This window comes from Quercus suber, unplaced genomic scaffold, assembly GCF_002906115.3.
Source record: "Quercus suber isolate HL8 unplaced genomic scaffold, Cork oak 2.0 scaffold_86, whole genome shotgun sequence".
In the NCBI taxonomy this organism is placed as follows: Eukaryota; Viridiplantae; Streptophyta; class Magnoliopsida; order Fagales; family Fagaceae; genus Quercus; species Quercus suber.
The window spans coordinates 978,057-1,120,495 of record NW_027069551.1 but is presented as its reverse complement, the minus strand read 5'-3'; the positions used below and the strand labels follow the sequence as shown (position 1 = coordinate 1,120,495).

General features: G+C 32.8%; 14 protein-coding genes and 1 long non-coding RNA gene across 21 annotated transcripts in view; 11 read left to right on the top strand and 4 right to left on the bottom strand.

The window, feature by feature from the left end:
- The window catches only part of LOC112019793 (disease resistance protein RPV1), an 8,271-nt gene extending 6,279 nt beyond the window's left edge, over positions 1-1,992 (top strand). For both annotated transcript variants that reach the window (XM_024052329.2, XM_065774108.1), the window contains one exon: positions 1,331-1,992. The gene's annotated coding sequence lies outside the window, so the exon portion shown is untranslated. The remainder of the gene's footprint in view (positions 1-1,330) is intronic.
- A 4,162-nt stretch (positions 1,993-6,154) lies between these two features.
- LOC112019791 (disease resistance protein Roq1) lies at positions 6,155-15,330 on the top strand. 4 transcript variants are annotated; one of them, XM_065774117.1, is made up of 7 exons: positions 6,155-6,391; positions 7,521-8,021; positions 11,713-12,808; positions 12,925-13,218; positions 13,327-14,196; positions 14,285-15,015; positions 15,229-15,330. In XM_065774117.1, exons 2-6 carry the CDS (start codon positions 7,531-7,533, stop codon positions 14,951-14,953), a joined length of 3,420 nt encoding a protein of 1,139 aa, XP_065630189.1. In that variant the 5' UTR covers positions 6,155-6,391; positions 7,521-7,530; the 3' UTR covers positions 14,954-15,015; positions 15,229-15,330. The 4 variants fall into 4 exon arrangements, with proteins under 4 accessions (XP_065630189.1, XP_065630188.1, XP_065630190.1 ...); XM_065774116.1 differs by having other exon boundaries at positions 6,156-6,391; positions 7,503-8,021; XM_065774118.1 differs by having other exon boundaries at positions 6,157-6,391; positions 7,657-8,021.
- Positions 15,331-16,170: 840 nt separating this feature from the next.
- On the top strand, positions 16,171-17,827 carry LOC112031960 (uncharacterized). The gene is made up of 3 exons (XM_065774129.1): positions 16,171-16,938; positions 17,090-17,138; positions 17,245-17,827. Exons 1-2 carry the CDS (start codon positions 16,322-16,324, stop codon positions 17,121-17,123), a joined length of 651 nt encoding a protein of 216 aa, XP_065630201.1. The 5' UTR covers positions 16,171-16,321; the 3' UTR covers positions 17,124-17,138; positions 17,245-17,827.
- Positions 17,828-17,927: 100 nt separating this feature from the next.
- Positions 17,928-21,247, top strand: LOC136067808 (uncharacterized). Its single transcript, XR_010629224.1, has 3 exons — positions 17,928-18,266; positions 18,439-18,504; positions 20,484-21,247. It is a non-coding gene; the product is annotated as an uncharacterized LOC136067808 (long non-coding RNA).
- Positions 21,248-22,802: 1,555 nt separating this feature from the next.
- On the top strand, positions 22,803-27,471 carry LOC112031967 (disease resistance protein Roq1). The gene is made up of 4 exons (XM_065774107.1): positions 22,803-22,937; positions 23,630-24,142; positions 25,753-26,851; positions 26,966-27,471. The coding sequence occupies exons 2-4, from the start codon at positions 23,658-23,660 to the stop codon at positions 27,302-27,304; spliced, it is 1,923 nt and encodes a 640-aa protein (XP_065630179.1). The 5' UTR covers positions 22,803-22,937; positions 23,630-23,657; the 3' UTR covers positions 27,305-27,471.
- A 24-nt stretch (positions 27,472-27,495) lies between these two features.
- LOC112019818 (NAD(P)H-quinone oxidoreductase subunit T, chloroplastic) lies at positions 27,496-28,992 on the top strand. The gene is made up of 2 exons (XM_024052362.2): positions 27,496-27,962; positions 28,443-28,992. The coding sequence occupies exons 1-2, from the start codon at positions 27,496-27,498 to the stop codon at positions 28,861-28,863; spliced, it is 888 nt and encodes a 295-aa protein (XP_023908130.2). The 3' UTR covers positions 28,864-28,992.
- A 4,108-nt stretch (positions 28,993-33,100) lies between these two features.
- On the top strand, positions 33,101-37,910 carry LOC112019820 (uncharacterized). The gene is made up of 5 exons (XM_024052364.2): positions 33,101-33,353; positions 33,435-33,935; positions 35,538-36,782; positions 36,871-36,941; positions 37,390-37,910. The coding sequence occupies exons 1-5, from the start codon at positions 33,246-33,248 to the stop codon at positions 37,742-37,744; spliced, it is 2,280 nt and encodes a 759-aa protein (XP_023908132.2). The 5' UTR covers positions 33,101-33,245; the 3' UTR covers positions 37,745-37,910.
- A 420-nt stretch (positions 37,911-38,330) lies between these two features.
- On the bottom strand, positions 38,331-43,186 carry LOC112019821 (uncharacterized protein At4g06598). Of its 2 annotated transcripts, none has more exons than XM_065774106.1 (5): positions 42,842-43,186; positions 41,563-42,272; positions 40,385-40,475; positions 40,167-40,293; positions 38,331-38,822 (listed from the first exon to the last, which is right to left on the bottom strand). In XM_065774106.1, exons 2-5 carry the CDS (start codon positions 42,252-42,254, stop codon positions 38,677-38,679), a joined length of 1,056 nt encoding a protein of 351 aa, XP_065630178.1. In that variant the 5' UTR covers positions 42,255-42,272; positions 42,842-43,186; the 3' UTR covers positions 38,331-38,676. The 2 variants fall into 2 exon arrangements, with proteins under 2 accessions (XP_065630178.1, XP_023908133.2); XM_024052365.2 differs by having other exon boundaries at positions 40,385-40,460; positions 42,842-43,182.
- A 3,054-nt stretch (positions 43,187-46,240) lies between these two features.
- Positions 46,241-54,363, top strand: LOC112019800 (uncharacterized). Its single transcript, XM_024052339.2, has 15 exons — positions 46,241-46,406; positions 46,589-46,668; positions 46,881-46,975; positions 47,408-47,568; positions 48,076-48,227; positions 49,351-49,469; positions 50,431-50,594; positions 50,763-50,837; positions 51,052-51,123; positions 52,481-52,618; positions 52,990-53,145; positions 53,339-53,391; positions 53,468-53,643; positions 53,874-53,964; positions 54,056-54,363. The coding sequence occupies exons 1-14, from the start codon at positions 46,352-46,354 to the stop codon at positions 53,932-53,934; spliced, it is 1,557 nt and encodes a 518-aa protein (XP_023908107.2). The 5' UTR covers positions 46,241-46,351; the 3' UTR covers positions 53,935-53,964; positions 54,056-54,363.
- Positions 54,364-72,330: 17,967 nt separating this feature from the next.
- LOC112019802 (leucine-rich repeat receptor-like protein kinase TDR) lies at positions 72,331-78,180 on the top strand. Its single transcript, XM_065774136.1, has 4 exons — positions 72,331-74,281; positions 74,590-74,612; positions 74,944-75,688; positions 77,532-78,180. The coding sequence occupies exons 1-4, from the start codon at positions 72,550-72,552 to the stop codon at positions 77,957-77,959; spliced, it is 2,928 nt and encodes a 975-aa protein (XP_065630208.1). The 5' UTR covers positions 72,331-72,549; the 3' UTR covers positions 77,960-78,180.
- Positions 78,181-80,982: 2,802 nt separating this feature from the next.
- Positions 80,983-88,801, bottom strand: LOC136067813 (QWRF motif-containing protein 7). 2 transcript variants are annotated; one of them, XM_065774127.1, is made up of 5 exons: positions 87,841-88,801; positions 86,564-86,800; positions 84,163-84,252; positions 83,807-83,917; positions 80,983-81,306 (listed from the first exon to the last, which is right to left on the bottom strand). In XM_065774127.1, the coding sequence occupies exons 1-5, from the start codon at positions 88,519-88,521 to the stop codon at positions 81,235-81,237; spliced, it is 1,191 nt and encodes a 396-aa protein (XP_065630199.1). In that variant the 5' UTR covers positions 88,522-88,801; the 3' UTR covers positions 80,983-81,234. The 2 variants fall into 2 exon arrangements, with proteins under 2 accessions (XP_065630199.1, XP_065630200.1); XM_065774128.1 differs by having other exon boundaries at positions 83,807-83,914.
- Positions 88,802-94,809: 6,008 nt separating this feature from the next.
- LOC112019824 (zinc finger protein ZAT9) lies at positions 94,810-95,775 on the bottom strand. Its single transcript, XM_024052367.2, has one exon. It carries the CDS (start codon positions 95,745-95,747, stop codon positions 94,878-94,880), a length of 870 nt encoding a protein of 289 aa, XP_023908135.1. The 5' UTR covers positions 95,748-95,775; the 3' UTR covers positions 94,810-94,877.
- A 6,488-nt stretch (positions 95,776-102,263) lies between these two features.
- LOC112019806 (structural maintenance of chromosomes protein 6B) lies at positions 102,264-126,998 on the top strand. The gene is made up of 28 exons (XM_065774105.1): positions 102,264-102,584; positions 103,609-103,714; positions 104,254-104,387; positions 105,421-105,476; positions 109,344-109,430; positions 109,496-109,816; positions 110,498-110,617; positions 111,195-111,329; positions 111,723-111,799; positions 111,904-111,979; positions 113,814-113,888; positions 114,062-114,166; positions 114,992-115,161; positions 115,261-115,363; positions 115,557-115,669; positions 118,486-118,690; positions 119,837-119,968; positions 120,085-120,199; positions 120,289-120,374; positions 120,482-120,577; positions 121,119-121,255; positions 121,363-121,465; positions 121,678-121,757; positions 121,893-121,971; positions 122,143-122,200; positions 122,498-122,595; positions 123,129-123,223; positions 126,692-126,998. The coding sequence occupies exons 1-28, from the start codon at positions 102,425-102,427 to the stop codon at positions 126,747-126,749; spliced, it is 3,180 nt and encodes a 1,059-aa protein (XP_065630177.1). The 5' UTR covers positions 102,264-102,424; the 3' UTR covers positions 126,750-126,998.
- A 2,428-nt stretch (positions 126,999-129,426) lies between these two features.
- On the bottom strand, positions 129,427-136,576 carry LOC112019823 (G-type lectin S-receptor-like serine/threonine-protein kinase CES101). The gene is made up of 8 exons (XM_024052366.2): positions 135,554-136,576; positions 133,964-134,077; positions 133,656-133,855; positions 133,343-133,553; positions 132,988-133,225; positions 132,733-132,883; positions 132,330-132,643; positions 129,427-129,806 (listed from the first exon to the last, which is right to left on the bottom strand). The coding sequence occupies exons 1-7, from the start codon at positions 136,494-136,496 to the stop codon at positions 132,332-132,334; spliced, it is 2,169 nt and encodes a 722-aa protein (XP_023908134.2). The 5' UTR covers positions 136,497-136,576; the 3' UTR covers positions 129,427-129,806; positions 132,330-132,331.
- Positions 136,577-141,871: 5,295 nt separating this feature from the next.
- The window catches only part of LOC112019784 (F-box protein At5g51370), a 2,419-nt gene continuing 1,851 nt past the window's right edge, over positions 141,872-142,439 (top strand). The window contains exon 1 of the mRNA XM_024052307.2: positions 141,872-142,439. This exon is cut by the window's right edge and continues 813 nt beyond it. Within this exon, the coding sequence (XP_023908075.2) occupies positions 141,988-142,439 (452 nt within the window). The 5' untranslated portion in view covers positions 141,872-141,987.

Below are 142,439 nucleotides of genomic sequence, written 5' to 3'. Positions count from 1 at the left end.
GTCATCATTACATAGACTCTATAGCATCCTATTGGGCATATATATCTTTAGTTTTTGTTTTTGTTTTTGTTTTTTTTTTTTGTTTTTTTTTTTAATTAATGTTTTATGGAATTTTTTAAGCTTAGAAATTACGATGGGCATATATATCTTTAGTTTTTGTTTTTGTTTTTGTTTTTTTTTTTTTTGTTTTTTTTTTTAATGTTTTATGGAATTTTTTAAGCTTAGAAATTACGTTAAGTTTATGTTACATAGACTCTGTAGATTCCTGTTGGGCCAGTGGTAACCTTGTTTTTTTTTTTTTTTGAGAGAGAAAGTAGGCCATGATACAAAGGAATCTACGGAGTCAAAAAATTGCAATAACTAGGTTCTTAAACCTGTGAGTGTCAGAAGCTTACTATGCCATTTTCATTTTACCATCTTGTACAAATTTTTCCTTAAAAGAATAAATCCCAATTTTTAGTTATATATATATATACACACTTTTGATAATAAGGTACAAGTTGCTCATGAAGATATTTGACTATAAATTATTTTTACTGAATTTTGGCTTATTCACTTTAGTTTCTCTGTTGAGTTCACTTATATATGCATGCATGCATGCATGCATACATACATACATATATATATATGCTTAACTTGGGTGTGAATCAATTTGGAAAAAGACCTATTTTCTTCTGCTTTTGGTTTTGCTTTGAAATTTGTTGGGTTTCTTCTACTTTTAGTTTATTTGGGCTTTTCTCCATGATTTTTCATCTTCTTATCCCTTCTTGTTTTGTTGGATTTCAATTATTGTTATTTTTTATTTTCTAATTGCTTAAGTACTTGGCTTAATTTGGGTTAGTTATGGATCTTGGACTAATGGGGTTAGATAATTGCAAAGACATTGGCTGTATTGCTATTGCTTTAAATAAAAAAAATAAAAATAAAAAATTCCTGATTTTAACTTTGTTTGTGCTACTATTTGAATCCGTACGAGTAACTGCTCTGCAGCATTTTATGTCTATTTACAATAAGAAATCATTAAACTGATAAATACATAAATAAATAAATTAGAAGCTCTATTCAATTTTGATGGCATGCTAGAGGCTTTCACATTATTTGTTTTGTTTGTTAAAGTAGGTTCTAATTGCCACGAAATCTGCTTCAATTAGATGGTAGTTGCAGCTTTTAGTGGTCAGCTTTTTTTTTTTTTTTTTTTTTTTTTTCTTTCTTTGTCATACGTCCCAAGATTGCTTGTTTAACATCCAGAGTAATCTTAGTTTGGTTAAGATTGAAAGTGAATATAGGCTAATTTGGATTACTGAGAGAACAATAAAATATTCTTGTGCAGGTGCATGGAACTGTATGAGGAAGAAATGCCCAAAGGTCAAATGGTGATGATCATCATCTGGTTTCCCAAAGTAATTCCAAAACGTGTGTTTCAGGCTGGGAAAGACTAACGGTGTTCAACATAATGTCCACAAAAGACTAAATGTGTAGTGATATGCTAATCTTGATGATGCATCTGTTGTTTGTAAGAGAAGAGTTAAAGGTATGGACCCCTTATTTTGTAGTTGTTCTTTCTCGATGAGGATATTGTGAACCATAATGAGATTATGCTCTAGGATGAGAAATCCATTGTGTCTATATTGGCATTGTGGTTTACAGTGTATCATAATTGGCTTCAGAGGAATGCTAATATTCATCAAGGAAGACTACTTTCTAAAGAGGCTATGGTCTAAATGATTGGGTGGGAAGTGCAGAAGAGAGTTGAATATAGCAGTTACTGCAATTCTGTAAATGGTCCTTGTCTCTGTAAACTAACAATGTCGGAGTTTTTACTTTGTAATGTTTTATTATTGTTAGAGATTTTACTTTGTAATGTTTATGGTATAGGCTGTTTCTGTATTGGTGTTGTATTCTTAAGTGGTGTTTTGGACTACGTGTACGTCTGTCTGTTGAAATGAATTGCTCATTCATCCCAAAAAAAAGAAAGCATTCTTTTTCAAATTAGGAAGGTTGAGTTTATTCACAAATTGTTTGATTAACTTAATGCTTTTCTTATATAGTAAACACAACAACCAAATATTTTTAGTCTTCTAGAAATTTATGCTAATAATTATTGACTAAGTTATGGTTGAAATCATTTTATTTGAGTTAATTAGATAAAATGATATTCATTAATGAACTCATAAAAATTAGATTTATATTAAACTTTTCTAATAAAATTTTGTATATAATTATTACAATTAAAATGGACTATTTATAATAACAAATTTATACAATCCAATTTGAAGTCTACATAAGAATGCTATATATATATGAGTCCGGTTAATGTGTGCCCTAAGGGCACACATTAAGAATATATATATATATATATAGAGAGAGAGAGAGAGAGAGTCCTTAAATTAAATCTCATACTTAATTTTATTTATTAAAAAAAAATTTATTTGTCAGTTTGTTCATGAATACATTATTATAAGCTCATTCTAAATAAACAAACAAACCAAATAAATAAATTATGGATCAAGTTTGAACTATTCATAAACTGTTGAGTTCATTTACGTTTGGGGTCGTCAGATTTCCAAATTTAGCTAGGTTAAACTATTTCTGTTTACATTATCTTCCTTCAAGTTTTGGGCTTCCATAATTGGTGCAAAGATTGGAACGTGCCTAGTAACATTGTTGGAAAGTGCTAGTAAGAGTCCAGTTGATGGGCATTAGCATATCTTTTAGACCTGTCGTTACTTTTCCCTATATTTCTTCTAAGGAAAAGCTTAAAGGCAATTAATGCTGCTAAAAATTTAGTGAATGGACTATTGGGGAGCCTGTTTTCTTGCATGGGACTGAAATCTGAATGTGCCCGCGCAAAATAAAATAAGAGAGAGACCATAAGAAAAACCACTCAATTTATTTATTTTATGCACAACTTTTTAATCATTGTCTTTAAAAAATAAAATCATACAACTGCTTAAATTAGCAGCAGGAACCAAATTGTGGATCCCACCTTCAGTCCGCGCGAGAATATAAGGGTAGGATGAGTGTGTGTATATATATATTTCTTTTTTCATTCTTTCTTTTGTTAAAAAGCGACTATGCCGCTACGGTGCTTTTGTACTTACACTATGTGTGTTTGCACTATGCAAGTAACGTAGTAGCAACAGTGTTTTGGTTTTTTTTCTTTTTTTTCGGTTTGTTTTGTGCTTTTTGGTTTTTTGTCTCTTCTTTCTGCTAACATTTATATTATTATACTGACACAACGAATTTTATAATATTTTCACAATTATTGATGTTTCAATTTTTTACAAATCGAAATAAAATAATAAAATATGAGACTGTAGCCAACCACAACTAAAAATAAATGTTTTAAAAAAAATGTTACAACACTTATTGTTATCACAATATTTTCACAATTGTTGAAATCTCAGTTTCTTATAGATCAAATAAAAAAATGCTAAGTTCACAACAATTTAACATTAATTTCTATCGTGCCTAAAAAAGTTTTTTTTTTTTTTTTTCACTAATCAGTTTGTGTTTTTTTTCTTTAAATATTTATGTAAGCTGTCATATATATTGTTATACCGATACAACAAATTTCACAATATTTTTACAAATATTGAAGTATCAATTTCTTACAAGTCGAAATAAAATAATAAAATATGAAACTGTGATTAATCACAACTAAAAATAAATGTTTTGAGAATAATAATAACAATGTTATTAGCTTAAAACCAATAATAACTTGTCATTTAGAATTTATTCTAAAAATGTTATGAATATAGCATTTCTCTCAAATAAAATAAAAAAAAATATCTATTCGAATCCTAAAAATGAAAATATTGTGAAAATATTGTGATATTTTATTGTATTCTTAGATTTCTTTTTTAATATAATCAAATTGGGTAAGCTAAAATTCACGATTTCACACACAAAATCTATATTAATTTTCTCACTATTGGGGGCAGCACGTGCTTTGCACGTGCAGCCAACGCTAGTATTTATTGAAAAGAGGGTATAATATTTTTAGTTGTGATGAGTATGGTATAATATTTTATTATTTTGTTCTATTTTATTTTAATTTATGATAGAACAACTCTTTAATATAGATCGTTTTATACTAAATTCTAAAGATATTGTGAGTTCTAGTTAACTTAACTGGTAAAGTTTCTGATGATTAAATAAGAGATTTGAAATTCAATTTCAGTCTACACCATACACCAATTGGTGTTTTGACTTGATAATAAAGAACTATTATCAGGAGCGGACACTAAAAGTTGAAACTCTCTTAAAAAAATAAAAAAGTCTACAGATATTTCATACTTTAAAAAAGCAAGGGCCATTACTTAGAGTGAGTTTGGTTAAATTTTTGATACAGTACTTTTAGAAAAAGTAGTGGTTTCAAAAAGTATGATATAAAACTAGACTTTTTTAAAAAGTAGAATGTTTCGTAAAAATTGCTAAAAAAATACTTTTTGAAAAAATTGAGTGTTTAACTAGTACTTTTAAAAGTAGTTGTAGGGATAAGGGCCTAAAATTGTATGTTGGGCATTGGGTCTTGGCTGAAGACATTGGTTGGTTCGAGAGTGAATAAACGGTTGTGGAGGTATTCAACTCAAAATCTCATGAGTAGGTTGCAAACGGAAAGGTTGGTAGAGGTAGTCCGAGGAGGAGTATCTTCTCGGATGAACAAATCATAGATCAAATGTATATCTTATCGTTTAAAGTGACATTCCGAAAAGTTCTACTGATAGGGATGTGCATTATAAGAGTATAAGGGGGGATGGATGCTCAGAAACATCTAAGAGAAAGTTGCTATCACCACATTAAATGCTCTATAGCTAACTTTCTGGCTGCATTAATGAGAAAGTGATATCTTAACAGTGTTTTTCAGTCTTATAGCTATCCCCAAAGACTTCAAGAAAGTGTTGATGGGACAGAGTATCAACACCAACCATTTGGCTAGCAAGTGGAGAGTAGAGATGAAAGGGGAAGATAGTATAAAAGAAGAAGGAGACAATGAGAGAAAGTGATCGAAATGAGGAAAAAAAAAGACTGTAGCAATCACAAATTGCATTTGTAACCGAACTTGAGAGAAACATATAAGAACCAATCTCTTCAGACTTTTCTTCTTTAATTTAAACTTGTGTATTTTCATTCTTTTGTCATCAAAGTCTACTTTATTTGTTGTCTAATTTACTAAAACTTAGTTTTTCAATCCACTCTCTACAAATTCATTATTTTGGACTTTTGGGGCCTTAGTCCATCTATCTTATGGGCTAAGAATTCAAATCTGGTCCTTACAGTAGTAATTTAAATTGTATAATATCAAAAATGACAAAATGTATATATAAGAGAGTTTTTTTTTTTTTTTTTTGAAAGAAAGTTTCAACCTATGACGTCTACTTTCGATAATAACTATTATCAGACCAAGACAACAATCAGTTTTTGATGTAGGCGGAGATTGAATTTCAGATCTCTTATACAACTATCAGAGACTTTACCAGCTAAGTTAATTGAAAACCACGTATATATAAGAGAGTTTATTTCATATTTAATATCAACTTCTTAATAATAATAATAATGATAATAATTACTTTATGTTAATAATAAATGATTCTCTTAATAAAAGATTTTGTAAAAAAGTATTTGGTTTTAGCATTTTTCTTTTTAAGAAACGTTATATCCATAATATTTTTGTAATATTTTCACAACAAATCTTATATTGTAAGTTATTATTAGTTTTAATTTTAACTTATCAATTAAATTATTTTTTTATTTATCCATGACAATTTATTTCTTAAATTTTGTTACGAAAATATTATAAAATAATTTGTATTACTGTTCCTTATATTTTCTTCAGCTACTTTACCCAAGCCCGAAGTTTTTTTTTTTTTTTTTTTCTCATCCGCTCGTTCACTTCTTTCTTGACCCAAGCCCGAAGTTTTTTTTTTTTTTTTTTCTCATCCGCTCGTTCACTTCTTTCTTGCTCTATCTTTTTTTAATGTTTTTGTCCTTTTCTTTTACATTCCAAAGCACATTTCTTCGACTCAGCAAAAAAAAAAAGCACATTTCTTCGGGCTACTTTACCCAAACCCGAAGTTTTTTATTTTTTTCCTTCTTTTTTTTTCTCGTCCACTCGTTCACTTCTTTCTTGCTCACCTTCTTTTAATATTTTTGTCCTTTTCTTTTACTTTCCTAAGCCCATTTAATTTCATCCAAATTTTACGCCAACACTTTTTAGAAAAGTGAGTTACGTATTTAAGGAAAAAAAAAAAATTTTCTTGGCTGGACCATATATAAACGGAAGACTCTCTCTCTCTCTCTCTCTACGCACAAAACGTTGCAGATTCCTTTGAAACCAGCAATTTCACGATAGGAGCTTCACAGACAATACTGCAATTCTCCATAATCTGTAAGTTTTCACTTCTTACATGCATCTTTCTCTTCTTTTTTAATTTCCTCTCTCATTTTAGTTTCACTCTTATCTTTCTAAATCGCTTCCTTTTAATCCTTTTTTTTTAGTTATTGACTAATTAAATTATAGTTGAAATAAAATTATTTGGTTTACTAAAAAAAAAAAAAATCAAATTATTTGAGTTAATTAGATATATAGAATAATCTTCATTAAGAAACTCATAAAATTATATTTATTTATATTAACCTTTTATAATTAAAAATTAATTCTATATAATTATTACAATTAAAATGGACTAAAAATGTTATACACACGCTTACTTAAATTAAGTTTCAGACTTGTGAGTTTGTTCGTGAATACATAATTGTGGACTCATTTGTTAAATAAACAAACATAATTAAACAAAAATATTTCTGAGTTAGGTTTGAACCAGTTATAAACTGTTGGGTTTATTTTTATGAATGGACTATTGGGGGGCTTGTTTTGTTGCGAATTAAGAGAGAGAGAGAGAGAGTAGATATTAATTAGTTGGATTCACTAATTGCCAATGGATTCTGCGTATATTGATTAGCTCGGAGACATGGAACGTATACTGCGGCGGGGTTAAGATGCTTGGTCATTGGGGTACCATGTATGCTATATATGAATCATATAATATGATTGATTTCTCATGTGGGTCAAGGCTCAATTCAGGCTTGAATATGATAAAAAACCCGCATAAGCATGCATGCCTAGCTTAGTCTGTTAGCTTTAATTACTCCATTCTTAAGGCCTTTGTTCATGATGAAGCATCAGAATTTGAGTTTAGTGCAGCCCCTGTATCTTGATACATAGATTTTGTAGCTTCCATTTTTTTTTTTAGGCTTCAGAAAGATGAAAACAAAACAAACAATCTAAGACAGATCTTCCAATAAGATTTGAGAAAACTTCACAAAAAATACCCTCGAAGAAGACAAGTAGACAACCACCAAAGACATGCTTAATTTTGATTTCGAACAAAAACGAAATTAGATTGGCTTTCATGGATTCTTGAATGAAATCTATAATTTATAGCTTCTAATTGAATGAAATCTTGACAAGTATCTATAATTCTATATTGTGATTCAAGGTTTACTTGTAAGCTTAGATTGGCTTTCATGGATTCAAAAAGCCCATCTTTCTCTTCTTCTAGCCACAAGTGGACATATGATGTCTTTCTAAGTTTTAGAGGTGAGGATACTTGCAAGAATTTTACAGACAATCTATACACTACCTTGAAACAGAAGGGAGTCAACACCTTCAGGGATGATAAAAATCTCAAGAGAGGAGAACCTAATTCACATGAGCTTTTAAAAGCAATAGAAGAATCATTGTTTGCTATTGTCATTCTCTCCCAAAACTATGCATGCTCAACATGGTGTTTGGATGAACTTGTGAATATCATGGAATGCAAAAAAAGGATGGGGCAAATAGTCTGGCCCATATTTTATGATGTGGATCCATTTGAGGTGCAAAAACAGACGGGAACATATGCACAAGCATTTGACGAACATGAAAAACATTTCAAAGATGATATAGATAAAGTTCACACATGGAGAGCTACTTTGACAGAAGTGGCCAATCTCTTCGGATTTCATTTACAAGATAGGTAAGTTGTACTAATGTCATTATTTCTATTTATATATTTTATTAAATAATCGTCTTCATTGACATGCGAGATTTATTTTGTATCTAGTTGTTAGGATGTCATTCTAAGGGAAAAATGCCTAAACACCTCTTGAACTTTGAATTAGTGGCCAAGACACCCTCTGAACTTTTTTATTGGCCAATACTCCCTAAACTATACACACCTGCCAAACCAATACTTCAGTTAATTTCACATTAAAACACTAACGGAATAAGAGCATGTGAGAATCACGTGACCTTTAAAAACTAATTAAATCACCATTTACAAGATTGAAAGAACAGAGAGGAGAGACTGATAGGCAGAGAAGAGAGAGAGAGAGAGGCGGTAGCACCATCAGAGTTGATATCTTGTGAGAATATTCCCTTACTGTCACGCACTTCATTTTCTTCAGCCAGAAGGTTCAAATCCAGATACCTAGTTGATGTCTTGTGAGCCCGTTTGGCCATTTCTGAGATTTGAGGCTGCCCCAGAGAGTCAATACCACTGACAAGCTTCCTTTTATTAAAAAAGATTGGGTTATAGATGTCTTTTCTCATTGTATCCGATACATAGGTGCTCTGGCTTTTGGTGTTGTCTCCAAAGGGTTGTGAAATTCTACTTTGCATTGGCCACCATTTTTCTGGTAAAATTCTTTACGCAGAGTATTTTGAGGGTTCCCTTCTGACAGTGTGAAGATAGTTTCCCCTTGAGAATGTTGAAGTTGTCACGAATATCGTGTTATTGATGTTGATTTCTCTTCCATGTGAGTCTGAATGTTTACCAGTCCAAATAGCCTGAGAAAAACTATTTTGAGCCAGTACATCAGCTTTATCTACATTTTCAAGGAAGGCAATGGATAACAGGACAAGGGTTTCTTGGTTAACTCCTCAGCAAGACAATCAACAAGAGTTTTCCCCCTGAGCTTTATATCATAATCATTCATTTCTTGCCGACCAATGATTGTGTTTGAATTAATCATCCCATCTTGGGAACTCAGATCCATAAAAATAAAATGTTCCTGGCTTCCATGTAATTTCTGAGCAAGGGCAAGAGCTATTTTCTTCTTACCAAGCCTATCAAGTCCAACAAAATTAAACCATATATATGCTCTCAAACTTGCTCCATGGTGTTTTTTACTTCTTGCTTGGCAGCAGGCTATTATTTGGCTAATAACACAAATTGTGTCGTCTTGCCAATCAACCCTCTCAGTTAGTGCTCTAAATAGCGTCTTCAGGTATGAGTTGTCCGATCTTTGTTGGAACTAAGTTCCAAGCTTTTCCTCTAGTGCTCCTACCGCCTCTCGCTCTTATCGCAGCCGGTCAATCTCTCATCTCTCTTCTTTGTGTGTAAATAGTGATTTTGTTAGATTTTGAAGGTCATGCGCTTCTCACTTGCTCTTATTCTGTTAATGTTTTAACATGAAACTAACTAGAGTATTGATTTGGCAGGTGTGTATAATTTAGGGAGTAAATTAGCCAATAAGAAAGTTAAGGAGGTGTCTTGGCCACTAGTTCAAAGTTCAAGGGGTGTTTGGGCATTTTTCCCTCACTCTAATGCTTTTGACATGACAATAATAACCTTTATTTTTGGTTGGGTACTAGTCCCTTTGAAATGTATAATTACTTGGCACAAATTATAAATTATTACAAATTTACAATATAACACTATAAGGGTAGTTCTTTTAGACATAAGATTATCTTGATATGTATAACCTAAAATTTTAGTTATAGCTTGACATTGTCTTCTTTTAGATGAGGGATTACTATTTTTACACAGGAAATTGTATCTCCTAACTTTTCTACTTTTCAATGTGGAATTCATTTGAATTTAAAATGATTTATAGCAAATTCCACTTTTGACTCAAAAAAAAAGAAAAAAAATTTTATTCTTTACTACAATAGGAAATAATATGTTCACAACATTTTTATAACACTTTTACCACAAATCCTAAGTAATAAGTTGTTATTAGTTATTATAGTTGGCAAAAAAGTAATTTAAGTTGTGAGATTCAAATTAGAACTAATAACAATTTACCACCTATGATTTGTTATGAAAATGTTGTGGACCTAGCACTTCTCTACTTCGATAGCTTCACAACAAATCCTAAGTGGTAGGTTGTTATTGGTTGTTCTAGGTCGGTAAAAAAGTAATATAAGTTGTGAGATTCAAATTAGAACCAATAACAATTTACCACCTATGATTTGTTGTGAAAATGTTGTAGACCTGGCACTTCTCTACTTCGATAGCTTCACCTTAATGAAGCTTAATACGAGTAAGATAACGAACTTTATACAACCAAGGCCAATCTTGTAGGGGCTTGTCTCAACCAATTTGATACTAGTTTGTTGTCGTTCGAGAATAGCAAATGTGCAATATTCATAGAAACAATACATAAGAATATTTGCACATGACAAACAATATATATGTGTGATTATTTCACCGAGAAAAATCTTTCCTCCACATTATTCCCCAAATGGGACTCCTCCAAAAAAATGTTTTACCCATTTATATCAGTCAAGTCTCTGCTCCCCATTTATATCAGTCAATTTGTAGTGGATTTACAAATTACTCCTTTATATTAACCAACCCCAACAAATTTTTATAAAATTTTTATTTTAGGATTCAAATAACATTTGAAAAAAAAATTTGCAGTTGTATTTCTCTTTCATAATATTTTAAAGGTTACACTTCTATAATCATAATGGGACATCCATTTCATTAATTAAAAAAAAAACTGATGTGGTACGTGATGTGATGTGGATGAACTATCAATTATAAAAATAAAAATAAAAGTTATCCTATTTTTTTGTTCCTTTAAAAAAAATTGTAATACCTAGAACCTTGTTTAGGAGTTAATACACATAATTTTAATAATTGAAAATGAAAGTTAGGGACTTAAACTAGAGAAAATAAAGATGAATTATTTTACACATTCTTAAAATAATCAAAAGCACATATAGAATTTCTTGAAAATTAATAGGTACTCTTACACAGTTAAATTATTTGTTTAGATTTCTCTTTATAAGTTATTATGTCGATAAATATGTATTGATTTTTGATATTATATTTAATTAATACTATGCTTTAATAGAAATTACAATGTATGATTAATTTATGTTTTATGTGAAAAATAATTTTTTTAAGTTTTTATTTATTTATTTATGACAATTAAGATATTAAGAATTTAATTTATTTTAATATTTATATTAATTAAAAAATTTTGAATCAATATTGTGTCAAACTATGTCTTATTCTTACCCCGAAACTAAAATCCTAACTTCAACTATACTTAATAGAATTGTTTATATGTGACTCCAACAGTAACTCATTTCTTTATTCTCAGTTATTTGAATTTTGTAATTACTGTTCTTGTGTTTGAGTTATTGAATGTACTTAGTTTTCTTCTTGTCAATGTGAGATTTGCAAGAATTTGAGGGTAAGTTACATTGAAACTTAACACTAAATATATGCTTTCTTTTGGGAGGTATAGGGTAATATGGGTGATCAATTGCATTGCTTCATTGCCTCTCGCATGAGTCAAAATTTATCCAAGATATTGTGGTAGAGATATTGCACAAATTAAGTTTAACACTAAATATATGCTTTCTTTTCGGATATGGAGGCTAATATGGGTGATTCAATTGCATTGCTTGATTGTCTATCTTCTTTGCAGGAATGAGACAGAATTTATCCAAGATATTGTGGAAGAGATATTTCCCAAATTAAGTTACAAATTCCCAAGATCAGATACCAATGATTTGGTAGGAATAGATTCTCGAGTAGAAGAATTGATGTCGCTTTTGGCTATACGATTAAACGATGTTCGCATCATAGGGGTTTGGGGGATGGGAGGAATTGGTAAGACAACTCTTGCTAGATTTGTCTATCATAAGATTTTTAATTATTTTGACGGTGGTAGTTTTATCACTAATATTAGAGAAGAATCTGAAAAACATGGTTTACTTTCATTACAACAAAAACTTATTTGTGAAATTTTGATGGAGAGAAGTATGAATATTCAAGATGTTGATAAAGGAGTTCTTTTGATCAAGCGTATCATGTGCAATAAAAGGATTCTTCTTGTTCTTGATGATGTAAATCAATTGAACCAATTACAAAAATTAGCCGGGAAGCTTAATTGGTTTGGTCCAGGTAGTAGAGTTATTATCACAACTAGAGATGAGTCTTTGTTGAAAAGACATAACGTATTTAAAATATATGAGGTTAAAGTATTGAATAATGATGATGCTCTTCATCTTTTTAGGTTGAAAGCTTTTATGAGTGATTGTCCTGCCAATGGTTATCTAAAGTTGTCTAAACAGTTTGTAAATTATGCCAACGGCCTTCCATTAGCTATTGAGGTTTTGGGTTCTTTTTTGTTCAATAGAAGTAAGAAGGAATGGGAAAGTGCATTAAATAGGCTCAATGAATTTCCTGATAAAGATGTTATGAAAATACTTCAAATAAGTTTTGATGGACTTCATGAAACAGAAAAGGAAATCTTTCTACATATTGCATGTTTCTTTAATATGAAGGAAAAATATTATGTGGAAAAAATGCTAGATTATCTTGGACTTTATCCTAGAATTGGTTTAAGGGTTCTCATTGAAAGGTCACTTTTAAAAGAATTTCAAAGTAAATACAAGATGCATGAACTATTACAAACGATGGGTCAAAGCATAGTTCGTAAAGAGCATCCTCAAGAACCTGGGAGGTGGAGCAGATTATGGATATTCAATGACATTCACAATGTATTGGTGAAAAATTCGGTAAGAGGTCATTTGTAGAACTTAAGCATATGCCTTATAATGTTATTCAACACAATTACAATTTGAATAACTCTAGTATCTTGCAATTCACCTATCCCTTTTTTCTTGATTATCAGGGAACAAGAGAAAATCAAGGCCTAGTCTTAGAGCGTCCTAAAGTTGAAAAACTACGTGAATACGAAACAAGATATTGGAACCTAGAAGCATTTTCAAAGATGCCTAACCTTAAGTTGCTTATAATTCATGGTGTTCAACTTCTGCATGGTCCCAAGCATCTTCCTAATAAATTAAGACTTCTTGATTGGAGTAAGTATCCTTCAAAGACTTTGCCATCAGATTTTCAACCAATTGAACTTGTTGAACTTCACTTGTTGCATAGCAAAATTGAACGGCTTTGGAAAGGGGAAAAGGTAAGATTGTTATTTAAGTACTACTGATACAATTTTGTTTTTAATTTTCAATTAATTATAAGGTTTGTTAAATCTAACTCTTCTACTATATATTTTGGCTTTGAACAGTACTTGAACAAGTTAAAGTTCATCAAATTGAACGGTTCTTTAAATCTCATTGCAACCCCTGACTTCACCGGAGTTCCCAATCTTGAGATATTGGTTTTTAAAGGTTGTATAAATTTACGTGAGGTTCATCCATCTATTATGGTTCTTAAAAGGCTTACTCTTCTTGATCTAGAAAACTGCAAAAGCCTTAGAAGTCTTCCAAGCATGTTTGAAATGGTGTCTCTTGAGACTCTTATTCTTTCTGGTTGTTCAAAATTCGAGAGAATTCCAGAATTTATCGGAAATATGGAACGCTTATCAAAACTTCATTTAGATGGCACTGCTATTACGAAACTTCCCTCTTCAGTTGAATGTTTGACTAATCTTAAAGAACTATCTTTTCGTGGATGTAAAGGTCCACCATCTAAACTATGGAATATCCTTTTTCCCTTAAATTTATTGCCAAGAAGAAGCCAGAATCCTGTGAGCTCATTATTGCCTCCCCTTTTAGTTTTGGGTATGTGTTCTTTAACAAAATTGGACTTGAGGAACTGTGATCTCCAATCAATCCCTAATGATATTGGAAACTTATCCTCTGTAACCCATTTACATCTAAATGAAAATCACTTTAGTTGCCTTCCTGAAAGAATTGTGCAACTATCTAATTTGTCGGAAATTCATTTACGCAATTGCACAAGACTTCGTTCATTGCCACAGTTGCCATCAACAATTGATTGGATTGAAGCAGATGGTTGTACCTCATTGGAAACATTTCCAAATGGATTTGAACCACAGGATTTCGCCCAAACACATCTTTTGTTCTTCGATTGCTTCAAATTGGCTGATAACATGTTATTTAACGTTCTGAGAATGCTACTAACATTTCATCAGGTCTCTCTCTCTCTCTCTCTCTCTCTCTCTGTGTATATATATATATAGATAGATGTCAATTCTAAACATCATGGTTTGTATGTTTCAGGAAATCTGCAAGCAATCTGCAATTTTGGGTAGCTGTGCTGCCTTTAATGTTGTTTATCCAGGAAGTGAAATTCCGAAATGGTTTAAACATCAGAGTGTGGGGAATGTAGTTAATGCACAAGTTACTCATCCGAACAAAAATGTGAATATACAAGTGCCTTCTCATTCAAGTAATAAGTGGATTGGAATAGCTCTTTGTATTGTTTTTTCATGCCCCTATTCTTATGCTTCTGAACTTCCGGATTTTTTGAGATGTCACATTTTAATCAATAAACATGAAGGTTCATACTTTAATTTAGGCATTTGCGCTAGACTGGATGGGAGTAAATCACATCACCTTTGGATGTCCTATATACCCTCTCAAATGTTTAATGAGAATGAGAGAGCAATATTGAGCCAAATTGATGAGAATGGATTCATACAGATGGAGGTTAGATTTCAATGGGATTTCAACCCAGGCATTAAGTTTAAGAAATGTGGGTTTCGTCTACTATACGAACAAGACATCGAAGATATCAGAGAAATGATATCGGCTCATGATTGTCATGATTTTGACAACTCAACTGAAGGAATCAAAATGAAGCGAAGCCGTGATGAATATGAAGGGGCTGGAGCTAGTGGAGAAGGCAGCTCTAACGATGTCCCACACTCAAAGAGGATTGAAAGATAGAGAATGGATGGGCTCATGCTAACTCTGATTGCAACGATTCTAATGAAGTTGGCCTAGTACCAGTAAGTCATCGTTATATAAACTCCGTAACTTCCTATATACCTTTTTTTTTGGTAACTTTGATTGCAAGAAATTACATTAAGTTAATGTTGCATAGACTATGTAGCTTCCTTCTTAGTCTCAATTCTAAAACTTCGATTTTACATATTCTAACAATATATGTAAGTGAGATTTGGAATTGATAGGCTTAACTCATGCAATTGTATTCTTGACAGGTTACCTACAAGGTGCTTCTGAAGATATTTTGACTTACTTGAGCTTTCTCTGTTGAGTTCTTTTTTTTTTTTTTTTTTTTAAAAAAAAAAAAATACTCAGCTTGGGTGTGAATCAATTTGGAAAAGGACCTTCCATTTCTTATACAGTTCCATGCACCTGCACAAGAATATTTTGATGTTCTCTCAGTAATTCAAATTAGCCTATATTCACTTTCAATCTCAACTAGACTAAGCTTACCCTGGATGTTAAACAAACAATCTAGGGACATATAACAAAGAAAGTGCCCCCAGTGATACAAAAAGCTGTCCAGTAAAAACTTCAAGAACCTTCTAATTGCATCAGATTTTGTGGCAATTAGTAGCCACTATAACATACAAAACAAATAATGTGAAAGCCTCCAACATGCCAGCCGTAACTGATATATAGATTCTCATTTTTATGTGTTTGATCAGTTTAATGATTTTGTATAGTAATAAATAGAAATAAACTGCAGCAGGGCAGTTACTCGTTCTAATTCAAATTGCAGCAACACCAAAGTTAAAATCAGGACTTTTTAAATAAATAAAAAAAGCAACACAGCCAATGTCTTTGCAATTATTTAACCCCATTAGTCCAAGATTCAAGACTAACCCAAATTAAGCCAAGTACTTAAGCAATTAGATAATAAAAAATAACAATAATTGAAATCAAACAAAACAAGAAGGGATAAAAAGATGAAAAATCATGGCGAAAAGTCCAAATAAAATAAAAGCAGAAGAAACCCAACAAATTTCAAAGCAAAACCAAAAGCGGAAGAAAATAGGTCCTTTTCCAAATTGATTCACACNCTCTCTCTCTCTCTCTCTCTCTCTCTCTCTCTCTCTCTCTCTCTCTCTCTATATATATATATATATATATATGCTATTAACAATTCTAAACATTGCGGTTTGTATGTTTCAGGAAGTCTGCAAGCGACTCAATGAATTTCGTCCCTTTAGTATTTTTCTTCCTGGATGTAAAATTTCGAAGTGGTTTAGCCATCAGAGTGTGGGGAATAGAGTGATTGCACAAGTTACTAATCCCAACAAAAATGTGCCTTCTCAATCGAGTAATATGTGGAAAGGAATCGCTGTGTGTGTTGTTTTTTCACCCGCCACTGTGTATTATTGGGTTTCTGGCTATACGTTGGCATGTAACATTGTAATCAATAAACGTGAATCTTCAGACATTTTTTTGGGCCGTTGCCCTAATTTAGATGGGATTAAATCAAGTCACCTTGTAATGTCCTATGTACCCTCTGAAGTGTTGAGTAATGGTGACAGAGCAGTACTTAATCAAATTGATGAGAATGTATTCTTGAACATGGAGGTTAGATTTAGATGGCTCTTCTATGTAAATGCAAAGGTTAAGAACTGTGGGTTTCGTATAGTATACGAACAAGACATCAATGGTATCAAAGAAATGATATCGGCCCAATCCAGTAACAGCACCTGCATCACTCCTTATGAGGGTTTGGATGTTCGTCATGATTTTGACAATTCAACCGAAGGAATCAATTTGAAGCGAAGCCGTGATGAATATGATGGGGCTGGACCTAGTGGTGAAGGCTGCTCTAATGATGTACCTCACTCAAGGAGGATTCAAATATATAGAAAGGATGTATGGCTCATGGTAGCTCTGACTATGGTAACTCTGATTGCAGGGTTTCTAATTAAGGTGTTTCAGGACTAGTAAGTCACCATATTTCTTTCTATTACAAGTATTGTTGGTTGCTTTTTTATTTTTCCATTTTCTTTGGCTCACGTGCATACACACTCACACACATATATATTTGTATTTAAAATTTTTAAATTTTAAATTCAGAAACTGTTTTTATTGCAGCCCTGATTTAGTCTCTATAGCCCTCTCTCTTTGACTTGCTTCACCAATGGTAACAAAGCATACCCCTCTCTCTCCCTCCCTCCCTCCGTTTCTGTTCTTCTCTGATGTTCCATTTTTTGAGCTAATCTTTTCTCTGTTGAGTATGTCGGCCTCAGTCGCTCAACATCTGCACTCACCTGTGGTTTCTCACTCTTCACTCTCTCACCCACAGTCAACGACTCCTAAAGCAGTTGCAGGCAGAATTGTCTCTGAAAGGTACATAAGTGTTTTTTTTTTATTTGGTCTCATACCAAAATGCACCATTGTTGTCCCTTTTTTTTTTATTAGATTGATATTTCTGTGTAACTGTGTTTGATGTAATGCGATCAAGACATATATGTTAAAATATAATACACTATATCATCAATAGAGTAGACCATGGTCCATGGTTTTCTAGCTACCATGATTTTAAGTTTTCCATAATGGGCATAATGTATTCCTATTTATACCATTCGTTGGATTCATTGTGGCATACAATTTTACATAATAAAGATGTAGCAAGTAAAACAACATCTGTTTTAACATATTCTAACAATATATGTAAATTTTGGTTTGGATTGATAGGCTTTAATCATGCAATTCTGTTCTTGACAGATTGCCCACAAGGTGCTCATGAATGAGCTCCATTGTAATTTTTTTAAAATGAATTTTGGCTTATTTATTTGAGTGTTCTCAGTTGGGTTTGCTTTCTTCTTTTTATAAAATGGGTTTTTTTTTTTTTTGGTTGAAATTGTATCTCTAAAAAAAAAAAAGTCCTGATTTTAACTTTGGTGCTGCTGCAATTTGAATCAGAAGCAGTAACCGCCTCCTGCTGCATTTTATGTATATTTACTATAAGAAATCATTAAGCAGATAAATACATAAATAAATAAATTAGAAGCTCTAATTCAGATTATGGCAGGTTCATGCATTTCAAAGGTATGCTAGAGGTTTTCACATTATTTTCTTTGTATGTTATAGTAGCTTCTAATTGCCATAAAATCTGATGCAATGAGATGGTACTTGCAGCTTTTACTGAACAACTCAAAGAGGATTGGAAGACATATAGAGGATGTATGGCTCAGGGTAACTCCGATTATATTAATCTTATTATGGTGACTCTGATTGCAAGGATTCTAAGGAAGGTGGCCTGAGACTGGTAAGTCATCATTACATTGATTCTGTAGCTTCCTATTGGGCACATATATACTACACTTTTTTTTTTCAATTTAAACTTTTGAATTTACTTTTAAGTGCAGCACTTGATGCATAGACTCTGTAGCTTCCTATTGGGCCTGTGGTACCCTTGATTTTTTTTTTTCTTTCCACAGAAAGTTGGCCATGATAACAAGGAATCTTCCTTGTCCACAAGATTGTTTACAGGAAATCCATAATATGTGAGTTTTTTTTTTTTTGTCAAAATGTTATTGCCATTACTAGTTTCTTAAACGTGTGAGTGTCAGAAGCTTACTATGCCATTTTCATTTTACCACCTTGCTCAAGTTTTTCCATAAAAGAATAAATTCCAAATTTTAGTTAAGTAGTTTTGATAAACTTATATTGGGAACAAGGTACAAGGAAATTTAATGCAAATCAGCTGTATATACATCATTTGCTTATTGTTTGTAATTTTTTTTAATAGTTATTTTGCGCTAAATTCTTTTTAATGCTCCATTTGTTTTGGGAAGGTTTATTCAAAATTTCAAATCAACAATTGTCTTTGTTTTGTTGAGTACATCAGCCTCAGTCCCTCCATACTTGAACTCCCTGAAGTTCTCTTTTGTTTTTTTGTAGGATTTCTTTTTGTTGAATGATATTTCTGTGTTCGATTTAATGCGATGAAGACATATATGTTAGAATACAATAGACTATATAAAAATAGAGTAGATCATGCCTTTGTAAAATACCATGATTTTGCAATACAACTAGCTGCTGTGATTTTAAGATTTCATGCATAATGGTGCTAGCGTATTCCTGTTTATATCCTTCGTTGGACTCTTTCAAACATTCAACACAATAAAGATGTAGTTAGTGAAGGGTTTGCCAATATGAGTGTAGGCTGTCAAGCTGAACCATGAAAATATTTACTTCTACTCTCTCTCTTTCTCAGTCTCAATTCCGAAAAATTCTATTTAACATATTCTAACAATGTATGTAAGTGAGATTTGGAATTGATAGGCTTAACTCATGCAATTATATTCTTGACAGATTGCCAACAACTACAAGGTGGTCATGAAGATGTTTGACTATAAATTGTTTTTACTGAATTTTGGCTTATTCACTTTAGCTTTCTCTGATTAGTTCACTTTTTTTTTTTATACCCAGCTTGGGGGTGTGAATCAATTTGGAAAAAGATCTATTTTCTTCTGCTTATGGTTCTGCTATGAAACTTGTTGGGTTTCTTCGGCTTTTATTTTGTTTTGGACTTTTCTCCATGATTTTTCATCTTCTCCCTTCTGGTTTTGTTGTATTTCAATTATTATTATTCTATGTTGAACGGGTACAGACACGGCTACGTGTATAGGTACGGTGGTACAGTATTTCTTGAAAAACTGAAGTACGAAATATCTGGGATACGACAATTAATTAATTAATTAATATTTTTAAGGTATATTTTAAATATTTTTGGACATAATATGTTTATTTTAAGCTTTAAAATTAAGTAACAAAAACAAAATGCTTGAAAACATATCTAAAATTAATTTAAAAATAATAATAAATAGCAAAGGGACACCCATAAAATGTTGTCTAAATTAAAAACCAATAGTTCAAATAAATTGAACATCTAAGTTGCATGGGTTCCCACACGGGTCCGGGTACTTGGCTATTTTAGCCTCGTCCATGCAATATAGTTATTATTATTATTTTCTAATTGCTTAGGCACTTTGCTGAATTCCAGTTAGTTTGGAATCTTGGACTAATGGGGTTAGATGACACTGATTGTGTTGCCTTGAAAAAATAAAACTCCTACTTTTAAATTTGGTGCTGCTACATTTTGAAAAAAATGAGTAACTGCCCTGCTGCATTTTATGTCTATTTGATATAAGAAATCATTAACCAGATAAATACAAAGGTAAATAAATTAGAAGCTCTTATTCGGATTAGGGCAGGTTCATGCATTTTGAAGGCATGCTAGAGGCTTTCACATTATCTGCTTTGTATGTAATAGCAGCTTCTAATTGCCACAAAATCTGATGCAATTAGATGGTACTTACAGCTTTTACCAGACAGCTTTCACATAGCTGGAGGTGCTTTCTTTGTTATGCGTCCTCAGATTACTTGTTTAACATCTAGAGTAAGCTTAATCTGGTTGAGATTGAAAGTGAATACAGGCTAATTTGAATTACTGAGAGAACAGCAAAATATTCTTGTGCAGGTGCATAGAAGTGAAACTGTATAAGGAAGAAATGCCCCAAGGTTAAATGGTGAAGATCATCATCTGGTTTCCTAGCAGGATGCACGGACACGGACACGGACACAGATACGGATAAAGGTATGGGTACAACACAGCAACACGAGTAATTTTTGAAAAATTATAACATGAAATGGTAGGTACGACACCGGTATGACATTGGTACGGCACCCTAAATGAAGTGTCCATGCATCCAAGCTGGTTTCCCAAAGTAATTCCAAAACATGCATTTATAGGATGGCTAAGGGTTCACAATAGATTGTCTAAAAAAGATCAAATTTTTTAGTGATATGCTAATCTTGATGCTCAGTGTGTTATTTGTAAAAGAAGAATTAAAAGTATGTACCACTTATTTTGTGATTGTTCTTTCTCAATGTGGATATGATGAACCATAATGTGCTGCTGTCTAAAACCCAAAGTTCTGTTGGCTGATTATGTTCTACGAGGAGAAATCAGTTGTGTCTAGACTGGCATACTATCTATCATATTTGGCTTCAGAGGAATGCCAGTATTCATCAAGGAAGCTATTTTCTAAAGAGGCTATGGTCAAAATGATCTGGTGGGAAGTGAAGAATAGAGTTGAATGTAACAGTTACTACAATTCTGTTCAAAACAAGAGCTTTCTTTGGGGGTATTTCATGTTCTGTACTGTTAATGGTCCTTGTCTCCTTGAACTAACAGATTTGGAAATTTCATTTTTTAATATTTATGGTGTGGTGTAGGATGTTTGTGTATTGGTGTTGCTTTGTTTGGTTATATTTTGAACTGATTGTACTTTTTTTTATAAATGAATCGCTCATTCATCCAAGAAAGAAGATTGCTTTTCTTTCATGGCTGTAGCTGCAGTAATTGTTATTTCTGAAATGGTCATTGGTTTCAAACTTGGTGTACCCGAAAGGAGAAAGCACGATACTGTGAAGAAGGAAAAGATGGATCGGATTCTCAAAAATAAACGCTGTGTTGCAATTTCTCTTTGGTTGCAAGACCAGCAAATATGATGGCATCCTCAAGAATGCACAAAATCAGCTACAAAAATTGGATATATGCATTCAAGATCTTGGAGGACAAGAATAGCTGTTTAGGCGTTTGATAGAAACAAGTGTCTCCATTCTCTAACATCCTCAACCACTACTCCTCCAATTAATGCATTGCAGGCTCTACTTTCCTAAATTGTGTTGTAATTCTCTATTTTAAAATAATATATTTCTGGCTTTTAATTAAGAAAAACAATAGTCTCATGGCATTTTTTTTTTCCTTTGCGTATATTGATGACCTCGGAGACATGGAACATGTACTGCGATGTTTACGTGCTTGTTAGACATTGAGCATGCTTGGTCATGTGGGTTCAAGCCTCAATCCAGGCTTGAATATAATAAAAACACTAGTGCCTAGGCATGCCGCATGCATGCCTGATGATGAGTATTCTACAATTCTTAAGGCCTTTGTTCTTGATGAAGCATCAGAATTTGAGCTTAGTGCAGCTCTTGAACCTTGATACATAGATTTTATAGCTTCCTTTTGTGTGACTCGTTGGGCTTACACAATTGGTTCAAAGAAACAACCTTAGTAACGCCGTTTGAAAGTACTGCTGGGGAAGTCTAGTTGTTGGATGGGCTTACCTTTGGGGCTTGTTGTAGTGTACTCTATTTGTTATTAGGAATGGGCCTTTACTGGCTTGCTTTCTTGTGATGGTCTAAGTAAGAACTGTTTTTTTTTTTTTTTCTCTCTCTCTCTCTCTCTCTCTCTCTAAATTATACTCTATATCTAGGATTCAAAAAGATGGAAACAAAACAAACATTTTGAGTCTTCGTTTTGAGAATAGTTTATTTAGCTAAAGCTAAAAAAAATTTTGCATAAAGAGTAGAAAAAATAGGTTTAAAAATAAGTTGAATAGTACAGAACTATGAATAGTATTAAAAAATACAGTGAGACCCATAAATATTAGTAAAAATAAATTAAAAATGTAAATAAACTGAATTTTTTAGCTCACTCCAAACAGTTGCTAAGACGAATTTTCAACATTGTTGGAGAGAACTTAACCGAAGATACTAAACATTGCCAACCATCAAAGTCAAGCTTAATTTTGAGTTCAAATCCCCATTTAATGACAAAAAAGAAATTACTCAATTTATTTATTTTATATAAAAGAAAATTTATAAATTATTTTTAAAATAAAAGCACACTTTAAAAAAAAAAAATAGATAAGTAAATAGTATAAAAAAATTAAAAAATAAAATAAAAACTATAGCAATTTACCTCATCCCACCTTCATTTTGGTCACATTTGCATTTTATTTAGCTTTGCGCCTTTGCCTTTAGAACTAGCAGCAGGAACCAACGTCTTGGATTTTAGATCTCTCCATTTCTCTTACAGCTCCAAGACGTTTGTAGTTTGCAGATTCTGATTCAAGTTTTCAATGTAAGTTCTCAATCTCTCTCTTAGTTTCTCTCTCAATAATCAATATACTCTGTCAATTTTTTTTCCATACCCATCTTCTTTTAGGAGCTTCTCTTTCGGTATAAATTATGAAAATCCATCTTTCTTTATTGTTGCTTGTATAGACTCATACCCAGAAAAAATTATTGGCTGTGTATCAATTTTGCTGTCGTAGTTCCTCATATTTAATAATATTTGGCACCTATGGGAAAGTCTCTGAGTTGATTATTTAATAATATTTGGCACCTATCAAATTTATGCAAAATGTTTGTTAAAGATTCTGATTAGTGGTTTTTATAGTCATAAGCTCAATGTAGTTTGGGGGGTCTCTCGTGTTCTTAGATATCAATTTATGCCACATGCCTTTCCATTGTTTCCATGGCCTTTATTGTGATCTTAATGAACGCAGGGATTCATTTTGAATCACTGATTGACCTGAAATAAAAATTGAACTGTGATTAATTTAATTGAGTTCACAACTTAGGTTAATTATTTTTGAATTCCCATTGTTTGATAAATTGTCCCAATGAATTAACTTTGTGATTCCTCTCCCTAGTTTCACTCATTTATTTCCAAATCGTTTCATTTTACACCTTATTTATTAATTTTTACTTTTAAAAAGTTAATTGAATGAAATTTTGACTAGTATCTCTAATTCTATATTGTGATTCGAGGTTTACTTGAAAGCTTAGATTTGATTTCATGGATTCAAAAGGCCCATCTTCTTCCTCTTCTTCTAGCCGTAAGTGGAAATACGATGTCTTTCTAAGCTTCAGAGGTGAAGATACTCGCAAGATTTTTACAGATCATCTCTACACTACTTTGAAACAAAAGGGAATTTTCACCTTTAGGGACGATGAAAAACTTGAAAGAGGCAAACCTATTAAACCTGAGCTTTTAGAAGCAATAGAAGAATCATTGTATGCTATTGTCATTCTCTCGAAAAACTATGCATCCTCAACATGGTGCTTGGATGAACTTGTAAAGATCATGGAATGCAAAGATAAGATAGGATTAATAGTTCATCCCATTTTCTACGATATGGATCCATCTGAGGTACGAAAGCAAACAGGAACTTATGCACAAGCCTTTGTCAAACATGAAAAAGAGAATATAGATAAAGTTCACATATGGAGAACTGCTTTGACAGAAGTGGCCAATCTCTCTGGTTTGTCTTTACATGATAGGTATATTTTGCTAATAACATTATTTCCATTGAATATATTAAATTGTTGTCTACATTTACATATACTAGATTTATTTTGTAACTAATTGTTGTTATGATGTGATTCTAATGCATTTGTCATGAGAAAAACTACATTCATAAATGATTGTGTATTTGTCCCTTTGACATGTATATTTTGTTGGGTCCTAATCTAATCCTGTGTGAATTAAGAAAATTAGTTAAGAATTTTAATCAATCTTTAGAAAATATAATCACCAAAATCACCAAATTCACCAAGTCAAGATATCAATCACACAAGAACATAGAGATTTTCAATATAAATACAACGATTGAGGGGTAGTTCTTTCAGATTTGGGTTTACCTTGACATGTAAGGTTGAAAAGTTTGCTTAGATTAGTTTATTTAGCAAATAAGTCAAGTTCATGCAAGCTTAAGTTTAGGTTCAATTATAAATAATTTGAGTTCAAATATGATAACGTGTTTATAAACAAACTCGTGAGTATGAGATTTGATTTGACCATGTATTAAATTATATGTCTATGTATATACATATACAAAAATATACTTATATAGGTTTGAGATTGGATTGTGTAAGTTTGTAAAATGGTTCAAATTATTATTTGTAATTTATTGATAATATAAATAATCTAATTTGTAATAAAAATTACATATATTTTTTAACAATACAAGATTAGTGAATTCAATTTTTATAAGTTTATAAACGAAATAAGTCTATCTAATTAACTCAAATAGTATAATTTCAACTATAATTTAGATATTAATTATCATAATAGATTTGTATATTGGTAGCAAAAAATTTAGTTATAGTGTTTATTCTATATGGGTAAAGGATAAGTTAATTAATAGAGCTTGAACATTTAATATAATTTGGTGATAAGCTCAAGCTTTGATTGTATTCTAAATAAAATTAAATGAATAATACTAAAAATTTTACCCTCTCATCTCATTTAAAACTCTATTATTTTTGTTTATTATAATTCTTAATATTACACAAAAATAAGTCTTTGATGATTGTAACTCATTACTATCTTCTCTTTGATGTGCTAGTACGATTTTACAAAAATTTATTACTTCTCCTTCCTTTTCTAATTATCAATGTGGATCCATTTGAATTTTAAACGATTTACACATTGACTCAAATTCCCTCAACCAAATCCAAGCTTGGATTGCGTGCGCTTATCTCAAACCAATTTTGTATATCCACTAAATATCTTATTCTCTTGAATTAGGTTTGGATAGAACTTTAAAACTTTGATGCTATTTTGACGTAAATCTAGGATAGCATATATAAGTGCATTCATATGTATACATATATTTCAACCTTATTCCTCCTCATATGAGAGGACCACCTTTAACAGCATTGTTTATATATAAACAGTAACTCATTAATATGTTTTCGGTGATATTGGATTATTAATGTTATATAGAAATTATTTCATTGAATTAGTTCTCTACTTCTCAATTGAGATTTAATAGATTTTGAGGCTACTTTACAACAAAACTTAAAACACCCAATATCTGAATTTTTTAGGGTTGGGGGTGTATTGGGCGGTTCAATCATATTTGCTTAATTGTCTTTCTTCTTTGCAGGTATGAGTCAGAATTTATCCAAGATATTGTGGAATTCATATCACATAAATTGAGATATCCATTACTAAGAGATATCAAAGGATTAGTTGGAATAGATTCCCAAGTGGAGGACTTGATGTCGCTTTTAGCTATAGGATCAAATGATGTTCGCATTATCGGGATTTGGGGAATGGGTGGAATCGGTAAGACAACTCTGGCCAGAGTTGTTTACGAGATGATTTGTAGTGAATTTGAAGGTGATTGTTTTATCGCTAATGTTAGGAGTAAATCTGAAAAATATGGGTTACTTCCATTACAACAAAAACTTATTAGTGATATTTTGAAGGAGAAAAGTGTGGATATTTATATTAGGGATGATTATGATGGAGTTCGTATTATCAAGAATAGCTTATCTCATAAAAGGATTCTTCTTGTTCTTGATGATGTAAATCACTACAGTCAACTAGAAAAGTTAGCTGGGGAGTCTAATTGGTTTGGTCCAGGTAGTAGAGTTATCATAACAACAAGAGAAGGGCGTTTGTTGAAAATGCATAATGTATGTGGAATATATGAGCCTCAAGGACTAAATGATATTGAGGCTCTTCGTCTTTTTAGTTTGAAAGCCTTCAAAATAGATAACCCCCATGAAGATTATCTAAAATTGTCCACATATTTTGTAAATTATGCTAAAGGCCTACCTTTAGCTATTGATGTTTTGGGTTCATTTTTGCATGGTAGGAGTAAGGAGGAATGGGAGAGTGCATCATATAAGCTCAAGGAATATCCTGAAAAAGAAATTAATGAAACACTTGAAATTAGTTTTAATGGACTTAAGGATATAGAAAAGGAAATATTTCTACATATCGCATTTTTCTTCAATATGAAGGACAAAGATTATATAGTAGAAATACTAGATTGTCTTGGCCTTTACCCTACATTTGGATTGGATGTTCTCATTGAAAAGTCTCTCTTAAAAGATTATGAAAATAAATATTGGATGCATGACTTACTACAAATAATGGGACAAGACATAGTTCGTCGAGATTATCCTCAAGAACCTGAAAAGTGGAGCAAATTGTGGCTGCATAACGACATTCGCAATGTGTTGATGAAAAATACAGTAAGATACGTTTAGAGAATATACCTTATGATGTTATTCAAAGAAGTTGAAATTTGAACAACTCTAAGTAAGCATATATCTTGCAACTAACTCATTCCTTTTTCTTATTGTTAGGAAATGGAAGCAATTGAAGGACTTGTTCTTGAATTTGGCGAACTACATAAATCAGAAATGGCACATTGGAATCTTGAAGCCTTTCCAAAGATGCCTAACCTTAAATTGCTTATAATTCATGATGTCCAACTTCTACATGGCCCCAAACATCTTTCTAATAAATTAAGAATTGTTGATTGGAGTATGTATCCTTCAAAGTCTTTGCCATTGAATTTTCAACCATATGAGCTTGTTGAACTTCAATTGTTGCATAGTAAAATTGAACAGCTTTGGAAAGGGACAAAGGTAAGATTGTTATTTAAGTACTTTGATACAACTTTGTTTTTAATTTTCAATTAATTGTAAGGATTATTAAAGCTAACTCTTCTACTATATATTTTGGCTTTGAACAGTATTTGGACAAGTTAAAGTTCATCAAATTGAATAATTCCTTAAACCTCATTGCAACCCCTGACTTCACCGGAGTTCCCAATCTTGAGAAATTGGTTTTTAGTGGTTGTATAAATTTACTTGAGGTACACCCATCTATTATGGTTCTTAAAAGACTTACTCTTCTTGATCTAGAAAACTGCAAAAGCCTTAGAAGTCTTCCAAGCAAGTTTGAAATGGATTCTCTTGAAATTCTCATTCTTTCTGGCTGTTCAAAAATTGAGAGAATTCCAAAATTCATGGGAAGTATGAAACGCTTATCAAAACTTCACTTAAATGGCACTGCTATTACAGAACTTCCCTCTTCAATTGAACATTTGACTAATCTTGAAGAACTATCTTTTCGAGGATGTAAAGNTTGCATCACAGCAAGAACCACAAAACCCCAAAGAGCACCACCAGGAGTTGACACAAGAATCCATTGGGATAATGAAGATGAAGGTTGGATTGGAGGAAGCACTAGTTCCCAGCCAAAACAACAACAAAGCAATGAACCAAAGGAGCAGAAGAATCTATTGGGTGAGAAGTTTGCTGATTTGCTAAACGACTCATCCGACTCTCATTACCAGTGAGTCTCTTTGTATACTTTCCCTTCTAGAATTGAATGTACAACTTACAATCTTGGATGTGATTATGAACTTCTAGGACTGTGAACTTGAAAACATTTGCTTAGCTTTATATGGTCCATATTGTAGTCAATCATAAGTTATTCAGTGGAAAATGTATTAAAAAAGTACATTAGTTAAAGTTGTAAAACTTAGACACATTTACTAAGGACCAAGGTGTTGATCTTAGATTTTTCAATTAGATTAGACCATGAGTCCATGACTAATAAGTCACGTGATTGAATTTAATTACGGTTAAGGAAAGAGAACATCAATGATGTTGCATTGACCAATACAATCATATAATTGAATTCAATTAAGCCCTGTGTCATAGTAGTGTTTAGGTACTCAAAAAATAAAAAAGGTCACTTCTTAAATCATATATGAATTTGCTTCTATATATGTGTGCATCCATGATATCCAATAAAGTTGGAATTAATCAGGTTCTTAGGAGTATCAGCAGAAGCAGATATGGAAGAGATCAAAGCAGCTTACAGAAGATTATCAAAAGAGTACCATCCAGACACAACTTCTCTTCCACTAAAAGTTGCTTCAGACAAGTTCATGAGGCTTAGAGAGATATACCATGTACTGAGCGATGAAGAAACCCGTAGATTTTATGATTGGACACTTGCTCAGGAGGCTGCAAGCCGCAAAGCCGAGAAACTGAAAATGAAATTGGAGGATCCTTACAAGCAAGATGTAGAGAACTGGGAATCTGTTCCTGACATGGTTGATCGCCTTGGTGGAAAGAACATGGATCTAGGTGATCAAGCAACCGCAGCCCTTGGTTTTGACATTGTCGTCATTATTTTTTCCATTTGTAGTATCATTTTTGCTCTTTACTTCAAAGAACCATACTAATCAAGAATAGCTTAGAGCCTTGTATTATAAATGTAATGTATATAAAGTGATCCCTCATTCCAAGTGCACATCAAACTATATATTGTGGCTACAATCATGAAAGTTCATTTGTTTATGTGATTGAACATGATTTATGTGCTATCAGTGGTGGAACTCAATACTTGTTCGTGTAATCTATTTGATCATTTTAATTCATTATACTACAAGGATAAGGTAATTGAAAAGAAACATGTTTAGACAAAATATATTGTTGGTTCTTGTCCTTTTAACAAATGACTGAATTTAGTCCTTCATAAACCTTTTTTTTTTTTGGTGTAGTCCTTCATAAACTTAAATTGTTTGCTTTTGGTCCTTGCATCAACATTCATTAAATTTCTTAGACAAACAAGAAACTAAGAACTGAGACATTACCAATTTGTTAGACAAGTTAGCTACGAAATAAAAATAATTACTTCAAGTTTGTTAAAGACTAAAAGTAGTCATGTTAAACTTCCGATACTAAAACCTCTTATTGGTTAAAATTTAGGGACCGGAAATGTAATTTAACATTTAATAAATTTTAATCTGTAATATATAATATTACATAATTACAGTTCAATGATTTTAATTGAGTCCTTGTTAGGAGAAATTGGGATGTATCTCTTCATAATACTTTATCGCAATGAAATTTTATTCACATTGTTTTTGTTTTTCATAATAAAAGATTGTCAAGGCCATATAGCCAATCTTGATAAGTCTATCCATTATGGATTTATAACCAATAACAAAATTTTGGGATTATATATATTATTAAAAGTTAAATATAAACTAAAAATATATATTTTACATCTGAGTTAGGTTGAAGCCCAATAACAAAAACGAATTGCAGTTCTGATACGAATTCCTCAACTAAAGCCCACAACAAATTTCAGCCCAACAACATTTCAATTTCCCTCTTCTCTCTCTCTCACAGTTTCCCGCCAAGAAAAGCCAATCCTCGCAACCAAACAGACCTCTTCACCTTATTCCACCTCTTCACGTTTCATTTCCCAGTAATTTCAATTCTATTTCCCATTTCCCATTTCCCACTCCCAAAGCTTTCGTGCTTGTCCAGCACACCAAGCAAAATTATCTGAATTCCTGAATTGCGTAGTAGAGGACCTTAGAAACTTATATGTTTATGAATGATCCAGCAGATTTCATTGAGTGCAAGCGAGAGGAGGATTATCTTGGCTATTTAAAGCATTCGACAAAGATATCGTGAAAAGGTGGAAGAAAAAGAGAGAGATTTGGAAGTGTTTGAAAAAGCAGAAAACTTAAATTGAGTATAGCTTTGTAGCTATTGTGCACTAGTGTTATTGTGTACTTTTAGTATCAAAATTAAGTCCAGTACACAGCTGATATGAAAATGGTATCTCGAGTCTCAACATCTAATATTTTGCTTGAGAACTGATGGTTTTAAGATTCAATTATACACTGTATAGATCAAGCAAATTTAATGAACAACTATTACGTCTATGGCATTTATTGCAAGAACCATTATTAGCAATCGCAGGTGACCCTCAACATATTATTAACAACAACGGTCGCCTCTTTGGATCTATAGGTTGCATTATAGTCTATAGAGCATCCGTTGGTAGAGCCATAAATTTAGTAATTTGATACTACAAAAAAATTACTTTATCTATTTTACCATCTTATTTTACAAAATACTTAACATTGGTAGTTTTATTTTAGCTTTCAATACAATAAAATAATATATCAACTACAATAAATAACAACCCCACCACCACCACCACCACCACTACCACAATAAAATAATATAACTTTTAATAATATATTTTTTTTACCTTCTTAGCTACAAGATGGTTGTGCACTGTAGCTTAACAGCCAAATTTTTTGGCTCTCTTTCCACCATTGCAGCATGCTTTTTAGTATTGGGGTGCTAAAAATAACAATAAGGCTTTTTAGCACTGCCAATACTAATGCTCTAATAAATTTATTTGGTAATGAGACTCAAACTAGGTGTTACTAAAGCAGCTTTGTTGTCCCTAAAAAAAAAAAAAATTAAAAAAAGAAGAAGAAGAAGAAGAAGAAGCTTATTTAGTTGAAGTAGTTTTTACTCCTTGGTGAGAGAAGTTGTTTTAGGCTCTTTGAGGAATTTGTCTCCTAAAACAATATCCTATGTGCTTAAAAGCATACAATATGATCCTAATGCATAATTTTTAAGTCAAAATGCCAAAAAAAAAAAAAAAACGTGTTGAATGGTAAAGCTAAATATGTTATTGATAAAGAAAAGGGCTTATAAATAAGCTTTACATCAGAACACTTTATCTAGAATTAGCCATAACTTCTATAAAATAGGATAGCACTATCCACAACTCTTACAAACTAGAATAGCAACGTGAGACACTTTCTCAACCATGAAATCTGGCTGAGATCAAATAACCAAATACCTAAAGACTTGATCAAACTACCAAATATCTAAAGATACTTCCAATAAATATTATAAAATAAAACGTTTAAATCTTAACAAAAACACCCTCTAGGATTTTGGTTTAGTTGCAAAAACACTCCATGATGTTCCAATTATTCTTTAGAACTCTCTAATTTAGAGCATTCACATCAAAGATGTGAAAAATGTTAAATCCTAATTTTAGCTCTCATCCCCTTAAAATATCATCCACATCAACCATGCTATTCTTAAAATTTTTGACATCTTTGCTACAGTGGAGTGTTATCTTTGAAACCCTATTGTAGTAAGATGCTAGAGTTTTTTTTTTCCTCTTCTTTTTCTCTCTCTCACTGTCTCTTGTGCTATCTACCCATGCCTCTCTCCACTATTTTCTCTCTCTCACTTGATTAAAATAAATAATATTTTAATGAAGTGATAAAAAAAATAAAACATTTGATGTTAGGTGTATTATAAAGTGGAGTATTAAAATAAATAAAGTAATGTCTTGATATATTAATTGCTATATTTTTTGACATGTTTGATAAGAATGCTCTAAAATTTTCATATTTGTCAAATTGACCTTAGAACTAACTTTAGTTAGTTCTTATTGATAAAAAAAATCACAAGATTTTTGCATCACCACATTAATAAAACTTACCAACTGATTTGTAGCATGGTCACATAATTTTTCCACGATTAAACACATTAACTAGGGTCGGTTAATCATGCTATTAGAGTAATTATAAATTTAATATATTGGGAAAGTTCTTACACCAGAAAATATAAAAATCTTTTAAAAATATTTTCTAATCGGTTTAGGTGTCCGTTAAACCTTTCAAATCAAACAAAGCTCATTTTTCCCTCGTTCTCTCTCTCTCTCTCTCTCTCTCTCTCTCTCTCTCTGTTTACCTGCCAAGAAATCCAATTCTCACAAACCAAACAGACCTCTTCACAATTCCCAGTAATTTCAATTCCATTTTCATTTTTCCACCTCCCAAAAGCTTGGTGCTTTTTCCAGCACACCAAGCAAAAATGGGACCCGGAAAAATCGAAAACCACCCGAGTCCCTCCAAACAAACCCTTCCTCCAAATCCACACTCCTTCAAAACCCTAATCCTCTTAATCCAATCTTCCCCACAGGTAAATTCAAACACTCAGTTTTCCCCAAATTCCTTCCCAAATTCCCAATTTCTCAATTCTAGGGTTTTTTTTTTTTTTTTTTTTTTTTTACCTACTGTAGTAAGATGCTAGAGTTTTTTTTTTTTTCTTCTTCTTTTTCTCTCTCTCTCATTGTCTCTTGTGCTATCTGCCTATGCCTCTCTCCACTATTTTCTCTCTCTCACTTGATTAAAATAAATAATATTTTAATGAAGTGGTAAAAAAAATAAAACATTTGATATTAGGTGTATTATAAAGTGGAGTATTAAAATAAATAAAGTAATGTTTTGATATATTAAATGCTATATTTTTTGACATGTTTGATAAGAATGCTCTAAAGTTTTCATATTTGTCAAATTGACCCTAGAACTAACTTTAGTTAGTTCTTATTGATAAAAAATCACAATATTTTTGCATCACCACATTAATAAAACTTACCAACTGATTTGTAGCATGGTCACATAATTTTTCCACGATTAAACACATTAACTAGGGTTGGTTCATCATGCAATTAGAGTAATTATAAATTTAATATATTGGGAAGGTTTTTACACCAGAAAATATAAAAATATTTTAAAAATATTTTCTAATCGGTTTAGGTGTCCGTTAAACCTTTCAAATCAAACAAAGCTCATTTTTCCCTCGTTTTCTCTCTCTCTCGGTTTACCTGCCAAGAAATCCAATTCTCACAAACCAAACAGACCTCTTCACAATTCCCAGTAATTTCAATTCCATTCTCATTTTTCCACCTCCCAAAAGCTTGGTGCTTTTTCCAGCACATCAAGCAAAAATGGGACCCGGAAAAATCGAAAACCACCCGAGTCCCTCCAAACAAACCCTTCCTCCAAATCCACACTCCTTCAAAACCCTAATCCTCTTAATCCAATCTTCCCCACAGGTAAATTCAAACACTCAGTTTTCCCCAAATTCCTTCCCAAATTCCCAATTTCTCAATTCTAGGGTTTTTTTTTTTTTGCAGGATTTGAAGCCATCGCTCACCAAATCGATCTACTTCCTCTTGCTCCACACGTCGCTAAACGCACCGCTTCACCGCTCCGATTTCGAGTCCGTGCGGACTCTCTCAAACATTCTGTTCGAAGATCTCGATCGGCGGTTCAAGCAGTTCTTCTTCTCCGACCTGCACGACGTTTTCCGGGGAACGAGGTCGAGTGCGAAGGTGTGGGCCAGCGTGGAGCAGCTGATTTTGATCCTGAGGTGCTGTTTGGTTGCGTTGAATTTGTTGGAGTTCGATCCGAATTTGCTGTGGAAGAAAGTTAGGGTTCTGCTTCTGATTGTGAGGGTTTTGGTTTCTCTAGTGAGCGAGAGTGAGAAGAGCGAGAGTAGTGTTAAGTTTGAAAAGTTGTTTGGTGATGATGATAATGATGGTTGCATTGCCTCTGTGGCTGAGGACTTTGCGGCGTCGCTGTGTTTTCTCAAACCATTGGATCCTTGCCGGCCATTTTTATGCGCCTTGATCGAGGTAACCGCCGAAAAATTGAAACTTTTGTTGGCTTTTGATTTCAATTATAGAGTTGTTAAGCTCAATTTTGGTGATTTGATCTGTTTAAATTTAAAATGTTGCAGTTTCATACTTTGAAATTTTTGAAAATGTATCAATTTCATGCTTCTGTGACTGTTTAATATCACTTGTGTTGATTTGGTATAGCTTGTTTTTCCACTGAAAGTTGCACATATGAAAAGGTAAGGATTTTAAAAAGTTTACATAAGCAAATAAACTAAGTAAGCACCATTTCCAAAAATTTGAAAATTTTGTGGCTTTTGATTTCAACTATAGATTTGTTAATTTCGTGGTAGCTGAAATTTCGATCACTAAATTTGGTTTTATGTTTGATTTTAGTGATTTGGTCTGTTAAAATTTGAAATATTTGAAAATGTATTAATTTCATGCTTCTGTGACCGTTTAATATCACTTGTGTTGATTTGGCATAGCTTGTTTTTCCACTGAAAGTTGCACATTTGAAAAGTTGAGGATTTTAAAAAGTTTACATAAGCAAATAAACTAAATAAGCACCCAAAAAAAAAAAAAAATCAGCCTCTGTAACATCCCATGTTAGTGCTTTGTTTGCCACTATGGAATTTCTTGACTAAAGTACATTTTTAGCACTTTGGGTTGTTTAATTTTGGCCCTTTATGTTTGATTTTTAATTTCATGTTGGTCATACCGTCTTAGTAATCTAACCATTCATAGTGTGTGTGTGTGTTTTGTTTCTTCCTACAACAACAAAATCCATGCATTGTACGACATTTTAGAAATTACAACTAGTATTTTCATGAAATAGTTTAACATGAATGGTCCTTTACTTTGGGTCTTATAGATAGTACTTTTATTCAAAATTTTAGAGTCAATTTATATGTAGATATTTTTCTGATTTTAATTTCTTTAGGCTACTCCGTGTCTTTCATTCATGATGTAATCACTTTTCAATAAAATTATTCTTACCTATCCCAAAAAAAGAAGTCAAACATGAAGGACAATTAACGGTCAAATTACTCATAGAAATGGAGTAATGGACACCAGAGTCAACATGAGAACATCATCAAACATGAAGGGATAAAATTAAAATTTTGAAACATAATGTGCTAAAATGAAAACAACTCCAAACTTCAAGAGCCAAAAAGTGTATTTTAGTGTATTTTGTTTAATGGTTAATAGATGGAAGGGTGAAAGTTTAAACAACCAAGCTGGCAATATTGGAATAAATTCATAATTATGTTTTTGTATCACTTGTGATTTAGTGGAGCTATTTAAAACCTTCCTAGTCTACTGGGTAACAATTTTTCCTTTATATGCTAATTGATTGCTGCTATCCTGGCTTCCTTTTTGAGTTACTTTTGAATCTTTATTACTAGCATTATGGATGTACATGATTTTGAACATCGAGGATATTGTTTCAAATGAAAAATTAAAGTAGCACATACACTCTTTCAAAATTAAGCATCCTTTATTTAAAGCCTTTTGTCCATTTCATTTTACCCCTCTCTATACCTTCTTATCCGGGTAGTTACTTTTATGGAGTTTTGTTGAAGCCATAGAAACTTAATGTTGAAATATGATATTCAGGTTTTGGCGGACGAGCTTCTAATAAATAAATCATTGAGAAAGTGCTTTATGCTAGTTGATTCTGCTTCCGGAAATGAAGCACTGTTTATGTGCCATTTTGGTCATGGGGATATTGAAAGTGTGCTGGAGGTGGTTTCTGTTCATTTTGTCCTGTCAGTTTCAGATGGGCATGCATTTGATAATTTCATTAACAGGTTAGTGTGGCAGCATGACAATGATTTTAGAATTCCTGAACTGAGCCTCGCTCCAGCCATGTCATTGCTTTTCAATCCTGTCATTCTTTCTGCACCAAAAATGTTCCAGGCCCATTTAATTTCATTGGTTTCAGATGCCATTGGCATTGGCATGTCTTCTAAGAATTTGAGTCCAGATCTTGGACTTATGAATTGCTACCTTACTACATTTGAAAGGTCTGTCATCTTGTACAGCAAACTCATGTCTAGTTTGCAAGTGGACAATCATTCTATAGGATCTACAGTTTCTGTCAATCCATGCGTGCTTGGGAAAAGTAATCTGACTTTTGACTTATGTGTTCAGCAAGGAACAATAAATAGAGTTTATAAAGTAGTTTCCAAGGCAGATGATTTGTGGGAATTTTATTTACGCAATATGTTCTTTGGAACAAAATCTGACTTGATGACTGGATCTATTTCATATTTGAAAGAGAATGGACATGTTTTTGAGGAATCAAGCAGAGATGAGAATTTGTCAATCTTAGATTGTATAATTCTTAATGCTTTTTCAGATGATGTTAGTGATACTGTATTGTACAAAAAGGGGGAGACAAATACCCAAGATATTTATCTTCTTGCTTCTATATTGAAGTTAATGAGTAGTTCATTGGTACAAGCAATTTGGTGTTTAAGGCATAGTGGGAATTTGGGATGTCTGAAATCCTTGGAAAATGCTGCTTCATGTAAGGAATATGATTTTATGGTGGGCATAATTCACTGTTTTCAAGAATCCAGTGTATATCTTCCAGTTCAAAGATTCTTGTGTGACATTATGAAAATTTACCCAACAAGACATAAGGAGTCCAAGTGGATGTTTTTGCACTTTTCGGGCTTGCTGTCTTTAAGTTTTAAAAGTGGGCTTAATTTCTTGGTGAAGGGATGTATCTCCATGATGATGGCACTGATTAATCTATTTGCATTTGAAGAGGGTAATTTGGCAGCTCTAAGGTCATTGCTTGGTACGGGATCTGTAGCCTTGTCATCAGTATCATCCTATGATAAAGTTCAAGAGGTGATTTTCGTTTCTTCCCAATTTAAATTCTTAATTACTTTGTCGTATTTTATGCCTTGAAGGCTTGAAGCTTTGACAAATTTTGCAGGCCAGGCTGGCACATAAATCTAGTAAAAGAGTTGCATCAAGATTTCAAGAGATTCAGATGCTTCACTTAAGGTACATGAATCATGATACTGTTGTCTTTGTCACATGAGCATGATTTTTGGTTCTCATGTAGAGCATGTAACGCAGTGTGTTCATGCTTCTAATGTTTTAAATTGCTTTCTGCTTTCAAATTGGGACATCTTGTGATGTTGGAAGCCACTGTTTTGGCTAGTTTTTGGAGCTTGAAAATTTTTTTCTACCTTAGGAATGTTTAGTTCCAAATTAGAAAGAGAACTAACCTCATATAATTTTGTGGAAAGTTGTTTCCTTGAAATTATGCTGGCTAAGCAAACTATTAGGCAAACTAGAGCCTTGCTTTTGTCTTTTGTGCGATGAAAAAGTCAGTGCCATATGCTAGTTCATTATTTAATAGTCTTACCAAGAATGGAGTTCCATCATTTGCATGGATCTTCTGTGCAGTTTTATTCTTTCTCAATGCATTTTTTTCCCTTTTTTCTAGCACGGATCTCAGAAGCTTAGACCAGAAATTACAAAACGAGCAAGCAGAAACTTCACAGAATGTGTCCATCCTTAATCACATGAAGGAGTCTGTTGATGGCACAGAGGAGGAAACAGTGAAAACCTGTAATGGGGAGACGTTCCTGAAATGCATGTTAGGAGACTCTAAAAATTTACCTGATTTTGATGATCTAGCAGATTTCATTGAGTGCAAGCGGGGGAAGGATTATCATATTTGGTTGAAGGATAAACAAAGACATCGTAAATGGAAAGGTAAGAAGATGGCAGTCTTAAGGTTTAAGAAAAAGAGAAAGACTTGGAAGCTTTGGAAGCTTATGAAAAGTCTGAAAAATTAAATCATGTATAGCTTTGTATCTATTGTGCGCTAGTGTTGTAGGTTGACCAGCAAATTTCTGTAGTATAGAAAATAGGTCCAGTATACAACCATTATGAAGATGGAATCTCAAGTTTAAACTTCCCAGGGCTTCATAATTTTATATTCATTATTTATCTTTCTTTTCATTTCAGTTACATATAATAATGCGCATGCAACACATTGCTCAAGAAACTGATACTTTTATGATTCAGTGTCAAACACTCTAGGTCAGGAAAATTTTAATTAACAATTATTAACTAAATCCAATGGAGGAACTGGTGTATTGCTTCTTATAAACTATGGTTATGCTTATGTCTCTGATATTTACTTTTTGAGGATGGGAAAAATTTATTGCCCAGGCTGTTTCTCTTGTTTGTAAAGCTCTCCAAATTAGAAATCTCCTGTCATGTGCATTTATATTCTCTCTATTAACGCTGCAGGAGCATCATCATAGCAACTCTGGAAATTACCCTCATTCTGAGTTTTAGATTTGTGATCTATCAAAGGTCCATTGTTAATTGTAGTCTGTAGATACTAGACTGAGTATTTTCCAGTAAAACCAAACAAAACCAAATGCTGTAGTTTATTGAAATCTCTTTCACTTTGAGACAACATATGGAAGTCACAAACAAATAAAGAACATACTATGCAAGCCATGTTATGGAGAATAACCAATACAATCTCATTTGGTATTTCCGGGCCAGCTCAATTCCAAGAGATTGGCTTTTCCCAGGATTTACCAACAAGGCATATACCAAAAACATAACAACAAAAGTGAAACAAAGGCTCTAATAATAAGGCCTTATTAGTTTCCAAATTTCATAAAAAAGAAAAAGATTATAGATTAGATAATGAGAATATTAGTCCATCTATGTATGATATCTTTTGTCTTGTCAGCTGCTAATTGCATTCTCAGGAACCAGCTTCCTTTGGTATTATGGAGGTGTGGGAATCAAGATTTGTACTGTTGATTTGATGACGTTTTGAATGCATCTGCTGCTGCTGTTGGTATAAATTTTGAAGCCTTGAGACTTCTTTTTGTAGCATATCCTGTTCCACTGTAGTAACAGAGTCCAGAGCATACAAATGATCATGAAACCCAATTCTAGTTAGATTATGATACTTCTAAAAAAATTACCTTAAGATGGTAGGGCAATTGCAATAACAGCAAATGATCATGGTCTGCTTCCTTAGGTAAGATTTTAACAACAGATAACCTTCGCAAACGACGTGTGCTAGTTCTTGATTGGTGTTATATGTGTAAGAATTGTGGGGAATCAGTGGATCATATTCTTCTTCATTGCCCCATTGCTTGTGAGTTGTGGTCGTTGGTGTTTTGTTTATTTGGAATTCATTGGGTTATGCCTAAAAAGGTTATTGAGTTGTTGGAGTCTTGGTAGGGTATGTTTGGACAACATAGAAATATAGAGTTGTGGAGAATTGTGCCTCATTACTTGTTATGGTGTATTTGGCGTGAAAGAAATGCTAGAAACTTTGAGGGATGTGAGCGCTTTATGTTAGAGATTAAGTCTTTTTTTTTTTTTTTACACACTCTCCTTGATTGGAGTGTGATCTTTTGTCATTCTTCTTATTCTTCCCTTCTTGTTTTACTTGATCGTTGTAATCTTGGTTTTTGATTTAGGCCCCCATAGTACATTCCCAATGTACTCGGGTTGGCTATTTTTTGTTTTTTAATAAAAATTTTTGTTACTTATCAAAAAAAAAAAAAAAAAAAATTTGTCGTTAGTTCGAAAATTAGTATTTACTTTAGAGTCGGCTATGAATCCTCAATAGACTAATTAGGGACAGTCGCATATATTCTCTTTCTTTATTTTATCACATCCAAGTCATCCTTCTTCTTTTTTTCTTTTTTTTTTTACTATTTCTATGCTATTTTAAGTCTTTCTCTACCTTTTTTTTCATTCCTTTTACTTGAATCAATTCACTCTTCCTAACTTGTACATTAATTGCTCTCTTTGCACATCTAAGCCATCTCAAACAACTCTTCCTCTTCTTTGAGATAGTTTGATCATGTGTCAAGGAGAGTTGTTTGAGAGATTTTGATTATGTGTAAAGCATAGAGATTAATGCACTTGTGAGAAAGAGATGGTGGGGACAAATATCATTTAAAATAAAGCACTACTCATCAGCAGTCCTATGAACAGGTATTCAAGGAAACATCATACTAAAAGAGGGCCATTTTCTGATTTTAAACTGGGAAAGAGACATATGGAGGAAAAAGAAATATTTGTATAAAGGATGCCCAAGCAAAAGATGAGATTGATGCCATAACATTTAAAACCATAAACTGGTGATATGGTATTCATTTAAATGGTTCTATAAACCAGCATGGAAAGGAAGCAAAGCATAAAAAAGTCTCAAGCTTTTAATAAAAAACTTACAGTGTTTTATGAATCTCTCTTGAGATAAACTTTCCAACCGTTGCTTGAGGGCCATGTTTTCCATGCCCAATATAAGATTCTGTTGGTCAAGAAATTCAAGCTCAGCTGAGACTTCATATCCTTCTGCCTGTAAGGTCATATTGGCTGACAGTGTCAAATCTTGTACAATAGTAAATAAACAATTCTTATTTGAGCATTTCAGTTTCTGAAGGCCTTGCCTGCAAAACTTGGATATTTCTTTCCATTTCAGCTATATATTGAAGTTTCCTGAGTCGGGACCGTTGGGCAAATTGCCTGCATTTTGTAGAACTAAGGATTTTATTTTATTTTTTTCCATATTCAAAGTGGAAGCACTCAAATTGCTAGATTTTACAAAACCATAGAGAAACTATGTTGAAGAACTACCCTTTGATTTGGAGAGTGTTGAGGTTAGACTAAAGGAATTAAATATTCTCGAATGGAAAAATAGCAAAAAAAAAAAGTCTGAATAAAAATTGGTCCGTGACCGTCATTCAGTTAATTATAGGGCATGGTAAAGCTGAAAACATCAAAATCAACTGTTGCATACTGTTATCAAGGGGAAAAGAGTCTAGAAGAATAGAAGGGTTTGAGGGGGTGGAAGGGCTTGAGAGATTTTATGATTAAATCCGTATGCACGTATGGGAGGCACACTAGGGGAAGTTCAGGTGAAAATCAATCCATTCACATTTTTTTTAGATGTATGCATTGAGCAACAATAATACAAACTATCATTTTAATTTGGCTTCCTAAAGTAGTGAAGATTTAAAATATTTTTTCTTATAGATGTATACATGTAGGAATAATTCCTAATAAAGAGGAGTACTATGTATAGAACACTACAAAGAGAATACAATTTTAAGTGTAAATTTTAACAAAATAAAAAAGTAACTTGAAACCACCCCACCCTAGATAAGATTGAATCTTTATTTATTTATATTTAGATAAATAAAAAACTGAAAGAGATGTTAATCAATCCAAACAAATTGAAGAAAGAAAAATCTAGTAGTATCGAAAATTGATTATGCAGCTTCTGAACAATTTAGAATTAAGAAATTGCAAGAAACAGGTTTAAGCATAGAGGACGTGAAAGTAACATAATAACTCAGCAGCACAAGTCAGTTAGGATCAAGGTGTTACACTGTTACTCATATTATGCTTAACTGAACATATGGAGATGGGTTTTCATTGTTTCAAATCCAACCATATTCACACTTATTCACATCATGTCAACACTTTTTAATACCATGTGTAAAATGCAGATATCTAATATAAAAATATGGAAATTATGTGAAAATTTTCACATGTGAGAGTGTAAAAAAATAATTAGCCTATATGAAGACAATGCCACTGGGGAGCAAATGAGTGGACAACATACTGTTTAGCACGTTTTAAATCTGCCCTGGATGTAGTTGGATTAGAATGGCTGCAATCGCTTCTAAATGAAGAGAATTCTGGATCCTTTCCATCTTTCTTTACAATGGCTTTAGATGGCATGCCATCAGGTTCTTGTGGAGTGCATGATGATCCTGAGGTTTGAAGACTAATGCCATCGCTTGTAAATAAAGAGCTGCTTGAGGAGGTAACAGAAGTGGAGGATGATTCCCGTGCCTTATTTTGATGCATATGAGAAGTGCTTGCATTTGCGTGCAAGGAAGCCTGCGACAAACCTTTATGATGATCAAAATTAGAAAATCCCCTAGAAGGTCCAGCTTCAGGATTGTTTTTGAACTTGTATGTGTCTTCTCTAAAGGACTTAGCTGGTCCATTTAAGGATGCAATAGAGTCACTTGATGAACGCTGATGACCTCTGCCCACAGGTATCTCTGGCTCATTAAGCAATTCGTCAAGCCAAGAGGGTTGTTCCTCTAATATAAAGCTATCGGATGATGTACGTTGGTGGCATTGTCCCCCCATAGGCTTTGGATAACCTTCTGATCTAACAGTGGGATTGGCAATGCAATTTTCATCAGATGGAAAAATGCAATCGAAGGTATTAGGTGGCAGCGGTAACAGTCTTCCTTTGAATGTAAAATTTCTCATGTTTGATGAACCATCTGAATCCTCCATGCCTTTAAGTAAATGAGCCTGTCAGAAAGCAATGCACAAGGAAAAGAATATCAGGACTTATAGAACATTAGCAAAAGAGCATATCTGCCAATTTCACTGAGAAACAATGAGTTTGTTTTTCACTGATCTTTACCAACTAGAATCAGGAATTATTGGAATCATAGATAACCAAAAATGTGTCTTCCATTTTATTATGAGTTCTCATTCTTATAGTTTCATTCCTGCAAGGTGATTTCATATGTTTCGGGGAAAATGGAATTGGGTGGAAAGGAATGGAAAATAATATTTGAATTATTTCTTTTCTCCCGCTTGTTTGGGAGTTTTTGATGAGAGGAAAGGGATGGATTTGTAGGTAAAGGAAAATTCAAGTATGATGGACTATCCCACCAATGTGATGCTTAGAATATCCCACAACTGTGGCAAAAACAATGGAATTCAGTATGGTGCATATAAAATGGTGATAAAGGAGTCAAAACCAAAGAAGAAAAGAAATGAGAAACACTACATCCACTTGGGAACATAAAATGGAGCAGAATGGTAGTTTAATTCTTATATTGATTTGCTTTACAAAAAATTATTGAACTTACCTCCAAGCTAGATTTTGCTGTTCAGATATCCCTTCAAATCAGATGTGAAACCTTGCAGGCCTACAAGAGAGAATCACCATTGGTATTAGTTCTCTAAGGATTATATAAGATCAGACAGATCAATGCCTAATGGGGAGGTTTTTGATAAGGGATACAGAACAAAGACAATTTCTCGACAAGATCAAGGATCAAAGTAGTGAAAGTCAAATGAGCTTATCCAAGAAGTATTGCACCACAGCTGAGTATTGAGAGACAACGACAATGACAAGTGATAATGTGATATAGTCTCATAGTAGAGGCAAAGTATTATTTCACATACTATGAGAGGTGGATCATCTAATGTGAAATCAAATAGACAGTGAAAGATAAGGGGGGCTATTAGCTGTATACAGCCTGAGTCCAAATACTTTGATGTCAATTTACACTAATTCTGTTCCATCCAGAACATTACTATAGTTAGGTCCGCATTTATCTGTCAAATCGTTAGCCAGCATTGCTTTCTCTCACTAACTCAATCATCTAGTCATTTTTTTTTTCCTTGGCTTCATTATTAATGGCAATGCCCCTCAACTTTATTATACACTACACCTACCTCACTAAAAAACTCTGTTTCTTTGTATAGGGAGGTCCAAAACTAGGAAAAGCCACCGACTTTATGACTAACTTTGCAAAAGATATTAAATTTGTAAATATAATTTGGGGCATGGAATTAGTCTCCAGTTACTTTGGATGATTTCTTTTGAGATTAGAGACTTCTCTTGTCGGAGAAGGTATCTCACAACATGTGGATCCCACATGGCTGTGGGCTCCCCACAATATGAGAGGGATAATATATATCTGATATGTAAAAGATAATTATTAGTCTCATTGGCCCCTCAAAAAACTAATTCGAATAGAAAGAAGAAAAGGAAAACAAATATCTCACAACATGTGGGTCCCACATGGCTATGGACTCCGCACAATATGAGAGGATAATATATATATCTAATATATAAAAGATAATTATTAATCTCATTGGCCCCTCAAAAAACTAATTGGAATAGAAAGAAGAAAAGGAAAATAAAGGTTGGAAACAAAAATTCTATATTTGTTATGTTTCATTCACATTATAAGGGATTTTTTGAGAAAATAACTATAAAACTCATACTATATTATTAGTTAGGCAACATTTCAAACTAATTTGGTTTCTAGACAAATCGAGTCCAAAGGACTCGATTTTGCTCACTGGAAATCAAGTCCAGAGGACTCGAGTTCCAAACTCGAGTGTAAGACACTCGACTTCTAGTGCAATTTCGCACAGCAAAATCGAGTCCAAAGGACTCGAATTATTAGAAACCAAATTAGTTTGAAACGTTACCTAACTAATAATATAATCTGAGTTTTATAGATATTTTCTCAAAAAATCCGATTATAAGCATTATGATTAGAGTTGAGACAACCACGATAAGTTGATAACCTCGTAAAATTGAAATGATGGAAGTAAAAAAAAAAAAGAAGTTTAAATAGACCTTTTTCTATCCTTTTCCCTTCTCTTTCTTGGTTAACAAACATGAAATTGTGTAAAACGTCAAAAATGCAAAAGAAGAAGATCCAGATATCAAAAAAAAAAAAAAAACACGTAAATTAAAGACATGTTAGGCCTAATAGATTCATATATAAATAGAGGGTGAATTTCATGTATTTGAAATATTTATTCTTACTATGTGAGGTTCACACGTTATAAGAAAGAGTATGTCCGTGCTCACACGCACACATATATTGTCATTGGCAACCTTGGGAGATGACATCAAGGCTGACTGAACCATATAAGCAATTGATGCAATTGCCTAAGGCCCCCAAATAAAAAAAGTCCCCCACTTGTAAATTTTTTTTTATATATTATAATATATTTATCTATATATTTTAATTACAAAAAAAAATATATATTTTAGGTACTTTTAGTAGTCAATAAAATGCATTAAAAAAGCCACATTGTACCTTAAAATGCAAAATATTGCACAATAACAGTGCACACAACTTGTGCACTGTGTAGTCTTGTCCACAAGCCCCAACACATCACAAGGCTTAAGCTAAGCTAGCCCCCACATGACCCCACACTAATTAATAAGTTATCACATTTTTTTTTAATGCAAACTCTTACTTTATCAATTATTATAAATTATCACACTAATTAATTATTTGATGTATATTATATCAGCTCATTTTTATTATAGTGATACTAATTTATTGAACCATGTAATAAATTAATTTTTATTTGTACAAATTTAGACTTTAAAGTTAAAAAAAGAATTTATGTAAAATTTTCGCCTAAGACCCTCAAAATTGTTGAACCGGCCCTAGATGACATCAATGTTCTTTGCTTCTTTTTTTTTTTCCTTCTTTTTTTCTTTTTCTTTTTTAAATTAAAAATAACAACAATAGCGTAACAATTTAAAATATGTGTATTACAATTTTCTCATTATAGTCATGTGTTTAGGCCGACCTTAATAAGAGTGTATTATAATCCTGATTTAAGATAAGATCTGGCCTACCATATATATCATTGAATGAATTCATAGTAAAATATAGTATAAAAATGTAGACAACTTGACACTCAAAACCTCATGCCTATATCTTAGGTCCAACATAAATATAACCATATCCAAACAAAAAAAAAAAACAACCCAAAATATTATATTAAAAAGCAATTAGAATATATCTTTTTAGATGAGAGATTTTGAGATTAACATCTATAAACTTTATCTACTTATCTTTTTTGTTTACTAAATTAGTAAGTTACTAGAAGTTCTAAATGAACTATAGTAATATTATATATATATATATATATATTGAACCACTTGTGGCAAGGACAATATATACTATGCAATTTTTATTATATTTAAATTCGTTTAAATTTCTTAAGGTTAAGGTTGCGTTTGGGAACTTAGATTTGAATTCGAATTTAAATTTTAAATTAATAGATTTTAAATCAAAGGATTCCAAATCTATTGATTTTAGGAGTTATTTCAAATCCAAGCATTTTAGAGGTTTAAATTCCTTAGTGAATTTGTCAAATCCAAAATTTTGACTTTTTTTTTAATTTCTCAAACAAGTTATTTGGATTTTAATCACTCAAATTCCAATCCAAATATCCAAATCATGTCATCCAAACGCACCATAAAAAATTTTGTGATAGAATTCTAGTTTGTGCATAATTTTAAATTTATTATAAAAAAAATAGTTAATAGATATTTACCTAAAATAAACTATTCTTAGAATTAATAAGAATATAAGATATAAACCAATTTAATAATTATCACGTAGAAAGATAGAGTCACCTGACTTGATATAGGAATAGTATGTTAAGAAACGACCTGTCGTTTCTCTCATATCTTTCGTACTCGCCATTTCCACCCGACCCGACCCGATTACTTTCTATTATCTCAGATATAAAGCGAAAATTTTGATTTTGCGAGCTCTAAATTTTTAACCAAAAAATCAAAAATCTCAGAGAAGTCAAAGGGCTCAATAATGGTCAAAGACAAAGATCCTACCAATTTCTCTCGCACTTTCAAATACTTACTCGGTTAGTAATTTTCTCTAAACGAGAAATAAATTTTCCTTTCCTTGCAATTTTTTTCCTCAGTAACCAAACAGAGTCTTATGCTCAGAAAAATTTGATTTCTGTGACCTATTTTCTCGTTGTTGTTGTCATTACTGTTATTGTTCTCAATTTTTGTTTTTTGTTTTCGATTTTTGTGAGCTCAGCTACGCAGTTCTTGTCTAGAGGAATTCCATTTGTGTTCAATTCATGGATCGTGAGGCATCTCACAGAATCCGACTACGCGGTAACATTCTCATTATCGAAAATTTCTTTCATTTTTCGCTGAATTGGTTATGATTTTTGAGCTGCCTTTTGAGTCTTTGTTATAGTACTGTTCGTTTATCATGAATTTCTATAGGTTATGAATTTCGAACTGATTTCCGAATCGTTGTTATATAACAGTTCATTTGTTGTGAATTTCCTTTTCTTTTCTTTTCTTTTTTTATATGAATGTAGGTTTACGCGGTTCAATTCCATCTTTTCGTTACCTGTATCTTGTTTCTAAGTCGCGAGGGGTTCCGGCGAGCTTGCCTGCGTGCAGACATGAAATGGTACTTTTGAAAACCTATTCTCAGTGCACTTTTTGATTTTATTTTGCTAAATTACACTTTTTGTTTATGAAATTTGGTCAAGTTTTGGTTTTCGCTTAACATTATGGCGGGACACAACTTTATTAACAACTCGTTAAGATGGTAAGTTGTAATTGGAGTAATTTCGCTTTCGCAAAGACATAACATTTTTCACAACTGCTGAGGTGGCAGTTTGTGATCGGTTGATGTTACCCGCATCACAATTTGTCATCTCGGCAAGTTGTGAAATTTGCTGTGTTCGTAACATTGTTGAAATTTTTGTGTCACTAGACTAGACTAATTTTTTTTTTTTTTCCTGCCAAAATACACTTGTCTTCTCTGAAATTTAGGAATCTTGATTCATGATGGTCTAAACATAAATCAAACTCCTAAAAATATTTCCTTATGCTGCAGTGATGGCACATCATTGGAAGGAAACACAGTGAAGCTAATGAAAGTTGCTTGGATGACTCTCCCACTTGGAATAGTTATTACAATAGCAGCCTGTTTTTTTGTCTTCTGGTGGCAAAATATAAGTTATTCTAACCCATATGCACAGGCTATCTTGATTAATGGTGAAGTTCTCTATCTACTTCTAATTATTTGTAGAACCATTATGTTGGCTTAGTCCTCTTTCTATCAAGGTTTTTGCTTATAGATTTCAGCTTAAAATTTTCTTATAATCCTCATTTAGAAGTCTTTTATCATCGTGATAGCAATTGAATCCATTGTTTTTGTACCTTTAGAAGTACACCTTAATATGTGGAAGCTCACAGAACTTATGATAAAGTTTGCTGTTTTGCTGGTAGCTTTTATCATAGTGCGCTGCAATGTTAGCTTGGATGATATAAGTTTGCTGCTTTATTGACTGGCTTCTTATTTCTGAGGCAATCAAAGTTTTTACTTACAGAAACTAGTATATAACGTTGACATTTCAGAAAATAATGGGGACAAAATGCTTTTTTGTAGCACTGTGGCTGGAAGATCTTAGATTGACTGAGTTTGAACTGAATGGATATTTTATTTCTTTCATTATTGTGTTGTTTATTTGATCCATAAGACTAGTTCGTATCATATGGCAGGTTGTGCTTGTTTACTTGAGCTATTAGCCGAGCCATTATATATCCTTTCTCAGAACTTGCTTCTGCTTAAATTGCGGTTGATCGTTGAAGCTGCAGCCACACTTTCGCGGTGCTTAACTATGTATATCCTCATTGTCAATCAAACTGACATGGTATAGGTTGAAACTGGATTTATGCTGTCAATCTTGGTATTTATATGTTGTGAATATGCTTTGTCAACCACACCAGATCCTTATATATTCTTTTTCCCTCCTTTTTTTATGTTTACATTTGATGACTTCTCTTGGTTCTATGTATCTACAGTTGAATTTTTGTTGTGACTGTTCTATTATCATTATCATGCTTTATTTTCCTTTTTCTTAAGAAATGGTTACAATCAAATGTGTCCTTTGTAAATAATAGAGAATTTTCGTATCAATGCAAGGATTAACCCTTTTGTTTTCAATAAGTAAAACTGGTAGAGGATTTAGGTATCAATGCAAGGATTAACTTTCTATGAAATGATATTTTCTATGTATATGTTAAGCATGACAAAATGGGAGTTAGATGATGAATTAGAAGATACACGGGGAATTACTGCCTGTGAATCTTTTCAACCTTGGAGTCCAATAAGCTTGATAGAAGCTATATGTTGTTGTCATGAACTGCGGCATTAAAAATTGTTCTCAATTGAGAACAAAGGGAATTACTGTGTATTTTTAAGCTGATGTTTCACTGCATAGCATGGATTTTGTTACAAGTTCTATAGTTATTGCTGAGCCTATCCTATTAAGCTGATAAAAAGTGGAGGTTAAAGGGAAAGCAATTGGTTTGACAGTTGTTCAGTTGTTGAATGTTACAGAGGGGTATCTGGATAGCATAAAAGTTGCATGACTTGGTGTCCTTTAGTACTTCTATTGTTTATTTATTTATTTATTTATTTATTATATATATATATAACAAAATTGTTTTTATGCTGGCCAAAACAAAACCCCAAAAAAATGTTTTGGTCTTTGAATGTGAATTGCAAAGGCTGGGATGCTCATTGTTAATGGTTCTTTTTTGCTTTTTAAATAGAATATTACTCATGTTGGTTTGAAATATTTAATATTTATGACATCCTCTGCTTATCTACCATGTCACCTTAAAACCCTTGTAAATGAATTCATTGGCATCATAGCACCTGTTTGATTTTTTGTGTGGATCTGTTGTAGGATTTTACTAACCTGAGTCTGATAGCTTACATGGCTAAGGATTAATAAGATTTTAACTCTTAGTATTATTGATTTCTTGCAGGAGAAAGGGATTGTATTTGCATTGTCACAGACTGCATATGGGGCTTGCTTGTTCCTAGGCTACTGGGGCTATTTTCTTCTTTTTCGTGCCTTTAGAAGTTCTGATCTTTTCCCGTTTAGGTATAGCTTCTTTTCAGCTATCATCTTATAATACAAACAGAACACTTTAGGTTTTTATCTGGAGTCAGTACTACTTATCTTTGTGTGAATCTCATTTTTGGCTTTTGTAATGGGCCAACTGACTTCCACTTCTCTCTGGAAAAAAAATTATGCTGTTTCTTATGGGTCCTATTCTTATCTTTGAGCTATCTAGACCCTTTCAACATTCTCTTACCTTCTGTTGAAAGTGAATGGTACGCATTGACAGCTTAGCAATGGTTTACAGATTTGCTAACTAATTTGCTTTTCAAAATACAAACACAAAATGTGTGTTATCACTGAGAGTAATCTGCTCCTGCTTTGTAGACCAGGTCGTTCATTAGAATCTTTCATACTGGAGTTATTTGTTCTATTAGTATGTGTACATTCAGCAGGCCTAGCAGAAATGCTGTGGTAGCATGGGTGTCATCTTCAGTAGTTTCCTGGCCATATACCTTATTGATAGGAACTCAGTGGACCATTATATTTCCCAACCGAGGCTGCATCATTCTTATTTGCTACTCAGAGGAAAACCAAGACAGGAGATATGTTCACCTGCTCTTCTTCTCTACATATAGGCTCCTATTTGAATCTTTTCAGTTAAAACACTAGTGCTTTGTTTTTGAGATAATAACTCTCAATATTAAAACAAGTATGATCTTGAACTGAAATGGTTTAGTTATAATGTATGAAACATATCAGGTTTTTCCTCATCACCAATAATTCTAGAACTATCACTCTAAAAGTTGTTAGAAATTGCCTTAGGTTTGGATCGAGTTACTGAACCCTATGAAATACTTTATTAATTATTAGTGAATCTCTCATTTGTAATAGTCTTTTATCAGATGATTTTGTTTACTTCATTTGTTTCGATAGTAATTAAATTCTTGATGTTAGTATTTTTATAATCAAAGTTCATCATATAACTATAACACTTTCACAGAGCAGGAAATTTGAAGGATTATGATAGGCAGCTGTCAAACATGTGTTTTTTATTTACCCTTCAATCCTTGCGGAAGTTGATCCTTCAAGAAGGAGAAAAGCTCGTACTTGTGTGGCTAGATACACCATATAATCAAGCTGTGTATGGACTTGTAGACAAACTAGGTAAGTATATGGACCAAATCTCTTGTGGAGAATACAGGCTTTACTTAACAATGTTGGCATTTGTTTTTATGTTCTTTATGCTAACAATAGATGTGATTAATTCTAATCTTTTTTTATGATTTGACCCTCTGAGCATGCTAAAACTGCTAATTGTTTTTCACATTTCAGGAAGCTTAGTGGTAAGGTTGGTGTTTCTTCCTTTTGAAGAAAGTTCATATGCTACCTTTGCAAGGTCTGCATCAGGTTTATATCTCTCCTTTTTGTGTGTGTGCAGAAATCAAGCATACATCTTATCTTGATCATAGGCTGTTTTTCCTTAGTTTTAGTGATATATACATTTTGTTTCTTCATTTGGTTCAGGAGTGCTGCTTTGGCATATCTCTATAAATCATTCATCTTTAATTTGGTGAGCTTTAAAAAGATATCTTATATTTTTCTTACATCTATATATTGACAGGACAACATCCAGATAGAAGCAGGAGGTTGGGAAATTGCCTTGCAGAGGCCCTGAAGTTAGTTCTGTTAATTGGTTTGTTTCCATACTTGCTTCTTTTGAATCCATTTATTTATGCATTTAACTTCCATTTTGGCACTCATTTCATAACATGAATTTGCAGTGATATTAACATAGTTTTATCAGGTATGCTCGAATATACTCCAAAACTTGCAATATTAGGAACTGTATTAGTGAGTTGTTACTTGGAATTAGAATACTCATAGTCTACAGAGACCTGTAGCTAATTATACTGAGTTTTCCATTTACTTTGTTTGGTTTTCACCAACAGCATTACAACTCATTTAGATGAGGATACTGTAGAAGAATTTACCAAAAGATAAGAGTATTATAGAAGTGACCATAGGAAATATGTGAAGTTGTTAGGATTGAGAAGAGGTCATTATGTCTTGCAGTTATGGATTTGCATATTCATATATGTAGGTAACTTGTCCTCGTAGTTTTCCTCTATGGTTTACACCTCTTAATTTGACTGGACTATTAGGCAAATAAGGTGATTTCTAATTGCATATAGGACCTACAACAACTCCCCACAAAAACCTTTATTTGATTAATGTCTTTGTATAATATTTTTGTTTAATTTTTTGAACACTCAACTCTCTCTCTCTCTTTCTCTTCTCTCTCTCTCTCTCTCTCTCTCTCTCTCTCTCTCTCTTTAGGTGGGGGTTGTATGTATAACGTTTTTATTGCATCCATGGTGTTTTGTCTTTCATAAAATTCCTTGAATGTTGTTGCTGATAGGCCCTTCCATTTTTCAATAATTTGACTAATTGAAGATGTAAAAGTGAAAGTATTTGGAACAAAATGTAATCAAGTACATGAATTTCGACATTAACAGTAGTCCCTTGCCCAATACAGCTGCTAACAAGTTGAAAGCAACAGAAACTAGACTGACTGCACCTTGAATAGTATTTTTTTTAGCCCAGAAAAAAAAGGGATAATATTTTTTGTAAAGAATAGCTGAGGATAAAGAAAAGGGATCAAACTAACATGTATTACCCTGGTTCTTAATGTTCAGTAAGGAGTTTGCAACTGCAATAATGGGTGGTCTCAACTTGGCACATATGATGACGAAAATCAAATAACTGGGTTCAAATTACGTGATTTCACATGTTTGAATTTCCAAAGGCTTGATAAATCTAGCTTTAATCTCTCTATTTTTCTTGTGAGCACATATGGATTCTTTGGGAATGTTCTTACTTAAAATTATGTATTTAGATGATACAAATTGATGACCATTATGAGCAATGTCATTTTTTCTTAATAGCCTTTTGCAATGGTGTCATTTGCTTCATTTCTTTTTCCTCTTTACCTGTTCCCCCGCACTTCCCCCTCCTCTCTTGGTCTGAATTTGCAACCACATATCTTGTAGGGCTTGTATTTATGGCATTTGGACCAAGTTATTCTTATTCTCTCATCAGATTATTGTATGGTCAGAAATGGAGTGATGGCGAAGCATCAACAGCCCTCCGGTATTATTGTGTTTATATCATTGTTTTGGCTATGAACGGTTAGTAACTTCTGTTATTTTGCTCATTTTCACGACCTTAATAATATCTGTTTCATTCTTCCTTAGTAGCCTCTTTCAGTTATATATTAGTTATACATCTTTTTTTTAATATAATCCTAGGATTTTGTTGAATTCTAGAAAGTGAAGTGTGTTCTACATCCAGTCTCCAATTTCAACATAATGGGAACCTAAAAAAATAAAAAATTATACTTTTCTTACAAATGGATTGTACATAAACCTTTTGGCCAATTAGTCAATGTCTATGAACTTGTAGTTGGCGAGGTGTCCAGTGTTAACCCAAATATTTTCAGCTTTATCTCAAAACAATGATGCCAGATATTTATATTATATTTATTTTGAATTTGCATCAGGAACTTCTGAAGCATTTCTACATGCCGTTGCAACTGAGAACCAACTCAAACGCTCAAATGATTCATTGCTTGTATTCTCAGTGATTTATATAGTACTGAATGTCCTGCTGATACGATCAGCCGGTGCAGTTGGCTTAATATTGGCAAATTCTTTAAGTATCCTTTTCTCATTGTGGGCATTTGTCTTTGTACCTTTTTCTTTTGTTTTCTTGGTCGTGTTCCAAATTTTGTGTTGTTTAAGCTCTACATTGAACAACAATTGATTTTTTTTGAGTCATTCAAATAGATTCTAATGAGTAATAACTGAGATTAAAATAAGATGATCTTTGTTTTCTTGACTGTTTCAAAGATATGGTTTTGAGGATTATATACTCCACTCTGTTCATTAAGCGTTATTTCCAGGTATGACATTTATGTGTTAGGTATTGGTTGTTTTGGTTTTAATTTTGACCTTGAAATAATTTTCTGCTGTCCACAGGATTCTTCATTTTCCTTTTCCAGCTGCTTGCCTTCAGGATGGAAAGTTCTATTGTTTTCAGGTGTAACTACTCTCATTTCTGAGAAGATATTTTTGGATCGTAAAAATTTCTGGCCAACATTTTTCATTCATTTTTCAATTGGGTTGGCTTGCTTCTGTGTGTCATCTTTTGTCATGTAAGTATCTTCCTGTGCTCCCCATCTGTTTGAAAATTATTATTAGCTACTGAAAACTTCTCTCTCTCTTTCTCTCTCTCTCTCTCTCTCGGATGGTCATTATTGGAGTGTTATCACATTTTCTCTTTGGCCATATTAGTTTTGTTTGCTTATTGAAAATAAATAAAATGGTTGTCCTATTTGTTTTGACTTGGGAGTTCTCTCTGTAATCTTTACATTTCCATTGACAGCTATCGCCGTGAGAGGCCTTTCATCAACAAAATTATCCGTTTTCGTGATCATTCGGATTGAAGAACTGACATTTGCCCAACAAATCTGGAGGTGGGATTATGTTTCGTTGGCTTAAATTAATTGTTTACTTCCCCCATTTGTTTGTTTGGATATGCTAAATCAAATATCCTTTTTGATGCAGCAAAAACAAGAGAGAGTTAAAGCCAAATTCAAGAACATATTTTTTAATGAAAACTTCAGAAATCTGTTTTGAAAGAAGCAATATGAGCAAGAGCTGCTGCATTGAAAAGCTTTGGAGGCGTAATCTTTATTTTGATGGTGATTCTTTGTTTTCATTTTATATTTAAAGCAACACCATTTTGGCTGTGGTGCTAGGAAAATTTTGTAAAATATGGGATGTAGGATTTCCTTGGTTTTAAATACTAGTTTCTCTTTAGGAAATTAGGAATGGCAATGGATTGAGTTTGGTTTTAAATATTAATTTCTCTATATCATTTGCTGCCCATGCCTTGTAAATAGGAATGGCATTTCCAAACCCAAATCCATTTTGATATTTTACATCCTTAAATGTATTAAATTTTAGGAATCCCATTTTAAAATCATCCAATTTATATTCGAAAAGCTAAACTTGTTTTAAACCCATCTGTTTATCTTACCATGAGATAGGTTGAATGAGTTGGATTGGAATGGATTATGCAAATATTGAACATCTAAATAACTACTAATAAGTAATAAGCACTTCTGCACTAAATAAAAAATACTATAATTCAAACATAAGTAGTCACTATTTTTACTTGTTAATCACCATGACTCATTATGGCAATTTTTTTTTTTTGGTTAAAAGGTTATAAAGGGGGGGGGGGGTGGTGGTTTCAAAAATGGTAAATTCTTCTTGCATGGAGCAGCCCCTCTTCGCCAAAAGATTCGCGCATTTGTTTGCTTCCCTAAACACATGCGCCAATGTCTTGCAGTCATGCAAAAGAGGGGAATAAACTCTATTAGAACCCCTATTAAAGTTGATGAGGTCCACAATCACCTTGGCGTCGAGCTCCACCTCCGGCTGTTGACAACCTAGTTGGATAGCTAACTTGAGCCCGTCTCTTAAAGCCAACAACTTAGCTACAATGCTAAACCAATCGACCTTGAAAACCATTTAAGCCAATGTCCATGGCTATCTTTGATGATGCCTCTGCCCTTAGCCTTGCCTGGGTCCCCGAGGGATGCCTCGTCAATGTTGAGCTTATACCACCCCTCAGCTGGTTTGATCCACTTAACCTGAATGGCAACTTTCAGAGTTGGTTGCTTTGTTTTACCCACACAGTAGTAATACTCACTAGTCTAGTTAATGCACACCTTATAAAGGTTTGGGTTAGGGATTGTGTTAACAAACACTACCTTGTTTCTACTCTTCCACAAACCCCAGATGGCAAAGAGAAAAAGAGTGCACCAGGAGGATGAAGAAACATGTGTTACAGTGCTCATGCAGTTAACCTTCAACCAAGTCTCTAGATATCCAATAAAAGAGCTAAGGAGAGATGGGGGTGGTTCTAACTTCCTCCAAAACGCTCAGGTTAGGTCACAGTCTCAAAGGAGGTGAGTGATGGTCTCATCTCGAAATTTACATAAAGGGCAAAGCTTGTCACAATTGATACCCCTCGAAGCAAGCACATCACACACAGAGACACTGCCATGGAGACAACCACAAAAAACTAGTGATCTTCGGCAAGATGTCCAGTTTCCAAATCCAAGTTCCTTGGAACAAATTTTCAGAGTTTCCTTCTTGTCCTGCTAATAGATAAGCTCACTTCACGATAAACTCCCCATCCTTTGAGTATTTCCACATGATGGTATCTCTCCTTTCACCAAAACTTTGGATTGGGGTGGCTCTAATCTTATCCGTTATGGCCTCAAAAAGGACAAAGGGAACAGCCTCCTAGTTCCACACTTTATCATGCCAAAATTCGGCAACAGTTAGATTGAGATCTCATTGATTAAGGGGTCCTTCAATCATATCCCTTAACGATTCACCCCTTATCTAATTGTCTGACCATACCCTAACTCTTGAACCATCTCCAATTCCCCAGCACACACCTTTAAGGAATATGGGAAACCCCATCTTAATGGCTTTCCAATTAAGGGACGAGAGGAGTTTACCTGGGTTGCTGGATCTAGCTCTCAGACCCAAATAGTACTTATGTAGGATAACTTTAGCCCAATTAGCATCCTGTTCGTGGTACATTCTCCGGTTTAACTTTGAGAGCAAAGCAATATTCTTTGCTCTAGCCGCTTGTATCCCTAAACCTCCCTCTTCTTTTGGTTTAACAATTTTGTTCCAACCCACAAGGTGCATCCTCTTTCTGTCACTTGTGGATTCCCATAAAAAGTCTCTATTGATCTTGTCCAATTTGTCACAAACATAGGCTGGGAGGGTGGCCCCTTGCATCACGTGGTTAGGTATGGCAGATGTGACGGATTTAATCAAAACAGTCCGGCTAGCAAAGGATATAATTATATTGATTCCTGCTAGCCCCTTTATGCAGAATAGGGAATCCTAGGTATTTCCCTATATTGCGAGTTTCATGAATGCCCAATCTCTCCCACACTAGAGTGTAATACTTTTTAATAACATGTATAATACAAAAATACTTATTTAAATTCTTGTTCTTCACGATAATCATCACATTCATGTCTTGTTAATAAAAATAATGTATATTCTTTTAGCATCTAACTCAATCTCAAACTCCATTATGAGAATGGAACCCAACCAATTACTTCACCCAATCTCAGACCTTGTAAGAAGATGGAACTCAACCTATTACAAACCGATCCAAATTAATGGAAATAACCTGGAACCATAGGTGTTGTTGGGAGATTACTTAACTCAAAAACTTACCACTCAAGCCTATAAGTTTGAGCCCAATAATGTTAAAGAACAAAATTTGGTTGTAAACTAGTTTAAAATTATCTTTTACAACATATTATGTGGTGAATTAGAATACTTCCATATGTATTATTTAAACAAATTATACAACTTTATTAAAAAGTCATATAACTAAAATTATACTTTTTTATTTTTTTAATATTAGAAACAACTAAAATTACACATGAATTGCCTATTCAAATATCATATTACTTATGGACTCAAGAAGCGTGGCAGTGTCCACTGATCTATTAAAGTTGTTTTTCTTTCTTCTTTTTTTGAGAAAATATTAAAGTTGGTTTAGATACTATCTTAAAAATTTTGTCCTTTAGTTTTTATATATCTGCAATAGATTGACAGCTTTACATTTCAAGAGGTGACTACTGCTGACCTATTGAGCCAATGTCGGACGACTCTATTCAGTCTATGATTTTGGTCCAATAAGTTTCCATTTCTCTTTTTACCGACCAAATCAAAAATTAAATAAATAAAAAAATCAAGCATGTTATGTGAATTAATAAAATTCTGAGTAATAATTCACATACCAATGTCATGATGGGCAGGGAAATTTTGATAAAAATAGGGATTTTAATCCAAAATCTTTCTCTCTACAAGCCTCTTGGCACAAAATTTATCACATTGATTGCTACACTTAACAACATTGCTTCCCATTATTTTTCTTCCCATATCGCTAATATAAAACTGGGAAAAAGTAGTGAAGTTTAAAATTGTCATAATAACCATAATTATGTATTTTTCTTCTTTTGAATAGGACTTTACTAGGGAATTAGCCAAAGGTCCCAACTGTGACAAGTAAAAGTAACTTTATCAATTCTTAGTCTTACTCCCATAATTCAACATGGACCAAGAGTCGAACTTTATAGTTTAAACCTCCACCATTAAAAAATCTAGAAATACAAATGATACAAATGATTTCAAAGCAATTGGTGTACACATTTCATTTATACACCATATTTAATATTTAGGAGAAGAAAACAATCCCAATATATGGTCTAGCAAAGAGTAGGTAAGAATGAGAAAAATGAGCAAAATGTACAAAACCCACCTAGCAAAAAAACAAGGGTTTTGATGAGTGAGGAGGTGACAAAGAACAAAGGTGTCAAGGTGATGATTAACAGGACTCCCACGGGTGTATGGGTTGTCCTCCAATGCCAATAGAAATGTCCAACAATGGTAATTATATGTGTTGAAAGCTTGAGAAAGAAAAGTAGAAAAAGAGAAAAAAAAGGGGTTGAAAATATATGCTGTGTATGATACTTATGATTAATATGTAGACTAGGGTTTTAGACTAGTATCCAACAAAAAACATAGATATAAAGTGAACTTCCATGTTCTAAAACAATATGATTGTAGTTTTTGAGTTTAACTTAAGTGGTTGGATTCCTTAATGGATTTCACACTTTGTAAGTCTTTTGCTTCAAGGTGCAGAAACGAGTGAGTGCACAAGCATAGAGTACTTTAATGGGTAAAACATAGGGAAAAAAACAAAAAACCAAAAGAGGACTTTTATTTGTACCTTAACCAACGTTAACACAAATCAGTAGAGCTTAACAAAACCATTGTCTGATTCCACACTTCAACTTAAAATTCCTTTTAGGAAATTTCCTTGTTTCCAATTTATTTTATATAAAATACAGAAGAAAGAATAAGAAAAAGAAAAGAAAAGAAAATGAGTTGCTTAAATCAACAGCTAGACTATTATTATCATCTATGTTCTGCAAACACTCATAATGTATCAGAGAAGTCATGGTCCCAAATTAATATCGCAATCAAAGTATACACATTATAACTTTTTTCACAATATATTTGGATGTCTTGCTATACTTTCACATGTACACCATTAACATTACTTTGCACAAGCACATAGTTACAAAAACCTCTGTAATTTGTGAAAGGGATTGAAATTTGTCTTTGGAAACTTATTGGACCAAAAGCACCTTTAAAATTTAATGAGCCTAGTCTTTCACTGGTCAAAGGTCAGACCATTAAGCATATAAAAATGGTTTACTTTTGCATTTGTTTATAAGTTACTTTAGGAGTTATGGATCAAACAAGACAAAGCAATTTAGAGTTAGAAGCAGCCAAAAAACTCCTAGGACTTGGATAGATTTTGAGACAGCATCAAGGATAAGCCAGTACCCTCTATTATAATTGATTCTACTTGAAAAAAAAAAAATGAAGAAGAAGGAAAAAATGAGTAAATTTAGGAAATGGGAAAAGAAAATCATGAGCAAAATAAACACAAGCATTGGTCATAATTGAAGACCATATATGTTCATGAAAAATGTCATGTAAATTACCTTAATTAAACAAGTCAAGTTCATTTTAAGTCAGAGATTCAAGGTTCAAAATAGAATACTTTGTATTCATCAAAAAAAAAAAAAAAAATAGAATACTTTGTTTTTATTTTTGTTTTGAACTTTAAAAATATTTTCAGCAACCATTTGCAACCATTGAGCTAGACATAGTTTGCCTAGCACTTATATATATATATATATAAATATATATCACCATTAAAGATAAAGCTGGAGGAGTGGTTTTCCCCTTTCTTAAAATCATGTAATGAAGCAATTTCCAAAACCCTTCCCCAAAATTTAGCTTCACTTAACTTTTTATCCCTTTTCAATAGAAGGTCCAAATCATTTGGTTGTCTATTCTCATATCTTCCAATACTCTCAAATTAAGTGGCAGTGCCCTCTGCATATATCTTCACGTTAAAGCATCTAATTTTTACCAACATCAAATGATAGAATGTGACATGTAATGATGATATGGGACCCCTTTTTGTTATCCTCTTATTGTCTTCTCCAATTCACTTAGGCCACATAGATTCACCAACAAATAAGCTAATAAAGGTTTCAAATGTGTGATTATTGTAATTGTCTATGGATCACATGGACTCCTCTTAATTATCCTTTTTAGCAATCTAATCACGGAAAAGCTAGCTTCATTTACTTTTAAATTTTCATTTGAACACTACAAATTTGGTGCAACATTCAAGATATTTTTGGTTGAAATAATCCTATCTAGTTTACACCAATAATTAAAACCACACAGAGAGTAGGTAGTGAAAATCATCTTGCCCACATGAATTTAAAGAACCACAATTAGCTAGGAAAAGTTCTCATTTTGCTTATAATTCAGTTTATTTTCATGCCTTCATTTGCACAAATTTTCAAAGCCTTTTTCTAGATATAACTCTACTTTAGTTTTACCCAATTTATATTTTAATTATTATAAGCCAATGAGAAGAAGAAAAAAATATCTCAAACGGGCCATAAATATCAAAATTAATAAAAATAAGGTATATATTAAAATGCAGTAAGCAAATAAGTTTAAGCTAATTAGATAACAAAAAACAGCTAATTCAAACAGGCACTAATTAATTTAAAAAATCACTATGAACCAAAGTATGATTGCAAATTCTACTTAATTTAGCTGTAAGTCAAATCCTAGAGTGATAGAGAGAAATTAAAGTCAATAATTCACAACAATCAAATTCACCCAAAAAAAAAAATCACAATGATACCGAATTTGCCTACCACCTTACAAATGGGCCAATAAAAAAAATTGAAAAAATTGGTTGGTGTTGTGAAATTGGGGTAAACTTTTATTGTGACCTTAGTTTTATTGAGCATGATATTATCAAGTAATTAGAAATAAGAAAGATCTCATAAAAGAGATTAGGACTTTATTTTTTAAATGCTATGCTTCCAAGAATTTGAGAAGTGCACTCTAATTACGCAACACATCTTTCATAAATCTAAATATAAAAATTTGAGAGGGGAATTAATTAGATGGTGTATGATTGGAAGGTGTTCATCACTCTCTCCTAAAGAGAGATGGGAAAGGTGAACACATATATATCTTGTTGAGAAGTATTTAGTCTAAATCTTGACTTAGAGGTGTTGTCATCACATGCTCATTTCACTCACCTTCAAACACTAATTATTTTGTTCTCCACTTAGGGATGACCCATATATGAGAAAATTTCAAGTGGGAACAAAATTAGAACACAAGTCTAATAAATAAGAAAGATGAACCTTTATATATATATATGCAATTCATTCATTCATGGCATGGGTGAATGACTGTTAAGTCAAACACTAGGAGTGCAATGCTGCAGTGTTTTCTGCAGAAAGAATTTAAAAGGATCCATTATATGGGTCCCTTTTCCAATCCCACCCAAAACTTTTTCCTTAACCAATCTTGTTCTCAAGTATGTTCATTTTTTTTTCATCATTCTCTTATGGACCCCCATAGCCCCACTCTTTTACTTTCTATTACACCATTGTTGGATCTCTCTGCTTGGTCCTTTTTCTGCTTTGGGCCTTGTTGGTTTCTAACCTTGTTTGCTTTGCACCTCAGATTATATACACATAGGACCTTAATTATTCATGTGTTTATTTGGACACCTGTAGCATGTGAGCAATATCTCAAATATTTTAGTGATTTTTTTCTCCTTGGTTTAAGAATAAAATTCTATAGTGGAATATTAATATGACCAACAATTGGCTATTTATATATGAACAAGATCAAATGGTCAGTTATCAACTTGTACACACTGTCCTTATTAACTAGGTATTTTATCTATGTGGATTTCATTGATTTCATCATGATCAATCGCCAACAAAGTTATTGATATTTTAGTTATAAAAAAAACCTAATTGGATTAAAAGAACCTATTTGCATGTGTTGCTATACGTTGGTAAAAGAAGGAGGTTGCATGGGGTTGGTATAAAGAGACCCAAGTAGGGACTGAGGCTGAGAGTATCATAAAAAATTTAAAAAAAAAAAAATCCGGTAATTGGTTTAGAATTTATTTAAAGTAATGCTGGTATTAGTACCATATATATATCTTAATAAAATGCTATTATTTTATCCAAGAAAAGTTAGTAATTATATATACAATGCATATTCTGAATGCAAATCCTATATTTGCTTAACTGAAGTAAGATAATATATCATAAAAACTTTAATCTATGTATCATTTAGTTGCATTACTTTGTTCTTTCTTTTAAATTTTTAATTGTTTGAGACATATTGTAAATATGAAACATCATTTTTTTTTTCTTTACACTAAAAGATGTTGGAAAGACATGGTTACTTATAAATGATAACCATCACATATTTGCAAATTGAAAATAGGCAAAAAAATTTGTACATTTTCTTGAAAGAATGAATGGCTGAATGCATTTGATATGGAAGTGTCTAAATTACATTGTTCTCCCTTACCCTTTCACTCTTCATTCCGCGTTCACTTTTGTTTATAATCATTGTTCTTTTGTTTTTTATTGTGACCAAAAGTAAGAATTCAATGCAGAATGCTCTGTACCAATGTATAGGGTTTTTTTTTACTGCTACAATAGAAAGTTACTAACACAGACCACTTTTGATTGGTAATAACTTAGAACACCTTTCAATATTTTCATAATGGATAAAGATATGATAGAAAGATGAAGTGTCGTATTATATTTGTAGGACAATCATTGATTAACATCAACGTAAACAACAAAAATTGAGATCCAACGGTCCTATACTGCTAATTCCTTCGTTGAAGGAATATCCTCTTTGATTTAACGGGCAATCTCCTTCAGTTCTTTTCAGTATATTTGAGATCTTAACAAGAAAACAAAGGTTAAAAGAGATATAAAGCTTGATTAAACAACAAAATTGATGATGTCACTGCATGCATGTTAACGCGTTATAGGTGGGGTATGAGAATGACTATTATGTTAAATATGCTAACCAAAATTAATTATTGGTTTAGAGTGATAATTATGCTGAACGATACCAACTAAGATCAAATAACAAAGAAACAAAGATGAATGAAAACATTCTTAGGATTTATAAATCATTAGAAATCATTCTATAGTTCGCTTAGAAAAAAAAATTATGAATTTCTTATAACCTAATTCGTATTTTCTGTTTGTTTAATGCAGACCTCTTTTTAATTTATTTACAGATGGAAATTAATGTAGACCTCTTTGAGCATTGGATTAATTCACAAAAATGTGCAAACCCTTGTAATTTTCTATGATTTAACTTTTAATTAAGCTACTCGAATTTAACTTGATAAAGGGTTGATTGAATAACTCATTACACAAACACATTATTTATTTAATTACCAAATTACTACCCCAATCAACTAATCATTTTGTTCTTGAAAAGATCATTACTCAATATCGGTTTAATCAAAGGTTTGTTCAATATTATCATAACGAGTCCAATTGAACAATTCATTACTGGTCTCCTAGGTACATATACTAACTATCAACAGACCCTAAGATTAAAATAGTTTTACAACTTAGGTGCATTTAGTATTAGAAAGTCTATGCACAAACTGCATTGCATTGTAAAGCCAAACCCACGGGGGATTTGGATTTTTTTTTTTTTTAAGTTAAAGATTATATTGACTAAGATAATCTAAACTTCTTGTGTTAACTCTACTGTGAAGTTCTTAAAATCCTAATTAGAAATGGAAATTTACATTGAATGTTTATGTTCGTGTTTGTGTCGTGTTGGAGTAGGAATATTATTTTTTTTTTTTAAATATGATAGTTTTGCTAAAATAATCACAATCTAAGCTAATTCTCACATGTCTAACTAACTTTTAATTCAATGCATGGCTAAAATAGTGTTGGCAAGTTTTGTGTCAAAGTTTCAAATTTACTTGCATTGATTTCCATGTTACTTCTTCATTTGAGTATAAATAAATTGAGTAATCAAGGAAGAAGAATTGAAAGAAAAGATTGAAGTTGATGTTGTGAAGATCTCGGTTGAGCGAAGTCCGAAGTGCTAAGTGAGCTATCAAACGAGTGAATTAAATTAAGTCACTGAGAAGCTTGCTCAACACTTGCCTATCACCTCGGTCGAGCAAGCTACCCAGAAACTTGCCATATTAGAATTTCGAAGTCGAAGAGTAGTCATCCAACCTTTGATTTGTACTCACTATAAGAACAAAAACTAAACATTAATCCCTATAGAATGAAGGTAGAAGTTCTTGTAACCTTAAAGAGAAATTTTCATATTCTCACATACCTTTATCATGTCCCATTGAACATCATCAAGAGGAGGATTTTGCCCAAACACTAATGTGGCATTTGGTGCGAAGGAATCCAAATACTCTTAGCACCTAGATTCCTAGGAATGTGATTCCTTACAATCTGAATACCTAGAAATGTGGCTATTCCTATGTTTGTTTTCATTGGGAATCTCTTAAAATTCTTAGGAATGTAAGATGATAGTATTTGGTTTATTTCTAGGAATCTTAAATGAATTATTTATTTTTCTCATTTTATCCTTAAATTTAAATGTGAACTATCAAGTCCTTTAAAAAAAAATATTCCTCTAAATAAATAATGAAAAACAAAATATAAACTATTAATAATTTGTTGAGCAACACACACAACAACAAAAGTGAATACTTGGCAATAATAAATGGTCCCCTTCAAACTTTTTTTTTTTTCCATACGTGAAATTTAAATGAAACTTTGTTAAAGAATATATCAATATTGTTGTCTATCCTATTTATGTTATTTTGGAAGTGAAAGATATTGATGATTTGTTTTATATTTTATCTTAATTGCTTAGATGATAAGGAAAAATTGATAAAATTGTCAATTTATAAAAATACAATTTCCTTTAAGTTTGAGAATCTGGATACCTATCTATTTTAAAGGGAATCAACATTCCTATTGAGATGGGTTTAAAAGGGGGAATTCAGATTCCCCTGGCATCTGATTCCCTGGCGTAATTTGCAACCAAATATGGAAATCTTTAAATATTCATGAGAATCCTAAAACATTACCCCATACCAAACGCCACAAAGGGTTTCCTTAAGTGTTTTGGTTTGCTGAAAACGATAGAGACAAGCTTAAATCCTTAGGTGGCGTTTGGTACAGAAGAATCCACATTACTCTTGACATCTAGATTCCTAGAAATCACATTTCTAAGAATGTAGCTATTCCTATGTTTGGTTTCGATTCCTAGGAATGTGAGATAATAATGTTTAATTTATTCCTAGGAATCTTAAATGAATTATTTATTTTTCCCATTCTATCCTTAGATTTGAATGTGAACTACCAAGTCATTTAAAAAAAAAAAAATCTTCCTCTAAATAAATAATGAAAAACCAAATATAAACTATTAATTATGACAAATTCATTAAAATTATTTATTTTCCATGAAAATAAATCCATTAATAATTTGTTCAGCAACACACACACAACAGCAAAAGTGAACACCTGGCAATAATGGAGAGTCCCCTTCAAACCTTTTTTTTTTCACATGTAAAACCTAAATAAAACTTTGTTAAAGAATATATCAACAAAGTTGTCTATCCTATTTAGTTATTTTAGCAGGAAAAGAAAAAAACAAGGGAAAAGATATTGATGATTTGTTTTATATTTTATCTTAATTGCTTAAATGATAAGGAAAAAGGGTTAAAATTGTCAATTTATAAAAAATACAATTTTCTTTAAGTTTGGGAATCTGGACCCACCTGTTTTAAAGGGAATCCACATTCCTACTGAGAGGGGTTTAAGGGGGGAATCCAAATTCCCCTGGCATCTGATTTCCTGGCGTGATTTGCAACCAAACATGAGAATTTTTAAACATTACTAAGAATCCTAAAACATTACCCTATACCAAACGCCACATTAGAGTCTTTGAAGTGTTTGAGTGATCAAAATTGCGGTCAGTGTCATGACTTGCATTTAGAGACTATGAAGAGATAAACAACTAGTACAATTTGTTGCTAGCACGAGCTAGAGACTCGAGACTCAAGTACATCTACATTACAATGCTTAGGGTTTTGTGAATCATTATGTATAGTAACTATCTTCCTAGTGGATTTTGTTTACTAGACTAGAGAGCTTTGGTCCATGATGGGTTTGTGTTTATCTCCATAATCACATCTCATCTCTATGTGTGTGCTTTGTTATTTATTTATTTATTTTTAATCATCCATCAATCTTGCAAACTGAATTGGATTAATTTGAACAATTGATTTAATTGGGTTAATTAAAATCAGTAGTAAGCTATACTATAAGTCAAAACATAGCTAACACAAAGTACAGTAAAGGTAAAAATCATAAACTCTAGAGAAACTAATGTTACGTTTGGTACATGTGTTTAAACAACAATTTTCAATTTTTTTGAAAATACATGTGTGAGAAAAAATGTGTGAAAATACGTGTAATTTTGTTTAAAAACTGAAAACGTATGTTTAAATATATATACCAAACAGGCCCTAAATGTTTCACATTATTAGTTTCTCAACAAAAAAAAAAAAAAATGCTTCACATTATTTTACACACCATTTTTTTTTTTTTTTTTTTTTTTGGTGTTGTGTTGTGGTGGACTCCAAAACAGATGAATGAGATTTTTTAATGTTGGAGCATGTGAAAGGAAAATGTTAAAATTATTGCAAACTTTACCATAAAAGTTTAAAAAAACAAAACAAAAATTGTGATTGATATGGTACTGGTACCATTGGTCCATTTCAATAAAAAATGAAATGAGCATTTGACATGTTTTTTTTTTATAGTCGATGACCCAATAGCTAATAAAACTTATATATGGTAAAATGTAGAAATAGTTGGTAAAATAGTGGGCATGGAGATAGGTAAGAGTTTTGGTCGTTCAGAAAACTACGTGGGTTTTAGCGTGGGGGCTGTGTAATCATGCAAATTGCAAAGGTGGTAGGGTCAACCCCGTCACGCGAGCTCTTTATAGTCTTTAGCATGAATGCGTGACCAGGCACGTGCCTAACCTAACCCAAGTAAATGCCAAAAACCAAACTACTACTTTTTTTTATTTTTATTTTTATTTTACAATGACTACACATACAATCAAGTGAAACTGTCTGTGTGTGACTGTGAGAGAGTGAATGTAATTCATTGGGAGTGACAAAGTAAATTGTGGGCCCCAATATACCACTCCTTCCCACATGGGGCCCACCAAGCAGGCCTGGCCCTTTTTTGTTTTTGCCTCTGCGGTTAAAAAAGAGAGAGTTACTCAGGGCCTGCCTGGCCTTTGTGTTGTGCTTGTCCCATATGTATTTTTTGCAGTACGTGTCTTTGAAATATTGGGTACTTTTGGTTATTCTAAAAATCATTGACTATACATTACCTACGGTATACCAAGATATATGATAATGATCTATGGTCTTTTTTGTTACAAGTTCTTTTGCTTTTTTTTTTTTCTTTTTTTTTTGTGTTTTTGTTTTTCTATGTTTCGATTTTTAGACCAGATTATGCCTCAAGATTAATTTATATCTAATCCTAGTCATGTTTAGAAATTGATAATAATAATAAAAAAATATTTTAGTCGTGTTTAAGATTTTGTCTATTATATATGTCCTTTTAACTTTGTTCTAGGACCCCATTGGCTTTTTTTTTGTTTTTTTTTTGTTTTAGGTGAAGCCCTTGGAAGAAGAATAAAGGTGAATTTAAAATTTAAATCACATTGCAATTCTGAATTTGCAAAACGTGTGTGTATATATCCAAACAAATTATATGTTTGAATATAAATCTTGACATGTATAAGGTTTCTCAAAAAAAAAAAAAAAATCTTGACATGTATAACAGGTTGATAATTGTTAAGATGTTTCTACTTAAAAGCATGAACTAGATTTCAGAACCCAAATTCAAATTTAAGGTAGCCAACTAATTATGTTGTGGCTTCTAAAACTTTAACATTAACAAAAAGAAAAGGACCAACATGGACCCAAAAGAAGGGATGATTTTAAGGTGGTCTCTTTTCTTGTTAGTAATATTAAAGTTCACCCTAGTTTGATCTAATTACTGGATGAAATATAAGTGTTTCTTGTGAATTATCAATCATTGGGGAGCCAAGTATAGTTACAAGGAAGCAAATAGGTCCATTGATGCTTTGATAGCCTTGGAAAGATTTTAAGTGAAGGAATTCTCTTTGTATTGTATACTTCACCTTAGTTCAAAGATTACGATTTGTATCTAACTTTATTTAGTTTATATAAAAAATTTTATTATCAAAATAGTCAAAAGTTTTATAACTCAATTAAAATTTTTTAATATTTCTGACAGAGACATTTAAAGCATAAATCTCTCGCTCTAACAAGGATGTATCAAAATCAAAAGCTTTGCTTATAAGAAAATCTTGACTATTCCACACGAGCTCTAGAGGAAATTGGCTGAAAAAAGGAATAAGCGGAATTCCCATAATGCCCTCACAGAAGGCGACTAGACATACCGCATACGTGTTCTTCCTTCTAACACTGAAGAAAAACACTTTAATTCTGATTTTATTCTTTGATGTTCTTTTTGTTCCCTTTTTCTTTTAGTTGTTTTTTAAAATATTTATTATTCATATTTTATATTAAACAAATAATGTTTTTAACTTATTATTCATCTTTTTATGGTTCTTAGAGATCTCTAACTACGAAACTGTCCCTCTCACTGTAAGAACACCCACGTGTTAATTTGGCTGGACATACAGAAAATCCATAACATAACTTGAAGGTTCATTAAGTTCTTTGGTTTGTACTTTTCTTCTTAATAGTCCTCTGATCGTGATGGTTCTTCAGTTTATCTTTTGTCCTCTTGAGAACAAACTCTGAGATCCACCGACTATTGACTAATAAGAGATCAAAATTTATGGTCACCTGTCCTACAAAATAATTTCTTAATCAACGAAGTTTGGGTCACTCTGCAAGGTCATTTTTCATTGGCAAAATTTGGCATGACATGTCCCCAATTGACAGAACTGAAACTGCAAAAAAAAGATAGCCAATTTTGTTGCATTTAACTATTTAAGATGTTAGAGCCAACTATCTTTCTTCTAAAAAAGATGTAAGAGACTTGTTCAAAAAAAAAAAAAAAAAAAAAAAAAACTAAACTAAAATGGTTATAATAAAAATAAACTAAAATGTAAGAGCCACATTCTCTTCTTTTTAAGAAAAGAAATATTCTCTCTAATGGTTATAATAAATAATATTTTTTTTTGAAACAACAATAAATAATATTTGAAGTGGGGTTCAAATTATATTCCAATAATAATGATATTTATTTAAAGTTCAAATCTATTGTCTTATTTTTTCTGCTCCATTTTATATTCCACTAATAAATATTTATCACATGTTCATCTAATTAATTAAATACTATCATTATTGGCTTATTAATACTACAATTATTAATTAATAGTAGTATTTAATTAATTAGGTAAACACGTGACAAGTATTTATCAGTGGAATATAGAGTAGAGCAAGAAAAGTGAGACAAAAGTTTTGGACTCATTTATCTGTAATACCTCATGTCTATAATTAGAACTTAGAACCCCACCTCCTCTTCCATTATTTATCTATTTTGTAGTAATAAAAACAACAACAAATAATAATTGAAAGAATAAGCAATCTACTAAAAAAAATTTATAAGCAATTGAAACGAACTTACGTGCATTGAAATTATTGATTTGGCTCATTAAAAACGCATTTTGAAAAAAACATCATAATTAACATGCATCAAAATCCTTTCTATTTGTCTTAAAATTGAGATTTGAAAAGATCAATTTCATGTTTCAGATATAGTTTCAATGAATTCAAAAATATATAAAATATCACGTCATTTAAAATTTTATTCTACGAAATAATAAATTGATATATAATTTTAAACGATACTACGATTTATTCATTTTTAGATCTTTTAACTATGAAATTCTTATCATGCAATTGATCTCTATATTTCAAAACAAATGGAGAAAATTACTTTTTACCATTACCATTTTATTCATCATTTGTTGTCATGACCATCATCACCTCCACATACTTAAAACATGATTACCAACATGACAATACCACATAATTATCCAATAAGCTCATAGCTTCAAAATTAGGATACTTGTATAATTAGCAATACAAAAATCATTCTATAGGCAATTGATGCTCTTCCACAATCCCACCGTTGTTGGTGTAACAACAGTTGCGTGTAACTTTAGTTTGGTTTATTTGGGAAACTTACTTTAACTTATCCATATATACAGTGTTTCAAAACTTCACATTTACATGTAAAAATTCAAATCAATAATTTAGGTAGAGGTACCAAACTACCAATTAGATGAATTCATTTCACACTTATTATGTGGATCCGTTTTGTTAGGCTTTTTAAGAATTTAAAAGAGTGTTTTTAAAATTCAAAACTCTGTTTTACCACCACAATTCCTCATATATAACTTTTTTACAAACGTTCAATTTAAACTTAAAACATAATTTTTCAACATATTATACAAATGCACCTGTTATATTCATATCAATCCCTCCCTACAATATTATCTCTATGGATAATTACAATTATAATATTGGTAACAGAAGTGAATACATAGGAAATAGCATGAATAATATTGTAGATAGGCAAAAGATGTCCGATGGAAGCTAGTGCATAAAAAACCAAGATTTAAGTGAATAATAAAATGAGCAAAGATGATTGTGTTTGAAGCGTTATTCTTATCTGATATATACTTTAGTAACACTTAATGATACAAAGTAGATGTCCATCATTGTAAACCTTTACTGAAGTCAAACTGAGCAGAAAAGCAACAACGATTAGTATATTCTCAGTATAATATTAGTGTAATGTAGATGTAAACCATAAAAAATGAACTTATCTTAGTTGGTGAATTTAATAATTTTTTTTTTTTTTTTTTACCACTGACACTTTAATTATTGTAGAGAATTTAAGAATTTTCTTGAAATTCAAACATCCGCGCCAACATCTTGAAGCTGTGTACTCCAAGAAGCATAATCACAGAGCGACAGGCCTGCTTGACACAGGTTGTGACAAGCCACTCATATGACTGGCCATTTTTGTTTTCTTGTTTCCTCTCCTTTTTTTTCCTTTTCCTTTTTCTTTTACGAAATCTTTGTTTTTAATGATCCTGATTCTAAAAATCTTAAAGTTCTACAATATCCTAGAATAACTTACACATTATACCCTCCCTCTTCAATCAATATCAGAATTGGTTAACCTTAACAAAAGAATATACTCGGGGTGACTTAATATTCTTCAAGAATTATCTTTATTTTATATGGGTGATTGACCACCGCAATCTAATATATAACCTTTCTTTCTCTTGATATATAATTGGAGTTATAGGAATATAGGAGGGTGATAGGGGTTTTAATATTTTATCCAAGCAAAAATAAATTTAGCAAAAATACTATTGATTTAAAATTTATTTACTAAATGTTTTTGTCTCTATAGTTTTAAATGAGAACTATCATTTCATGAAATCTCAAAAAAAAAAAAAATTTTGAGAGAGTTTCAACTTATAGCTTCCACTCCTAATAATAATTTTTTATTATCAGATCAATACACTAATAAGTTTTTGGTGTAGGCGAAGATTGAACCTCAAATCTCTTATACAACTATCAGAAACTTTATCAGTTAAGCTAACTAGAACCCATAAAATCTCAAAATTAAGTGTTATTAAGATACTTATCAACTTTTGTTAGTTACTTTTAGTTTTCTTACCAATGTATGTAATGGAATAATGACATAATTTGTATCAATAAAATTTGAAGATTTATCACAAGAGAGAACCCATGAAGTGAATTCTTTAAATTAATAGAACGGACATAAATTCTCCTATTTATATTCCTTATTAATTTCTTAATTTTTTTTTCTTTTAGTAATTCATTCTTTCATATTTGGAATAATTACTTAGTAAAACATTTAATATGACACAAAATTTGGTACTTTTTTTTTTTTTTAGAAAAAAAAATTGGTACTTGGAACATGGTAGTCCGCCAATTAAGTCAATTCTTCAAACATAAAAAAATAAAAATAAAAATAAAAATGGTCCCAATAATATTATTGTTTATACCCATATCAATGATTTGTAAAAACAGGAAACTGGCGCGGATTAGATCCACCTAAATCGGGTGGAAATGCCAAAATTAAGAGAGTGGTCCAAATACTTACTTTCATCTGAAAATTCTTTGTGACTTGAAAAAATAAAATAAAATAAAGGTGGAAAATAAATAGATAGAGAACAAGTTATTTAAATAAGGGGTCGGGGAATATGGTGGGAAATTGAAATGACTTTCTCGGATCCTGTGACAGACATTGACACTGTTGGACATATTTTTATCAATTTGATAGCCTGAGATCAAGGAAACAAGGAATGATGAAAAGTAGATGCAAAAGAAAAGGAAAAAAAGAATTCCAAGAAAAACCAAAAGTATATTGGGCTATCAGACAAAGGTATAATACAGAAGATGAAGTGAGAGAAACAAGGGAAAAAGAAAGAAAAAGAGAGTTATAGATAGAGATGGATATAGAAATAGGAAAACAGTCCTATTCTTAACAGTATAGGTATAATAATATTTTTTTTTTTGCAACAATATAGGTATAATAATATTAGAAGAAGAAGAATAATAATGCAAATAACATAAAAGAGAGACAAAGACAGTGCTATTCTTATCGGTATAGGGATATTTGAAGACTAAAAAACAAGTACTACTAGCTACTGCAAGTGGTAGTAGTTACTCTCTCTCTCTCTCTTTTTTACTTCATGGCCACCACCAACAAAACCCACTGAAGCAAAAAAAACATAATCATCATCATGAAACACCCTCTGCACCCAGCACTCCAAAAAAGAGCTTCTCTTTCTCATCAAAACCTCACTTCCCTTAAATCTACCACTCTCAACACAGCTCACTTCTCAACCCCAACACCACCACCACCACCACCACAACCATGAAAGTCCCACTCTTTTTCTCTCTAACATTCACATTGACACTCACTTCCATAGCTCTCTCCGCCCCATCGCCGCCGCTGCCGCCACCGCTCCAACTCGTCTCTCTCCTCTCTCTCAAGTCCAAGCTCAAGGACCCGCTCAACACGTTCCAAGACTGGAACCCGAACACCAATTTCCAAGACCCAATTTGGTGCACCTGGTCAGGAATCAAATGCCACCCGAACTCGCCGCGGATCAACACGCTAGACCTCTCTCGCCGAAACCTTTCCGGCACAATCCCACCCGAAATCCGATACTTGACAACCTTAACCCGCTTGAACCTCAGCCGAAACAACCTCGACGGACCGTTCCCAGAATCCATTTTCGAACTCCACAACCTCAGATTCCTCGACATCAGCCATAACAACTTCAACTCCACCTTCCCATTTGGGATTTCAAAGCTAAGTTTCCTACGTGGTTTCAACTCTTATAGTAACAGCTTCACCGGTCCGCTCCCAGAAGACATAACAAACCTTAAATTCCTCGAAGAACTTAACCTCGGCGGAAGCTACTTCCAAGGTACAATCCCAGAGACCTACGGCAATTTTCCGCGGTTGAAGATTTTGTATTTAGCTGGGAATTTTTTGAACGGTACGATACCGTTTCAATTGGGCTCTTTGACTCAGCTCCAACGCTTGGAAATCGGGTACAACCAGTTATCGGGTCCATTGCCTATAGAAATCGCTAAGCTATTCAATCTCACATACTTGGACATTTCTTCTGGTAATGTATCGGGCACTCTTGCACCCGAAATCGGAAACTTAACCAAGCTGGAAGGGTTGTTGCTGTTCAAGAATCAGATTTCGGGCGAAATACCGGAAAGTTTGGGGAACTTGAAGGCTTTGAAGGCTTTGGACTTGTCCGATAACCGAATTTCGGGGCCGATTCCTTCCGAGTTAGCGAATTTGAAGGAACTCACACAGCTGAGCCTGATGAATAACTATCTTATCGGCGAAGTACCGGAAAAAATCGGGGATTTACCGAACCTCGAAATGTTCAAACTATGGAACAACTCGCTAAACGGCACTTTGCCTCACTGGTTGGGATCAAACGGCAAGCTACAGTGGATGGACGTGTCGTCGAACTCAATCACCGGTCCGATACCTCCAAATCTCTGTCTCGGAAACAAGCTCTTCAAGCTCATTCTCTTTGATAACCAACTTGTCGGCGAGTTACCGAAATCGTTAACCGCTTGTACTTCTTTGGTTCGGTTTCGGATCCAAAACAACCGGCTCAACGGTTCAATTCCTCACGGTTTCGGATCCTCACCGAACGTAACGTACATGGACTTGAGCAATAACAATTTTTCGGGTCCGATTCCTGAAGATCTCGGCAATGCAGTGAAGTTGCAGTATTTGAATATCTCGGAGAACCAATTCGACGCCGTTTTGCCTGATAATCTATGGAACGCGACGAATTTGAATATCTTTTCGGCCGGTTCGGCGAAACTTATCGGAAAAATACCGGACTTTTTGAGTGGTTGTCCGAGTCTGTACAAGCTTGAGCTACAGGGCAATTCTCTCAACGGTTCGATTCCTTGGGATATCGGACACTGCGAAAAGCTCATTTCTTTGAATCTCAGCCGAAATTCACTGACTGGGATTATTCCATGGGAGATCTCCACCATTCCTTCCATCACAGATGTTGATCTCTCTCACAATTATCTCACTGGCACCATTCCTTCAAATTTCGGTAAACCTCTACAAAATCTTTAATCTTAGCTTTATTTTAAATTATCTTAAACTATTATACACACATTTTTTGAACTGAAATTGTGATTTAAAACATGAGCATGTTTTCACTCACATTTTCATTTCAAAAAATGAATGTGAAACAAGGTGTGTATAATAGACTGTCGCATTTTTTTGAACCGGAACCGTGAGTTGAAACATGATTTTAGTTTATCGTGTTTCGACTCACAATTTCAGTAAAAAAATAATGTATGACAAGGTGTGGATAATAAACTGTTCTATCTTGTTCTATCTTGTTATGCTTAACAGTTGTTTTCACTTTCAAATATGAGGTTTAGATTTTTCAATATGGTTCACACTTTTGAATTCGGAACTGAACGGTTGAAAATGCATACACAAATCACAATAAACACACCACCATGCACTGTAATATTAATTATTAGCCTGTATAAAAAAATATTAGTAATCATTAGCCAATTTGAAAAAAAAAAAAAGAAGAAAAACAAGGGTCAAATATCAACAACAAAATAAACCGAAAGTGTCCAACAATGGATCTTAATGATTTTGGGATATCCATATTTTTCAAATGCTAAGATTTTTTTTTTTTTTTTTTTTAATAATAACATTTTTGTTTTTGTCTTAATTGTAATTAACAGGTAAAAGCAACAGCCAAAACGCACAGCAGGAGCGATCGTGTGGATCATAGCATTGGCGTTTGGGATAGGCTTGTTTGTGTTAGCAGCTGGGACCCGTTGTTTCCACGCAAATTACAGCCGTCGATTTAGCAATGGGAGCAACAACGACCGTGAGATCGTCGGACCGTGGAGATTGACTGCATTTCAGAGGCTGAATTTCACGGCTGATGATGTGTTGGAGTGTTTGGATGCAACTGATAAGATACTCGGGATGGGGTCCACGGGGACCGTTTACAAGGCTGAGATGCCAGGTGGCGAGATTATAGCGGTGAAGAAGTTGTGGGGCAAACACAAGGTTGAAAATGTGAGAAAAAGGAGAGGTGTGTTGGCTGAGGTGGATGTGTTGGGGAACGTGAGGCATAGAAACATAGTGAGATTGTTAGGGTGTTGTAGCAATAGGGAGTGTACCATGTTGCTTTATGAGTACATGCCTAATGGGAATTTGGATGATTTGTTGCATGCAAAAAATAAAGGTGAGAATTTAGTGGCTGATTGGGTTACAAGGTACAAGATTGCATTAGGCGTGGCTCAAGGGATTTGTTATCTTCACCATGATTGTGACCCTGTGATCGTGCACCGTGATCTTAAGCCTAGTAATATTTTGTTGGATGGTGAGATGGAGGCCAGGGTGGCGGATTTTGGTGTGGCTAAGTTGATCCAGAGCGACGAGTCCATGTCGGTGATTGCCGGGTCTTATGGATACATTGCACCAGGTGAGTTTTTCTGTTAAATTTTGAATACAACTTAGATTTTGTACTTTATTGCACTAGATTTGATACGATTGATGCGTACATGTGTTGAAAATTTGCTACGCGTTTGTTTCTATGTAGTAAAATCTACATGAGTATTTAAAACACGAGTAATGCTAGTACCAATGAAATTAACACAACTCGTCACATGCTAAATTATAATTGGAGAAGGTGTGTTCTCATATGGCCCACTAATACACTTTCATCAAACAAAACTCACCTTATGACAAATTATAATACAAAATTGTGTCAATTTTAGTGGTAGTAGCATTACTCTTAAAACAAGTATCATAACAAGCCAGATACTACTAATGTTAACAGTGTCTTTTCGTTGTTTCTTTTGTTGGATGACGAAAGCTTGCTAGTTGCTATTGTGCGCCAAGGGTGCATGGGATGTTGACTTTTGACTTTTGTGTACATTAATGAATTAGGGTTGATAATTCTTAATTACTGCTGGTGTGAATATATATATATATATATATTTTTTTTTTTTTCTTTGTGTGGTGGGTTTGTTGTTTTCAGAATGTTTGCTTAGTTCTTTTTGTTGGGTGACGAAATAACTGGCTAACTGGCATGCACAATAGCATGTCAAAGTGTCAACTCTGTCTATGTCATTCATAGGATTCGATGTTAAAGTGTGAGTAAAGATAAGGAGAATGTTACGTCTAGAAGTGAATGTGATAAGTGAAATAGAGATTGAGACACAAAGAAAGTAAGTTGTGTCTCCCAACTATTTTTGATTGCACTAGTTCACACACCAAGAAAAAAGAAAAAAGAAAAAACCCATTCTTGATTGTGTGTGTATATATATATATATCCAGAGTTCAATTATTTAAAAAACAAATATCTTTTTGGTTATTATTGGATTAGACTAGTGCCCATTTCTTGTCTGTCTTTCCTAGTGGTTCAGGCCCTCAAATACTCAACAGAGGTGACTCAAGGTCCTCTCCTTGTTTTCTTTTAGCTCCATAAAGTCAAAGTTTCTCTACGCTTATTGTAAATCTGACCTTTTTCTTTTAGATGGATTACCCAAATCGTGAAGGTTAATCCTATACACTTTTTTTTTTGGCTGTAACACTTTCGGTTTCTTTTGTTTGTTTTTGGTTTGTTTTTGTTGCTGAATGCTGATACACACCTCCTTTATAGGCCAAGTTAGTCCAAAATGTAATCCAGTGAGTGAGTGACCCTTATTTTTCTCTATCATATTGTGGTTAATAGCTAATACTACAGTGCATGGCTGTGTGTTAAAGCTTTGTTTAATGCTAATTCTGATTGTGGTGCACAATTTGTATTGGCCTGTAGCTGTAAGCCTCTCTTTTTTTACTATTTCTTTATACAGACGCAGAGATTGAATTTTCTTCTTCTCTGAACTGTTTTCATGGCGCACTATTGCGCGTGGTGTGTGTCACTTTTTCTTTTTGTTTTATTTCCACTTTTTCTTTTTCACAAGTCGTTTTTGGAAGGGTTTCCTCATAATTACTATACCCCACATAGAATTTTGTCTAATCTTGACTTGACCCGAATATCGTAGCAAATATTCACAAGTCAAAGTATCAACGTTTCCTTAACACACAAATAATGCATTTGGACGTATTAATAGTTTAATACTTGATGAAGTGATAAGTTATTATTAGTAATTTTCATATAACTTCATTATTGACATTATTTTATTATCTATTAATCTTAAGTCTTTAACTTATTATCCTAATATTGTAAAAAATATTGTATCTATAAATTTATTGATTTGGATATTAAGTACTTTATAGTTTAGCTTAATTATTAAACTAACAATTTTTTTTTCTTGCAGAATATGCTTATACACTTCAAGTTGATGAAAAGAGTGATATATATAGTTATGGAGTGGTGTTGATGGAGGTTTTAAGTGGGAAAAGATCTGTGGATGCTGAATTTGGTGATGGGAATAGCATTGTGGATTGGGTGAGATCTAAGATAAAGACTAAGGAAGGTGTAATTGACATTTTGGACAAAAATGCTGGGGCAGCTTGTTCACCAGTCAGGGAGGAGATGATGCAAATGCTTAGAATTGCATTGCTTTGTACAAGTCGTAACCCCGCAGACCGGCCTTCCATGAGGGATGTTGTGTTGATGCTGCAAGAAGCTAAGCCAAAGAGGAAATTGCCTGAGAGGGTGGGCGGTGGCGGTCGAGATAATGTTATTAGTTGTGGTGGTGGTGGTGAAATTCCTATGGCTGAAAAACCAGTGGTTGAATGTTAATATATGACTAATTTTACTTGGTTTTCCTTTTCTTTTTCTTTTTTGTTACTTTTAAAATTGTGGGGGGATTGGTATAGGAGAAGTGATTTTTCTTTATTTTTTTGGCTTTCAATGTTCATGTTTTCTTACTCTACTTGCTACAATATTGTTATAATTATAACTTTCTGTGTGTTCGAGCTTATAATTAATATCAAGGGTGTAAAGACTTTAAGTGATGGTTACCATGGACTAATGTATGTACCAAATGTAAGAAGATTTAAAGCATTAGAAGCACCATTTGAATAGTGAAAGTAGCAAGTGAATTACACACACACATATATATATATATATATATCTGGAGGACTGGCCGTACCCTGCACTAGCTATAGATTGAAGTCACTTTACGTTCTTGTACTCTATCCTTGTTACAAAACAATGACAAATTTAAATTTCCTATCAAACTAATATGCGAAAGTGAAAGGGATGAAGAAGAAACAACAAGAGTCTGAGGAAAATAACAAAAAGTAGTACATATTTTAACATCACTAGATGCTGTGAGGCTCTACTAGGACAAAATTTAAGTATAGTACTTTAGTTACTATTTCTTAGGTTCTTTATTTAAAATTCAACTATATAATTACTTAACTAAAAAATACACTTCCATTCTATGAGAAAAAATTCATATGACAGAATATTAAAATGAGAATTTAAGAAACAACACCTAAGTATTGTACCTACGTCTTGCTCTAATAATCCTATTTCCATTATTGTTAAAAATTAGAGTATGCAAGCCATTGTTCCAATTATTTTTATAGTGGTCATTCATTCCTGATCGACGTGCATGTTTTACTCGTACTTCTAGAAAGTATGCTGCAAAATTAAAGGACAATCCTTTAAAGTTCCTACAACCCTCTATGGAAAATCAAATAAGTACCCACAGGTAATTTTATTTATACATATGAACTGGTGTGATTTGTTCAAATGATTTGATGAATTACGCAGTTTAATACACGTGAGTGGTCTCATATTCATTATGATAGATCCTGAAAAATCAGTGGGCTGAAAATCTCGGGCATTGGTGATCTTGAGGCTGAGTCCTGAAAAAGCAAATGTAGAATCAGAGGAGACCAGTGGAGGCCGGCCCAGAATTCTCCGATAGTAAAGTCAGTGGTTATTTCAAGCCAAAAGGAAGTATTTCTAAAGTTCTTCTTTTTTGTAGAAATGTTTCTCATACCTTACTTCTTCATTTGGGAATACTTATATAGTATTCGTGAAACGATTACTTGTTTAACAACCGTTCCTGTTATTGAGGAATTCAAAAGATTCAGAGATAACTTTCATAACTGTCATGGAAGTTACCTCATTGGGACTTGTGCTCTATAACGGTTAATGTAGGGTTTGGTTCGTAAGAGCATCCGCATTTGGGTATGTAAATGCCAAATGTTAAGAACATTTGGCATTTAAGCCCCAAAACCCATCAGCAATGGGAAGGCTAAATCCTATATGCAAAAAAAAAAAATTGGGATTTTGCTACAGTACCATCTCAAATGTAAGATGGTACTGTAGCAAGATGGTATAAAAAAAAATATATTTTTTAATGCTTCCTCTCATTATTTAATTTACCCGGCCCTTTCTCTTTCTTCTCTCATTTTTCCTCTTTCATTTCTCTGTCTTGCTTCTCTCTCTTTCTTTCTGCTCTCTGTTCTTCTTCTTGCTCTTCGATTCTTCTCAGCATGTTCACTCTCTCCGGCAACTCTCTAAATCGGCGGTGAGGTTCTAAATCGGTGGTGGGTCTCTAGATCGGCGGTGGGTTTCTAGATCAGTGGTGGGTCTCCGCTTCTTTCGAGGGTGGGTCTCCGTTTCCTTCGAGCTTCGGCGAATTCGCTTCCTTCGAGCTTCGGCGAAGCTTCCCAGCGGCAAATCCGCTTCCTTCAAGCTTCGACGTTGGTGGGTTTGGTTTTTTCTCAGCGGCGAATCCGCTTACAATTCTCTGGTTTTTTTTTTTTTTTTTTTTTTTTTTTTTTTTTTTTGTGGTTTTGATGGTCGGATAGGGTGGTGGTGGTGGTGTTGATGGTCGGAGGGCAGCGGCGTGGTTCTAGTTTTTTTTTTTTTTTTTTTTTGGTGTTGATAGGCGGATAGGGTGGTGGTGGTGGTGGTTGTGTTGATGGTTGGAGGGCAGTAGGTGCAATGGGGTGGCTCAGGTCTTTTCTCTGGGTTTTTTTTTTTTTTTTGGTGGTTTTGATGGTCGGATAGGGTGGTGGTGGTGGTGTTGATGGTCGGAGGGCAGCGGCGTGGTTCTAGTCTTTTCTCTGGTTTTTTTTTTTTTTTTTTTCTTTTTTTTGCGGTGTTGATAGGCGGATAGGGTGGTGGTGGTGGTGGTTGTGTTGATGGTTGGAGGGCAGTAGGTGCAGTGGCGTGGCTCAAGTCTTTTATCTGGGTTTTTTTTTTTTTTTTTTTTTTTTTTTTTTTTTTGTGTTGACGGTAGTTTATGGGTTGCTGGTGTGGTGGTGGTGTGCAACGGTGGTGTTGATTGTGGATCTTGGACAGAAGGAAAGAGAGAGAAGGAACAAATAATGAATAAATAATGTGTTGTATTGGATAATGGAAATGGTGAGATATATTATTTTATTATGTAAAAATATTATTTTAATGAGTATGATTGAGATATAAAAGTTGGGATGTTGGAGAATTGTAAAATTGTATTGTATAATTGATAAAGTGACTTTTTGAGGTGGTAAAATAAGATAGGATATAGAATCCGGTTGTGGATGCTCTAACAATGCAACCCATCATTTACGTTTGGTGGAACTTAAATCATCAAAAACCCAGGGCCTAGTGCCCTTGTCCGTCCATTACTAAGGATGGACGAAGTTTGCTTTAGGGACGAGCATAGGAGAGATGAGCATAAAAGGGACAAGGCTATTAAGAGTTTTCCCTCATCCCATTCTTTACTTTTTGTCATGGACGGCCCATATGAACGAGATAAAACTTAGCACATTTTCTTTACACTATCACATTACATAATGAGTTAAAGGAAATTCTTTCAGTTCGATTTAGTGGAAAACTTTATTTAAAATTAAAAAAAGAAATAAAAAAGGAGAGTGGTTATAAAACTAACCCAATTCTTAACGAAGAACTTTTAATATGATGAATGGTAGCTGCCTACAAAATATCAATTTTCTATAATACACTTCAGCTACACATGTAAATAGATTATACACCCTTCTTTTTAGAGGCCAAGAATATCAATTTTCTATAATACACTACACATGTATATAGATTACACGCCCCTCTTTTCAGTGACCTTTGCCTCTCCTTGACTCCTTAGCAGCTTGGATGAGATGTACATTTACACTTTCCACCTTTGCCTGTTAAGAGAGACTCAAAAAACAAGAGTGAGACTTTTGAACACTGTAGTACTATGGTCTAAAGATTATTAGATTTTCTAATAAGTTTTGAAAATTTTGGTACATGCACTTAAAAACTAAAAATTATTGTTTGAAAATATGTGTGAAAATACATGTGAGTGAAAAAATGTATGAAAATACATGTAATGTTGTTTAAAAACTGAAAATCGTTGTTTGAAAACATGTACCAAACACTTTATTTTTAGTGTAGTGCTACTTGTACTACTTTTTTTTTTCACTAATAAGTGCTACTTGTACTACACATTTTACTACATTGAACTTATAAATTAGCATGTCACTAATGATAAAGAGACAATTTAAATATTTATTTATAAGGTGTTTTTAAAAATTATTTATTTAAAAGGTGGTTGAAGCGCGCCAATCACATTCAATATTGCCCAATCCACAATCCATCTTTCATTGTGTTCTTGAATTAATCTTTTTATAACTTTTTAGAAGGACTATATATATATATATATATATATATTTCAACAAGTTGATAATTAGCCCCCAATAAAGGTTCAAACAGGTATATATGCATGTGATATTCTTACTTTATTTTATTTCATTCTCTCTAGAAGTTGCCTACAGGCAATCCCAAACGCTAATCAAGGCCCTCAAACACTACTAGTGGAACTTGGGGTAATGATAATATTCCTTTATGATTCATCGCTAAGTCTCAGTCAAGCCGGGGTCTCTTGTGTCTTCATAACCCTTCATCCGGGCCATTGAAGTCTATTTGACCCAGGCCCCAGCAGTACTTAGCTAACTTTTATTTTTTACCCGTGGCCGACCCACACGCTTGCGTATATAATGTGTAATTTATTTTTTAAATTTTATTAAAGATAATTGTTCATTCCTGAAATTAAACAAATTATAAAAGTATTTACTATCTTTTTATTTTTACAAATATATTATTTTTGAAATTTTTTGATTGACATTATTCTTTTTTGAAGTGTACCAAAATGGATCGAAGTAGTCCGAAATATTATCATGATGTGGCTCGAAGCTTAAGAATAATAAATACTACATTTTTGCTTTTAAATTATTGTTATATAAATTTTTATTATTACTACTACTATTACAAGATTTGAATTTATAGTCTCTTTCTTAATTTTATTCTTTACCATCATCCTAAAATATCAATATTTTTCTTTTTTCTTTTTGTCAACTGGATTTAAACCTAAATCTTATTTGATAATTAATTTTTTTTTATCATTTGAGATTAATTGGATCTACAACTAATTAGCTTGAAAATAAGGGGTGGTGTTTGGACTTTAAAGTATTTGCTTACTCTAAGAGACCTATAACTTTAAAGTTTAAACTGTCGAATCTTGCTTGTTTCTTTTCATCCCAAAAAAAGAAAAAGGAATAGGAAAAAAAAAAATCTAGCTAACTTATTTCATAATTTGTTTTCTTAACTTATTAAAATAACAGGTTGTGAGTGGTAGAAAATAAAAATATTATTAATAATGAGTTTATATAAAAGTAATTGTCTACTACTTACAACTTGTCACTTAACAAATGAGAAGAAAGTTTTTGAAATAAATTGTTTCTGTAGCAAATTTGAATTAAAATCCACATTTTTGTTATAATCACTCTATCTTTTTGGTGATTATGGCCTTAGGCTACACGTTTCAACTTTCAAATGCCGAAAGTGGAGGCTGGTTGTAGGCTTGTAGCTACTCTAGCTGTGCATTATTTCCTCATTTGGGCCTTAATACTCATTTGTATGCTTATTGATATTTCAATTGGGCCTGCCTTACTGAAATTTTAAAATCAAAGCGGAACTGGTTGTAGCCACTAAGCAACGTGGTTTTCCTCATTTGGGCCTCAATTCAATCGTTGTGGATTTTAAGTGGCCAGAACCTCAAATTTGATATCAAAACCTAATCCAAGCTCTTATTCATTTCTTAGTTCTCTCATATGGTGCTAAAAAAAGAGAGGAGACTAGGATATGTTTGGTGGTTTGTCTAGCATCTCTATATGGTTGGGTCATTTTATAATTTATATATACAAAAAATAAATAAATAAATAAAAACAAGGTCTTTGTCCAAGTCTTGGAGATAGAATGATTTTGGTTCAAATATCCTTCAAATGAATAGTAATTAGTATCTTATATGGTTGACAAATGAGTTCATTTCATTAAAAATTCATAGACAATTATTGTTGCAAATAAAATAAAAGGTACTTTTATATGTTTTCCTATCTTTTATGAAAACCTATCTACCACAAAAAGAACATTCATTGATACCTTCATTGTGGATGGTAAAGAGTAAATATCATAAAATAAATATAATATATATTTTAAACCTTATCGTGTATATTAAACATAAATAAAATTGTAATAGCAAATATAATGCATTTCTTATGTAACTACTGCTATTTAAATGCACATAGAGACAGACACCTTTGAAAGAAAAAAGAAAAAATGTTTGAAGGTGAAAGATTCTAGGCTTACCAATAATGTAGAAACCAAGACTATAGCCATCTCCAGTTCCTCCAGTAACTCATCTTCTAGTTCAAACGTGCTTCTGAGCTCTGTAAGAATAAAAAGGACTGTCTCAATCTGCTGAAATATAACCGAAACTTATATTAGTTGACCTGTATGTCCAATATTATACATATGCTATTGAGGATTTCACAGGACCAGTGCATAGAATTTTTTTAAAAAATTTATTTCGATAAGATACCAAATTCAATTCCAATGGATTCAGCTGTTAAATTTATTCAAGAAAATATAGCCTCAAAAGATGAAGAAAGTGGGAGTATTTCTGCATATATTTTGGTACTTAGGATCACAAATGAAAATTGTACCTTTGAGAAGAATTTGGCAATCGTTGCTTCAATGCTGTCCAAAACTCCCACGGCCGTGCTCAAAGCTTGGTAGATAGACTCCTCATCAGCCTACCATATGATTGGGAATGAAGAAAAGTGTTAAAATTATAATTAAATGATTAAATTTACTAATCTTTTAAATTTTTAGAAAAAAAAGACAACTTAATAGGAAGGGGATTGAGGAAGGAATAAAAATAAAATTTCATCAAAAGTCACGCTCTGTTTGTTTAAGCATTTACATTTTCTAAAAAATGGTTCATTTTCCAAAGAGTATTTTCTAGAAAACTGTCTCATTTTCCAGTGTTTGGTAACAACCTTGAAAATGAGCTTGAGAATGTTTTATGGTGTTTATATGCAATTTTTTTTAAATATTTCTTTTATAATTTAAAACATGTATATTATGTAAACTAACTATTGTAATCATTATAAATAAAAAACCAAGAATGAATTTGGTTTTCATATTAAAATTTTGACAATAGATACAATCAAAATTAATTAGTTGTCAAATTTTCACGATTTCTACCACTTATCTTGCTCATATATATAGACAGTAACGTACGTACACAAATACATACACACACACATATATCAACTATTTGTCTATATATATATATATATTTGACAAGGGAATACATTTTTAATAAGTATAAATAACAATAACTTTTAATTGTTTACTCTTTTTGTTGGTATTCTAATTGTTTACTATGGTCAACCACAAGTCTTCAATATTACTCTAAATTATGTATTTACATAATATACTATATAATATATCATCACTGCATAATATCTGCCAACAAAAAAAGTATGTGCCAACAAATGCAATTCTCCTAAACAATTATCATTCATTATATAACAATATTATTAGTCCACGGTAAAGATTGTCCCATGTAAAAGCAATTTAGAGCAATATATGTACTATGTTTAAAATTTTCATCTTTTACTTCATTCATTCTTTCTTCTTTTTCTTTTTTATTTTATTTTATTTTATTTTTTCACTTTATGTACGAAAAAGAAGTAACTTCTACCTGGAATCCATCAAATCGAAAATTTCTTAGAGAAAAAAGAAAATCGAGCTTGAAATTCAAAGCAAAGAAATGGGATTTCGGTAGAGAGGAATGAAATAATTACCACTACAAATTTGTTCTCCTTTGCAAGTTGGAGTATTGACCAACCAGTGAAGGGAAAAAAAAAAAATCTAATCAGAGAATTGTGTTATAGAGGGGAAGAGAAACATGGAGAAAAGAGAGAAGAGAGAGAGTTAGAGAGAGAGATCTATGGGAAGAGGAGAGACCAAAGTTAGTGACAGTGAGGGTGTGAGGAGAGAAAAAGTAAAGGGAAGAGAGAAAAAGTGAGAAAACTTACCATGAGAGAGAGAAGGTGCCAAAAAATTATATTTCCCACGGCTATAAACGAAGATAATATTTATAAAAAATGCAACGCGTGAGAGAGATTGTTTTCCAAATTTTTTTTTTGGAAAAACAACCTATAAAAAATAAGCCTTATTTTTATTAGGATTTTCTGTTGATCAAAAATAGTTTTCCATTGACTAGGTTTTTTTTGTGCTACCAAACACTGAAAAATATGGAAAACTATATTTACAGAATGTTTTCTAGCGAAACAAACAGAGCATACATAAAAATATAAAATGCCATGAGATAGAGACTTCTCCTGTTCAATTATTATTCAAATTCTAAGGAAACAATTAAAAAACGATTTTGTGTGTAATGATATATAGCAACGCAATTAAGTTTCGCGTGATAACTTTTTGTTAATACTTCACTACTCAATAAATTTTTTACTAGATTGATGTTTTATAAATTATTACTTAGTTAGATTGCACATTTTTATTATTCTTAACACGCAAACTAAATTTTGTATTTAATTGGATATTATTAACTATGAATCATAAATTCGAGTTTTATTTATAATTTTAAAATAAATAAAAAATTATTTTTTATATATAATAAGGTAATTTTTGATCTTTGATCTCTTCAAATTTTGATTGTTAAGTTTGAAAGGTACAACGAGAAAATATAATCTAATAATTGGTTTGTTAAGAAATACATCAATTAAAAAATAACTTATAAAATTTCGTTAAGTATGAAAGGTGACATCATATTGGACCTCTAATTATATATTTTATAAATTAAAAAAAAAAATCAAGATCAAGATCAAGATCGAATCTTTTATGCTTATGTCAACCCTCCATTCCCTTAAAAAGATTAGAGATTATTTTATTTTTGGTTAAGAGAATGTTATATATATGTAAAAGAAAGAAAGTAGGTGGGAAGGAGAGATGAAAAGGAATATATATATATATATATATACACGCATAATATACGTAGATACTACCAAAAAACATTAAATAAAAAGGAAGTACCTTAGCACCTTCGACTAAAGGAAGCCTGACCGATATTCCTGATAATTTTCTTACCACTCTGCTAACTGATTCTTGATTCTTTTTCTCCAACTTTGCCCATTGATTGAGAAGTAAAATCTGTGGGTTGATAATTTGATGTAATTTGATCTCAAGTATGAACTTTTGCATTTCAATTCGCTTTTCTAATATGATTTTTCTCATTTTCAAGATTCTAATCCATACAGAAAATATTTTACACTGCAAAGTATTTAGAAAAGACAAGTTAGAAAGACGTGCCATCCTCAAATAAATTTCTCATTGCAAACTGTATTGAAAATTTAAAAACAACCCAATATGATTGTTTTCGAATTGAGTTTCTCGTAGGCATTTGTCTTTTAACTTTTGGATTAGCTGGGAAACATCAGAATAGACAATTTCTAGAATCCAAATGATATGAAAACAATTACAAATATTTTTACTTTGCAATAAAAGAAATATACAATAACTTGAGTTTTCAGAGTTACTGATTCAACCAAGTTAAATTTTGACACTACAATGTACAGAGCCATTTCATCGTTATCATTGGTGAAGCTGCAATATATCATAATACGGTTGACACAGAAATGATTCAAATAAGGATAATTTTTAGTTAACATTGTACTAACAATTGTAAGCTTAATTTACATGGTAGAATAAATAATGTGTAAAATATCATATATATTTATTTAATCTTCAATGTACGTAAGATTTACATTGATAATACAATATAAATTTATAATTACTTTTCAAATAAAATGGCCTCCGAAATTTTAAATCTTTTCTTGAAGTCTAAGCCTACGAGTACATAATTTAGGTATGGGTTTTTACAACTTAGAAATTGTGCTTAACTTTTACTCTAGAAAGAATAGTTGAAAAGAAAAAGCATTAGTAGTTTTGTACTTCAATTGGCAAATCTCTTAGTGCATGTTCTGAGCCGAACCACCCTTCCCAACCATAAAAAATAAAAAAATGAAGGAGATAGAAAGAAGCATTATTCAACGAGTTCTAATCATTTTTCTTATGTAAATATGACCATTGACCAAAAACATTCCAAATAATTGTAGCTCGAGGCCAGTTCTAATCATTAGGTGATTGAATATTTGAATAATTATACTTTAGCTTATTTTTAAACTTATTTTATTTATTTGGTTAGGTACAACTTTTTTTTTTTCCTTCTAAATATCACTCTAGTTTACACGGTATAGTTTTTAAGTACTAATAAACCAATAAAAATAAGCTGATGCAAATAGACAGCTCACCTCTGCAACTCTCTTTACACCAGCCATGGCAGCCTCAGCCCTTGCGTTCACAAACCTCCACTGCAAAAATCTATTATGCATAACCCGAAACCTATGAAACTCTTCCTCTTGTAATGTTGAAACTTTCTTTAGCTTGAAGTACTTCAAAACCCCACTAACACCACCACTTTTAACTCTCTTTCCACCAGACCCTGGTGACTCAGGCCTCATGACCGGACTCCCCAAAGTCCGTCCCGGCGATAAAGCCCACGCAGACGGAGAATTCGTAACTGACCTTGCTCCCTTTGTTGCACCAATGATATTAGTGCGTGGACTAGTACTACCTGCACGCTGCAATAACAACTTATTACCTAAACCTTCTTTGTTGTTGTTGTTGTTGTTATTCTCTTGCTGCTGCTTCTTTTGGGTGCTTGAATTGGAGATTGAAGAAGGTTTTATGGTCTCTTCGCTTTTGTTGAACAATATTCTTGATTTTGATGTTGATTTGGAGCGGGGTGTGACGATTGGTAGTACTCTTGGGCTTGACTTTGGTGTGCATGAATTACTAATGTTCTGGTGTAGTGTATATGTGGTGGCTGTTGTGCTTGTAGTTGTAGATGTACTTCGGCTTCGTGGAAGGCGAGGCAGAGGCGATGGTGGCAACGAGACTGAGAGGCGGCGGCGAGTTTGAGTGGTTTCCATTTTTTTTTTTTTTTTTTTTTTTTGTGTTATTGTTTCTTGGTGTGAGGTTTTGAGGTTAGATTATGTTGGAGATATTGGTAAGAGGGTTTGAAGGAGATATAAAAAGTGGTAATAAGGTCTAAGAAGTGTGAAGTTGAGAGCACGTCTTTGAGCAATTAATATATGACTAACATGTCAACACGTAGGCCATGCAAAAATAGTCCCTAGTCAAGGCCTCCACGAAGAGGAAAATTCTATATTTGTATGGCTTTGTGTTGTTGAGTTTGTAAGGATGGATGGGTTCTATTCAGCCAAAAAAAATGTATGGATGGGTTCTTAAAAACAAAACAAAATAATAGAGAGCATACATATAAAGCGGAAATTATTAGCTTGTTTTAACGTTTTATAGAAAACGAGTTATTATTAAAAAAAAATTTATAAAATTATAAAATTTGTTTTTGTTTTGAAGGAATATAATTTGTTTTTTGGTTTGGTAACGATATTAAATGAGTTGAAAAATTATCTTTTAATTTCTTTTATTTAACTTGAATTGAGATTAAATTATTTTCCTAAAAACTCTATTAGAAACCAACCACTAAAAAATAAGTTATACTTTTTTCGTTGGCTATAAATAATGTTTTTTTGCTCAATTTTTTAGATACTACTAATTAATATAGAAAAATACAAAAAATTATTTTTAAATAATATTTTTCATCGAAACAAATGGAGAATGTTAAATTATTTTCAATTCTATAATAAGTTATTATTTGAAGTTTTGAAGATATTAAAGAACTATTTTCCCCTCTATATATATATATATAATATTTTATTTACATATATTATATATTATATTCTTTTTAATATATATTCTATTATCATCTCTTATCACACTCAATTCTTTTACTTTCTCAATATTATCATTGCCAGCACTCCTTTTTTTTCCCTTCCGACCCATCTCTCTATCATCAATGTTAGAGCCACCTTATTGAGAATGACAATATGTCTCCATCCAATCCTATTCCCATCTCATACATGTTTTTCCCATCTTAATTATTAACTTAAATAAGGGACGGGGACACCATGATCTGTTAGCCTCACCTTTTCTTATTGTCATATATATCCTTAATTATTTGTAAGAAGGTTATAAGCAGATACAAAGATTAATACGATATGTTTTTATGGTTTATCTTGGTATATATTAATTAAGTTTTGTTTGGACGAATGGAGCGGTCATTTTTCAGCCAAATTAAGGGAGAAAAATGAAACAACAGCTGACTAAACTCTGAGGGAGGTTCATGAACTAAAAGTGGCAAACTCAATTCTTTTTTCCTTTTTTTTTTGGCTGGTTTGCGGAGGGGTTAGGTGGGACAAACAAACAAAACAAGACCTTTTTTTTTAATGTTAATTTAATCCTACACAATCGATAAATAAGGCTCAACATGAGCGTTAGGATTAATTTTTTACTAAAAATATATTTGTTGAAGATTGATAAAAGTATAGTTGTGTATAAAAATTATTTTAAAAACTGTATAACCCAAAAAAAAAAAAAAAAAATCTAATCCAAACTCATTAGAACCATGAGTACTGTTTTGGGAATAGCTGCTTCCTTGATTGGAACCATTCCAAGAAGTACCATCACCATCATGGCCAAATCATCACGCTCTCTTTAAAGTAAGATATGTCATGCTTATACTCTTCACCTTGATCACTATTTCTAGATTCAATAGTGAGGGTTCGGCAATGAGATATACATATAACAAATCAATGAACACAGAAAGAGATGAAGCTTCAATTTTACAAATTCAAGATCCTACAGGTAGTAGAAAATAGATAATGATTTGGATCCACCATATGTATGACATGAGCCCAATATTCTGACTTGGAAAATTGAATTACTTTATAAACTTTTTTTTTATATGTAGATATAATATGGTCTAAATGTGGGACGTCGGCTCTATAATTATTATTTTTTACCCCATCAAGTCAGGATATAGTACTTTCTCAACCAAAAAAAAAAAAGGAAGAAGTCAGGATATAGTAATTGATTTTAGGTGTAGCTAGGATTCAAACCTAGTCCCTTATTCAAAGACACCAAATTTTATTAAGTTAACTGGCCCCAACTCACTAATTTAAAAACTTTTAACAACTCAAATTAATCTTTTCTTTCCACACCTTTTAGAGAATGGAAGACATATGAGTATGTATAAGATGAATAGAAAGCTTGTGTAAAGAAAAGATAGTAATAATTGAGGCCATGTTAATTTTAAGCACTTTAATGTCAAGTAATGCCAAAATTACTATTTTTTTTCCGATACAAGTCTTATAACACAATTAGTTAGCGGACCATGCTCATAATGTTTTTAATAGAGACATCTGAGTTTAAATCTTTCCCTTAAGATTGCACAGTAATGAATATGTTGTAAGATTTTGTTGTGTAAAAGTAGACTTCATATTGCCAACTAACTTATAACTTCCTACTTTTGAGGGATTTTGTGATTTCGAAAAGAGATGTGCCACTTTGCCACATTCACAACATTTTTATAACAGATTATAGGTGGTTAGTTATTGTTGATTAAAATTTGAACATAACACTAAGATTACTTTTTTGCCTCAACAATAACAATATGCTACTTAGGATTTGTTGTAAAAATATTGTGAACATATTATTTTTCTTTCCAAAATTAGACACCGTCCACCGGTTAATAAGAAGACAGTACGTGTTCTTTACTTCTTTTCCCTTTCTTTTATTTCATGGAATACAATATATAGAATATAATCATATATAAGACTGTAGTAAATATCCGAAACCACTACTAAAGCCCATTAAATTTATTATTATTATTATTATTAGGTTAGATTAAAACAATTTGGCATTATCTTAAACACGCCTAGTTGCCCACGCATGAGCACTTATTAAGTCTGTGGCAAGGTCCATCCTTAACCATGTGGGGGCATGCCATGTCATTTTCTTCTGAAATTATCTTAATCCCACACACACACACATATATATATAACATTTTTAAATTTGTTACATAAATTTTTCTCAAAAAAAAAAAAATTGTTACATAAGTAGTAACCAAAGTTTCATAACAACAAGAAATACTTCATCTAAAGTATATAGTGGTTTGGTCAAAAGCTTTATAGCTCAATGGCGTTATATGTTCTCTTTTATTAGGAGAACTAAAGTTCAAACCTCCCTTTTTAGTTGTTGTAAGTAAATTTGACTAGTTGTCTTGAAAGTAAAAGGTTGGAAGCTAAGATTGAAACAAATTTCTCTCGTGGATAAAGATGAACAATGATAAAGATAGTGGCTCAAAGCCTTTCCACCTATGTACACCAAATCACCTTTGAAGTTCTTGCAAAGGTATGTAACAGCCTTGACTCTCTCACAACGAGGTTTAGGTAAGAGGATATTTTTTCATAAAATGTTTTAGAATTGTGTGCATTTGAAATTAGAGTCAAAAGTCTTGTAGCTTAATTGATATCTATTGAGGTTCAATAGAAATGTCTAGAGTTCAAATTAAATTCTCTTTTCCTTAACTATTGAATTATCAGGGAAAAAAAAAGGAATTTCAAATAGAGGAAGGAATTGAGAGTATGAGAATGAGAGAAGCAAGACATGGCGTACTGGAAAATCACATAAATATTGGGAAATGTATGAAGAAGGGAGTGCAGGAAAGCCTGAGTAGAGAGAGGGATGGTTTAGCATTTAGCATGGGAAACGAAGTAGAAACTTAAAAAATCAATAGAAAAGCTTTGTGAAAAAATGAACCGCAGTAGATTATAGAAAGAGGACGGATTCTAGATTATTTTTTGAACAGCTTAGTAAACTATTTTTATTGTGGGTTATGGGATAATTTTGCAGCAATAAAAAAGATTATATCATATAATTAAATAAAAAATATGGCAATCTTACAAAAATTGTGCTTTATGCATGTGTATATATATATTTATATATATATATATAGGTAATATGAATAAGGAAAAGATTTAAGAAAAGAATGAAAAGTTGAGCTAATTGGACTATTGAGCCTAAAAAATTAGAGATTTTTTTTAGATGATATTGATAGTTAGATTAGAATAGCTCTTGATCAATCCTCTTATTATCATATAAAAAAAAAATAAAAAAATAAAAACCTATTATGATATGTTTGGCCAATCCTCTTGATCAAGAGGATTGGCCAAACATATCATAATAGGGTTTTTTTTTTTTCCTCTTTATCTCTCTCTATAAGATTTGCATATTAGGTTTTTTCTTTTGCTCACGTATAATTTGAAAATTTACATATATTGATCAAGTAAAAATTTTGGTAAAAGAAGTTACTAGAAAACTGAAATCTACCAATGGAAATCAAAGTATTAAAACGAAGAAAAAAATAAGAAAAGAAAAATGAAATTAAAGAGAACCCCATCCACTCTAATAAATTATGATGATGACTAATTTATGATTTCCTCCCATTCCATGAGACCATACTTTCTATAGTCATGGTTGGGATTACCGGAACATTAATGTAAGACAATTAAAATATAGTAATTGAAAACAAAGAGTCAAATACTGAAAAAAGTAATTGAAACATAACGTCAAAGTTCTTCACAAATTGATGTTACGGTTCTTATAAGAAAAACTGAAATGGAAATATAGCCATATCGTTTACTAAAATTAGGGAGAATTTGCTGGGATTAAGAAACTAAATTAGTGAGGAATTGCAGGAAAATGTGCAATTAAAGGGGAAACAAGATCAAATGGTATGACACAAGTTAACCAATCTCTATATCCCACAAAATGTTACGACTGGTAGAGGAGGTGACAAAGGTAATTAATGAAAACCATGGGTAACAGGCGGTTTGGAAGTACAAAATTAGTGATTCTTGAAAGCTGTAGGAAATCATCCATAGGGCTCAAAGTCTCCTTTGTGAAAGGTTGGAGTCACATGAGGACTTGGATACTAGTTATATACTTATATGAAATTGTTCTGTATATTTAACGTATTACACATTTATCTCACTTTAAGATAGATTTTGTGTACAAGTTTCATATATTGAATCCACGTTTATGTGAAAAGGAAGGGTAGTACACGGGTATAGAAAATAATTTCTAATACTTGATTAGATATATGCTTCTCCTAAACATTTATTATAGAATAGTGCTTAAAAAGCATTAAGAAAATGTCTAAATTGGATATGAGCCAATTAGCTGAATGCAATGGGTCGTGTTTAATGCCATGCTTAATAAAACAATTTAAAACGTGAAAAGCACTTTGGATGACAACACTTATTGTAATATTTCAAGAGAAACATAGGGACCATCTCCTAGACATTAAAAAAGGCAACAATTGAAAGGGATGTAAATCAGTTTAGCCCAAAATCAATGTCAAAAATTTAGAAAGCCTAATACTCTAGTTGTTGAATAGGATTGTTTTCAAAATATTAGTGTATCAAATGCACTTATGCACATGAATTGAAGGGCGGCTTAGCAATTAGCATATCAAAAAAAGGAAAAAAAGAAGTGTGGGGTTTAGCTTTTTTCTAATATTCTCCCAAGTCTGTCTCTTTCACTTCCTCCCCATAATTGAAGCAAATAAATAACATAAAAATTAAAGAGTTAGATCAATGGGTACGTAGGAGTGGGTTTTTTTTTTGATGGAAACGTAGGAGTGGGTTTGATGGGCTTGGTTGATGGTTTCTGGCTGAGATTGAAATCCTTCAATTGTGATTTGTGACAAGACAATATGTGATTGGTCCACAAGTCATGATTGATTGTGGCTGCACTATATAGCGTCAAATTCAGAGGATAAAAGAGATAAGAAGGAAAACTAGGAAAGCAAATAGAGCTTCGACCTCTTGACTTCTTCATCACCAAGACCCAACTGTACAAAACTATAAAGGGTGTGGTGACAGGTAGGAACTAATCCCTTATCCAAACAAAAAACAAAAAGGTTGTCATACAGACTCTCTCTCTTTCTCTAATAACCTTTGTTTCTTTCTTTTTTCTACGAGAAAATAATGGAAAACAGTTAGCTTAAACATCTGCACGCAAAAAACAACCGCAAACTCCTCATCTTAAAACCTCTTTACATGAAACTCCTAAAAAACATAGAAAGTCATGATCTTTATGGCCACTTCTAGCCTTTTTCACACGCACTATCAAATTATCAACATTTTAGATGCATAAATTTCATGCCCCCGTTACCAAGTAACAAAGAAATTGATAATGGTCTAAAGCAAAACATTTAAATTAAACCAAAAGAAACCCCACTGTATGAAACTGTCAAAATGATCTAAAGAGTTTCAGATCACATATATATATATATGTATGTACAAACTAAAGGAAATAAAAAGAAACATGAAAATTATACCTCTAACTTGCTTCATGAACTTTAAACTACTACTGATGCTGCATTGGAAACAATTGAGATAACTTCATCCTCATCTACTGGAGCCGGTAAATTAAGATCTATCAACTTGTTTCTGGCAGAACTTCTAGCATTAGCATTGCCATTGCCTAAGTTGGACAAGTGCACCTTCTTATGCCCACCCAATGCTTGACCAGAATCAAACACTTTGAAACAGAATGGGCATTCAAAAACTTTCTCATCAACCACAAAATTATCATTATCGTCTTCGAGATCATCCTCATCATTGTTCCGGATTTTCTTGTGACTAGCTCTGTGTCCGCCAAGAGCTTGATAAGATGGAAAAACTTTCCTACAAGTCTCACACCTGAACTTAGTCTGAGAGTGACTTTTCTTGCAAATCTTGGATACTGAATAATCCTCCTTCTCCTCTTCCTCAGCATCATCTTCTTCTTTATCAGTTTCAACTTTTTGTCGAACTTTTTGTTTTCCTTTTGTCCACTTATCTTTAGAGAGCTTTAGAAGCCACATAGCCACTTCTTCAGCAGAAAACTTCACTGGTTCAGTTTCAATTTTACGAGGGCGTTTGGATCTTCTGCGAGATGCGTTTTTGGGGCGAGAGTCCGTATCACTTTCTCCATGAAAGGTAGCCTCCTCGGTAGAGAGCTCACCACCATTGATGGATCTGTAAGACTGCATCATATTGTTTCTATGGTGAAAATTAAGAGAGGTGGATGAAGATGGTGAAAGAGTCTGAGCTGACTCGGTTTGGGCTGAGTTTTCATGCTTTGGAGGAAGGGGTAGCTTTGCCAGATGAGATCTCATGTGACCTCCCATGGCTTTCCCATTAGCAAAGCGCTTGTTGCAGATCTTGCAGATTCTATGCTTCTCCATTGTTTGACAAAAAAATGAAAACTTTTTCTCTGACTCTCACCCTTTATATATATAAATATATATATATATCTCTCTCTCTCTCTCTAAATCTCAAGAAGAGCAAGTACACTCAGTGAGGGGACTTAAAAGGAGTAGGTGACAAGTATTCCATAACCAAAAGGGCAAAAAACCAGAAGGTCCCGAATGAATGTGTCAAAAGTTAAGGTGCCTTTATAGGATTTGGGCTATTCCTACAAAGTAGAGCGTGAACCATTGGATGAGTTTTGTGTGTTATATGATGGATGATCAAAGGGTAAGGCTCTAGAGTCATTACTATAGAAGGATTTGTGCAGATATAGGTAATCAACATAATCTCTCATTTGGTTGAAAAAGGAAAATGCATTGAGCAGCCGTTTGGTTCGGCTTTAAAAAAAAAAAATATATATATATATATATATATATAAATACAATTCATGTTTTTAAAATTCACATTAAAGAGAATGTGGTAGAAAATACATGTGCTATCAAATAATTATTTTTGTAAGAAATTAAGAATATCCTATTTCTATAGATCAAAATTTTGTTTCTCAAATATATATATATATATATATATTTTTTTTTTTTTGAAATATGATTGTGCTTGTAAATTTTCTCCTATTTTTTTGTTTCTCCTTTCAATGACCTCAATAGAGTTTTACTAAACAAAATTTGACTCACTATTTTAGATGGCTTGTAAATTAGGTTACCCTAATTCTTTGGTTTTTGGGATTGATTTCTCATCCTAACAAGAACTATTAAAATATAAATAAAAGTATAATGCATATTTTTCCTTGAAGTTAAAAGAAAAATAGTGTAGTTATCATTTTTACCAAACATCAAAAAATTTCTACAATCTAATGGCAAGTCAATTAGAACACTATCTCAGTAGTAATTCATATTATGGGTCATAATTGAATCCAATTAAATAGAAACAACCTTCCCAAAAATGGAGAATAGATTGGTATGATCATTTAGTGATTTATTGTTTCTGATTATGTGGATGTCTCTTGTTATGACCACGTTTCATTATTCAATTATAATGTGACATGTCAATTTTAACCATCCACGTCAACTGGTAAGTAACATATCAACTGTGTTGAGTTGTCAACTTTAAAATATATGTCATGTTATAAAGAAACGTATTGTAACAAGAAACTCGTCATCTGTTGCATTGCATTTCATCACGTCTTTGGATGTGTGCCCAGTCATCACCTTTAGATTTGATTTTCTCCCATTCAATGAGTTAGAGTTCTAGTTAAATTATAATTATTTTTTATGAAATTTAATTATAATTTTGAAAAGTTAATGTTGTTGTCAATTTATACTCTTTTTTCTTCTTTTTTTTTTTTTTTTTTTTTTTTTTTTTTTTTTTTTATCATAAGTAATTTGCTTACAAAATTCAGGAGAGGATAGTATAAGAGATTGGTATGACCAACAAATAGTGCATAACCAAAAAATAAAAATAAAAATTTGAAATTTATAATATGCCTTAATGGGTCACATCACAAACGAATCTTTAGTATGAAATGCAGAAAGACAAAGCATGATTTTAATGCAGGGAACATGGATTAAAGATTATAAATAATATCATTCTAAAATGAAATTTCACCACAACAATACAAACATGGATCTTTTCTCCATGTAATTTCAAAGTTTACACGCTATGGTGCTAAAGAATTACCAAGATCTTATTCAAAAGAGGGACTTTCACTGACATTAAAACCTCTCTTCACTCAATTTATGGTTTATTTTGTTGATTTTAAAGCTCACATGCAATATGATGCCAACGAGTAACCCTTGATACGAGCACTCAAGTGATGTATTTCCTCTTGCGGACGATTGATGATGACTGTGGCCACTCAAGAATCAACCCTTTATGGGCAATTTTTAATGGGACTTATGGTCAATTTATAAGCAATTAATATCCTGTTTGATGTTCAAATATTAGAGTAAATTTTAAGCTACTGATCTAATACAGATAATAATAATAATAATAATAATAATAATAATAATAACAATACTAATAATATACAAACGAAGAAGAAAAAATTGATTAAAGTTATATATAGGTCAATTAAATTCTATAAAGATGTGGTGTAGAACTTTAAGTTTTATACATTCTAATTATAATTTGTCACATTTCTCAAAAAAATAAATTCTAATTTGTCACATCATCATATTACATATTAAAGAACATGCACAACCACGCTCAATTAATTTTAATACTCATCTGAAAATCCAACTCAACTGGAAGTTTATTGAGATGTTATTAAATGTGATATGATGTATTGAATTTTAAATAAAAACTTGATGTACATGTGGCAATCTCTTACTAAATGGTGTGTGTGTATATATATATATATATATGAATGTATATGTGGGTCGAGCCATTCATTAATTTCATTTTATGAGCCACGTTTGTGTCATTGATCGGTGGCAGGAAAAAAGTCTAATGTGCTGAGCCGCAAACAGTTGAGATCACGTTCAAAGTGTTTGACTCTATTTATGTGCCGCTTGCATGCACTTGAAACCAAAACGATGGTTATAGATTTTCATGAATGAGAAAGGAAAATGGGGGGCATTCCTCAATCAAGGTTGAGGATGCTTCCCTCCCAATGCAAAACTCTTAGCACTTTTTTTTTCATTATTATTTGTAAAGGAAAGTACACAGACCTCTCCTGTGATTTATCATACAACAAGGTATCTCGACCACTTTGAATTTTTGAGTGTTACACTTAATCTCTATAAGCTGGTTGAGTGTTAGTTAACTACTGTTGATTGCTATCTATGTTTTCTAAATGTAATAGAAATACTAAAAGCAAGAGGAGATCCCATCCAAAAAGAAAAAAGTGAGGGAGGAAAAAAAAAAAAAAATATATATATATATATACACTTCCATTTAGGGGTGTTTGCGGTGCAATTTTGGGCAATTTTTAGCACCGCACTTTGCGATGCGGTTTAGCTAAAATTATAATCGCACCACACCTCATTTTTGCGACCACATATACGGTGCAAAGTAGTGTGGTGCGATTTAGAATTTAGCCAAAACCATAACCACATCACATCTCATTTTTGTAATCATATGTGCGATACGTGTAATATGCAATTTGAAACTGATATATTTTTCAAATTTTGAGTTTTTACTGCTTAACCCAAAACTGATTTTTACTTTTGTTTTGGGCTAAGTTTTAAACTATTGAGTTTTTTTTTTTTTTTTTTTTTTTTTTTTTTTTTTTAAATGATATATTCAATATAATATATATATATATATTAATATATAGAGAGAGTGTGGTGTGGTGCAGTTTGTGTGGTGTTTTTATTATAAAACTGCAAATTGTACTTTATCATGTAGTGCGGTGCACTATTATTTGTAGTGTAGTGTGATTATACTATTTTGCAAGCGGTTTTGGTGTGATTTTTGCAGTTTGTGCGATTTTTTTCGGTTTGGTGAACACTCATACTTCCATTCATTACAAAAGACATGGTAAGAATACAAAATAAGGTAAACTAATTGGTACTAGAGATGACAATTTTTTCCCGCTCCACTTAACCCGCCCCTCCCTGCTTCATCCTGCAAAGGTGTAGGGTGGGGATAGGGTAAGATTTTAGCCCTGCACCACTGGGCGGCGCAGGGATGGGTTTAAACCTTTTAGACCCACCTCATCTCGCCCCTTCCCGTCCCCGCCTCGTCCCATATTGCTAAGAGTTATAATTGTAAATTTTTCGTATCCTAAAATCCTACTATTTAAACAAATATATTAATATTAGCTTGTTTTATTCTACTCAATGTGGTTCTCTACCTTTATTTTGTCATGTGTTATACTACGAGATTTTATTTATTTATTTTTATGATTGTCTTGTTAAACACTTGGATATATTATTCAAATTTTTTCTAAAAATTGATTTGATTTGATGAGATAAATTTAGTTGTAATTTCAAGTATATTTTTATAAATGAAATATGTTTCATTTTAAAAAAATTGTACTAGTTGTAGGACAAATTAACAAAAAATAGAGTTTTATGAGATGGGACGGGGCTTCGTAGGGTCCTAAGGGGTGTGGATGGGGTAAGAAATTTTTTCCTGTCGTGCGAGGCAGGACAAGGATAGGGTGAGACAAAATCTTGTAGGACAGGGGTGAAGACCCCATCCTTCGGACCTGCCCCGGCCACCCTGCCCCATTGCCATCCCTAATTGGTAGCATATTCGATATATGGAAAGGTTTAATATAATATGACTTTTTTTTACCATTCATTTACTTCTTTTTATTTAAATATAAAATTTGATAACTATAGTACGTCATTGATATAATAGACATTTATATGCGATAGTGTTTATATTTAGACTTATATATTCTAGTTTTATTAGAAAATTATTATGTTTGTGTTTGTATATAAAATTATATGTTATACCATTCAAGAAATTTGGATATGCCAAAATTATAATGGAAGGTTAAAAAATATAGAATAGAATATAATTTAATTTAATTTTATATATTTATATTAAACTAGTGGCGTGTAAAGTTAAAGTCTTAAAAGTTTATATATGTAGCATAATAATATTTATATATGAGATCTAGTGGCGGCTCCTGGAATTTTGTTTAAGGGAGTCATTAAAAATTTTTAATAAAAAAAGAACTTGAATATATCGAATTATTGACCAAAAAAATAATAATAATAATACATGAAGTTTTACAATTTTCTTTTACAAGTTTTCAAATTTTAAATTGTTATGTGATAGTTCATTATAAGTATCTATTACCAATGTGGGTAGCTATGAGGCTATGACTATTTTATTTTGTTAAGTTTATCTAACATTTTTTTTATGCAGTTGTTATTATAAAATATGTTTATCTAACATTTTTTATTTTGTTATTTTTTTTATAAAATATTTTAAACTAAATGACTAAATTAAACTAATTAGCTTCGCATTAATTATTAACGCACATAACCACACTCATTTATATAGTGAAATGCTTAGACAATCACTAACTTTACAATTTTTTTCTTAAATTTTACTAACTTTATAACAAAAAGTTATTATAACATGATAACAATACACCCATATGTAACAAACCATCTTTATTTCCTAATTATTAAATTATATAAATGTATATTATATTTATATTGTACACACAAACGTCCACACACATCATAATTCACACAAATAGTATTATAACAAAAAGTAATGCACACAATCAATATTAGACACACTTACACACATAATATAAATTTATAAAAAAGAGTGATACTTACAATTTACAAACATTGACTCTTTACTTTTAGAGTTGGAAATACTTGTAATAAGGGTGTGCAAAATTTAAGTCAGGGTGTGCAAAAATATTTTTAAAAATAAATTAATGTATTAAACTAACAAAAAAAAATTATATATATATATATATTTTAGGTCAGGAAGAGTTGGAAATACTTGTAATAAGGGTGTGCAAAATTTAAGTCAGGGTGTGCAAAAATATTTTTAAAAATAAATTAATGTATTAAACTAACAAAAAAAAATTATATATATATATATATATATTTTAGGTCAGGGGGTTCATTTGAACCCCTGAATATAGAATAGCGCCGCCCCTGATGAGATCAACAAAAAGTCTACTTCAAGCAATGTTTATTATGGATTATAAATTATAAATTATAAATTACAAATTGAATGGATGAAAACCAAATAAAAAGGGACAAAACAAATTGAAATATGTATATTTTTTTGTTAAAGCAATTTCTCTTGATCCCCATGACCATTCACCTTTAGCTTTTAATTACTGCATTATTTATCTAAACAAATTAGATTAATATTAACTTTTAATTGTGATTGATATCATAGATTATAATAATTTTAAAAAAATCAATTTGAAGTGAAATTATCAAATTAATTAATGAATTATGCTGGCAAAGTATTAGATAGAGAAAAGAAAAAGAAATGACAAACACTCAAAAGTCTAATTAAGTGATACTCTTAGAGTATTTATTAATATATTGATTTAAGAAAGTTTTAAATAATTTTTATGAAAAAATATATAAAAAAACTATAAAAAATTATTTTTTAAATTTCTCATAAAGAAGTTTCTATAAGAATATTCACATCAATTCATGCTAAAAATTATGTCTATTTTAAATTAAGAGTGGAGTACTTATATATATATATATATATTTACTTTTCAAAACACCCCACTATTCATTTTATGCTACATTATATTAAAATATCAAAATTTTGAAATTTTTTACTTTATTTCTCTTTCTTCATATACAATAACTAATATTTATCCTCTTCCTTCAGTCTCGTAATACCTAAAAAAGGAATAAAAAAGCTATATGTAAAGTAAATAAAGTTAATATAAATTTACATAATTATTATAATAATTTTATAAATTTACACATTTTTAACTCGACTATGGGAGTGATTGTAGGAGTTAAAACACAAATATTGATACATTTTTCAATTTTGCATTCTATAAAAATTTCTTTACTGCATCGGTTGAAGTTTTTATTGGGTAACTTGTACTCCTCAGACACACACAGCAAAACCCTCTTCCCGCCTTATAAACTCTCTCCATCTCTATACCTTCGTACTCGATCACTCCCAAACCTCAAAATCAAATCTCCGTCTCTATTAGGGTTCGCAGAGAAAACCCTAAATCCAAGCCTTAGCCATGGCCGATTCTAGGGTTTCCTCCCGCTCCATTCCCGTCCTTCATCGTCGTTCGAGCGCAGGCATTATCAAGAACGTCCGAATGGAGAACTTCATGTGCCATAGCCATCTCCAAATCGAGCTCGGCGAGTGGGTGAATTTCATCACCGGTCAAAATGGAAGTGAGCCTCTCTCTCTCTCTCTCTCTTTCTCTTTCTCTTTCTCAGTGTGTGTATGTGTTTGTTTCAATTGCGAACTTTCTAGTAAATTATCGTTCTTTGGTTCTGAATTGGGGTTTTTGAATTTTATGTAGTATAATAGCGATAACTATTACTTGTTTGAGTTTTACTTGTTTTTAATGGATTATTTATACAACAACAACAACAACAACAACAACAACAACATTATAACAACAATAATGTGCCTCTGTTTGTTTCGGCGGAAAACGTTTTCTGGAAAAATGAAACCTTTTTTTTCTGGAAAGTTATGTCATTTTTCCTGTGTTTGGTAGTGACCGTGAAAATGAGCTGGAAAATGTTTTCTGGTGTTTGGGAGGTGCAGCAAATTATTAGTATTTTTTGTATAATTCAAAACATGTAACTATGAGAATTAGATTGTTTTCTGGTAAATAAAAAGTGGTAAACAACCTCTTGAAAATGAAACAACTTTTATGTTTTCATTTGACCCACATTTACTGACACTACTAAACACTGGAAAACTGTCTTTAAAAAAGGCTTTCTGTCGGAAAAAAAAGTCCCAAAATTTTAGAGTCATAACTATTGATCATTAATAGACTAGTTAGAGTTAGGCACTTGATTTTGTTAATTTATTCTATCCGGAGTTGTAACTCTATTATCGTTTGGGCAAGACTTAGGTACAGTACTAATGTGCTGTTCCTTAGGTTCTCCTTCTTAAAATTCTGCCATGAAGATTTTTTCATATGGAATGGAAGTGTACTTTTTAGTTAAGTAACCACATGGCTGAATCTTAAGAAGAGAATCTAAGGAACAACACCTAAGGTACTGTACTTAAGTTTTATTCATATATTAATTAATTTTTGAGTTTATTCATATATTAATTAATTTTTGAGTTTATTAGTGTATGGTTATGTACTAGTTATGTTGGGGTTATGAATGTTGAGTAAGTGGTGGCATATTATTGGGTTAATTTATGTGTGAAATGTTGTTTGGTTTTTGGGGTTTACAGGTGGTAAGAGTGCAATTTTGACTGCTTTATGTGTTGCATTTGGGTGCCGAGCTAAAGGGACCCAGAGAGCATCCACCTTGAAGGATTTTATAAAAACTGGTTGCAGGTTTGTCAGTTCTGAATTTTTGTTTTTGCTTTTCCGTATTAATTTTTGTTTGGGGTTTTTTTTGCACAATAAAATGAAATATATTCCTTTACTTATTGGAAGTTTAAATCAATACTATAAAATTTGATGTGGATGCTGAAATGGAGAAGGTGATTAATGCTCTGCTTGTTACCATTCCTTTGTAACCTCGTTGGGGTTTAATAAGCTCAAAGAGAGATTATAACACCTTATTATACATAATTTTCCAAATTTAGCATACACTCATATACTTGTATATAATACCCATATACACATATACTACAATGTTTTGATAATGGTATTGAATGGTCACTTGGTTTCACTTTATGTAAAAGGTTATTAAAATGTATGCAGCCACCTTTAAATGGTGATCATTTATTTGTGGAGATGCTAAAAGTTTGAAAAGGAAGGAAAAAGAGAGCCTTTAGAGTCAACAAATGGATCTATGATGTGTTGATTTCCATATTGAGACTAAATTATTTTATCAAGTTCTTAGTTTATCTTCTACTTTTTCTTTGCAGTTACGCTGTTGTTTCCGTGGAAATAAAAAATGAAGGTGAAGATGCCTTTAAGCCAGAAATATATGGCGATACCATAATTTTAGAGCGCAGAATAACTGAATCTACCAGCACCACTGTTTTAAAGGATCACCAAGGTTTCAATTTTCGGCTTATGCTATGTATTTTATGTTATGTAATACTTCCTCTCTTTTTTTTTTTTTTCTTTTTTTTCAATAAATAGGAAGTTTATTTCTCATGATAAATGTTTGATTGGTTGAAAGCTTTTATTTATTTCATAATATTGTGAGAACCTTTTTTGATAAGTTAAATTCTGAACTGGTTAGATAAATATCTTTGATGACATGCTTTAGATAGATAATTTGGTGACAATGCCCTTGGTTGGAACAAAATACGCAAAAGTAGACAAAGTTTATTAAAAGGGGCAGAGTAATTTAAGTGATAAATAGAAGATTGTTGAAAGGGAAACTATTGAATGTAATTCATGAGAGTTGCATTAATGTGGCTTGCAGATGCTTTTGATTTTGCTTTTCTATTAGTTTGTAGCTTTATATGTTCTCTATTGCCCAAAGTAGACAAGGTTTATTTAACATTTTTGGTTATAGCATCTTATGGAAGTTTTAGTTTACCTTGCTTTGTTTTTAACACATTTAACACCTAGAAGCTGATTATATGAGAAGATTGTTATGATGTGTGACTGCTGCTAATTTTCTTTCCAACTGCCTGTCTCTCTCTCACTTTTTTTTTTAATATTTTAGAAAATGAAGTTTTAGCATAATCATGCAATTTGTCACTGCCAAGAAGAGATCTGTGATCTTGCATGTCCCTAATTAATTTACTTCATTGAATAAAACATGATTCTAGGTTCCAACACTTTTCTTTTTTGGAATTTGATGGTGTAATTTATGTTGCAGTACAAATTTAGAAAACCATTTATGTAATCAAAGTGTCAAGTTGTTTATGTTAAAAAATGTATTAATCTTTAACCCACAAATAAAACCATTATATGTGATGTCTTTTGCAAAGAAATTGTGTTGGTTACTTTCGTACTTCTTTCTGATGAAATTTATTTCTTTCTAATAATCTCTTCTGATTATATTTATTAAAATGATTGGTTGGTGAGGTTGTGGTACTTACTTGATTTTGTTTTCCTTCGGAGGAATTTTGCAGGAAGAAAGGTTGCTAGTCGGAAAGATGATCTTCGGGAGATTGTTGAACATTTTAATGTGAGCATATTAAGAACTCAGAAAAGTGATTTTCATTTTCATTTTCATTTTTATTTTTTAATGGGTTAATATGCATATACATTGCCCTACCAGGTATTCAAATCAGCATTATTTGATAATTAGTTAATGTTATGTCTTTGCTTTCTAGGTATTTATACATGAGGGGCTTTAGTTTTGATTGCTTAGTTGATGAAAGTAATTAGTAAATACATAATGCACCCGATGCAAAAATTTTCGGGTAAAAAAATTACGCTTCTTTCATATGAATATGTAGAAATTTGGGGTTCGAACTCTGCGTACACCCAAAACCAATTGGTGCTAATAATAAAGAGTAATTATCATGGAGTAAATGTCATAGGTTCAAATTCTATTGTATTAATATTAAAAAAAAGTTAGGAATTATAAACTTTGAACCTCATAGTTTCCATTTTTGACCAAGAATTCATTCATTTATGTATTTTGATAATTTAGTGTATTTTATTCTTTGCTATGTCCTTATGATTTGGGGAGTGGCTATGTCCGACTTAAGTTGTCGTGGAAGCTTGATATTAAATAAGTTAGGATCACCATAAATTGGAAGAATCAGTGGCTAGGATGGAGTATATATCTTGGGAGAGCTCCTTGTTAAGGTAATGTGTGTTGGGACTTGGGAGATGTTAAAAAAGAAGAAGAAGAAGCTTGTGATGGAAGCCCTTTTGTATCCTCTTCCCCATATATCCCACTTCATCCCTCTTTATTTACTTTGGCTTGTTCTACACTTGACTTTCCAATATGTAGCTGTTTAGAAGTTTGAAAGTCTTTATGATCAGAATTTGCATGTCTGTTTGTTAATGGAAGTTTGCATCAAAGTTGGTGATATCTAGCCTTTATTTTATCTTATCCGAACACCCCACCTTTTCGTTGATAGGTTTTTTTCCCTCTTTTCTTTTCTTCCTTCTCTCTAATCTTTTCTTTGATTCTTTATCATATTGTATCACATATTAGTGTTTCTTTATCATTCTGTTGTTTCTAGATTCTCTTATTATTTGTACATAGTTTGGTTTTTTACTTTTTTATTCGGGTCCGTTTGAGATCTGCTTATTTTACTGAAATTGAACACTTTTTGCTGAAAATACTATAGATAAAGGTAAAAGTTAGCTGAAATAGTACAGTATAACCCATGAATAATACTAAAAAGTGCAATGGGACCTATAAATAGTAGCAAAAATAAGCTGAATAGTAAAATAAGTTGGCAAAATAATGTTTGCGAAACAGACACTTCTTCTGTTTTATTTTTATTATTTTGGTATATAGGTTTTCTTTTGCTATTTCGTTCTCCTTGCATGAAGCAGCCTTGTAAATAAAATTTTTCTTACTACTCAAAAAAAAAAAAAAAAAAATGAAGATTCAATGGAATTGGGGATGCATGGGCTTCTCTAGTATGGAGCACTATAATAGCTTTTGATTTGAAACCCTTTATTGGGGAAAGTGAGACAAACCAATTTATCACAACCAGAAGAAGAATCTATGCAGCATACAAATCATCCAAAAAACCGAGCCATAGACTCCCAGTCTTGAGCTTCTCTATTAAAAATAGGTTTCCAGTGCACTTACCAAGTATTCATTCCATATAATCATTGAGCATCTTTGTTTCTCGCAAACCTGAAGAGCTTCAGATATTTATCTTGAAAGGTGCTACTGCCATCCCAATGATTCTGCCAAAACAGCACTTGGGAGTCTTCCCTACCTCATACTGAATGTATGATGCAAAGTGATCCCATACCTTTCTAATATGTTTCCAAAGTCCTGCCCCATTTGTCCCATTCACCTCTTTGGAGTATCCCACATATATTTCTGTACCTCCAACCTGTCCTGCCTCCAACCTACCTGCTCCTGCACCATCTGGGTTTTCCTTGCCTTGAAGAGGGGACAGGGCACACTTGATCCAACCTGCCCTGTTACATTGCCATTCCACTTTCATAGGGTAAATATAAAGAGTTTTTAGACAAAAATATTCATTTCCTTNAAAAAAAAAAAAAAAAAAATGAAGATTCACATTGATATTTAGTATTTACCAAAAATTATTGAAGTACTAGATTTTTTTTTTTGGGTGGGGGGGGGGGGGGGGGGGGGAATTGTATAGTGGTCCTGGTGTGCATAATGGATGATTGGTGTTTGCCGTAGTTATTTGAACTAAAGGCTCATGGTTGCAGATCTGATCTTTGTACCACTTCTTGATTTCCTACATATTTGGTTTGTAATAACAAGCTTTTGGGCCTAAATACAAGCCTTCATATAGGGATGGAAAAAATCCCTTGCCCTACTTTATCCTGCATAGGTTTTCCTCATGTTGCCTTGTCTGGAATGTTTGTACATATGTTTTTATTTTATTTTTTTATAAAGTTTGTACACAGTGTTCCTATTTTATATATTTTGTTAATAAGTAATTGAATGTTATTATTCAACGTATACAGGAAGTATACAAAGCTTAAGAAAACAAAAGAAACAATAAAAAAGAAAAGAAAACTATGAGATTAGCAGCATAAGTGCAATGAGCCTAGGAACTTTATCAGAGAAGATGTTGAGAGCGTAAAAGAAAGCAATGCCCACTCGAAAAGGGTTATCAGAAAGAAAAACTTCACATGTGGCAAAGGTAACTCCTTCCCCTCAAACATCCGCTGATTTCTTTCTACAAATGCACCATAGAATGCAAGCTGGACCTGCCCCCCAAATTGCTCCATAACGACATTATCTCAACACTCCAGTCCAAGACTCCAGCACAGTGTTGACAGAATTCAGCATAATCCAAGCAAACCCAATTGAGCAGAAGAAAAAAGTCCACAAATCATAAGCAACAGGACAGTGTACACAGATGACTTACTGTTTCACCATCTGATTTTCATGTATAGCACCAATCCACCATGACAATACCCCTTTTATGGAGATTATTTGTGGTCTGAATTTTTCTCACAGCCACCTCCCAAACAAAGAAAACTCTAGGAGGGGATCCATACACACTTCCAATGGAATTGGGGATGCATGGGCTTCTCTAGTATGGAGCACTATAATAGCTTTTGATTTGAACCCTTTATTGGGGAAAGTGAGACAAACCAATTTATCACAACCAGAAGAAGAATCTATGCAGCATACAAATCATCCAAAAAACCGAGCCATAGACTCCCAGTCTTGAGCTTCTCTATTAAAAATAGGTTTCCAGTGCACCTTACCAAGTATTCATTCCATATAATCATTGAGCATCTTTGTTTCTCGCAAACCTGAAGAGCTTCAGATATTTATCTTGAAAGGTGCTACTGCCATCCCAATGATTCTGCCAAAACAGCACTTGGGAGTCTTCCCTACCTCATACTACCCCCCCCCCCCCCCCCCCCCCCTCTTTTGTGAATTTTTTTTTCTTCTATAATAGCAAATACCTAAACCAATGTAACCCATGCCAACTAACTTGGATCTTTTGTTAATTCAAAACTGAATTGAGAGTAGCCAATAAACCTTTGAAACATAACCCAATAAGCTGGTTTGATTGTAGAATTAATAGAGATTCCTGAAGTATTTCTACCTAAAAATATAGGAAAACATAAATAAACTCTGAATCTGAAACATTTTGGTCTGGCAAGATGGCCTTTTTGGGACTGGCCGGATGGCAGGTGGTTTCCAAGCGTTAGTTTCAATCTGTTTTTTGTATGAACTTGATGTGTGCAGACTATAATGTAGTGGAATGCAGTTATATACGTTAATTTTTTCCCCTTCCCTTATTTATCAAAATAAATAAATAAAAAATTCCCCCTTCCCTTGAATCAGAAGTTGTATATGTTTTTCTTGGAAGTTAAACTTTTTCCATAGGTACTTATTGATATCTGCTGTATACTGCAGATTGATGTTGAAAATCCCTGTGTTATAATGAGTCAAGACAAAAGCAGAGAGTTTTTGCATTCGGGGAATGACAAAGACAAATTTAAGGTAATTTTTGCAATTGGGTGGATGTTTAGTACTTTATGGATGCAATACTGACACTTGATGCTCAGTTCTTTTACAAGGCCTCACTTCTTCAGCAAGTGAGTGACCTTTTACAAAACATTGATGAACACTTGAAGTCGGCAAATGCCCTTGTTCATGAACTGGAGGAATCAATAAAACCTATGCTAAAGGAGCTTGATGAGCTGCAAGGAAAGATTAAAAACATGGAGCATGTGGAAGAAATCTCTCAACGGGTACAGCAGTTGAAGAAGAAGCTTGCTTGGTCATGGGTATATGATGTAGATAAGCAACTCGAGGAACAAAGAACAAAGATTGGGAGGCTGAAGGATCGTATACCTGCATGCCAAGCTAAAATTGATTTGCAACTAGTGAGTAATGAAATCTTGCTAAGTTAAAAGTTGTTGGCTAATTTTTAATATGATGTTAATTTTTTTTCACATCATGTTATTTTCAATTTTGGTGAAAAAGTGTCTTACTACTTCTTGAAGAGATGCTTGAAGAACTAGTGATTATTTGGGAATTTAGGTGGGAAGTTCTGAATTTTAAATGGTCTGAACAAAGTTACAATCTAGGTTGGCTGTTTTGAAATCACAAGAATGCTGATTTATATTCAAAGTATGTTACCTTCCCAAAAATTATGTTGCTTTTGAAAGTATTGACCACAAAATGATTGGTCAGCATCTAGTGAGTTTTGTCACTTTACGAATAAACATAAAGAACAAGTTTAAATTCTATTTTCCTAAAATGCTACAAAAGGACCAAACATGATTTTATTTTAATTTTTTGATTTAGTGAATTTGGCCCCAAGGGGAAAGAGGGGAGGGGGGGGGGGGCATGAATCAGTGACTTCATTACATAGGGTGTGGTTCTCAGCTGATTGGGCTACCTTTTGAAACATGACTAAATATGATTTTATTACGGTTAAGTAAGGTTTATTTTTTCTTGGAATCCTTTAAGTCCTGCTTCCTTTTATGTTATGTAAAACCTGATCAGGTGAACTATGTTATAACATTATGTGTGTGTGTATTGACATCTATTGACTTTTACAGAGTGTAGTTGAGGAGCTGATGGAACGGATATCTAAGAAGAAAGCTCAAATTGCATGCATGATGGAAAATACATCAGAAGTGAGAAGAATGAAGGATGAGTTGCAGCAGACACTTTCCTTGGTAAGTTGAAATTTTGATATCTATTCTTTTTGTAAAAGGTATAGGATAGGACTAGTGGCTTGCTGAAATTATATTATGTGAACTATAAACATGATTAATATTTCTGTATTTTGTTCCCCCCCTTTTTTTTAATGTCTCCATATTTTCTCTGGAGTTGTAATATGTAAAAGAATGAGGAAAAGAAAGGGAAGATGTCTCACAGAGAGAGACCAATTCAATCTTTGTGGAACCTACTATGCTTGTGGTAAATGGTAATAAGTAAAGTGAAGTTTGGCTTTACAATGAAATGCTTTGCTTCTAAGCATTGCAGTTGGGAAGTATGCACACTTTGCCAATTAATTTACTCATATAAAAAACACTAATTAGTTTTACCTTGAGAGTTGTTCGTTTATATTCATTTTTTGCATTGCTGTTATCATCCATATTTCTTTGTTTTTTGGCCAGCTTTTGCCTTTATAATAGTCATTTTATTTGCTCTTCAACCATTGCCCTTCATTTGATTATAATAGTTATACTTGATTTGTTTAAATTTCTTAATATTATCTCTTCTTGATGAATTTTTTTCTTTCTTTCTTAGGCAACAAAAGAGAAGCTTGAGCTAGAAGAAGAATATGGCCGCAAGGGTAACCAACTCCAGAAGATGGTGAAGCATGTTAGATTACTTGAACAACAAATTCAGGATATTCATGAGCAGCATGTTAAAAATACACAGGTTTCTGTTCTCCCGGATATAAATAATAGGTTTCTTGTATTGGTCTTTCCTTGTTCTGTTTTCTCTATCCTGTGTTTTCTGGCTATTACTGTGATAACACTTGTAAAAAAATTAAAGATGCTCCTCTTTATTTTGTTACTGAAGTGACACTTCTTTTGCCATCCACCTGCTTTGTTCTTTCTATGATTTTATTTTTCTGTCCAGAATTCTTGCTTTGAATATAACGTGCCACATAACAAGGATCCTTATTTTGATGTCTTTGTTTGACAAGCATGAGTTGTCATACGTGACCATCTCTGAAAATGTGGTTGGCAGTATAACCAATGTTGAATGTTTAAATTTGTGTTTACTCCAATATGATATGGGCTTTATGCCTATTTTGATATACTGCAGGCTGAGGAATCTGAAATAGAGGAGAAGTTGAAGGGACTTCAATGTGAGGTTGACGCTACTGCTTCAAGTCTTGCAAGGTTTTGAAAATTTTCATTTTAACAGTTTGCGTTTATTTATTTATTTTTTACCTTGCTTTCAAGGTAGATTCCACTCACTCCCAGTAAAATCAACAATCTTTCAGTTTGAAGGAAGAAGAGAGTGCCTTATTAGAAAGCCTAAACGAGGGATCAAGTGAAATTCGAAGAATTGCTGATGAGGTGTGGTGATAATTACCATCATTGGATAAATTGATTGTGTAGCATAATTTTTTCCTGTCAACTTTTATCTTTTCGTTTCGCTCTCTCCCCCCTCTAAGATTTTTATTGTTGAATCTGATTCTCTGCTGGCCGTTATTTTTACAAACCTTCAACGTTCTGCAGTACAAATTGTCTTGGACTCAGGCTGTTGGATGTAGTGCCCCCTGAAGTTTGGGCATGTGGATGTGACCATATATGGACATGTGTAAATTTAGTGAATTGAAAATGATGTTGCTTTTGTTTTGTTGGTTTTTCTTTTTTAACATGCACCCAGCTGATCTTTATTTTTTTTGATAAGCAAGAGAAATTTTGTTAAACAAGGCTACTTCATGCAAGAAGAATGAATTGGCAAAAGAAAACATATATAAAAAAATAAAAACAGAAGAAAAAACCAAACTCTGTACAAAATTGCTTATGGCTGATCTTGAACCCATGACCTCATGCTCCATCCCATTATTATGGGAGGACGGAGTGGCAGCTGAGCTATAGCTCATTGGCACTGTATATAAAATTTCTTATGGCTGTGTTTATTAATTCCAAGAATTTTGCCTTGTGCTTGTTCCAATTCTTAAACCTCTTTCCTAGGTTGGTTATTGAGTCAAATAAATACACTTATATCTCTTCTTTTCACGTGTTACTATTATGTACGTCCCTCTAACTGATTATATGGATTCCTTTTTTTTTTGGAAAAAGTAGGCGCTTTGTTTTCTCCAATACTTTGTTAGTATTCTTGCGCTTTGTATTCTCCAATACTTTGACTTATGTTCTTGTTCTGCCCTGTCTTGATTTCTACCAATTGGGGAATTGATAATGAAATAAGTATTTGCTTAATTGGGGTATTCTACATATTTGATTGTGATGCTTTAAGCTTTGTTATAATGTGTCTGGTTTGCTATGGTGAGCTGAGTTTATCTTGTTCTGTGAATACCTTCTGAAGTTGTTGAGTGAGTGGTATTGACTTATTTTGGTTGACTTGAAGTAAATTTATTCATTCAAAAAAAAAAGAAAAAATACTGATCAACTAAATTTATGTTATAAACAGGCGATGCTTATGGAAAAACCTCTTGTTGATGTGCTTTTTAATGTCATTGTTGTGAAATCAATTGTTTTTCAGAATTTTGGCTTGGTCATAAATTACTAAGTTTTGGTAATAGTTATTTTGGGCAATCAAGTGCTTATAACTATGTTAATATACTAAATGGCAATAAATTATATCTCATTCTCTAATTCATGCTTTCTTCTCTTTTGTGCTTGAGATAATCTATTTACTTACATATGAAATTCTTATTCTGCTTACATGTATGAAGTTTACCCACTGTTTTTTAACTTTGTCACATCCACCACTCATCCTAGTTGATCATAGTTTTTATTCATCACAAAAGAAGAAAAAGCTTGTTCTTTTTGATTGGATGACCAATGAGATAAAAGACGTAGAAACTTTTGAAGTGGATCAATTATGTTTACAAATTAATGTTTGTTGTTTGAATCTAAACAAGACCGAGCAAAATTGTATCTTAAATTCCATTACCAATTCCTTTCATTATTTTGTTAAAATGGTGACCCTTTTCACCCTGTTGTTGACAGAAATTTATTTTTTGGGATGCACCAGGATAAAAAAAGAAGGGGGTGGGGGTGTTTCAAAAATTTCTATAAGGCATTTCTGTAAAAGTTAGCTCCACTTTTTTGAAAGCTTACTGTGCTGGTCACTTAAAACTACCAGCGAAATGTTCTCATGTTTTCCTGAACTAATATCTTCTAATTCGTGAATATATTCATACACTTTGGTTTCCTTTAGATTGAAGATTTTGAACGGAAACGTCGTGAAATCGAGCATTCCATCCGTGAGATCAATCAACATCAAATCAACAAGGTGCGGAGTACTCTTTGTCTTGCAGTCCTAGATTCATGTAATATTGACAAGGCCTTAAAGGGCATATGCAGTTGTAGATCCATGTTTACTCCAACCTTCATTTTTTTAAAAACAATATGATTGGGTTCATTTTGAGAGCTGACTGTATTGACAATTTTTTCTTTTCTTGACAGGTTACGGCTTTTGGTGGAGATAAAGTTATTAACCTATTACGTGCAATTGAGAGACATCAAGAGAGGTTCAAGAAGCCGCCTATTGGTCCAATCGGAGCCCATTTGGTGAGTAACAGATGATTGTGTGTCCAAGTTTCAATAATTTCATAGTACTTATATAAATAAATAAATAAAAAACGTGTTGAAAATTTCATAATATTTTCTAGAAAATTATTATTGTGTGTGGGCATGTGCACATGTTTCTAAGGAAGTTTGTTCTTTTGGGGATATGCAGTTCTGATTCTTTGTGCATCTCTCTTTTTCAAGTTTTTATATGAAATTTTAGTAAAATGGCATTGAAAATTCTTCCTGATCTGTTATCTGAGATATTATCTCTTTGTGCTTCGAAGTATCTTTTAAATTATAATATACATTATGATACTTTTGCATGCCTTTCTGATTTATTGTATGGTAGTAGTGCTCATTTTGGGATATATCTTCCATGATTGTCTTCTTCATAATTGGCATCTGCTTAGCTTTTAATCCAAATATAAGTTAGGCTTTGGTCATAGCTGAAGCTGTCTTTTTTGTATGTCTGATCATTGGGGTCTTTGGTTTTGAAATGAATGCTTATCAAACCTTGGGCACAGGATATTGTGAGATAGAAGCTGTTTGGATAATACTGGTGAAGTCTCTCAATTGTGCACACCTTCTGTGTATTCTCTTTCCTCTATGTGAGAGTTTTGGTTTCCAAAATATTGAAACCCTAACCACCTGTTTTAAGAATTCTTTTGATAAAGATATGGTTTTACAGTTGGGGCAAGATCTATGATTTTTTTGTTGTTTATATCTTGTATATATTTTGATTCTTGAGCTCAATTTTTTCCCCTGCATAATTGTGATAGTATCTTTGCTCTCAAACACTTTTAATTGTATGGCTATGTACTTCAGACTTTGGTTAATGGTGATACGTGGGCTTTTGCTGTTGAAAATGCCATTGGGAGGTTGCTTAATACATTCATCGTTGCTAATCATAAAGATGCTCTGGTTCTGAGAGGATGTGCTAGGGAAGCAAGTTATGGCCATGTTCCAATTGTCATATATGACTTTGCAAGACCAAGGTGGATGCATGCCTATTTATTTCGAGTCTCTTCAGGTGCATGCTATCTTGTGTTTGACTGTGTTAGTTCTCTCTTTGATGTACTTATTACTTTGTGTAGGTTAGATATACGACCTCACATGCTTCCTCAAACAAATCACCCAACCACTCTCTCTGTTCTACGCACAGAAAACCACATTGTCTATAATGTGTTGGTCGATATGGTAACACTTCATGCATCTTCCTCCGCTTTTTATGATGTCTATTGATTACTTATTAATTCTTGATCTCATTTCCTATTTTCATTAGCATTTTTTGTTTATCTTTTAAAAAACTTCCCCCCCCCCCCCCCCTCTCACGCTATACTTTAAAATGGTGCTATTCTACACCTTGTTACAAGTTTGCTTGCATTTCCAGGGTGATGCTGAGAGGCAAGTTCTTGTTAGAGATTATGACATGGGAAAAGCAGTTGCTTTTGAGCAACGGATCCTGAATTTGAAGGAGGTTCACACTTTAGATGGATATAAAATGTAAGTCAAAATTAGATTATTTATCTCTTTATCATTTTTTTCCTGGTTGATTTTTCACATTTACTCTAAGTAGGCGGTATTACGAGGAGAATGCAAGGGTGCCAAAGTGCGTCTTATCAACATAAATTAGTAAAATAGATAACGAGTTGTCTGTGGGACCGTTGGAATATAGAAGAGTATAGATGCATCTGTTTGAAATATATTGATTTTGCTACTTGCAGAATTTCATCACCAATTAGTTGATTTTGGTCAATGGATATTTATGAAATAAGTTCGAAACGATATTTATTATTTGTAGAAGTCTATCATTTCTCTGTTGTCTTGGTGCAAACATAAAGCATTTATTCTGAAGAATATGGGGTGTGTATGTTATAATGGTAGTTTATGAAAAATATGGGGTTTATAAGTGTTGTTAAAGGCATACTTAAAGCTCAAAGCTTGAAGCCTCAAGGTCTCAACTTGGTAAAAAAAGGCTCATTTAATGAAGCTTGCCTTAGGCACGCTTTTATGGCGCTTTTTGAAGAAGCACAAAGCATGCCTAGGCACGCTTTTTTATTTTTATTTTTGCTAAAAAAGATATGAATCATGAAAATTAATTGCTTGATCTTGAAGGAAATGGCATGGACTAACACACATTTTTTAATTACATTTTTTTGGTATTTGATTTTTAGATGTATGTTGAATGAATCATATACATCATTTGATCATAGCTATCATGATTATATATTTTTATAAAGCACAAGAGAATTATATAAAATGTTATGTTTAAACTTTTAATGACTAGATTAATATGATATTGTCCATTGACACTTGTTTTCAATTTACTATATTAAAATCTTAGGGGTGTTTGGTTTAAAAAATGGTGTATTCACTTTTTTGTATCCATTTTTAGAATTTGAATACAGAAAAAAGAACAAATTTTCACATTTATGTTTGTTTGGGGATCTGTTTTGATTACAAAATACACCCTTATCCAGTTTGGCAATTGTTCCCTATTTTAGGAAAAAGCGCCTTTAACCTTTTTTCACTTAATTGAGTAGGACATGTTAGTTGGTGGGTTGCAACCATTTTCAACATTATAACAAAAATGCCACAGTATTCATTTTCACTGAAAATGAAAACATAAAAAGATGTATTCATTTTTTGTATTCAAATTAACTTTTTTGGATACTGAAAACGACAATTGAATACAAATAACAAAACCAAACCAGTTTTTTAGTGGTGGGTCCCACTTAAAACTGAAAATAAAAACAAAATACACACTTTTTTAACTAAACCAAACAACCCCTTGGTAATTGAAGTAACTTACGTAGAATTCGAACTTACAAACATTATACAATTGCACTTACCTAATAAGTAAAATTTACAAAATTTGAGTTTATTTTTTTTATTTTAAATGTTACAAAATATTTCTATTAGAGGTTATTAGATATTGTATGTGAAAAATGTGCGTTTTGCTTCAGTCAGGCGTGCGCTTTGTGTTTTGTGCCTAGGCTCTAAGAGGCATGTGCGCATAAGCGCACTTGAGGCTTTTACTAACACTGGATTTATTTGACTGCTGCTTCTATTTATTATGTTTTTTTTTTTATTGGTGAGGGTGGGGTTAAAAAAATTGAAGGACGAAATTTAGTTATGCAGGATTCCAAAGTGCAGTGGCCCTTTTAAATAAGCAGAAGTTCATTGGAATAATTTCATGTTGCTGTTTTTATATATATTTTATAAGTAAATAATTCATTAGAAAAGGGGTGCTTTCCAAGTACATGGGGTGAATACAAGGAACAAAAAAAATAAACATTCATAGCATTAAAAAAAGAATTAATGAAAGCTCAAGGAATCCAGGAACACTAGAAAGTTCGCAACAGAAAATGTAGGAGATATCGAATTCCATTCACTTGGAAGGCTTGTGTTTTTGAAGGGATTTACTCCAACTTATTTACCTCCCCATGTCAAAACTTTATTTCATAAATATAATTCTTTAATTTTGCCATAGATTCTACTTCTCAATCATGTTCTTCTCTTCTCTAATAAATAGAGGATTCTAATAATAATGGTATTTTTGTACTCTATATAGTTTGCCACTATAGCTTCTCTATCTCTTGCAATTAGAAAAAGACTGGGATATCTCTCATTTAAAGTATTCTCACCGTTCCACAAATCATGTCAAAAACAAAATTTTAGAGACATCACTAACAGCATATCTGATAATCACGGAAAGCTGTCCCACCCACTTATAATATGCTTCCACAAACCCGCCCCAAACGGTCCCCTGACCTTGGCTAACAGTAATTCCTCCAAGTAGTGCCATGCATTAAATCTATTACCCTCCTTCAACTTTCTTCTAACACATATCGCCACAACCACTTTCCCAATAAAGCTTGATTTAAGAGCAATAACTTCTTAATTCCCAATCCTTCATGGCAAACAGGAGTACATGTATTTCATTAACTGAATTGAATCTAAATTTATCACCCAAACTGCCAACCTATTTGCCCCTCCCACAGGCAATGGGAAAATAGATGGAGATAGATGAGCTGTTTTGTATATAGTGACAAAGAGGAATCAGATACATTTAGTTATGAAAGTAGTAACATTTTGTGTTTTTGTTTTTGGTTGTTTAGTCAGGTATCAGGTATTGGGTTGGGCCTTGAGTGTGCCACTCAAACTCTATTATCTGCAACTGTTAATTGTCAAGTTCTGCTTTTGGATTGTTCACTTCTGTTTGTGCAGTTTCCATGCACCCTGTAATCTAATCCCTGTATTACTAGTAAAATGTAAGAATGACTTCTGGAGTAATAGTTGTAATGATTCCTTTCTAGGTTTTCTCGTGGTTCAGTCCAGACGATTCTTCCTCCTAATAGGAAGTTAAGACGCGGCCGTCTTTGTAGTTCTTTTGATGGTCAAATTAACGATCTTCAAAGGGATGCATCACATGTAAATGAAGAAGCTCAACAGCGCAGGAGGAGAAAAAGAGATGCAGAGGGAAGGCTTCAGGATCTTCAGGAGGATCTACAAAGTGTAAAGGTAATAATAGTTTGCAAACTGTTTAGCATTAATGTATGCTTTATACCTTTAATGTTAGTTTTTTGCTAGGTAAAGCTGTTGAGGCAATTTGACTCCCAAACATGCCCCTCCCTAGGGGAGAAGTGCCAGTTGGCCTAAATGCCGTTGGCATGTCAGTTTAATTACTTGTCCAAAATTTTTATTAGCTTGACATTTTGATACTATATATTTATTACTCTCTTCACTTTGTTCATTTACAATCTTCTACTCTTAGCTTTTGTGATTGAGGAGACTTCTTTTGTAATTGGGTTGTGCCTTGGCATTTTTTATTCATTAGCAATTTCTAAAGGCTTCCATTGTAGTTTACTGAGAATTATAGATTTTTTCGATAAATTTTCATTAAAAGCTTGAAGTTTTGTATAGGAGCTCAAATGGACTTGGGCTTTGCTGGTCGGGATTTTGACTTGGCTTAGAAACTTGAATCACATTGCATGTTCATCTATTAATTTTCTTTTGAAATATCCATGTTATAAAAAAACTCAAAAATGTAAATATGAAACTTTGACTGAAGATGACCTTTGTTCTCTTCCTTTGTTGGACATGGTCATCAGGCACATGTCATATCTGGCATTGTCACACATGTTGAAGCTTCCCTGTGACAGACTAATTTATAACATTTTAACATGTAATGTTTGAGACTAGGGTTGATTAATCCCTAGGTACAGAAAAGCTTTTGTACATGGAAACTCAAATGCTAGGGAAGTGGAAACAAGTTCCAAAAAAGATTATATTTTTCAAGTATTCTGATGGACTGAATTTTCTGAATGAAAACTCAATTAGGGAGCATGATCCTACCGTTCATGTTGGCTCCAAACCATCTCTCTCTCTCTCTCTCTCTCTCTCTCTCACACACACACACACACACAGTCATTCATCACTAGTAAGGGTTATATATATATATATATATATTTATATGATAAAGTAGTGAACCTTTTTAAAGAAGAGCCCTTTGGAGTTGCCTCAGTCCAAACCTATAGGCAAAAAAAGAGCTACATATTCTACTTTTACTGGAATGTTCGTCATGTGTTGCTTCTGCTGTTTGTGTAGAGCTACATATTCTACTTTTACTGGAATGTTCGTCATGTGTTGCTTCTGCTGTTTGTGTAGAGGCGGCGTATGAATGCAGAGCGTAACTTAATGTCAAAGAAACTAGCACTGCAAGATGTAAAGAATGCATATGGTGCTGAAGCAAATGCATCTTCTGCATCGAATGTTGACGAGCTTCATCAAGAAATCTCAGTTTGTTCACTAATACTCATAATTCCTTTGATTATTGTGTGGACACACACACACACACGCACACACACATCAGTGTGTGTTCTGATCCATTATCATCTCATTGGAGTATTTTCTAGAAAGTCCATGAGGAGGTACAAGAGAAGAAGATGTTGCTGGAAAAGCTACAAGTCAGAATGAATGAAGCAGAAGCAAAGGCCAACAAGCTTAAAGTGTCGTTTGAGAATCTATGTGGTATAGTAACAAGGTTTTTACATTTCATATTTGGTTTTTATTATAAATAATTCCAATTATACATTTTTTTGTCTATAATAATATTTTAGAGTCAGCAAAAGGGGAAATTGATGCATTTGACAAAGCAGAGAATGATCTGATAAAGCTTGAACAAGCACTGCATGATGAAGAAGCGGTCTGCCTTCTTTTCCTGGAATCTTCATTTTCCAATGCTTCACTACATTTGATATAATGTTGTTTCTGCAACTCTTTTTAATATTTTAAATTATACTTTTATCACAGAAGAAGGCCCACTATGAAGTTATTATGAATAACAAGGTCCTGTCTCTTATCAAAGAGGCAGAAGAACATTACCATGATCTTGAGAAAAACCGTCTGGTACGTTTGATGCCCTTCCAAAGATATAGTGGTAAATGATTTTAATGATGCTGTGACCATTCTAACAACAACAACCACACACCACAAACCCCCACACCACCCCCCCCCCCCCCCCCCCCCAAAAACAAAAAAAAAAAAAAATGGAAGAAAAAAAAAGATATTAGATTTTTAGCACCTACTGTTGCCGGTTACTTGTGTCATGTGTTTTGTAAATGACTAAATGCCAATGGGCAATAGAAATTTTTCTAATGAATTTTAGATAAATGGGTCATTAGAGGATATGTATCTCTCTCTTAATTTATAAGAATTTTGTTTAATATAAATAGGAAGATTTCTATTTTTCTTAATTTATATTCACTCACAATTTAGGAGTGCTAGAAGCTAAAAACGGAATGCCAATATCATTGGCCTTTCTGTTACTGTTACTAATAGCATTTATGCTTTTCTGTATCCTTCTTGCTTTGTGGAAATAATTGTTTAAGACTGTCTGGCATAAATGGATTCGCATAGCTGATCTGTTATTCACTGGGTGAAACTACAGGAAAGTTGTAGAAAGGCTTCTATTATTTGTCCTGAGAGCGAAATTGAAGCATTAGGAGGTTGTGAGGGGAGCAACCCAGAGCAACTTAGTGCCCAACTAACTAGACTAAATCAGAGACTTCAGCATGAGAGCCAGCGGTGAGGACATTGTCATCTGTCTTTGTATCACTTGAAGAACAGTAAAGTGCAATTTTTTAGTAAAATATCTTAGTTTTTTTTTTTTTTTTTTTTTTCCCAATGTGCAGATATTCTGAATCGATTGATGACCTTAGGATGTTGTATGAGAAAAAAGAACGTAAGATTTTGAAAAAAAAGAAAACTTACAAAGCATTTCGAGAAAAATTGCATGTAAGTATTATTTCCCCGTATATTAATAATGTTGGGAACAGCAAGCACATTCCATTATTTTAAGCTTATCACGATCTGTTCCTCATATTTGTTTCAGCTTTATTTTATTGGGACCTGTTTCCATTATGTATTCTCATGGCTCCCACCCCCCCCCCCTCTTCGCCCTATGGGGGTTTTTTATTTATTTATATTTTTTAAATGTTCATTTGCAGGCTTGTGAGACAGCGTTAGGATTGCGCCGGGTTAAATTTGATCGGAATGCATCATTTTTGAAGCGCCAATTAACTTGGCAGTATGAATTGCACTGTTTCCAATATAGTCACTTTCTTTAGGAGTGTTTTGTTCTCTCTCTCTCTCTCTCTCTCTAAAGAACTAGTTTTTTAATATATTTGAATATTTCCATTAATTTGTCCATCTCTTGAATTAGATTTAATCGCCATTTGGGAAAAAAGGGGATCAGTGGAAATATTAAACTTAGTTATGAGGAAAAGACCCTCTCAGTTGAGGTAAGAAATTTACTTTGGATTACTCCTTTCAGATCCATTATTTATTTATTTATTTATTTTTCATTCACTAAACTTCTTTAATTAAACTATTTTCAAATACTTTGCTTCTGGATATCTGGACAATTTTGAGACAACCCTCTTTTCTCTTTATGCTGTGTATTCTCTTTTTAGGTTAAAATGCCTCAAGATGCTTCAAGCAGCACTGTTCGTGACACTAGAGGACTTTCAGGTTTCTTTTTTTCCTGCATTGACTTAAAAAATAGATTGTCTAACTTGTTTGTGCTTTTGAAACCATCATAGCTCTACAGATTTCTTTTAACTACAAATAGTTTCATGAATTAAAAGAAATGATTTGTTTTGTATTTACTCAGAATAATTTGGGACTTCTCAGTATTTTCTATCTGATATAGGGCTCTTTTTCACTTTATTTGGGGTATCTTATTAATTTTTTAAGTCAAAGTCAGGTATACCTCAATCCTTTATATGAGAGTAATTTTCCTGATGTTGGTAGTTGATTGATAATTAGGTGGCGAACGCTCTTTTTCAACATTATGCTTTGCATTAGCTCTTCATGAATTGACAGAAGCCCCTTTTCGAGCGATGGATGAGTTTGATGTGTTCATGGTAAGGATTCCTTTTCCTTTCTTTGTAAGAACATAGGTCTCTTCTCTTTTTCTGCCTATGGGCATGCAAAATTTGATAATTTTACATGGCCAGATATGCAGAAAATGAGTTGTGTAGGTTCTCTCTCTTTCTCTCTCTCTTATTTTATTTTATATGTATATATAAGCACCTGGTGAGTCTTGGACCAATGACCTCATCCTCCACCTTTCTAATTGTTGTATTTGAAATGTGGATGAATGCTATTCCCTGTGGAATGTTGACAATTTGGAGAGGAATAGGATTTATGATGGTTTGAGCTTTCTTAGCATGTAATCAAGTCATAATTTTTGAAATCATTGTATGATTGGATGCTGCTTTAATTAGTGTCCATTTTCTTCTTTGAAGTTTTAGATCTTTCAAAATTTGATTCTAATTCTTTTGGAGTAGTTTTGATACGCTCCTCTAAGTTTTCTCCTTTTTATTTTATTAAAAATATTATTGCGAATGAGAATGGGTCATTCTTAAAATTTTAGTGCTTTGCATCTGGTCTTCAGGATGCTGTAAGTCGGAAAATCAGCTTGGACACCCTTGTGGATTTCGCATTGGCACTGGGATCACAGTGGATACTTATCACCCCTCATGATATCAGGTATTGTATTTGATGTTTGTTTGATGATATAAAAACCATTTGGTGTTACTTTGCACTTTAGATACTAATAATGGGTGTTCTTGCATCCTTCATATCACGTACAGGTTAACAATATATTATATATTTGGGTCAAATTATCTTTATAGTAAGACCTTGGTTCAAGGCTACTGCTAGTGTGGTTCAGAAAGTTATAGCCTTGAATGACACACATGGAAGCACACATGAACATGTTATTTGTTTGAGTGGTGGTGTTGCAATTTTGCTTGCACTTAACGGTCATATCAATCATGGAGATGGATGGAAGGACCATTTTGAAAACATGATCAAACCTTTTTTTGATACATAAAGAACAAGATCAAACTTGGTGAACCAAAATGAATACAACCCCAAACTTTAAGGGACTAAAATGTAATTTAGTATATTTATGAGAGGTGACTAGAGATGCATTTTCTCTGCCTTCAACTTTGGTGCACCGCTAAACCACAAAATGTATGAACATTCAGTTTCATATTATGTTTGAGATAACTAGGTGCACTTAAACCACTTAATTGTTGCTCTCTTTGTTTCCTGTTCTGGTTTAATCTTGGGTTTCATTTGAAGTTTGCATGGTAAATCTTTTGGTAATTCTCGAGGTTTTTATTTCCTTCTGATTGTGTCTTCAGTCAATTTGGATGGGTTAGATCATGGTTCATGCTTGTGTTGATGTTTCCAACACCATAAATGGCCATTAGCTGCTTGAATACAAGAAAATGGTACAATCACCATCTCAGCTTTTGATTTAAAGGGCTTTTAAGTGGGAATATACTGTTCTGTGACATACTAATTTGTCACCAGATTGGTGACTAAATGATATTTGAGTAATGTCTTTAATGATATATGCATGGTTTTAAACACTGAACTAGATAGAGAATCGAAAAGGGACTGGTTTCTAGTTTTTGGTCCAACTGGGGTCAGACCAGTCATTAATAGGGGAAAAACACAACAAAAAATGAGAGATGATTTACTAGTGCTAGCATAAGTTCCTTGAAGAATTAGGGGCTGTTTGGTACATCATTTTAAACACATGTTTTCAGTTTTTAAACAATATTACACATATTTCTATACACTTTTTCACCCACATGTCCAAAAAAACTGAAAACTGTTATTTGAACACACGTATCAAACGGGCCCTTATTCTTTAAATTTCCCTTTTTATAAATAAAATTGACCAATATAAAAGCTGGTTCATGGTTGAACCAATTGGTCTGGTCTGATTTTTAAATCCATAATTTATGAGACCTTTGGACCATGCCACACCTGGCAGAAACGGTTTTGATGCTGGTTGATTTAAGTTTGTATCTAATATCTGGTGGTGGTTATATAGAAAGCACGGGTCCGGCTCTAGGGTCGCCGCACCCGCATTGGACTTGTCTCGATGTGGTGTCCGACGTGCCGATTCGCTCCTCTTTTTTTCTTTTTTCTTTTTTTTGCTTTTTTAAAATTTTTTTTTTTTGATTCGCGCTGATTCAGCCCGATTCGAGCTGAAACCAGCCGATTCGGCCCAATTCTGGTGGAAACAGGAGCCGAAACGGCAGAATTGGTCCGATTCCGGCCGAAACGGCCGTCAAAACAGTCCAAAATGGGCAGTAGGCTCACATTACTAAGGAGTACTCTTTCAAGTCTTCCAGCGTACTTTCTATCTCTCTTCACTGTTCCTAAAGCCGTGGCTGCTAGTATGGAACATATTCAGAGGAATTTCCTTTGGGGGTCTTCTGTGGGGAGTTTCAAATACCCTTTGGTGGCTTGGGAAAATGTGTGTTTACCTGTTAAATTGGGTGGTTTGGGGATTAGAAGTGTGGCATTGTTTAATCAAGCCTTATTAGGGAAATGGTTGTGGCGTTTTGGGCATGAAGTTACCAATCTTTGGCGGAGGGTTATCTCCACAAAATACGGTGAGGGTCAAGGGGGGTGGTGTACGAAAGTGTGCAGGAGGATTCATGGATGTGGTCTTTGGAGAAGCATTCATGAAGGGTGGGAGAGTTTTTCTAAGCATTTGTTTTTTGTAGTGGGTGAAGGCACCTATATCCGCTTCTGGCATGATAGGTGGATTGGGGATAATACCCTTTAAGATCTCTATCCTGAGCTCTATGTGTGTTCAGCTGCTAAGGATGCTTGCATCTCTGAGGTTTTGTGGACTCCAGAAGGAGGTACTTTTAGAGTGTGGGACTTAAGGTTTTATAGAGCTTTTGAAGATTGGGAGCTAGCTGCATCTTTCTCTCTTCTTTAGCTTATCCACCATCTTATTCCTCGGGGGGTGAGGAGGGATACTCTTTGTTGGCGGCTCAAAGGGGATGGTAGGTTTGATACCCGTTCTTTTTACCAAGCAATTCAAGGTACTTCGGATTTTTTGTTTCCTTGGAAGGGTGTGTGGAAACCAAAGATTTGTAAGCGAGTGGTCCTCTTCTTGTGCTCAGCTACTCACGATCGGATTCTCGCTTTGGATAATCTCATGCTTAGGGGTTGCCATTTGGTAAATTGGTGTTGTATGTGTTGTGGTGATGGGGAGTCGGTTGACCATCTTCTGATTCATTGTCCTATTACACATACCTTATGGTCCTTTATGCTTCAGGCTTTTGGTATTCATTGGGTTATGCCAAGATCGGTGGCAGGATTTTTATCTTGCTGGCATTAGTGGCTTGGGAAGCATAACTCGAATATTTGAAATTTGATTCCAGGGTGCTTAATGTGGATTGTTTGGTTGGAAAGAAATTGTCGCTCCTTAGAGAACATGGAGAAGACGTTGGATGAGTTAAAGGTTTTATGTCAGCGCAGTCTTTTTGAGTGGGCTCGTTTGTTTAATGTGGATTCTTTCTTTTGTTTTGCTGTTTGTTTCTTCTGTTTCTTGTTGTTCATCATCATGAACAACTTGTACTCTTCATTTTTTCTCATTAATAATAGTTTCTCTGATTACCTATCAAAAAAAGAAGATGAGAAGACAAAAAAAATGGTTGGAAGAAGAATAAATGTATATAATAAAAGAATATAAATTAAATAGGTGGGAAAGTCAATTGTTTCATGTGGGTGGGCTTGGGAATTGGAAAATGAGTAAATGAACCTTCTTGAAAGGTGGTTTTTTGTTTACAATTACCAAAAATATTGATTTTATTAAAAACAAATCATAAATAATTGTTTTTTTAATAATAAACTCTACCCTTTATTTGAATTTTTTTTATATTAAAAATATTAAATTTACTATATAAAAATAATTTTAATAATTTTTTAATTGCTGCACCCGTACCCTACTTTTTTAAAAATTGATGAGTCCCGCACCTGCATCCAAATCCGGAAACACACCCGTGCTTCATAGGTGGTTATATTGCCTTGTTCCATGTAGTTTTAGTTCTTGGTGGCAGTCATGAGTTGGACTAAAGAGTGTTCAACAAAATTCAGATATTAAATCTTATATTCCTTGTGATGCTTTTTCTACAGCATGGTAAAACAAGGGGAGAGGATAAAGAAGCAGCAAATGGCAGCTCCGCGTTCTTGATCATCTATTTACATGTTCAGGTAAAAGCTTCAGTAGATGATAATGTTGCTTGTAGATAAGTTATGCGATGAATGTAGTGGAGACTTAATTTTGTACAATGGCAGGCCTTAGAATTCTCTTAATTTTGTATGAAGTTATTGTTCATGGAATACTAACCATGTACCAAAATCTCTCTCTACCTCTGTTATTTTGTAAATTCACGCTTTTTATTGAGGATTTTGGGCCTGACACATACTATGGCACTACTAACTGAACTCTACATCTTATTTATTTATGGGTCAAGCTATTATTATATAGAGCATTGGTTGCCCTTGGTATCAAGCTGGAAAATAATTCAACGTGGAAGGTTTTCTTGCAATTTGAGAAACATAGTTTGAACTTTCCAATAAAGGCCAGCTTGGTCATTCTTATTGCTCAGTTATTCACTTGCGTTGCTCATGCCTAGTCCTACATAACAAATTCCAACCCACAACTTTCTTGAGATCCAATCTTTAAATCTTTCTTTCCTTGTTTTTTAAATTAACTAAACCTCCATATCAATTTCCTTATCTACTATTTATTTGATTTTTAATTCACTTGTAAGGATATCTAGTCCAATCGTGCTTTATACTTGTCCTGCTTGATATTCTGACATTATTGAGGATTGCTGTCATAAATTGGTATATCAATGATGCTGTTTATCTGCTCTGATCTCATACACTCAAGTCCACAGGAGCTTTCGATTCTCGATCACTTTAAATAATATGATTTCATTAAAGTGGGCATAGGCTGGTCTAGTTGTAAAACAGATTTTCTTGATAGTAAACTGGTAACTTACATTTGAGGACGAAAAAAATTCTATATTGAATTCAAGATATTCAAAGTAGAACACTGTTTGCTTCAAGCTGGATAACCAATCATCTTGTATGAGATGACTACTCCAATAAAGCACCTCTCACGGCTTGATAATCAATCAGTTTGTCTTGGGTTCCCACTCAAGTGTGAGAAGGCTCCTGATGCTGGATCATCTAGTGCCAACCATGAAGTAAGAGACCGATTGACACCTAATTTCATCTCAGGCAGAAGTGTGTCAGTGGGATGATCAAAGCTTTCTCACAACCACCTTCCAATAGAGCCATTGGATTTGGAGTTTGTCTTACTATTAAGTTAGTTGAGAAACTCTTGTGTTTTCAGTTTCACCTCCATCAGAATATGTTACAATAGGATCACCTCCACCATTGTACTTGATCATCAACTTTCCCTGGTGGTCGAGGGTAAGAAACCCTCTTGAATCATTTTGAAATAGATCTGTCTTGGTGAACTTTCGTTTGGCAGAAATGAGGTACTGTGAGGAATTAAGATTATTGCCTTGCGTAAGCGTGTTGTCTAAGGCTAGAGTAAATTTCTATCTTGTATAAATAAATAAATAAATTCAATAATTAATGGTTGATTACGGTAGTTACTAGTTAAGTCTGATGTCCCATAATTTTGGGATTATTGTTTGATTTGTGTTGGCTTTCTTTTTTTCTTTCCAGAAGTATTTTTGACGTGATAAATAGGGTGATTTGAATTTCAATAACAAATATCAGATTAGCTTAGGGTTTCCTCAATTAAATGATGAAGGTAAATCATGCTGGGTTATATATATCAATCATCTTCTCCCTTGTGGGATTGTTTTATCTTTTACACTTTTTATGTAAATATTTAATTTGTAGTTGAAACACATAAATTCAGACCATTAATGGGGTGTGGCACTCCGTAACTATATCCAAAGTAAGTTATGGTGACTCTACGTCATACTACACACCCAAGTGAATGCCTATGAAGTATGAAGGAAGGTAAAAGTTGTGTTATACATAGTTCATCTTCTCCTTTTGGAGGATTTTTTTTTTTGGTTTTCTGTCTTATTAAGAGAATTCTTAGGTGGAATACATGAATTATACTCGGACCAATATTGGGTGCGTGACATAGTGCAATTACAGTCCATGGTAACGATGGCAACGAATCTTGTACCAATTACCAACACTATTATTAAGTCATTATTTCGTGACTGAAATTTTCCAGTAGGAAAAGAAAATAATGTATAGAATGAGGTGGTAGTGTAACCAAAACTATTAGAAGTAGATTAGGAATGTTAAACAATTCATACCTTGGAATTCACGGCTTATCATTCTTGTTCATGTTCTATTTGAATCTGAAAATCGAAAAGAAATATCTCTTTTATTTATTTTTTCTGTTTGTTCTATTTGACAAGGAAAAATTCCCTTAATTTTAATTTTCAGATGGATTTGATTTATGGTAACATAGATTATCATAAAGCATTTTAACTGACTGAAGGACACTACATCAATTTTAATTACAGTAGTGCTCCACGAGATCATAAACAATGTCAAATAACTACTGCAAATTCCTTGCACAAAAACACTACCAGTATTTAAAATAATTGCATTTTTAACCCCTTTTTTATTCGATAATTACAATAGGGGAGATGCAATTTAAACCCTGAATTTCTCCAATAATTTTTATTTTATTTTATAGATAAATCTTAAATGTTTTTGTTGAAAACATTAAAATGTATCAATCAATTGAGTTACAAGACTCTTGACACTTTAACTATATTATTTAAGATCACATGCAGTAGGTAAACATAAAGCCTTATTTTGTCTTTATATAGAATAAAATTTTCTAATCTATTGTTAGCAACTGCCAAAAATTCAAATGAAAGAATCCCATTAAACACAAGCCAGCTCCAGCTAAAACCACAGTAAGCCCACGGAAGAGTTGGTTTTAGTTTTCCACAGCAATCTGAGACTTATTAAGAATCATTTGGCTAAGCTATAGCCTTAAATTGTATTTACCAATTGTTGTAAAAAACCAGCTACAAAAATCCTGCTCTACAACCTGCTTGACTGAGGAACTGAAATGGAAGCAATAGGAGGAGAGCATGAAAAAGTAGAAGGCTGGGCACCTAACGTGGAATCCCAATGTTTCAACCACAAAAACTGAGTTTCTTCATCACTTTGGCATAAGCTACAGGGACAAACCAGGTTGTCTGAGCCTACGTTTTGATTTCTTTGACTGCATTAACACCAAAATTTTATTAATTACATCAACTGTATTAAAAACCCAAAATGCAATAAATGTCAAATAAATTAAGCATATACATTGTTATGTGTTTTGTATCAGGGGTGAGCATTATGAGCATGAAAAGAAATGCTAATTTTAGTACGTTTGTAAAACCCATTATTGAATAGTCAATTGTTAATAAACTATATTAGGAAAATTTGACATCATTTTCATTGAAAATATAAAGCTAATAACAAAATTAATTACTTTCTCATTTTTTATATAAAATGTTTCTAAAAATAGTTTTTAAATTAATACTCTTAGGACATTCTTTTAACATTTTCCCTTAGCTTATTTAAGTGCATCTTTTTGGGACATGCACTTTTTCATTCCTTCCACCATTGCATAAGAAGCTGCTCAACCATTCTTATTGATCCTGTAGTTCTGCTCATCACCATTACTCTTCTCCATAACCTTTCATCTTCATTTCAGACTACCATCACCTTTTATTTAGGACTATTTTCACTTTCCAAGTGAGAATAAGATCTAGTGCCCCCAATCCTCACCCTTTTCAGTTTTCCCCTTTGCATAAGAACATCCTACCAACCAGTCTGGCAGAAGTATTTTCCTCCATATCAAATACAAATAGTCTTTAGTAACTTTACCCAGACATCCTAATGAGAAATTTCACAACCCCTTCTAACAACTAGCTTGAATTCTACTGCCACGGGAACAACTTCTCATGTTTCTCCTCAAATTTCTGTGCCGATTGTCTCACGCTCCTCTTATTCACTTTCCATTAACATCATGTGTCACTATGTGTTCATTTTCTAACACTCACTTTCTGCTAAAAAAAAAAAAAATCATAATTGGGTAGGGTTTGATACCTGTAACTCAACAGGGCAAGGAAAGAAAACCTGGCATTAAGTTGGGTTCGAGCATCATGCCGGGAAAAAAGTATTTTTGTATCAAATGATACCATGACGTCATCCATATCAAAATCCAACAAACAAGAAACATAGTGTGCAAAAATAATTGCCCACTAATACATGTTTTTTATTTGTTAGTAGGTAGTTATTTTTTACAGAAATGTTTCTCATTTATTGGATTTTGACACTACTTACGTGGTATCATTTGATACCAAATACATTCTCTAGGGACATTAAAATCATGTCGGGATCGGGTTTAAATAAACTTGCCCTTTACCCAACCCAAGCCATCCCAACCCAACAATAAAAAACCATCTAGAAACTCTCTCTCAAGTCTTAATCTCTTCCCCTTTTATAATTTATATATCCTTCATCTCCGTCACTTTAATGACACAACAGTTTGTATTACTTAGAGCATTCACATCAGTATTTCTATTTTACACATTCATTTTTACACTAAAAACCTACTTTTTCTATTTTACACTACCACTTTTACAAAACACTCACATTAGTTCATTTATTTTACAAGTTATTTCAATAAAATATTCATTCTTCTCATTTTTTTATTATTTCCCTCAACTGACTCTTATATACGCGCGTTCTCTCTCTCTCTCTCTCTCTCTCTTTATTCATTTTTGCTAAACAGCTCTCTCTCTCTCTCTCTCTCTCTCTTCTACCTTCTCTCTTCTGCCTTCTCTCATTATTTCTCAGAAACTCCAACCCAGATCAGTTCTTCACTGGCCGAACCGAGCTCCGGCGACCCACGAACCGAGGTTCACGACGACCCACGAACAGAGCTCCGACGACCCACGAACCGAGCTTCATGGCGACCCATAAACCCAGGTTCACGGCGACCCACGAACCAAGCTTCACGGCGACCCACGAACCCAGGTTCACAGCGACCCACGAACTGAGCTTCACGGCGACCCAGATCATGTCTCGCTCGCCGATCCATAAACCAAGCTCCGGCGACCAATGAACCAAGCTCCAAAGACCCAAAACCAAGCTTCGGTGACCCAGATCGTGTCTTCACCGGCCAATCCACGAACCAAGCACCACAAGCACCGATCTATCTCTCTGTTGGTTTGTCTGTGTGGGTTTGTTTGTGCGTGGGTCTGTTTGTGTGGATGTGTTTGTGTGTGGGTGTGTTTGTGTTTGTGTGCATCTGAGAAAAAGAAGAAGATGAGAAGTGGTGAAGCTACTGAGGTTGTTAAGCACGGAGAAGAGAGAGAGAAAAAAGGAGCGAAAGAAATTAATAAAATAATCTATACACAATTTTAGACATTTTTAGAAGGACTGATGTAGTGAATTTTTAATGCAAAATGTGTAAAAACAGTTTTTTTTTTTTTTTTTTTTTTTTTTTTTTTACATACACTGGTGCGAATGCTCTTATACCGTTTCTTGTTCCATCATGTGTGCTTACAACAAGTGTAAAACATGAATTCCAAATTGACTTCACTCACAAATCAAGGGGGAATGGAAGGATTGGTTTGCATTTCCTTTGAATTTGTTTTTATAATATTTCATTCCTTTATTTTTTTATCATATTTTAAAAGGGATAAAAATATGTAACTCTATAGAAATGCATAGTCATGGAAAGTCATACCTCTATCTTGCATCCATCGTGGAAATGGACATGCCATTCACTGTATAGTTTTCTGACTCTTTTTTCTGTAAATCTTCGTTACTGCTAACACTTCTCCCTGTTAAAAATGCTGGTTTTTTAATCATAGGAAGTGGCGCAGTTTCATCTTTAAGCATAGAAATAGCTTCTGGAATTGTTGGTCTATCCGCCGCACTATCTTCTAAACATGAGAGAGCCACATGAATGAATCTAATCAATTGGTGCGTGGGACATGAATCTTTTAAAGTTGGATCCATTAGGTCTGGCGCAGCATCTCTTTGCCACAACTCCCATGCCTTAAATAGGCATCATTTGTATTAAGATTTTGTAAAGACATAAATGGTGAAGAAGATAGCCAAAGTTGTAATAAGTTTCAAAAACTTACATATCCTACAAGGTTCAGTGGGCCATTGACATGATAGAAGCTATTGTTCCTCCTACCACTCACAGTTTCAAGCATTAAAACTCCAAAGCTAAAAACATCAGATTTTTCAGAAAAATTGCCCTCCATGGCATACTCGGGAGACATGTAACCACTGAGATAAACACCAATGATAACCTTTTAGTACTTAGTTGGATCATTGGAGTTGTAAGAAAAACTAATTCATCTAACTACCAAAATAAGCATGTTTTAACTTACTATGTCCCGACAATTCTATTAGTATTTGCTCCCAGACCATCACGCTTGAAAATTCTTGCCATTCCAAAATCAGATATTTTGGCACACATGTTTTCATCTAGCAAAATGTTACTAGCTTTCAAATCTCTATGTATTACTTTTAACCTTGAGTATTTGTGAAGGTAAAGTAGTCCTTGAGCAATCCCTTCAATGATATTGACTCGTTTTTTCCAATCCAATAGATGATTTTTAGTTGGATCTGTCTTACAAGGAATAATGAAGTATGATGATTTCATTATACTCATAAATAAATTGATAATTTATTCAATACATACTATGTAAAATTACATAAGAATAAAGTGAGAGTATTGCTAACCGAAGAGAAAGGAATCCAAACTTTTGTTCGGCATGTACTCATAAATCAACATCTTTTCCTCTCCTTGAAAGCAACATCCAAGGAGTCTAATAAGATTCATGTGTTGGAGTTTAGCTATAAGTATAAGCTCATTTTTGAATTCCACCAATCCTTGTCCTGAATTTCTTGACAGCCGTTTTACTGCTATTTCTCGCTTCTCATGTAATACTCCCTTCAATTTATGCAACAGCGATGTATTCAACATTGTCAATCATAAGCTAATAAACATCTTAAGATTTTTTTTTAAAAAAAATTTTTTCTTTTGAAAACATACCTTATAAACAGGTCCAAAACCACCTTCTCCTAGCTTAGTTTCTGGTGAGAAGTTATTTGTAGCTGCTGCAATAGATGCAAAGCTGAACACTTTTATGTTATGTCTTGCATTTCCGTCGTTTTCAAGCTCATCTGCATCTAATAATCTATCAGGTGTTGTGAGCTCAAGTAGGTGCTTCTCTTCCCTTCTTTGAACGTCACCTGTTTTTGTTTTGTAATACCAAAGTATACAAGTCATTCATAAAATTGTCCATCAAGTTTTGAACACAATGCAAAAATAATAATAAATAATTATTTGTGATTATATACCTCGTAGTCGATATATCCTCCATAAACAGCAAAAAGTGCCCAAGAAAAGCACAAGTATAGCAGTTACGATAACTGGTGCAATCCATTTCTTATTTCCTTCTGCATTCGATTTGCCTATAGCATCAATTTATTGGTACAAATACAATCATATTTAGTTTCCTTTCATGATCATGGTAAAAGATCAAGTCTTATGTATCGCCTTTCAGTTTGATTAGACAAAAGTTATAGTCATTGTTCATGTAGAAGGAAAAAAAAAAGATCAAAGGGTTACAGAAGATTCCAAGATTTTATTACAAAATTCATTAGAAGCAACAGGTATAATGTTGAAACTAGACTCTGTATATAACATTAGCAAATGAATCACTAGCCTTTCCACCGTGGTGGTCCTAGAATGTTGAAGTTCCTCCACATGAACTTTCTCTATAAACGAACCTCTTCAGCAATATCGTGGAATTCTAATAATCAACAACGACTAATTGTCAAAGAAATAAGTTGCAAAAAATTAACAGTTCAGGCTCAAGGCAAGAAATTCTCAGAAGGTAATTCTGAACACCAAGAGAAACAGTAAAAGGGGAGGAATTTGGACCTCTTTGGCTCAAGGAAGTTTGGCTCTTAAATTTGCTCATGTATAGCAATGTCTATCTCTCCATGTAGTAAGGGTTGGTTTATATAGGGAAATTTAATTTAAACAGGTGGCATGGCAAAAATTTAACTCAAGCGAGAATTAAGCAAAGGTCTACTGAACTATCTATTCTAAGCTTGCTCAAGTGAGAAAATTTTCGCTCTAACAAATCTTTAGAAGCTTGAAATCTTCAATATGCTTCTTGACTTAAATTTAATACAAACCAAACATGATTACATTACAATCCTCATAACAATTGAATTTGGCCAATAATCTAAAACCTAACAAAGTGAAAAATCTTTGGCTTTCCTCAAGCTAGTTGATCATTCACAATGGGTTTCTTTGGCAATGTTTAGGTCACAACACTTGCAAATGTTTTAGAGTAAAATATTTTACTCTGAAATAAACAGAGCATTAAGATGACGATGGGGTGAATGTTGTGGGAGAGGAGGGAAGGACACTAAAAGAGGCGGGCACTAGCAGTTGTGACAAAAGGTAGTGTTTAGTGGGTATTAATGGATTTATCCACATCTAATTAAATAACCAAATGGATGTTTATCCATTTAACTCAAATACTCAAATGGGTTGAGTTAAGACTTATCCAAATAAGGTGGGTAATGAGCGAGTTCATAAATATGGATAAAAGTTGCTACCCCTAATGAGAATGGAAACCTCAAAACAATGAAAAGATTAGTTTGCAACTAACCTAAAGACCAAGAAATGTATACATTTTGGCCTTTTTAACCCAAATTTGTTTGGACTAATGGTGTTTTTTTTTTTTTTTTTTTTTTTTTTTTTTTGGGTATAAGGACTAATGGTGTTAGAAATTAGAACATATATCACCAACATGTTTATATGAAGCTACCTCACTGTGCTACATATAGCAATTAAAATATGACTATACAAACATTATAGGATATAACTAAGATAATTGTAGTTTCACGTAAAGCATCATTTCGTACTCTAACCTTTATTTGAAGGATCTTCTTTCGTTAGAACATATTTTAAAGCTGTAAGAGAAACTCCATCGTCAAGAACGAACGTTAAATTTCCTTCCCAATACAGGCATCCAGTTACTCCGTCTCCAGTATAGCCCAGACAATCACAGTTATTCCAGCAAAGAGCTCTACAATCAGCAGGACCAATGGTTGTACTGTTATCATAAACACCGTTCTCCGCATTATCTTGTAGACGATCAGGACCCATATTTTTAAAGAATCCAGACATAAAGCCAAACGTTTGGTTATAACTCCTGCAGTTTGGTTGAGCCCATTCCTCGCATCCTTCTTTTTCCTTACCGTAACCATAACAGAAATCCATCGTCATCATTGCTATATCCCATTCAAACATTTGGCCCATGCAATCTAATCGCCATGACCATTTTCCTCGTTCCTCTGGGTCTACATATAATTCTTGATTAGCATCAGCAGAATACATGAAGTAATCCCCGTCCGCGTCGGTAAAATTATTGATAATGTATTTATGACCTAAATTGAAGGCAAGATATTCTAGGTAGAAGACTATATGCCCCGAGCTTGACATCAAATTGGCTTGTATGAGACGAGTACTCCAGTAAGGTACCCCTCGCCGCTTGATAACCAATCGGCTCGTCTTGGCTTCCCACTCAAGTGTGAAGGGTCCTGATGCTGGATCGTATTGTGTCAACCATGAAGTAAGAGACCAATTACGCCCAGTTTTGTGATTGACACCTAATTTCATCCCAGGCAGAAGTGTGTCAGTGGGATGATCAAAGCTTTCCCACAACGAACTTCCAATAGAGCCATCAGAGTTCACTTCTCTTACTACTAAGTTGCCAGTATCTAGTAGAGTAACAGTACTTGTGTTTTGAGTTTCACCTCCACCAGAATATATTACAAAAGGATCGCCTCCAAATCCAGTGGAATTAATCATCAACTTTCCCAGGTGATCAAGGGTAAGAAACAGTCTTGAACTATTTAAAATAGGTTCGTCTCGGTTGGCGATCCATACTGAGCGGTTGCCGTTATAATTTGTGTGCCAAATGCCCAAGTAGTTTTTGCTGCTGCCCGGATCAGAAGTGGGGTTGAAGAATCCCAACGTGAACTTTCGTTTGACAGAAACAAGGTACTGGGAGGAATTAAGAACATCGCCTTGCTTAAGCGTGTCTTCTTAAAGCTGCTGACAACAAGGATGACATGATAATTATAAGCAAGAAAATTGGAATGAAGTGCCTTTCCTCGCTAGCCATTGTTGTACACATGCACAACTTAGAGCTAAACCTCGGAACATATTAAAGGGAATAAATATTATTGGTGATATGAACTCGTACATTATACTAAATTCAATGGCCAATAGCTGATGATGAGACTTGGCATGAGCAGACCCGGGCTTGCCGTCTCACCTCGCCCCGCGAGTTTGACTGACTTCTCGAGTTGACTGGCTTAATTCCTTTAATTAATGCAGGCCCAGGCGCCGCTTTGACGTTGATGTGAGGTCAGGTCAGGTGCGGAAAAAATACAGTATGTATGATGAACGTGGAGTCCACCCTCGTGGAGGGCTTAGGGCTTGTTTGGTTTTTGTTAAGGTTGTATTCATTTTTTATATTCAAATCTTGTACTTATTTTTTATTTCTATCCTTTTTTTTGTTTGGTGTTAGAGAAAGAGAGAGAGTGTGTGTGTTATTTGATGTAACAAGTCAGTGATAGTGGGATTCATATATTTGATTTTTTTTTTTTTTATGAAATTGTCACTGTATTCAAATCTTATTTTTTATACTAAAAATAAAAATTAAATACAAATACAGAGCCAAACAACATTTTTTGTGATGGGTCCCATACAAAAATGAAAATAAATATAAAACTCACTATTTTTTTGCTCAAACCAAATAGGCCCTTATGCATTTGATTCATAATATTCCTTCTTGAGATGGGGGTTGAAGTTGAACACGCTAGGACTGACTTGATGCATTTGAGGGTCATATGTGAAAATTGAATTGAGATCTTTTATATATTTATATATGAATTATATATATATATATACTACTTAAACTTTATTATTTTGTTTTAGATACAAAATTATTAATTAATAACTTAGACTTTTTTGTTAAAAGATTTATAGACACACAAAATTTAAAAAGATCAAAGATCAATGTGGAAGATTTTCCAGCTATTTGAAAAACAATAGTTTGAACTTTCCAATGAAGGCCAGCTAAGAAGAGTGGTTGGTCATTCTTATTGCTAATTAAGTTATTCACTTGCGTTGCTCATGCCGTGTCCTACGCAACAAATTCCAGCATACAACTTTAGATAAGATTATTGTAAGCATAAAATATTTATTGAAGATGGAGGTAGTACCTAAGCATAAAATATTTAGGTCTTTCTTTTCTTGTCTTTTAAATTAACTAAACCTCCATTTCAATTTCCTTCTCTCCTATTTAAATAAATTTATTTGATTCTTAATTCACTTGTAACTTGTAAGGATATTTAGTCCAATCGTGCTTTATACTTGTACTGCTTGATCTTTTCTGACATTAATAGTCCCTAAAATTATTGAGGATTGCTGTCATAAAAAACGATGTTGTTTATTTGCTTTGATTTCATACACTTAGGTCCATAGGAGTGAAACTATTCAAACTCTTCATATATTTTTATATTAAGTGTAAATTTTAAAAATCTAACCGTTGGATTATATATTCAGATTATATCCTTTCATGTTTGCAAAATTTCAAGAAGATAAAAAAATTAATTGCTATTTCATCAAACAAATGTTAAAATTTCAAGATTTTATAATCTAAATCTGTGTATAAAAAATGAGCTTATTAATCGAATAATAAATAATATCCGATTTAAAAGAAATTTGATATGCATGTTAAGAACAATGACGGCTCCAGAAATTTTTTTAAAGGGGGTCAATTTTGACAATTTATTGGTCTTTATCATTATATTAACCACAAGATTTTGACTTCTGTTCTAATGAATATTCTGAGTTGACTAATGGAATGAAATATTCGAGTAATCGTGTATATATCAATACACCGTTTTAATATATATTAAACTTGTTATCAAATCAAGAGTTTAAAAAAATACCTCCTTATTTTCTCTTAAGTCTTTCAATACTTCTATCAATGGTTTTAAAAATTAGATTGGTGGATCAAAAAATTGAAAAAGAAAAAAAGAGTGATTCCTGGTTAGATGACATTATAATAGTTATTTAGTAATTTAATAATTTATAATTATACATTTACTATACATAATTCCTTCTAAAAAAATCTACAAATATTAATTTAGTTGGTCATCTATTACATAGTGTTTCACTGTTTTGTGCATATGTTTGACCGTAAAAAAAAATGGTTGCATGGCCACAACGTGGCAATCTATCAATATATTGATTTAAAAAAAAAAAAAAAAAATCTTAACTAGTAGCAAAGTAGAACGTGTCATTCCAATTAATTTCCCCACCTCTCTCTCTCTCTCTCTCCCTCTCTGTGGAGATTGCCAGCAAGCCATAGCTCACTGGAGATTGCCAGCAAGCCATAGCCCATGAGTGTCGCTTCCTACCGTTTACAACTAGCATGGCCACCACTACAAGCCACCGTGATAGAGGGACCTCCTCTGTTGCAAAGCTGCGAAAAAATGATCTCCTCCATTGCAAAACAAATATTTCTCTAATCTTGCGTTGTGATTTTTTCTATATTGTCATCTTCATCTTTTTTTTTTTTTTTTTTTTTTTTTTTTTTTTTTTTTTTTTTTTGTTAGAGTGTTCAAATTTATATTTTAGGGGGTCATAACAAAAAAAAAAAAAAAAATTTTAAAAATACACTATAATTTTTTTCTCTTGAGGTCAGGGGGTTCATTTGAACCCCCGTCATTAATGTAGTGTCACCCTTGGTTAAAAACGTAAAGAACATGAAATTCAATAGTTAGATTTTCAAAATTCACACCAAATAAAATATGATAAGTTTGAATAATTTCTTTCCAAACTAGTTTAGATAGAAACTTTGTTCGTGAGCCCCATAATTTTTATAAGACATGGAACTAGGGGCATAGGTTGGTCTGATTCAAAAAGCAATCCTTAAGCACTCAATTACCATAGGTTAGTGGTTAAGGGTAGATCAGACACTAGTGGGTAGTGTGCTGTGTGTTATGCATAGAGTAGAAGATCAGGATCTCTCTCTCTCTCTCTCTTCTGAACAAATATGGAAGCAGCAAGTTAAGGTTCTAGACAATGGATGACCAAACGACAGTCTGTACAATTATGCTGTCTGCAATAGTGTATTGTCTATGGGAGGAGAAAACCAATTGAAAATTTCAATAGCAAAGTGATGTGTCCAGTGTTTATGATGAGGGTGGAATAGTTCAAATTGGCTACGACGAATTTACGGTCATGTTTAATTAAAAAATTTATGTGTATTATCTTGTTGGTTGGGTTTACGCTCTCTCAAATGGGCCTTTGTTAAGTGTATGGTTGGGTTATTCGTTTATCGTTCAATTGCTACATCAACGAAGTTACTGTCCCACTTGTAAGTCTAGTTTTGAATCATGGCACGGCTATCTAACGGCTATTTTGTTGGGACACTCTCTTACCATCTTTAGCAATGAAAAAAAAAAAAAAAAGTGGCACCAGTGGACCACCCAAACAGCTAAACTCGGATACAATGAAACTATTATAATAAGGGAAATGTTAGTGCTGCTTAAGGATAATTTATTGTGGGGTTTACCCAATAAAAATTTGGTATAAATTGATAAGGTGACTAAAATAGTACTAAAATGACAAATTAAATTAGAAAAGTTAGCTTTATTGGCTCTACACCTTATAAAGTTGGTCAAAAATCTGACATGAAGCAAAATAATTTGACATTATACATTAATGCAAATCTGCGTTGCATATGTATGTTCTACATGCGTGTACATGTATTCTAGAAAGTTCTTAATTGAAAAGTATCGTGATTCATGTTTATTTAGTAATGTAAACTTCACGTCACTGTTGGCATATTTTGCTGATAGTTATCTAATTTGTAGAGAGTTCAAGTTGAATTAACACACCTTGTTTGAGTTGGATATTTTGTAAATCTTTTTTTTATTTATGAGAGAGTGTTCTCAACATGAGTTTCTTGAAATTGAATTTGTCTTTTTTAGGACATTTTACTCTCCAAAGTAGAGCTAATAGTATAGGTATTTTAGTAATTTGAAATTACAAAATGAGTAATATTGAGAGAGAGAGAGAGAGATAAAAGGGTGTAAAAGATGAAAAGTTACCCTTGTAATTTGAAATATTGTGAGTGTGTGTACAAAAATATACCATTTTTTTCCTTTCTCTACTTTGACACTAATATATATATTTTTCATATAAACAATATAATTGTTTTTTGACAAACTATAAACAATATAATTTGAACCTATAATGATCATCCTGCGACGATAGTTATTTATATTTTTCTTCAAGTCAAAATATTCACTTTTTGCCATTTTTAACAAAACCCTCACTATTTTTTACTTTAATTGAGTTGTGTAAAATTATAATTGCTTATAAAGGAAGTGAAATTAAAAAAAAAAAAGGTTATAAATAACTCTTAGATATTAAATATAAATTGGCATTTTATAGTAAAAACTTACACCAAAATAAAAATAAGAACTTTTTTTATATTATTTTTTTATAGATACAAATTGACATTTTCGTTGGTTGGTAAGAACTTTAGACTTAGAGTAAAAGTTTAAGATTAAATAATACCTTAACAAACTAATCACTGATAGTAAGCTATTTAATTAATGTTTCACTTGGTTAAAAAAAAAAATCATGTTTCACTCATAAATACATAAATCAAAATTAGAGGTAACCTTTCAGTTGTTTATCCCCCAAAAAAAAAAAAGAAAAAAAAAAGTTAGAAGCAACCTCTCTATTACCTTTTCATGCTTAGTCAAATATTCAAACAAAATATCAGTCTCTCATAATCTTTTATAAAAAAAAATAATCAGTCTCTTACATTTTTCTTGTTTTATAGTTCGTTTAGCAAGCCCAAAAAATCATTTTTCTTTTTTGGGCTTTCTCTTTTTCCCCCGATAACTTTTAAAAAACGCCACGTAGGCGTAGCCCCCCCAAAATTCAAATTGTGAGGTAACAACAAAAAAGCGCCCCAAACAAGAAAATGATTGTTGGGAAACGTTCAAATCTCATTTCCCCATCAATTCCAATTCCGTTGGCCTAATAACCAGAAAAGTCTTTACCACACACACACACACACACAGAAAACGAAAGAATAGACCAGAGAAAATCTGTTTCACTCAACCAAACATTTTCAAGAAAATATCCCAACACACATTCACACTCTCACAGTAAACACACACACAGAGACTTTGAAAATCCAAGAGAGTTTAGGGAATGGAAAGAATATTAGAAGTAGTCTTTGAGTTTCAAATCTGAGAAAACGATGTCATTTGCACCAGAGAAACCTGAAAACCCTAGCCCCAAAAAACGACCACCAAGCTGGTCAGACCTGTGGCTCAAAAACACTAAGCCTCTCAAGCATGTTATCTTCACCATGCAACTCCAATCTCTCTCTTCTCCTATCACTCCCACCACTAAAAACAAAAACAACAACAACAAAAACACCAAATCTCCCAAAATGCCCAAAACCCAAATCCCCATTTCCAATTCCCCCAAATTCCCAAACCCTAGTTTCAGTTACCCGAGATCCGAGTCCGACCCGACCCGGAAACTCTCCGACCAAACCCTGCTCCAAATCCTCTCCAAACTCCCAGATTCCAATCACAACTCAATCTCCCTTGTTTGCAAGCGTTGGCTTAACCTCCAAGGCCGTTTAGTTCGGACTCTAAAGCTCTTATCTTGGCACTTTCTCGAATCGGGTCGGTTGGTTTTTCG

Bases quoted from the DNA above. Each gene is read 5' to 3' on its own strand.
- LOC112031960 (XM_065774129.1), top strand. From the start codon at position 16,322: ATGTGGAAAGGAATCGCTGTGTGTGTTGTTTTTTCACCCGCCACTGTG. The intron at 16,939-17,089 runs GTAAGTCACCAT...TTTTTATTGCAG, and splicing joins ATTAAGGTGTTTCAGGACTA to CCCTGATTTAGTCTCTATAG.
- LOC112019791 (XM_065774117.1), top strand. From the start codon at position 7,531: ATGGATTCAAAAAGCCCATCTTTCTCTTCTTCTAGCCACAAGTGGACA. The intron at 8,022-11,712 runs GTAAGTTGTACT...TCTTCTTTGCAG, and splicing joins GGATTTCATTTACAAGATAG to GAATGAGACAGAATTTATCC. The intron at 13,219-13,326 runs GTAAGATTGTTA...GGCTTTGAACAG, and splicing joins GGCTTTGGAAAGGGGAAAAG to TACTTGAACAAGTTAAAGTT.
- LOC112019823 (XM_024052366.2), bottom strand. From the start codon at position 136,496: ATGATTAATTCCACTGGATTTGGAGGCGATCCTTTTGTAATATATTCT. The intron at 134,078-135,553 runs GTTAGAGTACGA...TTGATGCTATAG, and splicing joins AGAAGATCCTTCAAATAAAG to GCAAATCGAATGCAGAAGGA. The intron at 133,856-133,963 runs GTATATAATCAC...AAACAAAAACAG, and splicing joins GAGGATATATCGACTACGAG to GTGACGTTCAAAGAAGGGAA.
- LOC112019821 (XM_065774106.1), bottom strand. From the start codon at position 42,254: ATGGAGGATTCAGATGGTTCATCAAACATGAGAAATTTTACATTCAAA. The intron at 40,294-40,384 runs GCAAGGCCTTCA...ATGACCTTACAG, and splicing joins GAAATATCCAAGTTTTGCAG to GCAGAAGGATATGAAGTCTC. The intron at 38,823-40,166 runs GTAAGTTTTTTA...CTGTTACTACAG, and splicing joins AGAGAGATTCATAAAACACT to TGGAACAGGATATGCTACAA.
- LOC112031967 (XM_065774107.1), top strand. From the start codon at position 23,658: ATGGATTCAAAAGGCCCATCTTCTTCCTCTTCTTCTAGCCGTAAGTGG. The intron at 24,143-25,752 runs GTATATTTTGCT...TCTTCTTTGCAG, and splicing joins GGTTTGTCTTTACATGATAG to GTATGAGTCAGAATTTATCC. The intron at 26,852-26,965 runs GTAAGATACGTT...TCTTATTGTTAG, and splicing joins ATGTGTTGATGAAAAATACA to GAAATGGAAGCAATTGAAGG.
- LOC112019806 (XM_065774105.1), top strand. From the start codon at position 102,425: ATGGCCGATTCTAGGGTTTCCTCCCGCTCCATTCCCGTCCTTCATCGT. The intron at 115,162-115,260 runs GTGGATGCATGC...TACTTTGTGTAG, and splicing joins TATGACTTTGCAAGACCAAG to GTTAGATATACGACCTCACA. The intron at 121,466-121,677 runs GTAAGTATTATT...GTTCATTTGCAG, and splicing joins CATTTCGAGAAAAATTGCAT to GCTTGTGAGACAGCGTTAGG.
- LOC112019820 (XM_024052364.2), top strand. From the start codon at position 33,246: ATGGGACCCGGAAAAATCGAAAACCACCCGAGTCCCTCCAAACAAACC. The intron at 33,354-33,434 runs GTAAATTCAAAC...TTTTTTTTGCAG, and splicing joins TAATCCAATCTTCCCCACAG to GATTTGAAGCCATCGCTCAC. The intron at 33,936-35,537 runs GTAACCGCCGAA...TATGATATTCAG, and splicing joins TTTTATGCGCCTTGATCGAG to GTTTTGGCGGACGAGCTTCT.
- LOC136067813 (XM_065774127.1), bottom strand. From the start codon at position 88,521: ATGGAAACCACTCAAACTCGCCGCCGCCTCTCAGTCTCGTTGCCACCA. The intron at 86,801-87,840 runs GTGAGCTGTCTA...AATACTTTGCAG, and splicing joins GTGTAAAGAGAGTTGCAGAG to TGTAAAATATTTTCTGTATG. The intron at 84,253-86,563 runs GTACTTCCTTTT...ATCATATGGTAG, and splicing joins CTTTAGTCGAAGGTGCTAAG to GCTGATGAGGAGTCTATCTA.
- LOC112019800 (XM_024052339.2), top strand. From the start codon at position 46,352: ATGGTCAAAGACAAAGATCCTACCAATTTCTCTCGCACTTTCAAATAC. The intron at 46,976-47,407 runs GTACTTTTGAAA...CTTATGCTGCAG, and splicing joins CTGCGTGCAGACATGAAATG to TGATGGCACATCATTGGAAG. The intron at 47,569-48,075 runs GTGAAGTTCTCT...ATCATATGGCAG, and splicing joins ACAGGCTATCTTGATTAATG to GTTGTGCTTGTTTACTTGAG.
- LOC112019802 (XM_065774136.1), top strand. From the start codon at position 72,550: ATGAAAGTCCCACTCTTTTTCTCTCTAACATTCACATTGACACTCACT. The intron at 74,613-74,943 runs GTTTAGATTTTT...AACAGGTAAAAG, and splicing joins TTTTCACTTTCAAATATGAG to CAACAGCCAAAACGCACAGC. The intron at 75,689-77,531 runs GTGAGTTTTTCT...TTTTTCTTGCAG, and splicing joins TTATGGATACATTGCACCAG to AATATGCTTATACACTTCAA.
- LOC112019824 (XM_024052367.2), bottom strand. From the start codon at position 95,747: ATGGAGAAGCATAGAATCTGCAAGATCTGCAACAAGCGCTTTGCTAAT.